The following is a 103,225-nucleotide window of genomic DNA, read 5'->3' as shown; positions in this document are numbered from 1 at the left end:
AGATTAAAACTTTGCAAAAAATGAAACATGATGAACTTTAAGCATGCATCACCTAAGATTGAACCAGTAGAATACGTTTTACTAAGAGGTAACCTAAATATTACTAAAAAGTAAGGAAGTATAACATTATACTGTGTAAAACAATAACTATAAAACATTTCACATAATGGAAATGTTACGGCAGAATGAGTAGCCTACTTTTTTTGAACTTGTGATACCTGATGAGAATCATTCTGACTATATTTCTGTACCCAAGTGAGATTTTAATCGCAGGACTTTTACTCATGTGGGAGTATTCTGACAGTAAGACCAAAACAGGATCTGAATACTTCTTCCACCTTTGCAGCTTGTCCCATAGGGTGACACGCTGCCAACAAGCCACGTAAGAGTATGTTTGTGTGGGACAATGTTGGAAGTGTTACTGCAATAATAAAAGCTTGTTTAGATTTCAATAATGTCCATTTAACTCTAAAAAAAAATTACATTTCAATTGGAAATATTAGCTTATGAATATGAATCACAATGCTTGACTATGGTTTGATTTGATTGAACAAACTATGCTCCTTACTAAGTAAAGGACTTGCATATATTTGGTTTGAATGGATTTGTTTTCCATCCAACATGTGTCCTCCATTCCAACAAAAGATGTCCACATTATATTTCTTTGCAATCTCTGAGCTTGAAATAACAATTCTGGTCACAAAATGTCACAAAGACTATTTGGGAATCACCCTCCACTGCTACACCCATAAGTAAATACATGTAGGCCTATATACTTTGTTGATTGATTGATATCTGACACAGCTAAGGGGGGGACATTGTCTCAATTTGTGGGACAAAGTATACAAATGCTGTGCAGTCTCGGACAAAGTTGGACACGTGGTCCCGGGGCCCCAGAAGCCTCCCACCGGCCCTGCAGCAGCCCAGCCCGGTGTTATGCCGTAGGTTGAAGCCCTGCCGTGGATTGAAGCCCTGTTCACGGGGACGCGCAAAGGTGACGTCATCGCCTGTATTGAGCGTTCGCCGTTTCCTAAGCTTTTTTCACCCTTTTGAATGATATATCAGATTAAACAGCAAACGGCTGAATAAATAATGTGCATACAATTGCGAGGAGGCTCGTTTTAAGGACACGTTTCTCAGATCTGTCACAATCTTCGTATTGGAATACACTTAAGTTTTTGAGTGCAGTCCCACTCTGTTATATTCCTCCTTCCTACAGAACAGACAATGACAGGATAATATGTGATTTGTCAGTAGGCCTATAGTCCTATTTCTTAAAACCTTCTCTGTTGTTTAAGTGTCTGATAACCACGAATAGTAAGCAATGATATAACAGTAATGATATCACATGATCATGTCAGACACTGTGTTATTTTCAATCAAGCCTAAAAGATCATGTGTTCAAACTGGCTTCACTCACTTGAATTGCTCCTTTGAATATCATTTTTATATATCCCTACTCAACACATGTTTGTATTGTAATGCCACTCATATTTTTTTTAAATTGTATTTTAAAGTGACATTGAATGCTTTGAAAGGTGCCCTAAAATAAAGTGTATTATTGATCTTATATCTGTGCCTCTATTACATTACATTTCATTTTCTATCACACTATTAATGTTCCTTATCTTAGACTAGGTTAATCCTGGTGTCAATAGGGAAGATCTGCACTGTTCTACATAACATGTTCAGAGCAGGTATTTCTCCTGCCGGATTTGGAACCCCCCTATATCTTTCTCCAGGATAGTCACAGACTCACCAAAATCACACTGGTGCTGGCTGCTCTAGTTTGTGCTCACAAAAGCATTTCACTCTGGGCCCAGCAGGTACAAAAATAAAGAGGGGCTTCGAAATCCGGCAGAGCAGGTGTTGGTGCTGCCGGATTTGGAACCCCCCCCATATCGTTCTCCAGGATAGTCACAACTTCACCAAAATCATACTGTTGTTTGCTGTTCCCCTCTAGTTTATGCTCACAAAAGCATTTCACTCTGGGCCCAGCAGGTCAAAAACTAAAGAGGGGCTTCAAAATCCGGCAGTGCAGTTGTTAGAGCTGCCGGATTTTGAAGCGCCCCCTGTAATTTTGGCCAGGATAGTCACAGACTCACCAAAATCACACTGGTGCTTGCTGTTCCCCTCTAGGTTGTGCTCACAAAAGCATTTTACTCTGGGCCCTGCAGGTGAAAAACTAAAGAGGGGCTTCAAAATCCGGCAGTGCAGTTGTTAGAGCTGCCGGATTATGAAGCGCCCCCTGTCATTTTGGCCAGGACAGTCACAATGTCACCAAAATCACACTGGTGCTTGCTGTTCCCCTCTAGTTTATGCTCACAAAAGCATTTCACTCTGGGCCCAGCAAGTACAAAAATAAAGAGGGGCTTCAAAATCCGGCAGCACCAACACCTGATCTGCCGGATATGGAAGCCCCTCTTTATTTTTGTACCTGCTGGGCCCAGAGTGAAATGCTTTTGTGAGCATAAACTAGAGGGGAACAGGCAACACCAGTGTGATTTTGGTGACATTGTGACTGTCCTGGCCGAAATGACAGGGGGCGCTTCAAAATCCGGCAGCTCTAGCAACTGCACTGCCGGATATGGAAGCCCCTCTTTAGTTTTTGACCTGCTGGGCCCAGAGTGAAATGCTTTTGTGAGCACAAACTAGAGGGGAACAGCAAACAACAGTATGATTTTGGTGAAGTTGTGACTATCCTGGAGAAAGATATGGGGGGGGGGTTCCAAATCCGGCAGCACCAACACCTGCTCTGCCGGATTTTGAAGCCCCTCTTTATTTTTGTACCTGCTGGGCCCAGAGTGAAATGCTTTTGTGAGCACAAACTAGAGGGGAACAGCCAGCACCAGTGTGATTTTGGTGAGTCTGTGACTATCCTGGAGAAAGATATAGGGGGATTCCAAATCCGGCAGGAGAAATACCTGCTCTGAACATGTTATGTAGAACAGTGCAGATCTTCCCTATTGACACCAGGATTAACCTAGTCTAAAATAAGGAACATTAATAGTGTGATAGAAAATGAAATGTGATGTAATAGAGGCACAGATATAAGATCAATAATACACTTTATTTTAGGGCACCTTTCAAAGCATTCAATGTCACCTTAAAATACAATTAAAAAAATAGGAGTGGCATTACAATACAAGCATGTGTTGAGTAGAGATATATAAAAATGATATTCAAAAGAGCAATTCAAGTGAGTGAAGACAGTTTGAACACATTATCTTGTAGGCTTGATTGAAAATAACACAGTGTCTGTCTGACATGATCATGTGATATCATTACTGTCATATCATTGCTTACTATTCGTGGTTATCAGACACTTAAACAACAGAGAAGTTTTTAAGAAATATGACTATTGACAAATCACATATTATCCCGTCATTGTCTGTTCTGTAGGAAGGAGGAATATAACAGAGTGGGACTATACACTCAAAAACGGAAGTTTATTTCAATACGAAGATTGTGACAGATCTGAAAAACGTGTCCTTAAAACGAGCCTCCTCGCAATTGTATGCACATTATTTATTCAGCCGTTTGCTGTTTAATCTGATATATCATTCAAAAGAGAGAAAAAAGCTTAGAAAAGGGTGAAAAAACGGCAAAAACTCAATACAGGCGATGACGTCACCTTTGCGCGTCCCCGCGAACAGGGCTTCAATCTACGGCAAGGCTTCAATCTACGGCATAACACCGGCACGAGGCTTCAGTTCCGCGCTGTGTCGCACGAGGCGCCCGCTCCTCCGCGGATCGGTTTGTTCTCCGATGCTGCTCTTCTCTTCAAAGCAGAGGAAAGTCGGGAGCTCATGTGTCAACATCCAGGGTTTCCCCGGGGAGGTGTAACGTTAACGTTATTCCAAAAAAACCTGATGTTCCTTTGAAGACCTTTTTATTTTTTGTTAGCATATTAATCGTCGGAAGCAGCGGTTCTTTTACCGACTGTAAAGACAAGAAAACGATCTTTGGCTCCCGCTGCTTTGACGTTAGCTAACGTTATTTTAAACGATGACAGAGTACAAAGTGCGAATAGCGTCTCCAATCATTTAATAATATCTGGGGACCTGTTAGCTTAGCCAGCTAGCCCGGTGATTCGATAAGACCAAAGGGAAAAAGGCGAAACACACTGCTGACATGATGTTTCCTCAATCAAGGCACTCGGTAAGTTGGCCGGTTGAACTTGTCCCGGTCGGACACTAAACAACCTAGCAACACGAGCTAACGGCTAGCTATAGCAACCGACAGCTGATACTAGCTGTGCTGTTAGTAGCTGTCAGCTTCACAAAGCCTCTCTGCATCTCCTCACGACGTTAGCACCGTAATATTAAAAGCAGAGATAGCAAATAGTACTTTTACATTAATATGTAATACTGGTGTAGCACTTTATTTCCTGTTTTTGACTGCATACACATTCTGCCGTTAGCTAGCTGTTAGCAGTGGTGTAAAGTAACCAAGCACATTTACTCAAGTATTGTTCTTCAGTACAATGTTGAGGTACTTGTACTTTACCTTAGTATTTCAATTTAAAGCTACTTTATACTTCTACCTCACTACAATTCAGAGGTAAATAGTGTGCTGTTACTCCACTACATTTATTTTGTACCTTTAGTTACTTTATATGGATTAATGAGGTGAAATATAAACAGCACTTTAATAAGACACCTGGAGTACAATTCACAAGCTGTAGATGCAATGCAGTACACAGTCATTTAAACTAGCAGCAGCTTTGATAAACTCATTAACGTAATAATTATAATCTAAAAATATAATATATATACTGAGATTACTTTTACTTCAGTAACATTTTGATTGCAGGACTTGTATTTGTAACAGAGTATTCCTACTTTGTGGTACTTCTACTTTAACTTAAGTACAATATCTGAGTACTTCTTCCACCTCTGGCTTTTAGTCAAAACAGCTCATTTGAGTTCATGGCTTGGAGAGGAAGTGAGGGGCGATATGTTGCATTGGTTTGCTAACATTAGTGTTTCTACTGTCAACAAACCATGTAGCATAAATATGAGGATGATTCAAATGTCCTTATACAACATTATTAACGGCTTTGACGAAATAACTTGGTGTGCATCGGATGGAACATTTGATCTCCAAAGTATTTTATTAAAACTTCATAAATGTACGAATTTCAAGTAATATTTGTGTCTGTAAGTGAGCTTAAAGGGTCTTGTAAGGGTTGAATTTGAGGCTAAATTAAACAAAAACAATGGCTTATCAATGCTAAAAAAGGCTGCAGGCAAAACATTTAATATGTTGATTAAAACAGTCTAAGAAGTAACGACAAATTCATGCCAACAAACTGAATTTAGCGGTCTCTTGTCAACAACAATGTGACTTTCAAACTATAAACAAGTCAGTTAATATGTGCATACATAAGAAACTCCTAAACGCAACATAGTTGAGCATATAATAGTGATACATTCCTATCATAGTTTTCCAAAGTCCAAGGAGACCTCTTCCAAGGTACCATCAGGCAAACATCTCAATATATCCAGTTTACAATTGACTTAAAACAAAGAAAAGCAGAAAATCCTGTTTTTGGAAAAAGACTCAAATGATTACTACATTAGTTGCTGAGCAATTTTCAGTTGATGAATTCCAGAACTAAAAACAAATAATCGTAATCGCTGATCAACAATGAACAATATTATGCACTATTGCTTTATCTTTTGTGCACATTTTCAAGCCAAGATGCTAAAAACTCCAACTTCTTAGTGTGAATATATGCTACTTTTTTACAATCTAAAATGTAAAATCAATTGTTCATACTTCATGCTATATGTGTGTGCTTCTAAAACGCAGTACACTCGTGCACTGTCTACAGGGTGACTCCGTCCTCTCGGTCCAGTCCCATAATCCCACTGGAAACCTCTTGCTCTTGTGCCACTTATTTAGAGAGTAATGAGGTTTAGGGAACTGGGTAAACCCCAGGATTACAGCTTTGGATTGATGGTTTAATTGTAGTCTATACATAACCCGACTTCTAATGCAGCCCCTTAATACGTCTCACATATGGTCAGCAGTAGCACGTTTTAATCTTCCTTCTTTAAACACATTTCCTCAATCAACGCACTCTGTTGGCTTTAACATGCTTTGTACCGTGGTATTTTAAAGACGGATGCTGGGTTACAATTTGATGTCAAATTTAAGTGCAGTGTTCTAAGTCTCAATTTATACTTTACACTTGCACTCAGACATGAAGCCCAGTGTAGGCTGACCTTCATTTTAACTATCCTCTCAAAGGGTTAATCTCAGAGGTCAAACATACTTAACCAGAAACGGTAAAGGTCTTCTGTAATTCCTTTATTTCTAAATTGTCCGGCAACTATTTAACCATCCAAATGTAATGTTTCAGACTCGGGATGGATCCACCAATTGGTGAAACCGTAAGAAGGAATTGAAACCACAGTATATCGTAGACAGAATTCAAACCAAGCATTTAATTAGATATATCTGCCCCATTGTCATCGATCCCCAATCCAGCTGTTTGAGTCCGCCTGAAATCAGTATCAATGCATCTTCGCTTTAGACTGAGTGCATGTACCTGGATGCAGGGCTCAGTTTGAATGAATGAATGTATGTCTGTGTGAAGGCTGATCATGTTCTGTTCTCCAGGCATCCGGTCAGTCCAGTCAACCTCTCAAGTTCACCACTTCTGACTCCTGCGACCGCATCAAGGATGAGTTCCAGTTCCTCCAAGCACAGTACCACAGGTATGCAGCGAACACTGCCATAGCCTAACTTCATTGAACTTCAGGAGTTTATTATTATGCCAAATGCAAGTCACTTCAGTTTTAGTTCCCTTTAAGCCAGCATTTCTGCCTCTGCAGAGTTCATTGTCTTGTTGCCTTGGTCTACCTTTTGAAGCTATTGTTTGTCTTTTTCTACGAGTGTAAATCTTAAAACTGTTGTTATTCGCACGTCAGCTGCTCTACCTTAGATATGTCTTTGGAATTAGGAACAAGAGCAGATTTGTTGCATCAGCCCAAAAATAATGTTCTAATCCCGTCAATCACAATTGATTTTAGAGGCACATTATTAGTAGTATTGGGAGCCTCACCAAGAAGTAATTACATTTGATAGACATTGTTATCTTGTGGGAAATATGATGACCAAACATGAAGCCGAAGCAAGCCAGAGGTCATCTTAGTTTACTGTTATCTTTACTGTTTACTTATCACAGGACAGATTTGCCTTTACACTAACCTTTGTTTAATACTTGTGTTCGTTATTTGCAGTTTGAAGTTGGAGTGTGATAAACTGGCTTCTGAAAAGTCAGAGATGCAGCGTCACTATATTATGGTACGTTTCCTAATAATCCTTGTCAGTGACATGTGGCTTTGTTTAATCTCATCTCCTCTAATATTCCCGACTAAAGTACAGTTTGCAGTATAAGCATAGACATGGAGGCAGGAATGTCTATGTCGTGGCTGATTATTAGTTCAGTCATACATAATGACAGATCGAGTTACACTGAGGGGCTTCCTCGTCTTCACTCATCACATGATCAGTAACTGATACATGTTTTTGAAGCTTCTGTCATAGCCAATGATCAGTTACAAACCTCATGACAACTACACATATTATTCCATAATCCACATTGAATAATACATGAACTGTGCCTATAAAAAAAAGTATGCATTTGTCTGCCCTTTTGTACTTTATATAGAAGCATTCTGGTTCTGTGTTGATAATGTACATTAAGATTAAAGCTCAAGTTTATTATAATGTGTGTCTTTTTCTCCTTTGTTTTTGTAGTACTATGAAATGTCCTACGGGCTGAATATTGAAATGCACAAACAGGTAACAATTTCCCCCTACGATTTATACTTCTTTATTGTAGCTTAGATCCAATAGTTTGATGGTCTGACCTTTTTCAACTTCCCTTTTTTCTTTTCAGGCTGAAATAGTTAAGAGACTGAATGGAATCTGTGCTCAGGTGCTGCCTTACCTGTCACAAGAGGTAATGACACACATTTTCCTGAATATTTCTCGGTGTGCTTTTATGCCTTTTTTAAGTTACAAAACAAGCTCTTCTGGTCAACACTGACAATGACCCAAATGTTTTTCCCATCGGTCACTTGGACATAAAAACAAAGTTACCCTTTTAGGTTTTCTGCCGTGTTCCTGTAGTTGCATGTTTAGTTGTGCATGACCATGTGATGTCTTTGTTTCAGCATCAACAGCAAGTCATGGGCGCCATCGATAGAGCCAAGCAAGTCACGCCCCCTGAGATGAACTCCATTATACGGGTGAGCTTCTTTCTCCCTGCAAGCGGCTATAGAGGATGGGGGAATCGTGGCTCATGCCAAACATGAAATAAACCATATATAAAGCCAGTCATTGTCAAGACGGCAAAGTTACCTCAAGATTCAAATGACAAAAGTTATTGAAATCATCAAATAATTATACATTTGAATGGGAAAAAATCATGCAAACATGAGGTTTACAAATGCAAGTGTGGCTTGTGTTATAATGATGCATACATAAATACAGTAAGAGGAATACAACATGTAAAATAGGAGCAAATATAAAACTATTATTTGTTTTTTTTAAAGTGTTAAAAGAAACATTAATATACAAAAAAGTACTTTGAATAAGAATATGACAAATTGCTCTGAAAAGTACAAGGTGTAGTATTTACGAGTTAAAGAGCTGAGCTGCTTTAGAGGGGTAGGGTTTTTGCAGAAATGGTTCTCAGTATGCGATATATATATATATATATATATATATATATATATATATATATATATATATATATATATATACGGAATGGAAACCCTATCATTTTTCTGCATTATTAGCAACTCACTTACACGTCTGTACCGTGCCTGTGTCTCCAGCAACAGCTCCAGGTGCAGCACCTGTCCCAGCTGCAGGGCCTGGCCTTACCTGTGGCCCCGATGCCCCTGGGCCTCACCCCCCCCTCACTGCCCGCCGTCTCCTCCAGCTCCGGCCTGCTCTCCCTCTCCTCCATCCTGGCCAACTACTCCCACGGCCAGGCCCAGGCGGTGAAGGAGGACAAGGCCCGGGAAGCTGCGGAGAGAGCGAGCCGAGGGGAGGACGGGGACAAATCAGACTAGTGCCGACGAGGAGGTTTGGAGGGGGCTGTTGTGGGGTGAAGTGTCTACAAACAAAAAAAATAAAAAATTGAAAGGTGTAACTGTAAATGGAGATTGATGTAAGTCTGGCTGCTGAGTGTTGATGTAGAAGAGTCACTGCAGGGATGATGACGAGCAAAGAGGACAGACTTTTGGATGTGCAGAGAACGAAAACTGCTGAATGGCTGAGAGTGAGAGTTAAATGTTCTTATTATTTAGTGGTAATAGACTCAGTTCAGGCTTCTAGACTTTAAATAGATGCTTTTTTAAGTGTGAGCCACGGTTGTGAGGCTTAACCAAGGTAAATGTTTTCCCATTTGGAGTGAGAGCTGAGGATGAAAGCTAACAGCATTGTCCCTTACACAGATCTGCCTCTCACTGGTTTCTATTTCTTAACTCTTTTTGTTATCAGATCCCGTGCTTTTTGATCATGTCCTCCGCTGTCCCTTAGATTTCTTACTGGGCCGTCTGCCAGTCACAGTAAGCAGTTTAATGACCTCTCAGTTTCCTCTGTCGCTGTCCCTTCACTCATAACGTGCAGCTCCATTTCCCTTTTTCCCAAAAGAAAAATGTCGAGCTGTGTGGAGAGTCATACCATTCATTGATGTACTTGGAGCCAAATTGAATCTTAGTCTAATGGGATGTTTTCAAAGGGACATTTGCTTTCAAACCCTTCAAGCATGAACGACCTGACTTATCACCATTTATTGCATTTTCATACGACCAACCACTGGATGCATTACCTTAGCTCTGTACCTCAATCCCCAATAAATGGGCTTTTATTCCATTCAAGTTTTTGTACAAATGGTAGTATACCCATCTTGGGGGCTAATGTGTCAGGCCTAGCTGCTGCTGCTGCCGCTGCTGCGCACGCTACAAGGCACGGACCATGACTCAAATGACAAGAATTAAAGTTCTAAAAAAAAGTTGACTTTATTTTGACATGTGGTTTTCGTGAAGTGAAAGACAGGCTAATTAGACATTACAATGTGTCTGTGTGCTTGGGTGAATGTGATTGGAGAGAAGAAAACATTTGTTTAATTTAACTTAGTTTTTTTCTTAAAGCACCTTTTGTATTGTCCTCACACCGCCCCCTGCTCCTGCTCCCCCCCCCCGTGCTGGTCCACTCTTTAACGGACCAAGACAAACTTGAACAGGATCTAAACTTCAGAACCAGAGAGTCGTAAAATACTTACGAGTACTGTACTTCTGTAAGTTAGGAGAGCACTTCAGTTGATACTGAGACTGTATCAAGCACCTGTCTTTTCCTGTCTTGTTTAACTTGTGTGTGATTGTCAGGGGAACATCCTCCCCCCTTTTTTTAATTTTTGCATTGTTTTAATGAAGAATGTGTCCGGGGTGAGTTTGCTAAAGCTCTGTAAGCAACTCAAACAAGCGTTCCCTCTGAAAACAGCGTATTAAATGAGATTTTCACAGTCAGAATTTGTCCTGGTAACCAACTTATTGTTCCTGTTGCAAAATAACTCAAGCTGGATTTATATTAAGAGCATTTTCCCAAATCCATACTACATGCATATTCTATAAAGTACACTGGGCTGGAGTATACTGAATCTTTACTTAAATACAGCCCCTAATAAGACTTGACTGCCATGTTGGGTCGACTTAAATGACGATGTTTGGGCTACACATAATGGTGCCATGCACATTATATACCAACATTTTATTAAGTTACCATTGCAACCACCCCACATTATAAAGATTAGGCCACACTAAAAAAAAAAAAATATATATATATATATGGTCCAACAATTGCTTCTCTATCAATGTCATTGATTATTTGAAGGAGTATCACCATGGTGCTATCAAAGGTTTTGTTGCTTTGGAGTTTCTATTACGAAGTGAAACAACCCGTAAGTATCTTAACTAGCATCCTTAAAAAGAGCTGCTCTAATTATTTTATTGCTCAGAAAAGTTATTTCCTTTCCTTTCTAAACTTTTTGAAAAGAAAGAAGAAAATGAAGCCCCACAATTCCTGGCATCAACTTTTAAAGCATTGCACGTTGATAACATTTACCATTCCTAATAATAACCCTACCAGTCCTTATTAAGTCTTTATAAGAACTCTTTCAAATACGGTCTTAAGATATATTTACTGATTTCTGTATAGTGCTGTTGATGGACTCTTATCCCCCATAATGCAATGCCAGAAGAAATGCGGAACGTTTGCCCACAGCTGGATACATGTAAGCTATTGGCAATAAGAAAGATCCAATAACATCTTAGAATTTGTTTGGGAAAATACATTTTCATGTTCATTTCCAAATGCAGTGGTTGACCTACAATGGAGCACTATTTGTTTGTTTTTCGTAAGTATAAAACTATGAAATATATTGATTTTCTTTGTGTACTAACTGTTAAACAGTCTAGTATTCACTGTCAGTAGTATGGAATTGGGACAGCTGAGGTTTTGAGGAATGGTAAGGTTCATATTTAGTGCAGCAGAGGGCAGCAGTGCTCTCTCATTGATCATCAGTACAATGGGGTAACATTCACAGGACACATGTTTTTAAAGAGGTCCAGGTTCACTATGTTCGAGCTGTTATTCTCCTGTAATGCTTCCAGAGCTTTGACACTTCACCCCGTAACGTCTGAGGTCGGCTAGAACTTTTCTCCTGTATTTTATTTTGAAAGGCACTCAAGTTGTGGCTCAGTGTTCTTTATTTTTCTCCTTCCTGTCTGTGCTAGTGTTTGGGAGCTGATGATTTTCCCTCCCTGGAGATTCGACCTTAATATATGGAGTGCGAGAACACATCAGTTGCACTCCCTCTGTAGAAAACCTCCTTTGGCAAAACTTAGACATATGAATGGTATGTGTGTTTGTTTTTGCTGTGAAGGGCCAATTTGTATACATATGAATATATCAATATACATATTTTTTAAAGCATTTTTGTATGTTTCAAAGCTGCTTTTTAACGTGTGTGTATCATGGAAGACTTTGGTGTTGTATGTGTGCATTACAAGCCTACAGTTAAAGAGAGGCACAATGTTGTATACCATGTCGTTCTTCCTCCCCCATTCTCTCAGTAGGCAGTAACACTTAACATTGTTTTCTAGGTTTGTAAATGTATCTCTTTTTCTTTTCTGCAAACGAAAAAACAGTTTAATGTGTTTATGAACACGGTCTCATTTTAAGATACCTGGGGCAAAAAAAAAAAATACAAAGATGTAAACAAGCAACTGTGTACTCTAATGAGAATGAATCAACCTTTTAGCAGTAAGGAAGCTTCTCTGGTGCCTTACAAATAAAAGATGTGATTGAGAGTGGTCCTTTGTCTCTGGTCGGTGTCTATGGGGAGAATAGAAGAAGTCTAAAGGACAAAAAGGAAACATTAAAGAACATCCAAATTATTTTAATGACTTATTGAGGCTTACTCATGAAATGTAGCTTCTGATAAACTGTTAGTCTAAACTGATAGTCAACTCCTCTGCAACTAGATGATATACATTGAGTGTATCCATTTTGAGGTGATGTATGTACGATCCCATGACAGAGGGTAAGGAAGAAGAGACACAACCTCTGTTCGCAAGGAAAAAAAAAAAAAAATGTGAAAAACTAAAACGGCAGATACATTTTTTTCTAGAAACAAGTGTAGATTAACAGTGTGTCAAAAATAATTGAAAATATCTAGAAATGATTTACTGGATATTCATATTTATGAACTATAAATGTTACTTTATAGCAATACAAACTCACTATTTTGATATTCGCTTACTATTCTGTGTTTGGTTATTCAAGTCTAAGGAATGCACGCTTACGCACAGTCACACAAAGCATACACACCTATGGTACACACACTAAACCCTACACACATGTCCACTTGCTGTCCTGAAGCACACTAAGAAAACATTATAAAGCGTTTTTAAGGACTAAGCAGGAAGTATCTCAGTTGACAGATAAACATGTCAGTTCCCTCTGGTGGACAAAGGTTTTAACAGTGATATTGTTATTTAAAATAAGTATTTGATTGTTTTTTCTTTTATTGGTGTAGCATCAGCAAGTCGTGTTGATGATCCAGTGTAACCGTGGTTTCTTTCTCATTGATGTGACCATTGTGTTGAGTTGGAGGCGGATAACTCCAAAGGTGATTACAACTCCAACTATCTACACGACTAAATGGAAGTAGAGGTAAAACTGACCCTTTTGGCATGGTTTTGAAATAATAATCTCTCAGAGAAGATACACTTACAATTTAAAATATATATTCACAGCACTCTGATCTAGCAAGTGTGTTAACTTGGAAGCAATTAAAGTGAAAACACCTCTGACGTGGCCCAGCAGCCCCATTCCTTCCTGCGCCTCTGAGGAATCCCACAGCCCTCAGCTGCAGGTCCAGACACGAACCCTGCGTCAGGGTGTTATGTACACTTATTTTCAACAAGAACACAGCAGAGAAGAGCTAAACAAAACCTTCCCTTGCTCACCACAAAGACTCTTTTGAAATGTCTTTTTTCTTGTAGTTGAAGTAAGCACTCGTAGACGTCATGCTGGCTAACATTTATGGCAAAGAATTACATAAAACATCCGACAGGCTGAGGAAAATAAATGATTACATTATGTTTAATAGATTACACATATTATATAAATGTAAGGAAGATGTCCAGTTTGACTTGAAATTGTGGTTGTATTGAGGTTCAAGAGAAAATATGGTTTATCAGATGAGTATTCCCGAGTAACGTCTTCATTTGTTTTGTCTGTCCTTTTCCAATTATTTACGTGAAGTTAGTCTCTATAAAGAAAATAAATCAAGTTGCCAGCTCTAAAAGTTGTGTTATAACGTCACAGCAAAGCAGTGGTAAGCCATTCTTAAAAAGCTACACAGTTTATTAGATACAGTAGTAATACACATAATAAAAATGTTAGTAATACATAATCAGGTATTTAGTTAAAACAGTCCATTACACAGGCTTATCTTCTAAAAGACGGTACAAATATAGAGACAGGCAGATATAATCTAGCTCCAGTGTAGTTAAAATACAATTCTCATCTCAAGGTTTTTTTCTGAAGGACAGAAAAGTCTTCGGCTGGTGCTTTTGAAATTGACAGATCTCTTTCGCAGTCTTTGCTCACTTTTCGGTTTAACTCACAGCATCAACTTCTAATAACTCTCCTCATAAATGCAACACAGAATTAAAAACAACAATATATATCATTGCACACCGTCAAACAGAACAACACAATCAATCACATATTTCCACAGCACACGCCCTAAGTGACAGACACAGACAGTGGCGCTGCTGTTCCAACAGGTTTAGGGAATCTCTTGAGTTTTCAAAGCTGTAAAATAGTCGGGAAGCTGTCGCCGAGTGGAGCAAGTCTGGATTCCTGTCTAGTGGTTACTGCATTGTGGGTAAGTCACAGGTCCGTGGATAATGGAGCTGCTGTGGGAGAGGTTGAAGGCCCAGGTTAGTAAGAGGAGCTGCTGTGAGGGGCTCATACAGGTCCGGTGTAGTTGTAGTGGTTTCCGTGCTGAGGGTCGGGAGGCTGGGGGCTCGGTTTACGCTCAAGATGTTCGATCTCCGCCGTGTCTGTGTGTGTGCAGGGGGGCGCTCGCTGCTTGAAGAAGTCGGACACATATCGGACCTGAAAGGACAGAAGAGGAATCAATGCCAGAGTATAGGATGAGCTGAGGTTTTAGCTGCTAAAACTCATAACAACTTTGCTGCTCCCAGTCCTGTAATACATCCACAGTCACAGAGATGTTGACTCAACTTAAAGGTCCCCTATAATACTGTTTTTCATCAATATATTATAGGTCTCAGATACAGTGGGGCAAAAAAGTATTTAGTCAGCCACCAATTGTGCAAGTTCTCCCACTTAAAAAGATGAGGCCTGTAATTTTCATCGTAGGTATACCTCAACTATGAGAGACAGAATGAGAAAAAAAAAAAATTCAGAAAATCACATTGTCTGATTTTTAAAGAATTTATTTGCAAATTATGGTGGAAAATAAGTATTTGGTCAATAACAAAAGTTCATCTCAATACTTTGTTATATACCCTTTGTTGGCAATGACAGAGGTCAAACGTTTTCTGTAAGTCTTCACAAGGTTTTCACACACTGTTGCTGGTATTTTGGCCCATTCCTCCATGCAGATCTCCTCTAGAGCAGTGATGTTTTGGGGCTGTCGCTGGGCAACACAGACTTTCAACTCCCTCCAAAGATTTTCTATGGGGTTGAGATCTGGAGACTGGCTAGGCCACTCCAGGACCTTGAAATGCTTCTTTCGAAGCCACTCCTTCGTTGCCCGGGCGGTGTGTTTGGGATCATTGTCATGCTGAAAGACCCAGCCACGTTTCATCTTCAATGCCCTTGCTGATGGAAGGAGGTTGTCACTCAAAATCTCATGATACATGGCCCCATTCATTCTTTCCTTTACACGGATCAGTCGTCCTGGTCCCTTTGCAGAAAAACAGCCCCAAAGCATGATGTTTCCACCCCCATGTTTCACAGTAGGTATGGTGTTCTTTGGATGCAACTCAGCATTCTTTCTCCTCCAAACACGTCTAGTTGAGTTTTTACCAAAAAGTTCTATTTTGGTTTCATCTAATCATATGACATGCTCCCAATCCTCTTCTGGATCATCTAAATGCTCTCTAGCAAACTTCAGACGGGCCTGGACATGTACTGGCTTAAGCAGGGGGACACGTCTGGCACTGCAGGATTTGAGTCCCTTGCGGCGTAGTGTGTTACTGATGGTAGCCTTTGTTACTTTGGTCCCAGCTCTCTGCAGGTCATTGACTAGGCCCCCCCGTGTGGTTCTGGGATTTTTGCTCACCGTTCTTGTGATCATTTTGACCCCACGGGGTGAGATCTTGCGTGGAGCCCCAGATCGAGGGAGATTATCAGTGGTCTTGTATGTCTTCCATTTTCTAATAATTGCTCCCACAGTTGATTTCTTCACACCAAGCTGCACCTAATGCAGATTCAGTCTTCCCAGCCTGGTGCAGGTCTACAATTTTGTTTCTGGTGTCCTTTGACCGCTCTTTGGTCTTGGCCATAGTGGAGTTTGGAGTGTGACTGTTTGAGGTTGTGGACAGGTGTCTTTTATACTGATAACGAGTTCAAACAGGTGCCATTAATACAGTTAACAAGTGGAGGACAGAGGAGGCTCTTAAAGAAGAAGTTACAGGTCTGTGAGAGCCAGAAATCTTGTTTGTTTGTAGGTGACCAAATACTTATTTTACCGAGGAATTTAGCAATTCATTCATTAAAAATCCTACAATGTGATCTCCTGGATTCTTTCCCCCCATTCTGTCTCTCATAGTTGAAGTGTACCTAGGATGAAAATTACAGGCCTCTCATCTTTTTAAGTGGGAGAACTTGCACAATTGGTGGATGACTAAATACTTTTTTGCCCCACTGTATATACAAAACATGTCTCTGAAGTGTTTGGCTCGAAATACCAAACAGATCATTGCAGCATCCCATAATCCCCTCTGTTTCAAAAGTGCTGATTCTCTGTCTGTTACTTTAAATGACAATAAGGAGCCACTCCCCACGCCCTCTGAGAGATATTTGGTTAAAAAGAACACAATGGTGCTCTAAGAGGAGATTCAGGTGATAAGATGTGTGTGGGGGGGGGGGGGGGGTTACCTTGGTTGGTGATTGGCTAATGGTTACACAAGCCAAAAAATCGTTATGACATCATAAAGTGGCCAAAATTTGATCAGCTCATTTTCAGACAGGTTTTTATATAAATGGATCAGGACAAAAAGAGAGATAATCTTTTTTCCTGAAACTTTCAGAGTCTCTTTCCACATAGGGGACACATGTTGATGTATAAAATACATGAAAAAGTGGATTTTGCATAATAGGTGACCTTTAAGTCTATCTTTGGTTGCATATTGTTGGGGGGTTGCATAGAATGACATTTGATTTTAATAGAGTCCAATTTAAAACCAACACTCGAGTCTTCACCAACAGTTAAAGTATTTATTGTTTGCAGGTGTTTCTATTTTGTTTATAGATTAATACATGTTTTTTCTAGTTTCAAGGTCTGCGTTTTACTAAAAATGATGCTACATTAAGTTAACAAAACCTGTCCCACTTTACACAAAAGAAGCAAGAAATCAGCATTTGTACCTCTATATACCTCTATAGCAGGAAATGTGTGTATAGAATTTCTTTAATATATTACATACCAGTTATTCTCTTAAATGGAGTGCCTAGGCAATCTTTCGCAAATAATACAATGATGATGGCACTGGTAATTGATGGAAGTTGATGCATATATTTTTCATAAACTTGTACACCATTTCGGTTTTTCCCATTATGTATTTAAAATCGGAAATCGTCGTCGATAATACTTTGTTGTGATTATGGTGCAACTTTCTGTGAGTAAACTAGAAACTTTTGGATGCTTTGAGTTTACCAAAATAAGCCATGACATTTTGAGTTTTCTGACCATACAATGTAATTCACTATAATCAAATAAACATCCTGCACATGGGGGGGCTTTAAAACAACTGCAACCATTTTGTATTTTAAAATCTGTCTTTCAGTCCAGACGTCACAGAGACATGTTGTTGTACTCACAGTGAGCACGGCGATGAGGGCTCCCTGCAGCAGCCCCACCAGAACATCACTCCAGTGATGTTTGAAGTCAGACACGCGCGTGTATCCGACGTAGAAAGAGAACAGCAGCAGGAAGAACTGGATTGTGGGTCGAACGAGGCGTGTCCACTTCCCCTGCATCCGGGCCTGGACGTAGAGCTGCACACACACAAACAAAATATCGTTTAAAAGGTGGCTTAGGTCTATAATTGAAAAAATACACCAACAAATACATTTTACTAAGAAGTACAACTTCAAAAATATTAAATGTACCTATTTGACCTACAACACTATGATTTTTTTATGTTTTTGTGACACTATGGTACAACCATTTTTAAACTTGTGTGTTATTATATACACACTATACAATTGATTTTTTTTTTAACATAATTCAACTTTCTTTACATACTATTTGTTTGAATCGTTATGACCTATTTTACAAGGAATTCTATATGATAGACTATAGTATTACATTTAAATAAAAGTTTCTTTAAACCATTATACATGATTTTTTTCATTTGACATACTATGACATACTATTTTTTGTTTTCATGACATTAGCATGGCTCTTTTGTTTTTGACAAACTATTTATTTGGACTTAAGACATGCTATACTATGACCTTTAATAAACATTAAGAAACGTTTATTTACATTTTTTTATTTTCAATGACATACTTACTATATGACGTTTTTTTTGTGACATGCTATGACTTATATATTTTTATTAATGTATAGATTTTTAGACATACTATACAATGACATTTTATGGCACAAAAACTATACCATAACATTTTTATGATTTGTTTTTGTGAAAAAAGGTATTTCATACACTGAAAATGTGCTCTTCTCCTACTTATGATAATTTTATGTTTTCCCTGAAGCAGAGATTTGATTATCTTTTCCCCCGTTAGCCAGCCTCCATAGAGAGGTCAGAGGTCAGGTACAGAACCGTATATAAAATGACCTCCAGTCACTCCCTCATAAACCCTAACAGGGATTAAACGGTTGAATCCTTCATCTTCCGGCCATTGTAAGTGTTGTCATTAAACAAAGGTGTTTACAAACGTCTGTGTTGACACCCCCCCCTCCTGTTTTGAGTCACTTGTGTGTTTCTGGTAAAACAGACATTTCACAGATAGCGACAGAGAGTCTCACAAACAATGACAAAGACACACCCACCGACAGGAAGAGCATGCAGTACATCCCGAAGGACGAGTGGCCGGAGTAGAACGACAACCTGAGGAACAAAACAGAAACAACTCATGAACACAATTCACCTGTTTTTTTCAGTGATTTTTATAAAATTGCTTTGAGTATTCAAGTACTATGTATTAGTATTTTGAGGTGTACATGTCTTTTTCAAACAACACAAGCTCTTATAAGAAATGTAATGTGCGATTTGCATATATCAATATCCTTTGTCCTTAACACCATAAAAATAAACGTATCATTTTATTGCATGGCTAATGTCTACATCATATTATACCACCCTGCCAAAAGCAAAGTGTTAAGACAATATTTGTGTATGGGTTGAAAGCCTTCATTTGTTTTGGTTACCAGTTCAAATATGAGCCATCAGAAACTTGAATTAAAGGTCCCCTATTACACTGTTTTTCATCAATATATGATGGGTCTCGGATATATACAAAACATGTCTCGAAACACCAAATAGATTATGCATTGTAGCATCCCATAATCCCCTCTGTTTCAAAAGTGCTGATTTTCTGTCCGTTACTTTAGATCAGGGGTGGGGAACCTTCCTCTCAAGGGCCATTTCAATGTTTTCAACATCCTCCGAGGGCCATACAAATGATTGACCTCTGCTTAAAAATACTAAAATCACAGCCCACTCATTTCACCTTTCTTTCATGCTGTGCAAAGAAAAACCAACCTCTTAATCCAGATATCTTGCCATGACTCACGCATGCATGCATGCATGCACGCACGCACGCACATGCACGGTTGTGGCATGACCACCCAAACAGAAAGATATGGACACAAGATGTGTGCAAATGTATTTAGACTCCTATCCATGTGAACATGATTTAAGTGGGGGGACCTAACCTCCTCTAGGGGGGTCCGGGAAGATTTTTTTTTAAATGTTGAAGTTAAAAGCATCAATCTGGTGCACTTTGAGAACAACATTAAGAAATCTATGGATACATCTCTCAACACCCATATGAAACAGAACTGTAAACAGATTTTCTTTTTCTTTATGGATATTTTACAAATCACTCCCCTTTCAAACTGTATTCTTGTTTATTAATAACAACTTTTTTTACTGTCATATAGTATTTTATACCCGTTTGCTTTATTCTCTTATTTTTTTATAACTATAATGATCATATAAAGATGTGCCTTTACCTCACTGGTTGTAGAAAAAGCTTCTTATATTCGTTAGCATAGCTAGCAAACCAGATACTAATAACAACAAAGTTATTGACTGTATGATCAGTATGACAGATGAACAGATCGCCACTGGGCTTACAACTAAAACACAGACACGCAAAAACTGCAGCATGTGTACGGCTCCTTATGGGTACTGCAATTTTTGGAAGTGCCGGAGCGGCGTTCTGGTGCTCCCCGTCAGAAGTACACCCCTGTCAGACATACCACGTGATGACACGTTAGGCTTGTGTTGTGTTCAAGGACCCTGACCGTGGCCAGGAAAAACAGGCACTCACTTGTTTAATTATTTTGCGGTCTAGATTTCTTTAATTTTTTTCTTTTTTGCGTGTGTGTTTATAAATTACCTCGAGGGCCACACCAAATGGTCTCGCGGGCCGTATACAGCCCGGGGGCCGGAGATTCCCCACCCCTGCTTTAGATGAAAATAAGGAGCCCCTCCCCACGCCCCTCTGAGAGATATTTGGTTACAAAGAACACAATGGTGCTCTAGGAGGAGATTCAGGTGATAGGGTGGGGGGTTACCTTGGTTGGTGATTGGCTAATGGTTACACAAGCCAAACAAATCGTTATGACATCATAAAGTGGCCAAAATCTGATCAGCTCATTTTCAGACAGGTTTTTATATAAATGGATCAGGACAAAAAGAGAGTGAATATGTTTTCCTGAAACTTTCAGAATCTCTTTACACAGAGGGGACACATGTTGATGTATAAGAGACATGAAAGTCGATTTTGCATAATAGGTGACCCCTTTAAACTATATCAAACTTCTCTCCATAATAAAAGGTGTGTATGGTCACCTGGACTCAGTCACATTGCGATGGTAGCCGGTGCAGTTGATCTGCAGCATGTAGCCGTTACAGCTGACCGGGGCGCACACAGACAGGAAGTTCGGACGAGGGCGACCTATAATGAACTTGGCCATGTCGGTCAGTGATTGGCTGACTGATGCTCCAAACAGGAAGGTGCCGACCACCTTGTAAAGAGCTGACAGGTACTGGTTGAACTGGGAGTTTGAGTGCAGGCGCTTTGTGTGCACAAGGTAGGCCTCTCCAGTGGTGATCTGTGCAGAGAAAAGAGACAAAATTAAAGTTTTTCACTTAAATTAGGGAACGATGTTAGGTCAAATGTGTTTATATTACTGTTTAACAAAACTTTGGGACTAACTATAACGATGGAGCAGGTGATGGTGACGGCCGCCATGGCTCCATGGGAGATTGTGTCTCTCCTGTAGGGATAGCTGATGCTCTTATCATCGCAGTAGATTCCTCTTTGGTATGGAATGAACCTCAGTGTCAGGATGGCTGAGGGAAGAGCCGCTGCAGGAAGAAAAGACAACTTCAATATAAGGATGAAATCCACTCGACTGCTAAAGAAAAAAGGACATTCAAATTATACAATGACCACATCAAACTGTCTTAATGTTGAAGTACAGGGCATCAGAGAGCATGGACATTCACCAAAGCAGTTTTTTTACAGACAATCATGGTATATATGTGTGATGACTAGTTAAAATGTACAAACAAGTGGATCACAAGCATAACATGACAGATGATTTAAAGAAAAATATTTCAAGTGAAAAGCCCTGTTGCTAACACTGAAACGATTTCAATCATGCAAATAACTTTAACAAAAAATATCCAAATAAGCTATAGTATGCCATAATATTCATCCATCCATCAAATTGGCAAAAAGTCAGTTTATAGTATGCTTAACAAATAATTACAAATGCCATGGTTTAGCATGTCATGTAAAGTGTCATACACACTTCATAAAGAAAGTCATTGTAAATTATGCGAGTACACTTGAGCTTTTAAAATGATGTCCCATGATGATTAAAAAAAACTTTCAGAGACCTTGATGCTTCAATCTTTGAGAGCCACTGTGTATCACTATGTTGACGAGTGAGCTCAGGAAACAGCTAAAAACACACCGATAGATGAATCCTTCAGCTTTGGGCAGAAGGTCCCACTCTGCCAAGTCCATTCATTTGTCATCTCTTGAGCTCAGTGGCAACAACTTCACCTCTACGGGCCGCGGTCACTCTTCGGAGTGTCACCATGGAAACATGGGGAGAGGAAAGCCATGACCTTTGACAGTGACACTGGGGCACCGTTTACACAACACTGGTCCTGGGAGCTGAGGAGTGGACCGAGACACACACACTCATACAAAGAGCACCATATGCTCACTGACAGATACAAATGGGGTCTATAAAAGAAGTGCATGTTTTTAATAGTCTGAACTAACAAATAGTGTGTGTACCCTTGTTAAATGTTCTTGTTTTTCTGAAAGTGTAAACAAAAGACTGAGTTTAATGATGCACAACAGAAGCAGAAACACATAAAACTGTCTCTTAAATCTGAGCAGGAACAATAGTGGAATCTACAGGATTGATGTCAGGAACCTCTTTTCCTGTTTTTAAAGAGCCTGTCACTGAACTGCTGCAGTTAATGAGAGCGAGGATTGTTTGTTTTTGCAAGCAGGAGTTTTACTGTATATTCACCGGGCAATGCCATAAGAGTGGCTCTCCGAAAACACAGAGCTTCCTTCCTCCAGTGTGTGGCAGGCAGGATTAAATGAGACCCCATGAAGACACACAAACATAGAAAAGAAAATATGTTCACGACGGGTGATTTTGGGAAGGTAATTCCAACATGATGTCATGAGTCCAAATGTGAATGGGTACAGGCCAGGAGAATTAAGTCTGGGGTCCGACACACTGTGGCAGCCTGTCAGCTGGGAACATTCACAGTGTTTTCTGTTGTCTACCTGCTGCTTCACACAAGAATATTAAAGTGGCAAATTAAGTTCTTGTATTGCTTTAACTCATCATTTCAAAGTAAATTGCTGAATTAGTTAGTTAACCCTGCTTTCGATAGATTTTCTGTCTGCCATTGGGTAAATCTCCTGGGAAAGCTAATGCTCGATTTATGGCACAAAGGAAGTACGTCAACCAGCGAGGTGGAACAATTGAAGTTTCTGTGGAAAACAAAATGTGTGTCCTGTCCAGTGTTGCCAACTATTTCCCAACATGGAAAGCGATAGCTCCTGTAGTCGCTAAAAGTTGCCAGATAATGTCATATGCTCAATTGCATATTGGGGATGACATTGTGCATTCATGTTCAGTAAAATTTGGCTAAGCATGTCCTAAAAGTGGCTAAATCTAAATGATTAAGTGGCCAATTTGGCCACCATAGTCCTGTGTTGTCGTTGGTTGCTAGGCTTTGATGAAAACAGAAAGTGATTTGGTTATCTTTGCGACATCTGCTCCAAGAATAAAACCACTTGGAAACACTTGAAGGGGGAAAGTTGCAAAGTTGCATATTACCAGTTTGATGTAAAACACTTCAAGTACTTAAAACCAAAAGAAGAAGTAAAACAATTGGAAATCAGGAAAAAATCTAATAGCATACCCGTAAAAGTAAGAGTGAGAGCTTTCTTGCTTGAAGTTAAAATACACCAACACCTATGATATTGCTTTATTGGGTTTCCACTGACTGTCTCAGTATATAGTAGAATGCCCTTAGTTTAGATCACTACACACCGCTAAGGAACTGCCTAATATGTCATATTTGTTTTCTGAGTGACACTAATGGTATTTGATGACAAGCAGTTTCCTCATTGAAGATCATTTATTTTCATGAAAGGCCCTTCCCTTGCTCTTTACATCTCGGAGTTAATTATTCCAGCAGGGCGAGCACGCTCCCAGCTTCTCTTTGAAGTGAGGCCCACCATTGTTTATTCTGCAGGGTGCAAGGATAACATTTAGATAAGAGGCTGCTGCTTGTTTGACAAGTCTCTGGTGGCTAACTGCTGCCAGGGTGGGGATGTGAGAGGACAAAGTTGGGTAATGACCTTACACACACACACAGAGAGCAACCACCGCTGAGCTGATTCAACAACAGAATCAGTGAGGAAGTCGATTTCACTTCGTATCAAACATGCTCCAACAGCCTCTGGGAGCCGAGCCCATGGAGGGTATTATCCGACTGTATCTATTATTACAGAAGACCTGGTATGTTTTTATAGGCCTGTGCTGGGGGGGGCCTCCCCTCCTGGGGGCCAGGTCGAGCTGAGGGGGACTGTCAGGAGGTTAATTCCCCAAAATTACTACGCGATATCTTACCAGAAACTATGTGTACAGTTTATTATTGCTCAGTGGCCGAACTAAGAAGGATTAGGAACAATTAACGTTCTGATAAACAATAGTACAAAACAGACTGATTGTTTGACTGTAGAAGGGCTGCTGGCACCAACGAAGTGCAAAGTTGACTGGATGAATGTTATTCAAGATATCCCAATGACTGTCATACATTAAAGGGGCCCTATCATGCTTTTTTGTGGGGGGGGTTCCCTTACCTGTTGTGCGTTATACAGATTTATGTGCATGTAAATGGTCTCCAAAGGCTAAAATCCCAAAGTGTTTCTCTCCCACACACTCCCCCCCCCCCCCCCCCCCCCCCCCCCCCCGACTCTTTTGTTTATCTCAGTAACATTATGACATCATTATGTAACCCTTACACTTCTATTGGCCAGCGATTCGACACACTATAAGTGATATGCTAAAGGGGGTACATATCTAAGCAGTTGAATAATCACAACAGAGCCGGCCAGCTAACCAATCAAAAAAGAGCTTTTTGAAAATTAAAGTATGGAAACATGTCACAGTAGAGACACACAATACAAATATGACCCTGAAAATGAACATAATAGGGCCCCTTTAAAGACATTTTGATCTTGTAGAAGATATTCTCAATCTGTGTAAGACTTTGTTACTTTCCTTGCATCTGTAATTTCCTTTGTTAACTGAATTGAAATTTCCAAAACCGTATGACGAACCTCAAAGTGAATCTTTGACTGGATGACATTTGCTTGTTGAGAACTACTGAAAAAGAAAAATGTTTTGGGCACATCTAGTGCTTTTCCCAGCTTGTGTCATCCTACTCTGACATTTCACATGTAGCTGTTGAGTGTCTTCTCCTCGATGGACGTTTACAGCTGCAAGCAATGTAGAAATGAGTTCCAGCCTCTCTCTTTCTAAAGAGGCACGCACACACACACAGTTTGTCTTCCCTAACAAAATGTCCATAGGGGAGATACAAAAGGAAGAAGGGAAAGTATTGTTTTACGCTTTCACAATCTCTTCTGGCAAGAGCAAACCCCCGATTCCACTTTGAGAAAATAAACATGATGGAATTTGGGATCAGACACAAGTACAACTTCCCCCTGACCCCAGCGGGAAGTGTTCCTGTTATTCAGCCCTCAAGATGAGTCTTCATCCTCATAACTCAAACATGATAGGAAACAGAAACAGGTCACCATGTGGAAGGTGAGGATTTATTTGAGGTCAAATCTCAACAGACGGCTGTGAGTCTGCAGCTAGCGGGGATTCACAAGCAGTGTTTCACATCACACTGAACTTTATAGACATTTCTTGTTCATATGTCATTGTCTTAGACCAAAAACATGTGATGTCCATTACAATGGAGACTGGGTCTGAATTCGGTTAAAGAGGACCTATTATGCTTTTTAGGGGTTTCCCTTTAATACTTTTGTGTTTGAATTGTTCTTCGGTACGAATGTATGGTCACACAAAGGAGCAGTGTATACATGTATTCATTTGTGCGGTTTACAGTTGGCAGAAATGTCAAATGTGTTTCTAAAGTTGTAATACAATTGTTGGTGTGCATCCAGATCCTGTCATTTTAAAATAAAATGGTGAAGCATTTTCCAAAATGTCCTGGTTCTTAGTTTAAGAAGTCTCTTTTGTCCCATGATTATATTAATCAAGTCACTTTGTGGTTAAAGCAGGTTGGAATGTGGTTGTAAATAATTTTTAGTTGGCATTATGTTATAGATGTCTATAATCTGAACATACTCACTGTTCGAAAGTGTGTGAATAGGAACAATGAACTTTTACCTCGTCTTTCACATGAAACCACTTCATTACTGAAAACATGTTCTGAAACCACCACGGTTAATACGTTCAACTACACAATGATGCGTTTTACAAGAGACACACACACACCGCATCTCTTTTACATTTTCACACAGGAACGTCAGGAAGCAAAAGTCAACACTTCCCACTTGACTTTGACACTTATTTGGCAGAAGCAGATACTTGTGGCAAAATGTTAAACTGTCACATAAATAACAGCGGTTTTCGTAACAGCTCCGTTACGAAAACGTGTGTGGCTTTATTTATAACACTAAATAAAAACGGTTTCATTTCCTGACTGCTGATTCTCACCTGAACAACAACAATTGAAGGTCATTGGTGACCACAGAGTTGCAATGCTTAACAGATCGACAGAAAATGAATGTGCACCATTTCTATTAATAAGTTAGTAATTTTAATCATGTTAAACACTAGCTCTGTGATATTTGCTGTTTCATGGTATTTGTAATGCTGATTTATTAAAACAAAACTATGGCACTATGGGAACTTGTTATGCCATGTTTCCTATTGCCTGGCTAGACAAACAATTATCCTAATAAATAATGTCTTTAATTTATGTGCAAAATAAAAGGTTAAAATCAAGCACCACTTCCATGTTATTTAACTACGATCCAATGGTAGTTTGTAAAAGATCGCACACTAATAACACCACTCGATATGAAACAACTCCATTTTAAACTATTTTTTTGCCACTTTCAATTACATGTCATCATATAAGCAAGCAGTGTTTAACTTTCTAACCTCAAGTTGTCTTGAACCAACATCCTGTTTTAGCCAAAGATACAGTACATCATATTAGAAAGCTTTCAAACACTTTGTCAATGGGTTGATCCAAAAGATATAAGCGGTGAAATTGACATTATGCTGAAAAACGTCTTAATGCTTAAAGAGATTCCCAAATTGGGATCAATAAAGTACTATCTTATATTATGCTCCCTTTTATAAACATGACTGTTAACTCTGATGTGGAAGTGAGTCGTGAAATCATCCAATTGTCTTGTGATTTGCAGAAATACTGCCATTTGCTTTTCAGTTGTAGTCGGTTGCTGACCTCCCATATCCCAGACTGGGTGTAGAGATCAAAACTGGGACAAAATGCGTTTTATGGCATATTATTGGCATCAATATTAGACTCTGGAACAGATCAAAGTACCTGAACCGAAATATAAATGAAAATAATATTGGAAACTATGAATCCAGTGACCTTGAGTTCATCACCAGCTAGTTTTGCTGACAGGCAACAGCTCTTCAGAATCCCATCATGTAAAATCACCATTAAAACTGAGACCATCAGCATTAAACCAGTGTTAAAGTTCAGACTGCTTCTTCAGATAGATTTGTTCAGCTTTGTGGGAACAGGAAGTCTTTCTAAACTGAATAATTGTGTTTAAAAAGAAAGTTAGAGACAGTTAGCTTAGCACAAAGTCTACAAACAGGGTAAACAGTTCGCTTGTTGCTTTCTAAAAAGTTAGCAAAATCTGCTTACTAGCATCTCTATAGATCCCTAAGTAACACTTCATATGTTTTGTGTTAATTTGGACAACGAACAAAGTGTATAAAGTAAAAACAAAACTTAGTTTGGGGGGGGGTTATGTTTTGGATGATCTTTTGCCAGGATAGCTGTCTGCAGCCTTAATGCTAGGCTAAGATAACCGACTGTTGGCTGTAGTCAGACCTGCATTACACAGACATGAGAAAGGGGTATCTGTGTCATGCCAAAGAAAGAAAATATGCTTATTTTGCCAAAATTAAAGTAATCCTAACATAAGAAAACACTAAATGATAAGATAAATGTTACACAAACTTTAGTAGCCTGGCTAGAGTTATTGCCTTTGAAAACGTGAAACAATGGAAGAACAGAGCAGTCTGTTCTGATAAAAGTACATGTATTTACTGCCTCGATAGAAATGTAACAAAATATGTTCTGCTGTGTGTGTGTGAGTGTGTGTGTGTGTGTGCAGTGATAAAGAATAATGGCAGGATGGCCGTTTGACTGCAGAGGGGAAGAGGGAGAAATAACACACTAAACAGAATGACAGAATCAGTTACCATCTCAGCACATTCCTGCCATATCTATCACACCCACCCACCATGTTTTCAAATGAGGGGGAATCACAATCATGATAAAAACATACACAAAGCAACAAGGGAGTAGAATGGCCCTACTAATAGATGCAACAGTTAAAAAAAAGACATTTTAAACATGATGTGTGATAAAGTGTTGTTTTGTACAAGAAGCTTGTAAACCTAAAACACAAGCAGGCAAAGCATTAGCCTTGGTCTTGTGCAATAGCTAATCACTGTATTTGATTAAACACGTCTGTACATCAAAGTTTCCTAGAGCCCCAGGTTATAAAATCAAACTTTTTTCTTAAAACTAGATTCTAAATTGAGACTTTTAAAAGAATAAGATGATCAAATATGTGTCATTTTTGCCTGCAAGTTGATGGTTGCCAGTTCATTTTCTTGCGATCAAACTATTTTTCAAAGCTCTTATTTGGTCACATTACAAATCAAGTGTTTCCCTAAGATCATGTACTCATAATGAGGTATATCTTTCAAAGAAAAAATAATCTTGAGTTCAGTAGTACTGATTTTCATCTGATCGTTTCAACTGAAAGAAAGTCTACTGAATTGAATTTATAGGAAATATGATAAATGAAAATATATATATGTTCACACCACATCTGACACTGACCAAAATGATCCACTTATCATACTTTCACTTTATAAAGGCTGGTGACTAACTACCTCAAAGAGTGACACACTTTCACATTCCTGAAAAATCGCAATTGTGGGATGATTAATAAAGAGTGAGTCGAGGAAATTGTAGGAATGTTAGTTTGACAAAACGTTAATCACCACATCTATGATTTCACAACTATTACTTTAGATTGAACAATCACTTGCATTGGAGATTTGTGTCCTCACCAACTGGGAAAAACACAACTTGTTTTCTTAATTAAAGTAGCACATCATGCCTTATACAGCTCTACCTCGCCTTGTACCAGCCAATCATTTCCTAAACCAAGCTCATCCCTTAAGCTTAAAACCCTCTAAATGGACCCAAGACAGTGGACTTGAAGTTTGGATTTGCACACACATGAAAATACACTTAGCGTGAGGAGGGGGTTTCACAGCAGAGTGGTCATTATCATTCCTCCCTGTCAGTCAACAGATGGATCCACAAAAGTATATCGTTTGTAGCTGTCCTCACATGGTTTTAACTGCAGGCAAGTTCTATTTTAACCCCATATTTCACCTTCAAAAAACATCTAAAGGAAATCTGTAAAATAAATAATCATCTCTGATGCCCTTCCATATTTCATCATCTCAATTATAACCTCTGTCAGCCTCCAAGTGTCGGGATGTGAGCAGATGTGACACAAACAGCTGGAAGGTGTCATTTCTGTTAAAGGTCTTTGTGTCTTCACCGGAGTCCAGAAACAAGTCACAACAAGATAGGAAAGCTATGAAAGATAGGAGAACATGTCCCATATGAACCCAAATGATTTCAGAGAACAAGTGACAGCCAGAAATCAACAGCAACATTCTCACTCACTGTTGGGAAACAATGTGTGGCTTGTTTGAACAAGATAGAGATCAATGCCGAGTTACAACATTTATTTATACTGCAATAACTAAGTACTAATAAGTCACGAGTCTAATATGCATCTTTTTGCAGAAAATAAATTGTGCAAGTCACCTTTTATATAGATGTCAGCAGTTTCTTCATAAAACAATGAAGTGGATTGTTTGTCAAACATCTATAAATTGTGTTTGTGTTGGGCAATCCCATGCGTTATGCAATTGTTTCATAATCGTTTTTTTAAAGTATCGATTCATTGTTTTCTGATTTAACCCAATAAAGATCGCATAGGCCTACTAACGCAGACCAGAGGAGCTGCACAGCCTGAAACTAGTCATATGTTTTCAGCCATATTGTCCGGAGGGTAGTCACTCACCAACAAAGACACACAGAATATCCACCACGATCAGAATCAACTTCTTTCCTTGCTCTGTCATGTTTCCTCCGATGCCGCTGCACTTTCATAAATAAATCGCGTTTTTAAAACATAACAAAGTAGACGGCGGAGTTTTGATTTCAGAAACGCCTTAAGTTACTATGGAAAGCAGTGCTATGGGGACGAGTCGACCTGTTCTTCCGGCTCCTCTACCTGTGTGTGTCCGCTGCTTCAGGTGAGAGCAGAGGACGGGACTTGGAGCTGCGTGCCCTCGGTCCTGCCTTTTTACGCACAGGGGGCGTGTCTTTCCGTACAGACCAAGCTGCATTGAACTGTGCTGCTCACTAAGGATTTGATTTCCCGAAATGTTGCCTGTGCACTGCAGGGAAAATCCCAACTTTCTCTCGACTTTCCCTTTCTCTGGTTTCGCTTCTGGATTTGGGTGAACAGATTCAGAAGGCAAACGAACAAAGTTTTTAAACTTTAGTGGGTAAACGCATTTAAAATACCATATGAAAATAATTTAATTGTAGATGTCCTACTAAAATTGCCAGATTGAAGAGTTTAAATTCCACTATACTATGACAATACACGTTTAAAGGTCACTCATTACTTGATTGATTTGGCTTTCAATGTTTTAATACAATTGGCAAATGTGTAGCTTTTCAGAGAGAAGAGATATATAGCATGTCTTCATGTCCATAATTATGGAGTAAGTAGAATGCTATATTAAGGCATAAGGTACTAAGAGGTCATCAGAAAGTCATAAAAACTAAGAAAAGCAAATTTCAGATGTATTTCCTGAGATGTATTTCTTGCAGAAAAGTGCTTCCATATTGGCTCAGTTGATATAATATGGCCATATAACAGTGGGTGGCTTATCTTAATATTGCATTCGATAAACTCAGAGAAAATATGAATTCAAAAATCAATCCAGTGTGAGTAGCTTTAGAGACGTTTTGGCCCCAGTGGGGATCACTCACAGTATTTAATCACAGTTTTTTGACACGTGTTCCACAGAGTGCTTGTAAGAAATGTATTTTTAAATCTATTGATTTAAAGCCATCTATTTCTTCTAGTTATAGAAAAAAAATTGTACTTTCATTCTTGAGATGCATCGGCCTATCACAGTAGGAGAAGATAATAATGAGAATAGGGGCTGAAATCCATTTATTTTCAGGTTCCTGTCACACTGTCATAGCTCACTGGCACTCGAATGGAGCAGTGCTATGCAGGGTGAATAAGTTATGAATCCAAACTTTTACACAAAGCGTGCATTCTGATCAAATGTAGAAATGATGGATATGATGTTTAGAGGATGAGAGATGCTGTTACACAGACTTTTAAATATTCTTTGTTTGCAGTGTGATGCCCCTGTGGGTTCATCAGTGGAGAGGGTGTGGCTGTCCTGTCTTGGCTGCATTGATTGCAGTGATTGCATTAACTCAGGGCACCTGGGTCTGGTGCTCTGCAGCTAGTTTAAAGCCTCTCTGCTCCTGTCTGCTCTCGCGCTGTTTTCCTGCAGGCACCCGGCTCTGATGAGTATAACCAATGTGTTGAATTGACCCGTGTTGTGCAAATAAACACTTTTACCTACCCGTTGACATGTTGTGTCTCCTTTTTGTTGTGGCCTTTTGAGCCAGGTCGCAACAGCAGTGTTCAATAAGTTACTTCAAATTTAAAGTTATAATTTCTGTAAAATGGTTTTAGTTTGTCTTTGGTTTTTCACCATTACCAAAAGTGAAGCTTCCCGGAGCATCATAAGAACCCAGACCCATTTTTACTTTTGGGGAAATTAAGGGGAACATAATTTAGACTAAATAGACCACATATAACACATTTCTTACAAGTAACCCCCCCTAGTGTGAAATATCTGAAAAGTGACATATATGTAACATTGGGCTTTAATGGTAAAGTAACTCTTCTTTATAACTTAATTAATGAGGATGATTTTTTGGTTTCAAATTGGTTTGAACATTCTTTGAATTGAAGAATAAAGAATATATTAACTAGATATAATTGAATCAGCTAAATTAACTGAGCAGATCATAATCATATTTCTAATTGTGCATATATGTCACTCCGGGTTTACTGTGAAAGTTTAGGGTTAAAGTCCCGATGTGACACCAGTGTCACAGCGATATTTATCTCATTTGTTTCATATCAATTTGATCAAGAAATGTTTCCACAACAGGTTAAATGTAATAAAGGACATGTTATGTAAGCATTTTAATTCTTAAATGGCTTGAATTTTACCTTTAGCAAGAAAAATAAAAAGCTTTTGAAATGTAGCTAGTTCTGTCACATGTGTTAATCTGAAACATGGACATCTTGGACATGTTGTTATGGGAACACAAAATCACATGACCTGGCCCATGACCCACCGGACTGTTCAGTGTGTGTCACTTAGGGAATTCATCAGATATAAACAAGGCTAAAGCTGTATGAGGAACTTTCCAGAACATTTAAATGTCATGTGACACCTGTGTCACGGTGGGTCCTATTGGGTTTAGCTGCATACTAGCACGAAAAGTTAAAACAGGCCTACTCAAACATCAGTGTAAACAGTATTTACAGAAGATGATGTTGCGTGCAAGCAGCATTCTTCTTATTTACATTTCTCAGTATTCAAAGAATGTCTCAAACAAACTGTCCAGTATAGGAATCAGCTGTCTCTGGTAGCACAATGTCCACAACACATTATAAAACCTTCACAGTGGATCAAACAAAAAAATATCACAAGTCATTTACAAATAAAACTTTATACTTTTTTTTCACGTTTTGTTTTGTCTTATTCATACAGCAATGTACTGTAATTATACAGTACATACTGTAATTAAAATAGTATTTTGATGTCAAGTCATGACTGTACAATTTCTGTACAGACAATTAGCTTAGCATCAAGACAGGGAGGAAGCAGGGAAAACAGCCAGCCTCTGTCCAAAGGTAAATAAAAAAATCCCTAATAGTACCACAAATGATTGTTTTTACAAATGTCTTTGTTTCACAGTTCATACTACATTTTTTACCTGTGGAACCTATTATTTGTCAAGAAAGCAGGAGTATGTTTGCAATAAATGTACACCATTACTTTACATTGGGGAGGCTGGATACAAAAAATCACAATACTTGGCTCCCTTATTTGACTTGAAAAACTAATCCAAAATCCAGTCTTCTCAGTTATTTCTACATTCATAATACTGAGCATTTAAAAATGTTGATTCACTCTCAATGCAAAGAAATGTTTTATAAGAAGTCGATGGGGTTGTACATATTATCAATTGACACTGTGATCAAACAATTAAAGTTGTATTTCCCTTTAATTAAATCAAACAGCAGGGGAGATGGGTCACACTGCAGGGAGGTAGGAGAAATCGACAAAAGTAGAGTGGGAGGAAGGTGATCCCGACACACTCAAAATGTCATCGAGATGAGGGCAGGCCTGGAGCGAGGGGACAGACTTATACAGACTTTGAGAAGAAGGGTGTCTGGGTGCTGTGCCCTGAGGAGGATTGAGAGGAGACAGGGCTCTGATGTTTTTTCAGGAAAAGAGGGACGTTTTTCAGCTCATCTGTTTGGTATGGAGGGGACTCAGATCTCCTGGAGCTCACAGACGGTTCACTGTCTCCACCTAGCTGCCGCTTAACGTCAGTAACGCTGACAGAGCTGTGCTGCCAGGTGTTGGATTGGAGATATGTGGGGGACGTGAGGGGTGAAGGGACACTTTGGAGCATCTCAGGGAAGACGACTTTGGCGTAGATGGAGGATATATCAGTGTCAGAGGTCGTCCTGGCTCTAGTTGGGTCATTCTCCGATTTTCTGGTGTTTTCAGGTGTCGAAGCTCCTGAAACTGGCAGCGAAGAGTTGCGGTGACAGAAATACATTTGGAGACTTTTTTGATAGTCGAGGTCCTGATCTGTGTCCGGGCTCTGCAGCTCACATTCATCCAGCAAAATAACTTCAGAGTATAAGATTTCAGCCTTTTCCACCACCGTAGGCCACTTAATACTCTGAGGTGAAGAGACAAAAGGATTTTTTGGGGGTTAACAGTTTTTAATTTTCTGCTCGTTAAACCTGCAATAAGCAGGGAGCAGCACAAACAAGTGACACAACATTACAGTTTTTTTAATTTATTATCGTAACTTTTAAGTTGATATTGCAAACATGTTTGCATATTTCCACATCCAGTACTTACAGAGAAAAGATTATTATTAATTTCGAAATTTGCTTCTGGCCATCTAGTGACTTGCACTCTGTTTTACCTCGTGTTTTGGTCTCTACCAAATTCTGAGTGAAATATGTGGCTCGTCAGCTGCTAAATGATCCACTTAGTTGGACAACTAGTCTCCAACTATGTCAGTGTGCTGGGTAAGCAGTTCTTAATGTGTGGGCCTACAGTATGCAGCAGTGGACAAAGTACTAATATTATACTTATGTAAATGAGTTATTCCACAGTGTGGAAATACTCTGCTACAAGTAAAAATCTTGATGTCAAACTATAACTAACTTGAAATTGCATTACAGAAATCTCTCTCCATTTCAAATCACGTCTCAAAACATATCTTTTCCCACTGGCATATCCACCCTGATCACATGACACTCTGTTCTTATTGGTTATATTGTCCTGTTTTTCTGCTGGTGTATCGTTTTGTGTTTTTGTATTTCGCTCGGCGACCTTGAGAGCCTTGAAAGGCGCTTATATAAATAAACTGCATTATTATTATTATTATTATTAAGTATAGTACAAGTTCCTCGAAAATGTTTCTGGGTAAATGTCTAGAGTAAAAGTCCACCATTGACAGTGTGTTAGGATTTAGCAGACAGTTGATAGGAGAGGGTTTAAACTTTCTAGTTTACCTCCAAATGAATTTTGGGACTCCAGCGGGCCAAGCTGCTTTTGGAAGGGTTGGGGATGTCTCGACACAGCTTCTGTTTCACCCTGCAAGGTTATTTGTTAGGATAAACTTTACAGAATCAACAAAATAATTACCGGAAATTATGAACAAATATTCAAAGTAGGCCAACCAGTAAAAGTGTGACACTGAATTTAGAGTAGGAATGTGCAGAGTACGCACATCCTTTACTCAAGTAGAAGTACAGATACTCGTGTTTAAAAATACTCTGGTAAAAGTAGAAGTACTGACTAAACTTCTTTACTCAAGTAGAAGTATGGGCTTTGACATTTACTTAAGTAAAAAGTATCCATAACTACCAACTGTTTTAAAGAGTACCTCACCTCCCTTTATATTAATAGAACAATCATGTCATTGTTAGCTAATGAATGTTTCGATGCTGAACAACGGCAAAATTACAACGTTTTCATTGGTCCCTCTTCTTTACAGAAGACCAGGAATTGATGGATACACGGATCGTGTTAAAATGAAAAGGAACGCAATGACTAATAATAATAATCACGCCACCAAACACAGATTAAAACTAAAGTAACGAGACTTCGAAAAATAAGTAGTGGAATAAAGTACTGATACCAGAAAAATGTACTTAAGTACAGCAACAAAGTATTTGTACTCCATTACTTCCCACCTCTGGGTTTGTGTTGAGATCTTACTTCTTGCTCTGGGCCAGGCAGGCCATCAGCACCAGCGCCAGTGAAGTCAGGATGAGAGGCAGGACGGCATACAGCACTATGGAGACTTCCTCTGAGCCTTCACACACAAACACACACAGTTAAAGATATACAGTAGCAATGTGTGTTCTCTTATTTTGAGGATAGTGATTGTGTGTGTGTGTGTGTGTGTGTGCGTGTGCGTGTGCGTGCGCGTGTGCGTGCGCGTGCGCGTGCGCGTGCGCGTGCGCGTGCGCGTGTGCGTGTGTGTGTGTGTGTGTGTGGTAATCACCAATGTGTACTCTTGCTTTGGGTCCAGCTGCTCCGGCTCCAGCTTCGGTGTTGACCTGCATGAAGATGTCGTAGTTCCCCGGTGACAGATCCTCCAGAGTGTACCCGAGAGCCTGACCAGGCACAGTCACTCCTGATTTAAAAAGAAAAGAAAGAGCCTGTGACAAAAGATAATGAACAAGTAACATTTGATATGTATAAACAAAGTGTTCAATTACCCTCACAAGGACACAAAAATAAGAATAATATCTATAATCTTAAAACATTTGACTGGTTGCATGAAGTCTATATAATTGTGTTTAGAAACATGTGTTATATAATCTGTAACTGATTTCTGTTTCTATGGTTGTGTTTGTGTTGTTTTTCTTTCTATTCTTAAAGGTGGAAATTGGATATTAGATTGAGATTAGTATTGAGAATAATGGGAGATGTATTATAGGATTAAAATGATCACAAACATAACAATACACATGTGTTAACAGTCAATTTAATGGTGATCTATGATCTAGCTGCAAATGGAAAGGACACAAACTACATACTTAATCCTAAAGAACTACAATTTAAGTGTAAAGAAATAAGATCACAGACAAAAAAAAGTATGAGCCATTGAGTGTGTAATCATCCTACTCACAAACCCTTTCAACAGGCCTGTTAGAGTAAAGCGTTTCTTTTACACTCAACTGTATTCATACACGTGTAAAGTGCAGGCCTACGTTAACTTTAAATGTGTGTGTGTCACTCACTCTCAGTTGAGTGGTCTGGTGTGATGTAGAAGATTGTGACGTTGTGGATGAAACCGTGGAGCAGCTCCACAGGAACAGGGATCCACGTGAGATCCACTTTGCTCCCGGAGATCTTCTGTACCGACACTTTAGGACCAGCTGAGGGCACTACAGAGACGGACAAGAGACAAAGGACATGTCAAAGTCAGTGAAAGTCTTGTCAATCTTTCAGTTTGTGTGTACAGACAGAGAGATCGAAATATCGTTTCCCACAATCCCGAATACAATAACAAAGATATATACAAAATAAGTATATACCTATATATATATATACAATCAACCGATACATTTATACATGCACACATTTAGACATTAATACAAGAACAACATGAACAATCTCAATGTAGTGAGAATAAGACTGGATCCCTGTCTGTAAAGTAACTAAGTACATTTACCATTTTCAGGTACTTGTACTTTACTTGAGTATTTCAATGTTGTGTTACTTTGTATTTCTACTCCACTACAATTCAGAGGTAAATCGTGTACTTTGCAGATTTGGATTACAAATGTGAAATATAATCAACTCAAAAATTAAGAGTTCCACCTGGAGTAAGTTCACAAGCTACCCTGCATTATACAAAGTAATTAAAACTAGCTGCACCTTTACCAGCTTTGATAAACACACCAATACATCAATAATTATAATCAAAATATACAATATGTATTCATCTGAAATGGGACATTCTGCATAATGACTACTTTTACTTTTGCTACTTTAAGTATATTTTGATGATAATACTGTCTTTTAACTGAGTAAGACTTTGAATGCAGGACTTGTACTTGTAACAGAGTATTCCTACGCTCTGGTACTTCTACTTTTACTCAAGTACAAGATCTGAGTACTTCTTCCACCTCTGGCAACAACTGATGTGGTTACAGGCTTGGGGAGTAACAGATTACATGTAGAGGGATAATCAGGTTACAAAAAAAGGTCCCTTACAGTTTGACTGCTTTATTTTTGGGATTGTGTATAGACCACTACCTAATTATGCTTAATGAAAGGCAGGTTTTTAAATTGAGATTCTTCTCTTCTTACATACACTTGATATTTATTTCCCTTTGGCATTCACTTGCATTGCATTTGATATTCAGCTAATCCAAAAGTAACAGAAGTAATCAGGTTACATTACTTTTATATTGTGATCCTCAGATCAGGGTACTGATTACGTTTTTACACAGGTAACTAATCATTGTAAAGGATTACATTTAGTAAGTTACCCTCCCAACTCTGTATGGTATTGCATCAACCGGCTGTGAGGATATTGTCTGATCTGACAATATCGGCTTACAATCAAACAGTTTTATTATTTTCTAACAAACAAGATGTTATGCGCAGGATCTTTGTGATGTTTTCATTGTGATCACAATTGCAGCAGAGGCGGAAACCAATACCATTAAAGTTAAACCCCAGCTGGAATTAATTTGAAACCAATTGTTCCTTGTTTTTGTTTTCTTCCTCTGAAGTTAAATTGTCATGTTTGACATCTCGCAGATGTTCTTATTGAATCAAACAATTCATGACTGGGACCATTAGATAAAGAATCAACAGATGTCAAGCTCTTATTGAATCACCTCATAAAATTGCACAACATTAAGGCAAGGCAAGTTTATTATTATAGCACCTTTCAACACAAGGCAATTCAAAGTGCTTTGCAAAGATGTTGAAACCCATTATAAAAACAGTCATTCAAAAGCAAAGATAAACATAACACGTGAAAAACACAGGTATAAAATACATGAATAAAAGTTACAGTAAGATAGGATTAGTTCAATTAAAAGCAGCGGCAAAAAGAAAAGTCTTCAGCCTGGATTTAAAAATAGTAAAAGTTGCAGCGGACCTGCAGGTTTCTGGTAGTTCCAGATATTTGGAGCATAATAACTGAACGCTGCTTCTCCGTGTTCAGTTCTCCGTCCCAGAAGACCTGACAGTTCTGGGTGGTTCATAATTTAGCAGGAGATCCGAAATGTATTTTGGCCCTTTATTGAAATACTAATGTGTGCTTACTTTTTTAAATAACTTTTTACTTATTCCACAAATATATAACATAAATGGAGATGTACATAAAAATCACACCCGCCTCAGTTTACAGTTCACTCGAAAGTCTTGGCAAATTATACATGAATACATTCATATACATTATCTGACCTTTCCCTTGGTAGTCGGTACAGGTATGCTTACAGTGCTTACTCTTTTATTATTTCATGTCTCTTTTTTTTTTAACCTGCAATTCAACTTTTGCTATAACACTGTAAATGTCCCTGCTGTGGGACCAATAAAGTATTTCTGATTCTGAGGTAATCCAAAAGTAACAGAAAGTAATCCGGTTACATCACTTTTGTATCATGATAATCAGACCCAACCCAGTTCCTAGGTACCTTCACCTTCAAAGGAAATGGTGCTGTCCTGGTCTGAATCTATTTGTACAGCTTGGAATGAGATAAAAATAGTTTCCTGTAGACCACGTACCTCCTTGACGAGTATAAATGTGAGCGGTCCTGTTCTGTCCCGCCCCTCGTTCCCCATACAGCGCTCTGACAGAGACAGCGTAACACTCCAAGGGCTTCACTCCCTCTAAAGCAACACAGAGAGGAAATAAATAATCAGTTGGCAATCATAGATTCTAAGATGTATCCCTCCAAAAAGTCTAAATAAAGGCGCGTCATGTTTTACTCATTTAGCTGTTGGAGGTATTGTTGGATTACCTGTGATGACCCGCTGTGTACAGGAGCGACTCAGCAGTTCCCAGTGTAGGGCGCTGCTGTTTTTCTCTCTGACTGCAAACCACTCCAACACAAAGCCATTCATGGACCGATCCACTGGAGCCGTCCAACGAACATCCAATCCACTGTCATTTAGGGGACTTACAGTGAATTGGCTCGGGGCTGCTGGATCTGAAGAGAAATAAGAAAGAAAATGAAAAAGGCATTATAAACTGTAAAAAAATGAACATTAAGAGGTTTCATATTCTGATTTCAGTATTTTTTCTATTAATCCCAATGGAAGAAATTATGCATCTTTCCAGTAGAGTTCTAGAGACTTGGACATCTATGCAAAGTAGCACTGAAACTGTTCTGGTGACAAAGTGGAAAAAATACTTTTTATGGGATTTTGTAATGGATTTTCTTCCTTTTGACTCCCATCTTGAAGCAAACATACCTATTTAAAAGTATTCTTTTGGCCACTATAATCAGCATGTCGATGTATTCTTGGACTAAATACATAACCCAATGTAAATAGGTGAATCCTGACTTAAAGGTCCCCTATTATACTGTTTTTCATCAATATATTATAGGTCTCAGATATACAGTATACAAACATGTCTCTGAAGTGTTTGGCTCCAAATACCAAACAGATCATTGCAGCATTACCCATAATCCCCTCTTTCAGCCCTGTTTCCAAAGTGCTGATTCTCTGTCTGTTACTTTAGATGAAAATAAGGAGCCCCTCCCCACGCCCCTCTGGGATATATTTGGTTAAAAAGAACACAATGGTGCTCTAGGAGGAGATTCAGGTGATAAGGTGGGGGGGGGGGGGTTACCTTGGTTGGTGATTGGCTAATGGTTACACAAGCCAAAAAATCGTTATGACATCATAAAGTGGCCAAAATCTGATCAGCTCATTTTCAGACAGGTTTTTATATAAATGGATCAGGACAAAAAGTGAGAGAATCTTTTTTCCTGAAACTTTCAGAGTCTCTTTCCACATAGGGGACACATGTTGATGTATACAAGACATGAAAAAGTGGATTTCGCATAATAGGTGACCTTTAATAAAAGCACTTTGAGGGGTTGTAAAGACTGAAATAGCGCTATATAAAAAAGGCAGTTCATTTACTAATACATTTTACCAAAGTGTCAACAAGAGTGTTAAGAGTCTCAGGCCATGAAGTATCCATGTCTACACCTTGATTTCTGACCCATGGTTGATATAGTGCGACCCCACCTGTATCAGAGGCTCCACTGAACCATATCCGGGCTTTAGGCGAGGCCCCTGCCGAGGTGGAGGCCGCCAGGGCGCAGGAGCACCGTCCAGCAGGAAGGAGCAAGCTACAGGAAGTACTCGTAAGGTACAAATCTCTGCAGCTCCCGTGATCATTCAGGACGTGAGAGCCCTCTGTCTGACACGTCACGTTGTAGAAAAGGACTCTGCCATTTGCTAGAGGGTGAGGCAAAGGCTGTAAACCATGAGAGAAAACAACAAGCAAGAAGGACATGTGAGCAGCTGTGAGATGATGGAGGTTTAATCAGAATATCCTTATATATAAAACAGAGATTGTATGAAATTAAATTTCCTCTTTCTCCAGCTATTTCAGTTTGGTTGAATCAGACTATAAACGCAATAAAAAGATAGTTTCAGATAGAAAACAAATTAGGGGCTGGCATTGAGGGGATGTAGTGATGGTGATTAAAAACTAATCAGATCCGAAAGTTATTAAAACGCTAAAGCTCAAGGCAATGAAAGGAGTCAGTCATCACACACACACACACACACACACACACACACACACACACACACACACACACACACACACACACACACACACACACACACACACACACACACACACACACACACACACACACACACACACACACACACACACACACACACACACACACACACACACACACACACACACACACACACACACACACACACACACACACACACACACCTTCCAGAGCAGTGTGATGAGCCTCCTGTCTGTCTGTCTCACTTGTCTCCAGAAGGCTGGTGCTGCAGATGGAGCTGGTAAATGGAAGAAGGGGAATATAAGGTACAGTAGAACGTGTCAAGAGATAACTACATGTTCAGACAAGTTCAGATATTATTTTGGAATTGTTCTGGATCCCACCCTGCAGTTCCACAGAAAATAGACGACAAACTGGTATGACTATGCATATTGCTGATGTGAGGACTTCCTCTAGTATCAACATGCACCGAATGGCTTGGCACAGACTTTTCTAGACAGTCATGGTGTCCAGAGGATAAGTCCTAAACGTAGCATCAACAGGATGTGACATTTGTGGCTTCATGGGGAATCTTTTTGGGACAGATTAAAGAGGACTTAGTATTCACACATCACGTAAAAAGCTATTAAAAAGACAGCATCAATGAGGAAAGATGGAATGCCAAAATATTACATTTGGATAGTAGTTAAAACATTTGTGGCATCCAACCTTACTTGGATTTTAGTAACGTTAAAAATACTTTAAAATGTAGCCAATACAATTTTGGATTAATAAGTAAGTTACATCCATGAATTTACTTTCCTGCCATTATATCTGGGCAGATTTTCTATTTGTCAAATTGGTTTTATGGCCAAATACCTGAGAAACATGACATTACCATCAGCCAATGAGTACATAATTAGCATGCTGACCTTTAACCGCAGAGCTGCAAGTATAGCTGTAGTTTCAACCCTAACTATTTCATCGTAATATCCTCTACTGGCTTTCTTATAGAGTAGGAGCTACAGCGATAAAGAGTTTCAACACACGGTACACCATTTTGTAAAGTCAGGTTCCCCTCACCGTCCTCTGCTGTCCTCCCCAGGCAGGTGTTGCTCCACGGGCTCCAGGGACTCTCTGGGCCCCTGAAGCGATGACGGAGCCGGATGTTGTACAAAGTGTCCGGCCTGAAGAGACAAACTTCAGAACAGAAGCTGTCACCTGTCATCGTCATATTTTGGACCTGAGCATGGATCTGTATAGCCTCCTGAGACCCAGAAAGAAAAAGGTTTCAAATTTCCTTTTTTATTTTATCACACAAGTCTTTAGGGAGGTAGAAACATAATGACTAACAAAAACCAAAACAACTTTTTTATATTTTTGTTTTATTGTGTGTCCTTTGTAGAGGACATCGGGTGTTAGTTATGTGAAGCATAGTATACAAACAACATTAACATACAAGTACATTTAGACAACATTAGAGCACAACAACTCAATGCAACAAATATTGAGCCCTCATTTGTAGTACTCCATCCTTTTTTGAAATGCAGAGATACATCTGACACTTGAGGCACTTGATGTATGTTTTCCCACTGCATCCATCTGCCATGAACCCTACAGAAACCTAAGTGTTAGTTTTGGCCCATAGTGGACTCCATTGTGTTGTGTAAAATGGGGGAAATAAAAAGTTAGCAAATCCCCATGTCCTCCTCAGAGGACATTCATAAAAACATTTAGTTTTAGGTCAAATAAGTATTACACTGCTCTGAAAACTCACTACACTAACTCCTAAGATGTTCCCTTACTATAATTAATTAAAAATATTGAACTCACAACACTGGTAATTACAAAATTATAAACTTACCATTTCTCTTTCTATAAACAGTGCTTGGTGTTGATGGACGCCATTTTGAAATACAATGAAATTATCTTTTTCAAAGCCACACCCCCACATATGTCATATGTTTGAAAAGCCCAGGATGTCCTCTGTGGAGTACAATTGGACTTAATGCTGTGGCATGTATAACCTCAAAGTAATGGACCAAAACCCAATGTGCTCCACAGAGAACAAAAATGAATGGGTGGGTCTCTGGAGGATATGATAAATAATAGGGAAAAGTAAGGTGCGCGTTAGAGGAAGCTTCACATTTAGTCTTTCCTTAAATTAGTCTTTATTTTAAAACAGTACTACTTAACTTTATTAATAAAACAGCTTAACAGGGTTTTAACTAACCAGGCAAGGAAGCCTAACAGGTTTTTACATTTTGTCCCAGTGTCTTAGATTGTTTGGGACATCCTTTGGATCTATCCCAAAATACTTAAAGGGGCCCTATTGTTATTTGTTGGGGGTTTCCCTTTCCTGTAGTGTGTTTGTGGCAGCGGGGTGTGGTTAGGGCACCGGCTGCTGGAGTGAAGGGAGTGGCTCGGCCGGAGGCCAGACAGCTGATCAGAATCAGGTAATCAGTCACTGAATAAAAGCATGTGGTAACCTGGTTCTGGGCTGAAGTCGAATAGTCCATTTAGCTTAGGAACCTTCCTAACGGAGTGAAATGACCCGGAAGTCCCTCAGTGGCAGCCATGATAAGTGCCGTTCAAATTCTCTAAATGAAAGGAAAGGAGGTTTCAAACTTCCTTTATAACCTCCTTTAGCTTAGGAACCACTGGACCTCCCTTTACGAAAGGAGAGGAGAAAATGCTGCCCCACAATGCCTTGCGGCCGCATCATTTGCCGTCACACGACAGTCGGCCGTTCACGGAAACAAACGATTATGACGGAGAAATGGTATCATGAAAGTTACGGTGCTTATTAAGCATTTTAAAACGTATGTGGTAACTTGTTTTGAACGTTCATCAGTATTATAATCAAAGAGAAATATGAACGTTAGTTTTTACTGAAATGATCAAATAAAGTCAACCTTTCACAGTCTTTACTGAGCTGTGTGGGGTTTGTTAAACTTTTAAAAGATGTTTGAATGGTGATATACACAGTGATAGATGTTAAGGACTAACGTTTATAATAAATACATTTGTATTGATTTTAAGATATTTTCATACAATCATACGTATTGGGATCATTTGTATTAATGTGGACCGGAGGGAGAGGGTGACGAGCATACGTTTCACTTTCATTTTTTATTTCAATTCCAACTTTGGTCATGAAGAATATGTTTCTCTGTTGTCCACGTTCATAAAGCATAAAGCATCAGAGCACGGTGCAGAGTCTCTAGATGAGTTTACAGTAGTCCCTCGTTCTTATTGAACATCCATGTTGTAGTCCGCTGTATAGAAAACTGTAGTTTCCATAGTTTCCCCACAGCAGCAGACGCACATTTATGACGTCCGCTGGCGCATCATAAACAGTCGGATAGTGGAAGTGCATTCGGATTCTCTAAAGTACTGTAGTCTCTTCTCCTAAGTCCTTTTGAATTCTCCTATCCACTATCCCTTAACCCCGTGACGTTTCACTCAGAGGTCAAGGAATAGACGATAGGGTTAGACGTTAGGAGCTGATTTTTGGATTATCCGACCGCAACCCTGGTCTGTCTTGCAGTAGGCTGGATCCTAGAAGGACGCCAAAGGACCTGTGAAGGATCCCGCACGGGCAACGTGTTTTGTGTATGTTTAACAATAAACCCCTGTGTTACACCCAACCCCTGCTCTTTCCGTCCCTCATTGAACCCTGTGTGAGCGGAGAGGCTCACCATGTTATATAGGGTTTTGTGCATGTAAATGTTCTGCAAAGGCTGAGTTTCTCTCCCACACTCTGCCATGGGATCTAGATATTGTACATTTAGTCTCGACTTTGAGCAACATGTTTCCATTTCTGAAAAAAAACGACACCCTGCCCCTTAAATTTATGGCTGAATGTGTTCCTTTATGCAAGTGTCATTTTGTTTTATGTGTATTTGGGAGTGTCAGACCTGCCCCTGTGCTGTGAAGTTGAACTCTATCTGGGAGTTCAGTTTTCCCACTTTGATTTCAGAGGCAGCCACAGGAAACACAGACAAGGTGCGTCTCCAGGTTACAGTCAGACACCGAGGACTCCCGCCGACTGACTTTGTGCTTGTCAAATCCGCTGGAGGCAACATCACTGAGAAAGAGAGGGAGAAATCAGTGAGATGGAAAAGAGGAAAAATAACATAGTTAGTAGAAAGAAGTACAAGGGCCTCACCTTCAGTCCTGCCTGACTGACAGCGGGGTCGGGACGTGATGTTATGTTTGGGGCCGTGTGCTGTGATGCTGATGCAGAAGCAGTTCCTCACGTCAGTACTTTCTAACGCCGCCGTGCAGCGAGTGTTAGGCGTGATGCAGGTTAACTTTTTGTCAGAGCTGTTTGGTGGTCTGTGCTTCCCCAAATGCACATAAAAATAGAAATACATACCCATTAACACAAACAGAAGCATTTAAAAACAAGGTTCATCTGAGTCCTCAAGTCAACAAGCAGACACACAAACAGGCACAAAACCACAAGCCCTGTCAGTCACACACACATTACCTTGCACACATCACAATACTGCTCACACACACGTCTCCCACTCAATACCATCTGAAATGTTGCAACATTCACTTTGGCACCAAAAAAAAGAGTTGATGTGGACGCTGTGTGATTCTTATCATCTCAGTGCAGCATACCAACAGTCACACCAATGTGAGATTCAAAGCAGATTATAAACTGAGGCCTTCGCATGTAACTGACAGAATAATAACAAGCTAAAATGCTGACACAAACTAAATCAAATTTGCTTTTCTTATGAACCCTATAGAACCCTCAGGTCTTCTGGTGCTGGCCTTAATCATGCCTCAAGTTAAAAACAAAGACCCTCGTCGTAAGGAATTATTACGGCGCCTGAATGTGGAACAGCCTCCCAAGAGAACTGAGGGCGGCAGAGGGGGTTCATACTATTGAGAGCAAACTAAAGACCTGAATAGTATTTATTAATTCATTAATTATTTTAGAAAGGGAGAAACTCCCACTGGAAAGAACGTTAACACACTAACACACTACAGAAAAGGGGACCCCCCCCAAAGCTTAATATGGCCCCTTTAAATTTTAGTCCATGATGCTAAACAACAAAAAACTAATATTAAGCAGGAATACGGAGGATGAGTTGAGGAGTCTTACAGCCGGAGGAAGGAATCTGTTGTGCAGTCTGATGAGAGGATGCCCCGTGTTGGGTTCGAACTGCAGGCAGAAAAATAAACGTTGGGTTAGAAGGTACAGGTTGGAAGGGAGTATAGTTAAGCTATCTGCATAATAGGTGATAGGTGAGTTGGGCTTTTAGGGTACAATACCATGAAGCAATCAGATTAATTTAGTGGAAAGGATTTCCAAGTACAGCATAGACAGATCCTGTCTGATATCAAAGGCTGAGACACTATCAGATATGTGTTTCCTGTTTACCAGCAACTCAGTTTAAAAAACGATCGTTTCAGACGTTTAATCTTGACAGGCTGTAGAAATGTAAAATGGAAGCGGTTTATCAAGTAAAATGTTAATTTTTTTTATTTGTTTGTCATTTTTTCTGTGGTATCTGCATCCACTGTCGCACATGTTACTGATGATAATTAATTAAACACTCTTTAGAAAAAACATAACTAAATGATAGGTCATAAAAAAAATTAAGAAAGGTTAGAGGGGTAGGATGAAAAGTGTGTTGCTGACACATTTGGGAAAATAATTGAGAGACAGACAAACACATTGTCGGTTTCGGGCTACAGTTGTAATTTGGCCATGTGCAAATTACAGAACACCACCTGAAAGGACAACGCGGACCAAATGCGTGTTGAAACAAAATATGCAAATGCTTCCACACAGGGAACAAAGGTGTGATGGGTTTAATATAAAATAAAATCCTGTGCTATGGCATACAGGGCAAATCCCAGTTCAAGAACAAATTCTTTCTATTCTACCCAGATACATGATATCACAATGGGGTCCTCAAATGGGGTCGTCAAATAATATTTATATCATCTCAATAAATAATCTTTCATCAGAAAACCAGTCTCTCCTGGTTGACATTTGTCTGACTGAATAATCCTATCCCATTAAAGTCACACATTGACTACACAAAAAGAAAACAACCGTATCCCCCAGACAATAAAAACAAACATTTTATAACAAAAAGCTGAGCATGACTTCCAACATATTTAAGGAATGTTTTGCTCACATAAAGACCAGTTGAACTTGCAGAGTGTACTGAGTCGTGTGGTTGTCTCCGGCCTCCCAGTGGCAGGTGACGTTAGCTCGATTCAGGAACACACAGTGGAGCAGCCGCGGTGCGTGGGGGTGCACTTCGGGGGGCGTAATGGAGAAAGCTGGAGGCAAGGCTGTACATGGAGAGAGGCTGGAGTTAACAACATTAAAAGGTCACCTATTATGCAAAATCCACTTTTTCATGTCTTTTATACATAACCATGTGTACCAGATTCTGAAAGTTTCAGGAAAAAAGATTCTCTCTTTTTGTCCTGATCCATTTATATAAAAACCTGTCTGAAAATGAGCTGATCAGATTTTGGCCACTTTATGATGTCAGAACGATTTTTTTGGCTTGGGTAACCATTAGCCAATCACCAACCAAGGTAACCCCTCCCCCCCCCACACATCTTATCACCTGAATATCCTCCTAGAGCAGTGGTTCTCAAATGGGGGAACGCGGACCCCTAGGGGTATGTTGGAGTACTGCAGGGGGTACGTGAGATTTATTTTATGTGAATGAAAAAATAAAACATAATGAATGCATTTACACAAACTACTAATAGTAGATTAACTACTTTATTCAAAAGTTTACAGTAATTCTAGATAATAAAATGGGAAAAGTAAAAGGGGTGCTCCCTTTTCCTCTCCCTCTCCTGACAGCCTGTCAGTCACGTGCAGCTCACTGAACCTGTAATAACTGACCCGACAGTAAATAATAAATATATTTATAACTAGTTTAGCTTGTTCTAGAGTAGATAAACTAGCTAAGTGTGTTAGGTCTAACTCTTAGTGTATTTTGCTCGGCTCAACGATCCGTCACAGCGGCGGAGCTGTGATCATGCAGAGCTGCGTGTTCTCCGTCAGCAGCAGCTGATCTGATATCTGATCTCTCTCTCGCGTCCGGTTAGACTTCACTCGCGTCTATGTCCAAATCTATCAGATCTAGCTAGTTCTAGTTAATGATATGACTGCCTGCTTATCAAAGGACCTAAACGATAAGCGTTGCTTGGCAACGGCGTGTGGCCGCAAAGTATTGCGCAGCATTATGCATATGTTTATAGGAGGGGTCAAAATCCCATGCTCATAAAATGCTCATATCTTTTTCTCTTCATTCCCCACGCCCCAAAATAAATAAATATACCAATTTTAGGAAAAGTAAGGAAGTTTGAGCAGTGTGGGTTTTATATTAACAGAGTTGCACATATTTCCAAACGCAAAGTGTAATAACTGCAGTTGCCTCCCTGTCATAATGACAAAGATCCTCAGTGAAGCACAAGCCCATGTTTCTCACTACATTGTAAGTACAACTTATTAAAAAGATCAGTTCAATGCAACTAATGTCGTCTTAGTGTTATTGCATGATGTTAAAATTGGTTTGCCATGAATTGAGTGATGGATTGTAAACATTTGAAATGTAGCATTTAAGTGTTTCTCAGTTACAATTTTGTTTTAATAAATCAGACACTGATGGTGCAGCGCTGTACTGTACCTCTTTATATAGGCATTTTTTCCTTAACAAATTGTTTTTGCGCTGATCAGGGGGTACTTGGCTGTATTTTTTTTCAAAGGGGGTACATGATTGAAAAAGGTTTGAGAACCACTGTCCTAGAGCACCATTGTGTTCTTTTTAACCAAATATCTTGCAAAGGGGCTTGGGGAATGGCTCCTTATTTTCATCTAAAGTAACAGACAGAGAATCAGTCTTTAAGGGGAACATTCTGCAAGTCATTGATAAGAACGTTGGCATAGGAAACACCTTCGGGCAGAACGTGGGTTTAACTGGTAGCAAATAAAGAAACAAAAGAAGGAGACACGTGAGAGATATAAGGTGTCTGAATCTGTTTTATCAGCCAACTGTTGCTAAACGGCAGCCCTTCAATCCTCCACAAACGTATTGAAACAAACCCCTGGAGAACTATCTCCATCTAACCAGGCGCGTAGGATGAACATGATTCATATGCTGTCAAATACTTAGACAAGACTATACAAGATGATTGCCTTAATTTCACAACATGATCATACTACGCTTTACAAACCAGTTGCTTGAGAGCATATTTTTACCCTAATTTAACTTGAATGTGTTTCCTTTGCTCATGGTGGTCAATATTTGCTACCATTTACTTCTTTGTTTTTCTTTATAATTTGTTTTTATAGATTGTTGCTGTTAAAGGAATAATTAACCAACGCTATGGCTATTTTAATACAATTAATTCCTCCACTGTGTTAGCAGTGTTTTTTTTTCTTCTCTATTATGACTCCTTAGTGAACAGATACAACTCTCAAATGAGTTTGAGAAGTAGTGAGCATGTGACTGGTAAATAAGACTAATACTACACGGGTTGCGTGACGATTTAACGAACGGGTATTTTTAAACAAATGTATTCTATTAATGAAAGATTTCTGCATTTCGACAATGTTTAGATGGTGAGTCATTTCACAATTAGAAATATTCAGTTGTAGCTGTGTCACAATTTAATGTTTTATTTATTCCTGATGGTCAATATTTAATAGTATCACGCTTTTTGTCTTTTTCATAATTTTCTGAAATAGAATCAAAATAAAAAACGTAATTATTTCTAAAATGTTGAGAAGTAAACTGCTCTTTAAACTATACTACTTAATTTATATGAAGGTACACAAATTAACCATCAACTAGTTGTTAATTAACATGCATATTAGCAGTATATTAGCTCTTTATTAGTCATTATAAAACACTTATTAATGCCTTATTCTACATGACCATATTCTACAAGTAATAAGCCATTAGTTGAGAGTTTTTCCTCAATAACCCTCTAATTAGTGCTTATTTGTTGCAAGTAAGGAAGTTGTTGTACATGAGTTTTGGTCTTAATATGCTCTGCTCAATATGGGCCTAATAAGGCAGTAGTACCACAAGAATAGTAATTCTCCCATAATAACACTTAACAAATATGATCTATTCTTATGTAACACAAGACATTAAACTATAAGTGTTAATTGTGTCTAAATAACTCAAAATGAAGTATATCTAAGAATATGTTTTGGGATATTGACAGTTCAGCTAGCAAGGTGATATTGACCTGTATGTTTCATATTTGCACATTTATATTTTTGTGAAATTTGTACTGAAGGTTAGACAGGAAACCGGGTACAGGAAGTAGGAGAAAGTTACTTGAATAGCATGGCAGTAGACATCCATGAGTAGGGCCTACACTGCTACTAATTTTCCCTGAACCTGAAGAGTAAACGGGTCAAGTCCGTCAGAAAGCAATGACTATAAGTGTAAGCTTTACACTTACACTGTAAGAATTATTAACATGTATTGTGTTTATGTGATGTCATTTGGAGATGTTTAAAACACAACCAGAAAATGCGTTAGCATTCACGCTAGCATTAGCATACACGGTAGCGTTAGCACACATGCTAGCGTTAGCCATACTAGCCTGTATAAATGCTTATTGCAAATCTAGAATTAGCTTTAATTACCTTGTTTACACTTAGCGGTGGCATGTGTTAATCTGTGTATGTTACACTTGCATGTATGAGATCATTAAGTGCCTTGTAACTTCTTTTTGTATAGTTTCACTCCGTTTGAATGTCAGTGGACTGCAAATAAGTCAATAAAGGAGCATGACTGCTCATTCCCTGGCTCTCAAAAGAGTTTGGCTGGCTGTTTAATCCAACCCAGTCTCATGGCATTTCGTGTTCACCAACACGATTTTTAATCTATTGATTCGTGTTCACCAACACGATTTCCCCCTTTTTTTTCGTGTTGCACAGCACGATTTTAAAAGCAATGTATTTCTACTGGTAATGTGTTTCGTGCCTGCAGCACGTCTTTTTTTTTCTCCGGTCGTGTCGTGGAAGACCGGAAGCTGTGTGGTTCATAAAAACATGTTCTTACTCAATATCAAGCCACAATTATTGCTTTTATTTTAAATCGTATAATTTCGGACTTTTGTTTCCGTCTGTGAGGAAAATAAATGGGGCTCAGAGCCTCAGAATACTGAAATCTGTATTTTTTAAAATCTTTTTTTCCTTCTAATTTGTTATTCTTTTCAAAATAACACACTGTTATTTACTCACCAATAACACACACTTATCCTTGCGTTTATTTATTGGTTTAATTCCATAATCTCGGGCTTTTTTGGCGTCCGTCAGGAACTGAATTTCAAAAATAAAAATAACCGGAAACAGACATAGGCTGCTTCTCAGGTCGATTAAATGAAATCCTTGCTTCCCTCACTTGCGTCGTTTCCCTGCGTTTAGTCCCTCCCACCAGGGAAGCATGGAGGGACGCAAGGAAACCACGAGAAGCAGGGAAATGAGTTTTAAGAGCAATGGGACGTCCTTTCCTCCGGAGCGTCACGTGAAGCGACGTCCGTTTGTGATGACGCTGCACAGCTGATCGTCTGACAGCAGCTCTGTCCCCGTTATTTCCACACACACCCCCGCCTCTGTTAGTACACATTTACTGACACAAACATTTGTATCATCTGTTGTAGACCCAAATAAATAAAATAAAATAAGAACTCATTGTCAAAAAAGATAAACGCCATTCTTAAAATGTATAAACGAACAATAGTTTGATTAATATTGATTAGAGTGCACAATAGAAATAAAATAATTGAGAGAAGAAAAAGAGATATGTTATCTATCAAAACCCAGTGAGATTAACATTCATTGGATTGCACACTTTGTTTGTTTGTTTGGATATGTAGCACATTAACATTTTAATAGCACTTAATGACTGACTGAATGGAAATGACAATAAATGAAAATGTAAAACGAAAAAAGCGATCATGAAAATGTTTCCAAAAAATGAATTAAATGATTTTTGACCACTTTGTTGTTCAGATATATCACATATTTGTAACTAAATGATACATGAATTGAAACAAAACACGGTATAAACTGAGGAGTGACTCCCGTGAGGTTCATGTATTTTCTTCACTCTGCTCTCATGTCAAGAAGCATCAGATCAGTGCATGCACTGCCTCGTCCAATCAGTGAGCGATACACAGTAAGGGGGCGGGGTGAGTATCTGAGGATTTCATCGGAGACCATCGGCTGGTGGTTCCTCGGTTATCGCTCCTCCATGATCGCTCCTCGATCCTCGGTCCTCCGGCAGAAATAAGAGCCATGGGACGGTACTCAAGATGGCGCAGGCAAATCAACTTCCGGTGAGACCGAGGACCGAGGAGCGAGGAAATGAAAATAGTCGACCTGAGAAGCAGCCATAGGCATTTCGAGTGATTACCCAAGATCCTCAGCTATGGTTTAAGCTCGCTGATTGGATGTTTTAGCCGCAATGCATGCTGGAATTTGGTGTTTATATGATATAAAATCCTGAAAACATTTTTAAAAGAATACTTAATCCAGAGTGTTCGTGCTTTTCTCTTTGAAAGTCATCACATAACGGCATTGTAATACACGGTTCGGCTGCATTACATATTACAGATCTGCCGTAGTTCTTTATTTATAGAGCCCTGATGAGAAGACCTTTGGAAAAACTGGAAGAAATGCCGCCGAAACTGAATACGTGACGTGGATCATAAATATATCAACAATTAAACAACATCTTCAATTTCTCTTCACACAATACGTCTCCTTGCAGTATCAACACTAATTTGGCTGACTTTTACATTTGATCTAATTCATAGATAGGTTATATTTACACCATAACGGTGCACAGCAGATAGGACTTGTAGTTTTTAAAGATATTACTGATTTTCTTTGAATATAAGAATGTAAATACTGAGTCTGAAATAGTATAGCAATATGCTGTAACATTATGTGAAAGCATGAATAAAACTACACATCTTCAGATGTTGTACATACATAAGTGTCCTACACTAATAATACAAAGTTATTATGGCTGTGTGTACCTTGTGTGCACCGCCTAGTGGTTAAAGCACGTTATTGAATTATTGTTTTTATGTGTTATATTTGATTAAAACAATATTAAGAGTACATACTTTCATAGGGGGAAAGTAGAAGGTCTGTGATAGAAATATAGAATATAAAAAATCAAGAAGATACTATAAGTGATCTCTACAATAAAACAGTTTAGTGCAGGATGTACAAAGATATTAATAGGAGGAGGTGCAAAACAGAAAAACGAATTAACCTTTATTTAAACATTAAATAATACTTTAGATTAAGGTCTTCTTTTAAATAAGAAAAAAACTTTGGGGGTATCTATCTACAGATAAATATTAAGCCTGACAAAGTACTTAATGTCTAATATATTGCTTTCCTGCAATGTTAACTATGTTGAAGCACTTATTTTAACTGATATTATACATATGAATTGTACTCTTATGTATGTAGATAGAATAAGAAATGTGCAGAATATGACAGTTTAATGGTGGAGGTACACACATATTGATAGATGTCTTGTAATGCGCTGTTGAGGAACCTGTGACCCAAGATTTGTATTCATTGCATACACCATAGTTGTGTATATGATATGTCAATAAACCTTTGGAAATCTTGAAAGGGATGTGCAAAATAGCCATAATATACAGTCTTTAATGAACTATTAGTAGAGAATAACGAGTAATGAATATACTTTATTACTCGTTTCCATTCATGTCAATTGCAGATAAATGTTTAGTCTTCTCAAGCACCAACTATCAAATATCTCTCCTGATTGTTGGCACTTGACAATCACCTTACCTGAATTTTACTCAGGTGTAACTAAAGTCTGATTTAAGGGTTGTTTATATTTCACATCATTAATCAGAATCTGCAAAGTAACTCAAATAAGTGTAGTGGAGTAAAAATACCAGGTTAACCTCTGAATTGTAGTGGAGTAGAATTACAAAGTAACAATGAGCTGTCATGTGGGTATATATATTAATGCTGCGCATTATGGACACAAGCGATTTTCACCCATTTATTAATTATATGTTTTACATTTGATAACACCAATGTGTTTAATACTGGCAACTTCTAATTGTGGGAAAAACGAAAACGTTCAGTAGAGACGTCCCATAGAACATTTTGCGAAACACAATAGCCAGCATGTGTAGTTCTGGGTGGGGGGGGGGGGGGGGGGGGGGGGGCGTTTGATTCCAGTTTTGGAAAAGTCTGGCGTGGTTTCGTTCCATTTCAAACAGCTGTTTGACGCTCGGTGTAACCTTGGCGCACTGCCACTCCAACATCCAATCCCAGAGTTTGAAGATTAATCACGGGGACTGTAGTCCTAAACGATAGCTGGGGATTATGGGTAGTGTAGTGTCTTCGGCCATCCTAAACTCCTAGAGGCCTATGTCTGTTTCCGGTTATTTTTATTTTGAAATTCAGTTCCTAACGGACGCCAAAAAAGCCCAATATTATGGAATTAAACCAATAAATAAAAGCAAGGATAATTGAGTGTTATTGGTGAGTAAATAACAGTGTGTTATTTTGAAAAGAATAACAAATTGGAAGGAAAAAAAGATTTAAAAATACAGATTTCAGTATTCTGAGGCTCTGAGCCCCATTTATTTTCCTCACAGACCGCAACAAAAGTCCAAAATTATACGATTTAAAATAAAAGCAATAATTGTGGCTTGATATTGAGTAAGAACATGTTTTTATGAACCACACAGCTTCCGGTCTTCCACGACCCGACCGGAGAAAAAGACGTGCTGCAGGCACGAAACACATTACCAGTAGAAATACATTGCTTTTAAAATCGTGCTGTGTGACACGAAAAAAAGGGGAAAATCGTGTTGGTGAACACGAATCAATAGATTAAAAATCGTGTTGGTGAACACGAAATGCCGTGAGACTGGGTTGTTTAATCTATGTTCACACTGAGACAGTACAACACCTAGAGAGAACAGTACACCTATTGTGTAAGTACATACAAGCAGGTCACACAGTATGATCACAAATACATACAATCTGTTAAAAATCAGTTTGTATTAAAACGTACCTGTTGGCTCAGGCTGCATTTGTGTTCTCAGCCTTGGAGAAACTTGACATGTTTTGGTATGTGTGTGAACCTCTCTTTAGTGGTTCATTAATAAAACAGATATTTCAACGTGTGCCTACTTTGTTCATGTACTGTTGAGGTTAATTTCAGTAGTTGTGTGCTATAATGTATTTACAAAGTGTGAAGAGGAGGCAACTTTAGAATAGGGAACCTGTTCAGGTCAATTAGAGTCAAACTACTAACGTATTGGTTATGAACAAGACTTTAAAATAGGGAACATATTCTTAGATATAAATACCTAATTTTGAGTTATTTAGACACAATTAACACCTATAGTTTCATGTCTTGTTACATAAGAATAGATCATATTTGTTAAGTGTTATTATGGGAGAATTACTATTCTTATGGTACTACTGCCTTATTAGGCCCATATTGAGCAGAGCACCAAAACTCATGTACAACAACTTCCTTACTTGCAATAAATAAGCACTAATTAGAGGGTTATTGAGGAAAAACTCTCAACTAATGGCTTATTACTTGTATAATACGGTCAATGACTAATAAAGAGCCAATATACTGCTAATATGCATGTTAATTAACAACTAGTTGATGGTTAATTTGTGTACCTAAATATAAAGTGTTACCAAACTATTTCATATTTTTGGGGCAATTTGGCGTCACAACGTTCCTATTAGGCTTACTGCTAAGCTTCTTTTCACCAGACACACTGATCAACTGCATCTTTAAAACCAGATGAAAAAGTAGGCGGTGTTTATCCAACCCATTGATGCATTGTACGTGTCAAAACAAGAAAAACAGACAGCACCATGATTAGTTGTGGTAGTAACTAACCTCCAGCCTGCTGACATGATCTAATTTACATAATGAATCAACACCCGTCTCAAATAATAAGGATTTGCATCCTCCAGTTCTTATGGCAGTGTCCCAAATATCTCCATAGTTGCATGTTTTTCTCTGGATTTAAAAAAAGGGAATATGTTACCCAGGGTGAGTCCGGCCCCCAGTAGGCAGGTCCACAGCACGGCCCGGGGCCGCTCCATATATCCTGGGGGTTCAGTCCTGCTCACTCACTGTCCGCCATCCCACCAAATAGCTCTCAGCGCAAACACCCTGCATGCTGAACATCTTAAAACAGGAAATACATACAGTGGTGTGAGAAGTAATCACATATTTTACTTATAGTACCAATAACAAATTGTAAAAATACTGTTACAGGTCAAAGTCCCACAAGAATTTTAATGCGTAAATGTGTCTAAAGGTGGAGCTATTTTAAGTGACTTTGTTGCTGATCTTAACCTATTATTACTCAAAACTTGAGTAAATGTATGTGATGCCCCTGTGGGTTCATCAGTAGAGAGGAGGTGGCTGTCCTGTCTGTGCTGTGGTGATTGGTGTTTGCATTGATTGCAGTAACTCAGGGCACCTGGGTCTGGTGTCCTGCAGCTATTTAGAGCCTCTCTGCGCTCTCTCCCTACAGGCCCCCGGTTTTGTTGAGTATATGTTGTTGTTACTTTAGTTGCTTTACTTTGTGCACCTCAACACTCTCACACACACACATTCATGCAACCCTCACCCTGCATTTACACTACTGATACCACTGACGTCCACACCTCATGCCTTACTTATTTTTGCACTTCATTTAATTTGGCTAATTTGGATTGTTTCCTTTAAATAAACATATTTTGATAACCGTTGACATGGTGTGTCTCCTTTGACATGGTGTGTCTCCTTTTTGTTGTGGCCAGGTGATAACAAATGGGGGCTCGTCCTATGGGTTATTTGGTTAAAAGTTTGTGTAGTGCTCAGAGCACATGGCGTAATTTGAGCAGCTAATTAGTTGATGTGGTCCAGCTCTGTGCTGGCTCTGCGCTGCTATTTGGGGGACACATCATGTTTTTTGGGTTTCAGGACGCTTTAGTGTTTGACATGGCATCAGGTTTTGTGTGCCAATCAGAAGGTAAGATGTTGCTGCTTGTTAAGCTTTTGTAAAGAGTTTCACCCGCTAGGCTTAAGTGGCGTTTCCCCTTGGGTTCCGTCTGTTTTTTTTTTTCATAGTGTTGTGGCAACATGGTTGGTGTCAGCTGTTTTCGGACGGCTGTCTCGGGGGCACATCCGCGTGATTTCTTGGTGTTACCTGCGTGCAGGTCGCTCCATAAATCCGCCGGGTTCCAGTGCGTAATTACCCGCCGCAAGCCACATGAAGACTAGGTGAGATTAGTAAGATTTTGGTAAGGCAGTTAGGGGGGAACATTCTCTGTTGGGTTTTGTCTTTTGCCCAGGCGTGTTGACAGTTTATTACTTTGCTTTCTGATTGGGTATAAATATATGTTATGGCTTCTTTGTCGGCGTTTGTGGATGCGCCCTCAGTATCTTTCTTGGATGATTGCCAGAAGGCGCAGTTGGTCGAAATAGCAGAGCATTATGAAATTGCTGTTGTAGGGAGCAAGCGGAAACATGAGATTAAAGCTGTCATCTTTGTTTGAGCGGGGAGTGTTACAGAAGAGCGAGTCTGGTGTGGCAGGGGTCGGGCCAGTAGTGGTTCAGACAGCTGGTTTGACATTCGAACAGCAAAAGGAGCTTTTGGCCATGCAGTTTAGATTGCAGTTGGAGATGAGGGTTCAGCAGCAGGAGGTAGAGAAGCGTTTAGAGGTGGAGAAGGTGCTGGAGGTGGAAAAGATTAAATGTGAGGTGGAACATGCTAGATTACGGCTGATGGGAGAGGGCAAGTTTTCTCCAGGGGAGGATGGTGGTGATAGGTCGGCATCAGGCAGTGGCGATATCATTTCTTACTTGCGATTAGTGCCAAAGTTCAATGAGCGTGACCCGGACATTTTTTTCACTCTAATTGAACGCATAGCAGAGGCAAGAAACTGGTCAGATTCGGACAGAGTGCTGTTACTTCAGTGTGTTATACTCACTGGGCGAGCACAGGAAGCCTATTCAGCTGTTTGTGGCGAAAATACTTTGGACTATGATAGAGTAAAATCAGCGGTGTTGAAGTCTTACGAACTGGTTCCTGAAGCGTATCGTCAAAGGTTCAGAAGTTGGGTCAAGGGAGGATAAGCAGACACATGTGGAGTTTATCCGTGATTTAACTTCTCATTTTCAGCGGTGGTGCGCGGCAGCAAAGGTTGCAAGTTTTGACGGTCTTTGTGAGCTCATTGTCTTGGAACAATTTAAAGACATTCTCCCTCAGCGTGTGGCCACTTATGTGAATGAACAGAAACCTTCCATCGCGTTTAGAGCTGCTGAATTAGCGGACGATTTTGTGTTGACACATAAGGGCAGTTTTACTGAGAAATATTCTAGGGGTGATTGGAAACGTGGAGAAGACAATGGATATGCCCGCGGTGGGGCAAAGTTTTCACCAGGCTCCTCCCGTAGATTTGTAGGTACAGGGCGACCCGAGGGGGCCTAAGTGGACCTATGTCATTATTGCAAAGGAGGGGGTCATTGGAAGGAGCAGTGTCCGTTGCTGGAAACTAAGGGGAAGCCTCGTTTGTCACCACATGCTCCAGCCATGTGTTGTTCTGCCGTGTTGGATAAAAAACCGTTGGGTGTAGGCTCGGGCATGGTGCCTGATAAGAAGACGGTTTGTGCCGACCCGGATGCGGGTTCTGGTTTTGAGCCGTTCATCACTGAAGCTGTTGTATCAGTAGTCGGTAGTGACAAATATGTGCCGATTAAGGTGTTGCGTGATACAGCGGCTAGATACTCATTCATTGTTGAGTCAGTGTTGCCTTTTTCGTCAGAGACAGAAACGGGGGATTTTGTGCTGATGAGGGGCATGGAGATAGGCTTGATCCCTGTGCCACGGCATACAATAGTACTGGATTGCAAGCTGGTGCGGGGAGTTGTGTCTATCGGAGTGCGTCCCGCGTTGCCACTTGATGGGATACATGATTTTGGGCAACGATCTCGCTGGTAGTGCTGTGTGGGCTGGTGTGCCACCGCCTGTGGTGGTTTCCAGGCCGGTGGCATCTGGGGAGCCAGATGAGAGTGGTTTGCAGTTTCCAAGTGTGTTTCCAGTTTGTGCTGTGACACGTGCACAGAGCCGTAAAATGTCTGCTGACCCACATGTTTCGGAGTGTAGCAAAAGTAATGTGGTACATGTGGTCTCACTGCCTGATCTCCCTTTGTCGGTGTCAAAGGAGGACTGGTTCAGGAGTCAGAAGGACGATTCATCTCTTTCTGCTCTGTGGACTGAGTTGTTGCCGGCAGAGAAGGTCAGAGACATAGCCCAGGGTTACTTTGTTCAGGGGGACTTGCTGGTGCGTAAGTGGGTGCCCTGTGTTGGTGATGCTGTGGGGGAGGCAATGTTTCAGGTGGTGGTGCCGAGTAGCTTTCGTGATGTGATATTGCAAACTGCGCATGATAGTGGTGGACATTTGGGGATAAAAAAAAACATATGACCGTGTCCTACGCTATTTTTTTCTGGCCTCGGTTAAAGCGCGATGTTGCAAGTTATATTAAAGCATGCGTCAGTTCACTGGTAAACCAAGTCAGGTGGTGAAGCCTGCACCCCTCAGTCCCATTCCAGCCCTTGGTCAACCTTTTGAGCATTTGATCATAGATTGTGTGGGGCCGTTGCCTCCATCTAAGTCCGGTTGTGCGTACATGCTTACTATAATGTGCCAGACTACAAGGTATCCTGCAGCATTTCCCTTGCGCTCCATTTCAGTGAAGCCAGTAGTTAGGGCTTTAACCCAGTTCATCTCCATTTGGGATCCCACGTGTGCAGTGGCGTTTTTATATGTACAAAAGTGGTGGGGCACAAAAAACGTAGATGTCTATATATAAGCTTCTGCAGTGAGGTTCATGGCTGGTGAGGCACTGGCACTGACTCTTCAGGTTTACAAATATTATATTTTGACCTAAATCTAATATTATTTTCAAAAGCTTTTTTTTATCTGATGCTTCAATTAATTTTAAACAGACAGTTCAACAAAAGGATACCCAAAAGATGAAATGTTATCATTTAAATATTGAATTGTTCTCTCTTAGTAAGATCCCATTTTCAATAAAATTGCAGTCTTACCTTGACATGAAGATGAAGTCCATTTGCCTATCCCTCTGGACAAAAATCTCTATTACTTTTTTGTAAAAGTCCTCCTTATCTTCTTGTAGTTTCAAAAGTCTATCATAAATCTAATCTAATCAATAGATTTATGATTCGAAAATTATAAAAGTAGGGTAGACATGTGGATATTATCCGGCTGAACAAAACGTGCATTTATCTAACAGGTTTGTTTCCCACAGATCTTATTTTGAGCTATTTTCTAAAATCCTATGAAGAAATATCATTGCTTTTTTGTCGAGGGAAGCCATGCGCAGTTTACTTCCGGGTTTTAGGACGCGTCACTGGCTGCAGCTCTCGTCTCCTCTTCACACACCACACTTTTCGCGGCACACGTACTTACAGCCAATCAGCTCTGAATTATGTGAGATGACGTATGGTGGGGATGGCAGCTCTATGCAAAACTGGCCCCGGTAATGGTACAAATCTCAACCTGTCGTTCAATGGACAGCTTCCCCCCCCCCCCCCAATCTATGTATATACTCGCATTTTAGACTCTGTTACTAACTGTATATCTGTAGACTTGGTATGTCTTAAATGTCCGGTTAGGATGTATTAGAACGAAATCTAAAATGAAAATTGTAAATAAGCAATCTGTATGTAAAAAACCACCTGTATGTAAATTGTAAATAATCAATCAATGTTTATTTATATAGCCCAATATCACAAATGTTACATTTGTCTCAGTGGACTTTACAGTTTGTACAAAATATCAGTATGACAATACGACACCCTCTGTCCTTAGACCCTCACATCGTACAAGGAAAAACTTCCGAAGAAAACCCACAGTTTAAAGGGAAAAATGGGAGAAACCTCAGGGAGAGCAACAGAGGAGGGATCCCTCTCCCAGGACGGACAGACGTGCAATAGATGCCGTGTGTAAATTGAAAAGATAATACATTTGCAACATAGGTAGTCCAAATGTTTGGAAATGCATGTGTGTATAATAGGAAGATGAATCCACGAGGATATCCATCCAGGACCTATGATCCAGGACCACAGCCACGACTCAAGATCCAGGACAGAGGAGCGCAGGATCATCCATGACTCCGGATCCCGGCGTATACAGACACCAAAAAGAAAGACATTTGGGGAAGCTGGGTTAATCGGAACATGAGAGTACACAGGTATAGACAGAGAGAAGGAAGAAGTAAGATGTCCCCCGACAAACTAAGCCTATATCAGCAAAATAAGCAAAATAAGCCAGCTGTATGTCAAATATGTCTTATGTCTTAAATGACATGATGAATTGGAAATGGGGGACCCTGATGTAAACAAGACGAAAGTCTTTCTCTGGTCTGCATCCCCTTAACAATTGTATGTTTTGAGCTGTACTGTACTGTACCCAATATACAAGCTGTTAATAAACTTTTCAATCAATCAATCAATGCCCCTGGCTATGGTCATTATTTTTTTGCCACACACATTAAATAGGACAATACTCTGAGCATGCGCAGTGTAGTTTTTACAGTCACCATTGACTTAAACAGGGAGAGGGAGGGGCAGGATCGGGTTTTGTCCCACATGGCTCTAAACAGCTCAATAGGCACACACTGTAGACACTCATTAGAAGAACACTGACTAAAACAGCAATGTACAGACGAATCAGATGATTAAACATGATCTTAAAATATATTTTATATATATTTTAATTTTTTTTTGCTTTTTTTTAATCTTTTTAATACTTTCTGCTGACACTAGGTGAGGCTGTGCACCTGCCCCTAATGACCAGTCGCCACTGCACGTGTGATTCAAAGCGACCAGGGTACTAACTTTACTTCCCATATGTTCAAACAGATCCTACAGCAGCTGGGGGTCAGGCATAACCGTGTGTCGGCTTACCATGCCCAAATCCAGGGGGTGCTAGAGCGGTTTCATCAAACATTGAAGTCCATGCTGCATGCTTATTGTATGGAAATGGGGAAGGGCTGGGAGGAGGGACTTCCATGGCTCATGTTGGCGTCCAGGGAAGTCGTTCAGGAAAGTACAGGGTTCAGCCCTAATGATTTGGTGTTTGGGCATAAGGTGCGTGGGGTGTTATCTGTTCTCCAGGATGGTTTGGTTGAGGGTGAGCCACCTAAAAATGTAGTGGACTATGTACAGGGCTTTCGTCATCGCCTGTATGTAGCGGTGGAAATGGCAAGGAAACATTTAGCTGGTGCTCAGGCTAATATGAAGAGACTCTATGACCGTAAAGCAGAGTATCGTGAATTCAGCCCAGGGGATCAGGTGTTGGCTTTAATGCCACTGCAGGTCTCACCATTCAAAGTCAAGTTTGTCGGCCCGTACACTGTTGAGAGTAAAGTGTCAGATCAAAATGACTTGATTGCTACTCCAAATCGGAGAAAGTTATCTCAACTGTGTCACGTCAACCTCCTGAAACCGTACTATGTTTGTGATACCGTTGGGGATAGCTTCATGGCTAAAAAGTTGGGTGTGGGCCCCATAATGATGGTTGATTCTGTGCTTTCAGATCGAGGGTTGGCTGAGGAGTGTGATGTTAAGGCACCAGATGAACCTGTTATGTCTGGTAGGCTGAGGAATTCGGAGTCGTTATGCCAATTGGATCGCTTGTTGAGTCACTTACCGGCAGCACAGAGAGATGAATTGGCAGCTTTAATCGGGAAGTTTGTGGTACTGTTCGGCGATACGCCATCGCGCACAACTCTCGTGGAGCATGATATCGACGTGGGGGACAGTCCTCCAATTAAGCAGCGATTTTATCGTTGTCCTATAGTTTGGACATTCGGCACATTAAGGGCAAGGACAACGTTGTGGCGGATGCTCTCTCTCGTGCCCCGGTGGGGTGGGAAGTCTCTCTGGCTCTGGATATTTGGTGTTGTTTCGGGGATCCATTTGGGGCCTCCGTCTTAAGGGGGGGGCTGTGATGCCCCTGTGGGTTCATCAGTAGAGAGGAGGTGGCTGTCCTGTCTGTGCTGTGCTGTGGTGATTGGTGTTTGCATTGATTGCAGTAACTCAGGGCACCTGGGTCTGGTGTCCTGCAGCTATTTAGAGCCTCTCTGCTCCTCTCTGCTCCTCTCTGCGCTCTCTCTGCTTTTCCCTACAGGCCCCCGGTTTTGTTGAGTATATGTTGTTGTTACTTTAGTTGCTTTACTTTGTGCACCTCAACACTCTCACACATTCATGCAACCCTCACCCTGCATTTACACTACTGATACCACTGACGTCCACACCTCATGCCTTACTTATTGTTGCACTTCATTTAATTTGGCTAATTTGGATTGTTTCCTTTAAATAAACATATTTTGATAACCGTTGACATGGTGTGTCTCCTTTTTGTTGTGGCCTTTTGAGCCAGGTCATAACAATGTACTTTACTACAACTCTCACCTCTTTTAAATTACGATTTTAAATGTCAATTTATATTTTGTGATTCCGCTGCACTATATCTTAAGGCTCTCTTTATTTTTGGAAAGCACTTTGAATTGCCTTGTGTTGAAAGATGCTATTTACATACATTTGCCTAACGTCCAACAGTGAGAACATGTCAAATTTGACAAAGATTCACCCGGTGAAAGGGCCAGATGTCCAATAATGACTCAGTGTAGAGGATACATTTCATCATTTTGCTTGTAAAGCTTCCTGTGTAGTAGTGTCAGTACAACATTTGAATTGTTTTGAGCCCTATAGCTGTTATTCAACTTGGCGTTGCCACGTAGGAAATGTGTCAGTCTATACGAAATGCAGCAGTTTGTACAAGAAGAGACAATCTGACTTCCTATGGTGGGTCTAAAGGTGTTTGTGTTTACATTTCTCTGGTTCATCCATCATAATAAAGACTAAACATCAGGTCTAACCTTTTATGATTATTAGCATTTTAACTTCAAGAGAGTTTAGGCTTATTATGGAGCATCCCCAAGGACAGGTGTAATATAAATCTAATGTAAAAGCTCTTCAATTAATCCAATCTTTGTGAAGCTTGTAACGCTTCTGTTGTGGTAACCCCATACTGAAAGATCTTGATTCAACTCATTTTTGGAGATGTTGGTTAAAGTAGAATTGTACTGGACTGCTTGGTGACACTTTCCTTTATTTCCCTATACGTCTATTTGATACAGTGTCAACAAAACAAGAGCACTGCAAGCTCCGCAAGTATAAACCTTTTCTCTCTTTCTATAAAACACTCAAATCTATTTCTTATTTAAAAGCAGAAATACAACGACTAACCTGTATTTATAATTTTTCACCATAAAAGTTCAGAGCACTTGTTGGACAAACGAATGACCCCGGTTTCATATTATTGTATTATTATTACTGATACATTAATTTCAGCAGCAGTTTATTTTGCAGCTGGTCGAGGTGATATTTATTATACAGAAATATATGTATATTGACTTTTCTATTTTTAATCATTAAAGCTGCAATATATCGTTAATACATTCATCTACTTTTTTCTTTGTTAAACGAGGTAGTCTTCTGAGCAAATTCCCATCACAATTGCTACTTGATCATAAAATGAAACCGTTATCTTAGTAGCCTAATGTACACATTGTGTTTTTGAGGTCATTTACTAACCTTACACTATATTTTGGACACATATTTATATACGAGTAGGAAAAATCCACATTATTTTCTTTGAATTACAAATAAAGTTGTATTATTACTTACAATAACTATTGCATTATCTTTTATACATATATATGTGTAGCATTTGAGTTCCTACTTCATGTCGTCTTAAGGAGTAATTCTACTTCCTATATGTCATTTTTTTTGAGCGGACAGGTGTGTGTAACGCAAGCTACTTGTGCAACAGGTGAGGGGGTGAGTGAATGCGGGAGAAGTGAAACCAGAAAGAGTGTTACATATTTAAATGTTTAAATAGTTTTCCAACAAACCAGCCTCCAAAACACTAGCAGTAGGCTACATTACATTTGAAATGATATATTATATAACAAGTCTCACATCTTAACATCTTAGAAGCTTGAACCAACATTTATTTTAGTAAATGCGTGACAATGTAAATATTTGTGTCGCAAAAATAAATGTATATTTCAATCAACCAGTCGATTAATCAACGTATCCTCTCAGGTCTAATTACAGTCAAAGCAATCTCATGAAATCCAAAACCCCACAACTTCCCATCACATCAAGCAAGCTATTTGCACATCTGAATGTCTGAGTGAGTCCTTCTGTGACGACTTGTTGAATAGTTGACACTTCACTTACACACAAAACCCACTCAGGCTTCGCGAGACATTCATGGAAAAGTTGAAGACACGAGCGCTAAATAAAACACGTGAATATGTTTGAGTCCAAATCACTTACCGGTGCGAGCTCGACCAACACGCGCCTCTCCGAGTCCAATGACCAACTTGATGTATCAGAGGGATTACTAACACCCGCCTTCCAGCGTCAACACATGTTAATTGTGAGGTTTCAAAACTGCGGGTCGCGGACCGCTGGAGCCTGGAGGACCGTGGAGTTGTTTCCTCGGAGGTCCGATATTAGGCTTTTATAGATCAAGCTTTATCGTAGCCTACAATCATTTCCATCCATCCACGTGATATAAGATGAACAAAACAATCTATTTTTAAGGGATATTTATAAAAACAAAGTAAACTCTCACTTTCAGTGGATTGCACACAGTTAAAACGAAATGTTATTACTCACTAAATAACTTAGTGTGATCGTGTTATAACATTAAAATGACTTAGCTGTCTTTGTTATGGCTCATTAAGCCTTTTGGAAATGTATTATTTATAATTCAGCATTTCTCATCAGAGCTGTAACTAACAAAACAAATAAGATGTGAAGGATATGAGCAGCAGGATGTGCGCTGCAGGATGTCTCAAAACTATTTCAGCTGCTGTGAACAATATCTCCCTCTATGTCTATTTTATCTCATGGTCTAACAATGAAGTGACTGCAATGAGGGGTAGGGTCTTCTTGTTCATAATGTAGCCAACTAGTGGCACCCATGAGACCACTATTAAAAATGCATTACAACAACCACTGGTGTGTAACTGGTTTTGATTGATGCCCATAAAACCATCAACTTTTAGTTTTTAGTATAGCCAAGAAAACCTGGTATATGATTAAATAATAGGCATTTGATTTTGACTGAAAACTACTTTTATCACAATGAGGAAAATGAGAACAATACACATTTTTGGAATGAAACCCCATCCCTCCTAGTTTGAGGCGCATTTGCGAGGCAGAGGTAGACACAGCTGTTGAATCCGAGGCGAGGGGCTGGCAGAGCGGGCCGCCCGACTAACGATGTTCGGGTCGTACCCCTCGAACAGAGCCATCCTCTTTTTGGGCCCGCACAGCTCCAGAAGTCTATGGCTGGCCGAGCAGTTTCTCGCTGCTCTGGAGACGGGCCAGCAGACGGAGCGCTGTCCTTCAAACTTAGGGTGGTCGGGCTTAGGGGCTGAAAACATAAAAGCAATTATATCATACAGCAAGTAGAACAATGCCACGATAGATGAACAATTGAAATACTTACTAGCCAGTAGTTCTATGTGTGCTGATGCTTTGTAGGGTATGTGGGTCAAAGGTAAAGGTTTAGATTTGGGGCTACAACCCTCCAGAACTGGCCTTCGTTTCGGTTGGGCAAGCTGGCAAATTCGTGAAGTGGCGACTGCCGTCTGCGTCCCTCTGTTCAACTACAACCAGGTCATAAAGGAGGTTATACACACACAAGCACCATATCAGACAGGAGCTGCTCTGAAGCTATCAAACAAATGTACATTCATAGTTTGCTGTTTATTCTCAATGCAGTGAAGAAGGTTTAACAACAGATACATTTTGTTTAGAGAACATCTTATCAAAGTAATTCACATCCAGTCTGCTGCCACTTATTAGACTCTTAGTTCACTCATTCTGTTGCTGTCAACCTAAAAAGGGATCAACTTTAAAGTTAAGGTCATATTTTGTATGTATGAACTCAAGTTGTATGTTTTTTGTGTCTCGATTGTGACATGTTCACATGTTTTAATGTTCAAAAGCTCTTTATTTTCTCATACTGGCCATGCTGCAGCACCTCTTTTCACCCTCTGTCTGTTCTGATTGGTTAGCTGGCCGACTCTGTTGTGATTGGTCAACTGCTTAGAGATATCCCGGCCCTTAGCATATCACGTATAATGTGTTGGAGCGCTTGCCAATAGACGTACAAGTGTTACATACTGATGTCACTATGTTACGGATATAAAACAAGGAGGCTAATGGAGGCATTTCAGGCAAGAAAACACCAAACCACTGGAACAACAGTGGGCGAGGAGACAACACGCCAATAAGCAATACACTCAGAGGACTCAAAGAAAACATGTAAGTTCAATCGCCTTCCTAAATACTTGATGCTCCTGCCTTACTAACACCGTTGGCTGTGGAGTTCTAAAGACATATCGACAGGTCAGTTGGAAAGCGGCCAGCTACCTTGTGATAAGCATTTTCTCAGGAAATAGTGTGTGTGTTACTCACAGGCTTAAGCAGAGGGCGTTCAGGCTGCCAGCCGACCGCAGGAGCCGGAGGCAGAGCCAGAGCACAGAGGCGATCTGAGGGGACGGCCCGGAGAGCTGCGCCGCTCACCGCCCACTCGGGAGAAATTCTGAGGAAAGGAAGAGAGTAATGAGAGCGTGGATGAATGAGGATACAGAAAGTTAAAAAGGAAGTTGATAAGACATAAAAGAGGAAGGGAAAGGAAGGTAGGGGGCAGACACGAGCAGAAACCCAAGAAGAGAAAGTAGATGAGTCCAGATCTAAAAAGTTCACAGCGAGGTTTCTTTTTTAAACAATTTTTTCCTCATTAAATCTTTATAAAATTATTTAAATATTATTGTCATTTAACATTGTTACCAGCTGCATTGCTGTGTTTACTGTCAAGTGGGGAAAACACTTCTTGGTTGTATTTTTTGTCAGGATCTTTTCCAATTAATTGCTGTTGTAAATGGTAAATGTAAATTGTAAAAATGTATTTACTGTATGTCTAAATTCTCCTGGCAAAACCTTTATTCACACGTGTTCTTTAGTCATAAACACAGGAGAGAAAACCATTTAAACCAGACTTACAAAGTGCATCACAGGACTTACTTTTTTCTCATTGCCTCTAAATCACACATGCATAAGCATCACTAGTATAATGCATAAATTCATATTTACGTGACTTGACTGTAGAATGTTTTATTTCTACATAGCTCCGACCAGCGAGGGGTTAACTCTAAAAAGAAAAACATGTATGCACACATCACAAAAAAGCAGTTCAGGGCATGTTGTAAATAGAAGAAAATGTTGGAGAGAGATGAGAATGATGTACCGATTTTGGTGATGGATCCAGTACTCTCTGGTGGCATCTGATCCAGCCAGTAAACAGAACGACTGGAAAATAAAAGAGAGGACTTAACATCAGAATACAAACGGAGACAGAGAGAGAAAGACAGGATTCAGTTGGGCCTACCGGTCTGGATATCTGACTCTGTTGGGTTTGGGTTGAGCAAGTTTCTTCGTGAAAGTTGCCATGAAAATGGTTGAAGCTGGCTGGCGAGGGAAGCAGAGGATATTCATCACAATGCCATTGTCCTTCACAAACATGACAGTAAACAACATTGTTTGTCACATACTACACAGTGTGCCAACAACAACTCAAGTGAAGGCATGCTGGCTTACTTTCACTTTTGAAAGTTGTGTTACTTATTATAAAAGAGTAGAAATGTCATTCTGTGATTTCAGTTTCAAAATGACGAATAAAATAGCCCTGAAACAATTATTGATACTAAGACATAAAAACTGTAAAGCCTAACTATTCAGGATTGACTTTTATATTATTTTTGTTACATTGAATACTTTTAATGATGTATAATAATGTCATTTTGATGTTTTAACTAAGTGTTTGAATCCCTTCGCTGGAGAAAACCCCCCACATCAAACACATATTAATTCACAGCTCAATATTTGTGTGTAGGTTTTAAGCCATATCTTTGATAGTTTAAGTAATGTATCTAGCAGACATTTAAAACATTAAATGTAGGGATTAATTGCTTTTTTCAGATATATAAGTCTGCGAGTTATACACAACAATGAGGATGTTACCCATGTGCATTTTTACTTGTTCACAAACAATTTAAACACAAAACACCAATAGAAAGGGAAGGAAGTTGTAATAATAATAATAACTGGCATCCTTAATTTAGCTAAACATTTTGCCATGTAATACACTCTATTGGTAATGGCTAATCCATTTGAAGAGTGCTGTAGCCTGTGAAAATAAATATTGAGTATGTACTGTTGAGGCTTAACCCTTCAATGCACCAACCACACACATTTAATCTGTAGCTGACCCCATTAATAACACATAGACAAATGTATTTATCTTTAACTAATCACGCTACTGTTTATCTACTGTAAAAGTAACTATAACACAATTAGAAGCAATAATAGTTTTTACCTGTACTATTGGTTCTCGTGGTGACACCGACACCTGCTGGTTGCTAGGGGATCAGGTGCATAGGCTGTATATCAGGTGACACTGGTGGGGTACAGAAAATAAAAGATCCTCTATGGGCAGGGAGAGGCGATGTCCCACTCCGCCTTACTGTGTGCCGCATTAAGGCATCACTATGGATATTTTAGTTTTAAAAAAATATTTCCCAATAATCTTGTCTGTGTTGATGCAAGAACCATACATGTTATCAATGGTTGTTTTTTAGAAGTTCAACCTCAGCTCCTATGATAAGTCTAAAATAATTGGTCTAGCCAAAATAAAGACGCTCAGATTCTTAAGGATTAAAATGTCACCATTAAAATCACACTTCTTGGCATTATCAACATGAAATAATTGTTACCAGATGTATCTCTATGGGCCACGTACATGCCAGTTTCCATTTCTCCTGGTTTCCTGAAGAAAACAAATAAAATCCATCAAAGCACTAGACCATCTTTATTACACCAACCAATGGCAAAATGTACCACACCTGGCCCACCTCAACCTTCATTTTGATCTCAACAACACATCTAAAAAGAAACTGCATCTTGCATGGTTGCAGCCATCTCTGAGAATTAATTAATCCAAAGGTGGTTTCAATCAACTAGACATTAAAAAAGCAATACATAAACATGTGTTGTCTAGAATAGAAAACATCTTTCTCTGGTTGTAAATATTTAAATAGGAACTTACCTGTCATCGCCTTAACTTACCTCACCTTTAGATGAGAAATAACTTAAATATATATGTTGCCAGAACCATCTGTTTATATGACACAATCCAAATATACTCATATAAAATTCACAGTCCGACACAGGATGCAAAATAAAAACCAGCAGACTATTTAAAAACAAACACTTTTATTTTCAACACACATTTAAAATCTTATAAAACAGCACAGTACATAGTCTACCAAAGCTCCTTTAATAGTCATAATCACAAAGCAATAAGCTTTCGGTATAATACTGCTATTGATCTCTAAACTAGTATTGCAAAGAGAGTGACGTGTCATGTCTTTGGGACATTATGCTGTCACTTGGTGTTGTTCACTGGAAACATGAACTCAGGGAAACACTGCAAGGAAGCAGCTATATAACGAATCACAGGCCAGGGAAAAAGGGTTGATACTGTAACTAACACTTAAGATGATAATAGTTGTTTTGCAGTCAGAGCACTTTTTAAACTGCTTTGTACACTGTCGAAATCTAGTTTAAAAGCCCACACCCCATATCCATCATCTTGCTTGATATTCTTTACCTATACCAAGAAAAACACCGGTTCCATTATCCTTTAAGTGACCTAGTGGTACAGTCACTCTTTGCTCTACAGTAAAAGAGACCAGTCTTCATGCAATTTAGTGTAGATCCTACTCTCTCAGGACACATTTTTTAAAAAGTACTTAGTTATCAATCTTTCTATGAATGATTGCTGCTTTGAGGAGTCCATAGTATTAAAATAAGGGGATTTCAGTGGCAATACCAGTTCACAGGTACCAGTACATGAGGCACTGAGACGTTTTATTGAGCTGCCAGTGTAGTTACTGGGGTTATAGTAAAAGGAGAAGATGGCACCAAACAGTCCAATCTCTTGCGGGCAGTGCAGGTAGAATGGCGATGAAAAGGCATGTAGGAAAACAGGAAGGTAGTAGGTAAATATTGAGTATATATCGTATTCAGTAGCACCAGGAGAAAGAGTGTGTGTGTCAGTGTCAGAGGGTCTGCACTATGACGGGATACAGTAGAGACATGTGTTCAGCTCCTCTGATTGGCAGCTTGTGTGTAGTGTAGAAGTGGATGACCTCGGGGATGGTGGAGAAGGGAGGGCTGTTCTCTCCGAGCACATAGCGCCCGTCTGCAGAGCGAGTGAACTTCATGTGCATGAAGCCCTTAAAGCTCCTGTGAAGAAGGAGGGAAACAGATTAATATGTGTTTGTTGTTTGTGACATTTACAAAAGGGCATTTATGGGAACACACATTCCTAAAACCAAATGTGGTTTCTTGGAGTGAAGTGTTGCGGCGAGCGAGTAAAACCATCTGGAGACATGTCAAGGTATGCCTCTGAAACCCGACGGGTGACCCGCAAAAAAGGTGATTCGCGGGTGGTATTTTTTCAAACGCTTTTTTCCGGGTTCGGTTCTGGGTAAAACAAAGATGATGCGGGTCGGGTCGCGGGTGTTGCATAATAAATATATTAAAATAATAATAAATTAGTTTAATGTTTAAAATCCTCAGACCTCTCCCCCGCGGGACCGCGCATAATCATAACCTCTGCAGTGCATCAATCTGCTTCTGTGCGCGCCACATTCGAAATGGCTGAGGTGAAGCTCTCTAGCGGAGAATACAGCATTTTCAATAACACTTCCTCGAGAGCGAAATCCAACGTCTGGGAGGCTTTTTGTTCCTAGATGGAGGAAATAACCAACATCCCACGCTTTTTGAGACAAATATGCAACTGCGTGTGTTAATAATTGCACGTTTTCAGTGCTCATATATATGCGGGTTCGGGTCGGGTTGCGGATCTTGTGCCGACGGGTCGGGTCGGGTTGCGGAACTAATTGGCAATATGTGCGGGTAGCGGGGCGGGTTCGGTATTGCACGTCGCGGGTGCGGGTCTTGAAAATCAGACCCGTGCAGGACTCTGCTCTCCACTACTGCTCTCTTATTAAAAGGCATAAATGACCCGAAATAAAAAATGACCTCAGTGGGGTCCCAAATGGCTGTGGAATGAATTTGTTAGTAATTTGCAACAAATGTACTTTAGCTTGGAGAGTTTTACCATGTTGTTATTATATTCATCTCCTATGACGTTTGCGATTTTGTAAAATGTCATCAATATTTATAACACTGATGTAAACTCAGATTGATGAATATGTCTTATCAACTTCATCTAATATTCTTACTGCTTTGTTGGCTCTTTGGAGGACTGTTGAACATAATTATTAGAACACTGGACTAGAAAATAATCCACAGAGATCCTAGAAATATCTTGTATTTGTAATCTGATCTATTCACTGACACCTCCGATCACTATTCATGCATTTTTGTTTTGGTTGGCTACATACATGAGCGTTCAGCTTGGTTTAATCCACTCGTATTAATGAGTACAGACGAGAGATAAGTCCCAGCACGCAGAGGATCACTGGAAAAACAGCTGCTTTCATGCTAATTATTCATAAGTGTTCATAAGTAAAACACACTTGCAGAGAGGAGTGGGGGATGGGGGAAGGAAAAGGCAACACAGATAAAGCGCCTATATGGGAAGAGAGATACAAGGGCGAACAATGAAAAGCTGCCTTAGGGCTCAAGTCTGAGACGATTAGCACCACCCACAGACCAGAAGAGAACCAAATCCGATCAATTTGGAGACATTACAGTGGAATAGGATTCCCCTTTAAGAGAATGCAATTTTGAATTGAGACAATATGAGAAGCAGTTTTTTGGGGGCAGCTTACAATAAAACAAAAAAGAGGCTACAACTGTAAATGAGACCCAGAATGTGCATTACACTTGTTGAAAGGACGAATGTGGGACAGCAACGATCTGCAGCTGGACTCAGAGTGTGAGAAGGAGAGTATACCTGAGAGAGAGCGAGTACTCGTTCCTGCCGGTCTGGCTGTTCCTCACCAGGTACGAGCTCTCCTTGCACAGAGTCAGCAGACTCTCTGCCTCCGAGCGGCTCAGGGCTCCATGGTACCACCTGCAGAGACCAGGAGGAAACAACAGAACACTGAGATCCATGCAGTGTAACTCAGGGACTATTGCTAGCTAAGTTGCTTCAATAATGAAACCGCTACATGGTCCAAACATTGTGTGTCTGCAATACACTACGACGATGACAACAGGCATGAAAGAAGAAGTAGTTGTAAGTCGACATACTTTAAAAACAACTCTTAAATTCAACAGATCTTATTGTATCAATGCAAATAAAAAAGGTACGGTAAGCGGTTCCTAGCAATGGAAAATGTAATTGAAAAGCCCCCTCCCAAAAGGATGCTGAACTCATTAGACCAAATCAAATATTGTGAAGAAAATTGAATGAAACATAACAGCAAGCAGGTCTTGATCCCATTTAAATGTGTGCCAAGTATTTTGGATTTCCATAGGAGTTACTGCAGCTTCCACTGTGCATGTGAAGTGTTCAGTGCGTTACATCTACCTGTGTTTACAGGTAAGCTTTCAGCGGTGTCAAAACAACTTTCACTGATTTTCTGTCTAAATGTGTCGTTTCTTTTACTTGTGAATGCTTAAATAGCAGACTGACAGTTGGACATTGCGATATGTGGCAGTGATTTTGGTGATTAATGTATCCCGTGAATGTGCATTCCCACTATGTTGCAACAGTTTTATCCGAGACTGCAAAAAGTAAGCTTCCTTTATTTACCATAAAGCTCACACAGTTAATTTCCATAAAGAACAAAATGGAGGAATAACAGTGTACGACAAAAGTGAAAAAAGATGATAATTGCTCTTGAACAATCATTGTAATCAAAAATGTATCTGAGGAAAATATGTAATAAGAATACAATAAATAAATTAAACCTTTTATTTTGATCAATATCACACTGTAAAGTCATTTCCTCTCTATGCTCATATGTCGAGTTATGAAGCCATTAAAAGCTTATATTTCCCCACTAAGGATGAATAAAACATTACCACATTTTCCCACTGACACAGAAAGCCCACTAAGGAACCATAGAAAGAAAATCAATAGCATCCATAATCCTTCAAACATCACCATCATACTGTGGTGTTATTGGAGCCAGGAAGGTTTTCTCAGCGGCATGTTTGCGTAAATTGCCACACAATTCTTGCTGAAAAATGAATGTAATACGGCCTAAAGTCCTTACATTGACATCGGTATGTGCAATTACAAACCAACATATGTTAAAAACTGTTCTTTTGATTGGTTGATATCTCAGCTGAACTTTGATATACCTTGTTTAATTTATACTATCTTTTTCATTTTTAATCTGATTACATTTTCCTTTTCATGCAGTTTTTTTCCCCAATGTTCTACACTTTTCCTCTTTGTTTGAAAAGTGTTAAAAATCAACTTATATAGGAGTAAGTCTTTTAGAAGCTCTAAAAAAAAATTATATTTTCAAAAATGTTTACCCAGTGGGAGAAAAAACCAAACAATAATCCAGGTTTTTTAAATCTATGGGATGTGGGTGAGGATATCAAATAAAATGGCACTGCGAAATAAAAACAGCAGAAAGGATCTTTGAACATTGCAGATGTACACTTACACTTGTCTCTCCAGCGGCATAAACGGGTCCACTCTCTCTCCCAGGAGAGGAGGAGTGTCTCCCACCAGGCGCAGTGTAGTGGACTCAGACGCTGTAGAACAAGTGCCCGTCTTGGTGAGCCTGGTCTGATCTGTCTGAGCCCGCGAGCGCTCCCTTTCTGCCCCTTCAAACTGAACTATGGCCAAAAAGAACCATACAGTATGTTAAAAAAGAATAAAAAGAGTATTCAAGACAACAGATACAGATTGAGACATCGAGTTTACCTGCTAGAGCTTTCGAGATGTTGTCCTTCTTCCACTCCCAGGGCTGGTCGTACTCGTCCGCCGGCCTCTCATCATCCTGAGGCAGCCTGCTCTCCCTGCCGTCTATCGGGGGACGACCGCCCTCAACGCGCTGAGTCAGCTGCTGTGCGGCTGGATTGGCTCGGTGCTGGTGGCGAGTCCTCTCCTCGTACGGGTTATCGTAGATTTGGCCCCCATCTCCACTCCCAGACCTGTTAGTCATCATGCTGTGCTGCAGCTCTGCACAGTAAACAAAGAGTAAATTAATTCCAGCACAATTTTAAAGGGTCCCATATTGTAAAAAGTTAGGTTTCATGTATTTTTTTTTAAGGTAGGACTAGGTGATAAATTAATACTTTGAATCAAAATGACAAAGTGCACGCAGCGCTAATTTAGAAACAGTGCCTTTAACCCATACAGTCTATGCTTTAAACAGGCCAGACTTCTGTAACTTTGTGATATCCAACTATGCTACAAATAAGTAGAAGTGCCACTTAGGGTTGGGAACCGAAACTCGGTTCCAGGTGAGAACCGATAAGAAAATGCCGGGTACCGGGTACGGGTAACCATACAAAATACACAATTTTGGTTCTGCTTAACGGTTCCTAAACGCGGTAGACCCTGTATTCCACCGGGTCCGTCTGCGCCGCGGTGACCCGGTGGAATAGAGGGTAAGGGCGGACTGGCCATCTGTGTGTTCTGGAGAATCACAGAACGGCCGGTCGTCAGCGCCCTTCATTTTTTTTAAACGGCATCATGTAAGTTGCGCTGACAGGCGACAGAGGTCCACAGTTGCCCCGCAGCGAGGCTCCCCCCGCCCTCCCGTAGACATTTCACAAGCTCAGTCACTTCATAACACCAAAGATGGATCGTGGTGAACGCTCTAAAGTGAGGCTCCACTACACTAAAAAAGAAAAAGACAAGGCACAGTGCCTGTGGCAAGTTAATAGCTTGCCACAGGCATAGCTCAGTTAAAATAAAGCACAGCTATTGTGCAATACATTTGTATTGCATTTATATTTTTTATTTGTAAAAATGTCAGTTAAAGCTTAAAAGAATAAAGATATTTTTGTTGTCTAAACTTTTGACCTCTTTCTTTATTTTGGAATCGATAAGAACCGGAATCGATAAGCAGAACCGGAATCGGTACATTTCAAATGATCCCCATCCCTAATTCCACTATAATCACTCCCTGGCTGCATGGATGTAGCAGAGGACACAGGGCATATTTGGAAAAACACTGACCAATCAGAGCAGACTGAGCTATTTTGAGAGGGGGATTAAAGAGACAGGAAATAAAACTGAGCTTTTCAGACAGATGGCGAATACAGATATATTCAGACAGACAGTATAAGATTTTTGTTGTAGTAGAAACTGAGAATAAAAATGTCACTTTCAGAAGAAAAAAAACATGCTTGCACTGTGAATATGTAGATAGTCTAAAATTGTAAATATTCCAAGGAACCTAAAATGTGAGGGGGGAAAAGATCGCAAAACAAACCTGAGATAATCCTCTGGGCCTCAAATGGCTCCATATAACTGCAGCAGTCAGTTGGTGCAGATTTTGGCTCCCAGTTTGGTCTGCCTCTTGGGTCTGGACGGACATCAAATGGATCAGAGTAGTCGGTGTCAGCGTCCGACGCTGCTGGGGCAGAGGGAACCACCTTGAAATGGAGAGAGGAACAAAGCATCTCACTTTGTGTGTTGTGTGTGTGTGTGTGTGTGTGTGTGTGTGTGTGTGTGTGTGTGTGTGTATATTTGTGAATTATAAAAGGGAAAAAGCAGGGAGGGAATAGAGATACAGCCAGAAAAAAATGAAAGCTGATCACAAATAAAAAATGTTTCTTACAGGTTCCTCCTGTATAGTCACAGGACTGAGGGGGACTTTACTGCAGCCAAACTCCTGAGAGTCCACTTTAATAAGTCTGTGCTTAGGAGATACCACTTTCACCTGAAACACAACACACACACAACTTTAAATTAATCTTCAACACTCATTGTCCAAGTGAGATGAAAGTCTACTCTACATTGTCAACATCTAAACAGTATCTGGTAAAACATTTTCAAAACAATGAAACATTGCAGTAAATGCAAACTTTTTTTGTATTCACGTAAATGACTGTAAACACATGCATGCCATACCTCCAGACCGCTAGGCAGCACTGAGTCGAATGCAGGGAAAGAGGGAAGGCTCATTGTGGCCTTACAGGGGCTGAAGCCACCATTCTGACGCTCCTTATCAGAGTGTTGATACGGGTCCTCGAAATCTAGCTCCTTCTGAGCTCTGTAGGCCCTCAAAATGTCACTCTCACTGTAATCTGGCCTCGGGACCTGCGGAGGGTCACGCCTGGAGCCAAAGTTTAGGTAGTCCTTCAGCCACTTTGCCATGGATCTGGGAATTAAGTGGATATATTAGAATAATCTACATTATCTTTTTCAAGAATCAATTGGGACATGAACTGGGACAATATATGTTGCTTCTGTTAGGTAATGATGGATATATGGTATCGAGAACAATTAACTAAATACCAGACAAATGGTAAAATTGTAACCTTGAGTTAAAGTCTTATAAGTAAAGCCAGCGGTGGAATGTACCTAAGTACATTTACTCAAGTACCGTTGAGTGCGCTACTTGTACTTTACTATTTTCACATTATGCTACTTTATACTTTTACCAGACTACATTTTATAGGCACATGTTGTACTGTTTTACTCAACTACATTCATTTTACAGATATAGATACTTTGCAGATTTAGATTATAAAATATAAATTGACTAATACATTATCGTGTATTTCCATTGGTTAATATACCCAGTAGTGTATAAAGTAATGCAGATCAAGTGCAACATGAACAAGTGATGAACATATTAATGCACCACTAATTATAATACAATAATTAAAAAATATGAAGTGCCTAAATGGGCCATTCTGCATAACAAATACTTTTGGTACATAAAGTATATATTTGATGCCAATACTTGTGTACTTTTACTTAAGTGCAATTTTTATTACAGTACTTTTACTTGTAACTTGGTATTTTTACATTGTAGTATCGCTATTTTAACTTCAGTAAATAATCTGAGTATTTCTTCCACCTCTGAGTAAAGCAGGCTAATGATCTCAACGAGATTTGTATTCAGTTAGCATACATATCATTGGCTAGAGTTGTTAAATCCCTCTAAAATCTGGCAATGCCCTGAGAAATAAAAGGTATTGGCATTAATCAACAGGTCCAGGAGAAATAAAATGTCCAGCACCTCAGACTTAACATTATTAAATGCAAGATGACAGTGAGCTTTGATAACAAAAGGTCAGCGCTAGCAATCTTGCTAAATCAGAAAATCACAACCATTGACAATAGCTAGTTAGCATCAAGGGGTAAATTAGGGGATTCAATCAATCAAATATTAATAACAGCAGATTCAAGATTTCCTTTCAAAGTATCAGCACCAAGCGTAATATTTGACAAACGCTTATGATATGTTATATATTTAAAAAAAAAAAAAGTGAAAGAATTATGAGTCGTACAACTGATGGTCAACACTGTTGTTAATATGCCAAAACTAGCTTAGCCAAGTTAGCCGGATAGCATCTAACGTCGAAGCGTTTACTAACTGCTAACGGCTTTACTTCTTCACGCTCACCCTCTTTCGTTGCATTGACGGTTCCCGGTCCAGTTACGTCTTTCTGCTAACCATCCGGCGTTTCGTTTTTTTTCTCACGTTTTTAGGACTAAGAATAAAACATTGTTATCCGTGAAATCCGTCCTGCTGCCTCTGAGCCAAGCAGGTCAGTCAGCTAATGTTAGCCGGACCAGACCGAGACACAACACTCACTGACGACGGGCTTAAAGGGGAACACTGCGATGTTTTAACTGTGACGACATGAATGCAGATATCACTGTGGCTTGATCCACAATTACAACCATTTGTTTTACAGATGCAGAGACTGTAATGTGGACTGTTTTTGGTGGAAAGAAGTAAGTAAAAGTAGCAATACTACAGTGTACAAATACTCAGTTACAAGACAAAGTATTAGCATTAACATAAGTTCCAAAAGTAATAGTACTCGTTATGGAAAATAGCCATTTTAAGCACCAGATAGCACTAGTATGTTTTAAAACACGATTGTTGCATGAATGTATTTATCTCTTCAATGTTGCACTTGGTAAAGATGGGGTTTACTTGAATGACTTTATACACTACTATGGGGTAGCTAAACCTATACTATTATAATATAGTGTGCGTTGATTTAATTAATTAATAACCTAAATCTGCAAAGAAACCAGTAACTATATATGTAAAAAAATATGTTGTGGAGAAAAAGGTACATTAGCCTACACAATGTAGTGAAGTAAAAGTATAAAGTAGCATAATGTGAAAATACTCTATTACATAGTGTGTTCATGCATTAACATACTTAAAAGGTGGAATACAGTATAAACATAATACAAATAAAAACAATAAACAGCAAATATAAACATATCTACAGTAAAAAAATACACATATCACAAGTAATACATAATAAAAGTAATAATATTCTGGATAAATTACAATGTTCTATAAAAGACCAAAATACTACAGCAACATACAGATTTATACTACAGGAAAAGAAAAGATTTTAAAGAAAGGAGCAAAAAATAGTACAATTATGAAAGCTATTTGACAAAACTATTTTTAAAGACTATTGTGACACGTTTTAAAAGGCAATATTTTACACAAAATATATATATGTAAGAAACTGACTAAAGTAAAATATGACATTGGAGATTCCCCTCTGTATTCAGACTAAACCAGGAGGGTTTTATAAGAGGAAAATTATGACGGTGATAAGAGGATGATGATAATACATTATCTCTTTGAATTGAACTCAGCCGTATAAAATCACAATCAACGGTGCAAAAAAAATGATGAATTACATAATGCTTTTATTAATTTTTTGGAATCATTGCAAGTTTATAGTTGATTCTTCTTATATTCCTGTCTCTGACGTACATAAATCAATGTATGTGTGTGCCAACAGACATTTTGTGGCACAACAATATAAAAACGACATATTCAGATTCCACATTTAAGTTTTATGAGAGACATTAAAGGACGTCAAAGCATGTGAAGGACACCGGGTTGAATACAACACATTTGAATAAACATTACAATTTAAATCTGATATTCTCACAGGGCGAATACCACTTGCATGGATTCAACGTGTCCATGAAACAGTGGATTGGCTAAGGAATAATTGTTTTGTTCACTGGGTTTTGTCCACAGACAATATAATTCCCGCTAATGAATGCCTGCCAACACATTCACTGCATCATTAATTTATTTATAGAAAGGTTTTCATAGGATATACCCACGGACTGGGTTAACATATGACGCTGCTTTCTGTGCAGATTACAAAAAGGTCCACATCATAATATCCTTGATGCATCATTTATACAATTGTACGCCAATCAATCAAATCAAAAACCACCGAGCAACTTTTCATTCGCTGTCATTGCTGTCACTGTCTGAATACGCCCCCAGCAGGCTGAGAGACGATGACCCATTTTGTGTGGTAACAGGCTTGGAGGCATTCTTAGAGTCAGTCGTAGATGCCTTTGAATCTGAAAGACAAAACACACAAAGATGTGCTCATAGGTTTAATGAAGAAATAAAGTAGATAATGGCTTATATATCAGAAGATTTTAATTTACGCTGTGTGAGATACTGATGTTTACCTGTTTGTGAAGTGGGGGCTGAAGCTGCTGCCACTGGACGGGGTTTGAGGAAAGTCGCTGCTGGTTTCTTTCGCACAACCAGCAACCCAAGAGCCCCTTTACCTCCCAGTGTCCCCACACTCCTCTCCCAAGTCTCCACCTTGGCCTTCTTCACTCCTCCAGCCGAGGATCCCTGTGAAAACATGGCATTTAGTATTTGCATCGTTGTTATTGTCAACACTTTACCGTTAAAATCCATTTCAGTTTATTTTTAGCCAAACATTAAACTATTATGTCTTTGCTGGTAATGCGATGTTTGTGTCAGTGTTCAGCACTCAGGGCAATAGTTCATCAATGATGTGTATACAAAACAAGACATGGTTCTTTTTTGGCAAAGAAGGAGATGAAAGAGAGCATAATGAGTTTTTAGATGAAGACTTTCATGCAACAGGATGGATATCTTGAGGAGTATAACAAAAGATAGGCTTAAACAAGCTATGACAAATATATATATGTATAGAAGATTCATTTGTTGAATGTGGGCGGTCATCGTACCAATGCCTCTGTGGGTTTGAGTGTGGTGAGGATGTCTGTGGGTTTGTCTGTGCTGGGTTTCTTTGCCTGCGAGCCGCTGCTGTCCTCCTCCTCCTTCTCTGAATCAGAGTCAGAGTCTCTGAGTCTCTTTACGAGGGCACGATCCAACATCTCTCTGTGAAACAATTCACACACTCAGTTTCAAGTGATTCCCACTGATTATAAGAAGAATACACATGACTAGGGGTGTAACGGTATCCGTATTCGTCCCGTACCGTCACGGTTCGGCACATGCAGTCACATGGCGAATACGCCTTTTTTTACGAGTGGGAAAAAAGTCTGTCACTCAGGGCAGTATTACACTATATATAATCCAGGGGGCGGCATTGCGCCTAAAAGCCAGCCGCCCGTAAATAACAAATGAAGAACAAGAACAAAACACAACAAAACGAACACAATACATGAATAAGAACAGTTAGTAGCTAAGGCGAGTTCACACAACACACAGAAGCTAGAAGACCCACCTGCTTCTTTTAAATCAGCTGTGTGGGAACATTTCGGGTTCCCTGTGGACTACAACAATGATGGGGTGCGAGTTGTGGATCGGACGAGGACGGTGTGTCTGCGTTTTTCGACAGCAGTGCGGTATGCTAGTGGTAACACACGTCAAACATGCTCAATCACATCCGAGTCAGTCTCAGTCCCCAGCGAGAGGGTTTTCTCGAAGGCAGGTGACATAGTTACCGCCAACAGATCTGCCCTCACTACTGACAACTAGACAAACTCATCTTTTTGAAGAACAACTTGAAAATAGAGTAAAGCTTGAGTACCTTTATTTAGGCATAATGGCCTCACACACAAGTTAATTACACATGTTAGACATTGCTCCTAAAGGTACAGATTTTATTTTGTTTTATATTTATTTTATATTTTTGACATCAGGAGATGTTATACAGTTCTGTATTGCCTTTTATTGATTGTGATTCAAACACTTTATTATTTATTTTAATATTTTCAAGACATTCTTTTTAGTTGTACAGCTTATTTAACCTTTTTGTTTGACAGCCATTATAAATAATATGGCCATCTGAGTGTGTGTGTTACTGTTGGTGGTTTGTTTTTAACTGTAATACAGTTAATGATTCCAAATGTTAGAGTTCCTTATTTTCATAGCAAAACTTGCACTACTGTTACAAATAAAAGATTATGCATTTGGGACTTTTTTTTGCTTTTCCTTGTTGTACTGAACCCGTACCGAACCGTGACCCCCAAACCGAGGTATGAACCGAACCGTGACTTCTGTGAACCGTTACACCCCTACACATGACTAAAGGATGAACGTTTTTATGTATCTAAAGCATTTGGCATTGTGTGTTTTAACCTTTCCTCACTCACTTTGTCTCTCGCTCATCCTCTTCTTTCTCTCGTTCTTTCTCCCTCTTTTCGAAGTCACTGTAGCGGTCGATCATGCCCTCAAAGTCCACCTGAGCCTGCCTCTGGTTCAGCTCCTTCAGCTCCTGCAGGTTCTCCAGGACCTCCATCTCCATCTTTGAATCCTTTGTGCGGTTCTCCAACACCTGGAAGAGGATTGGGAAATCATTAACTTTTCATTCCAATTGCCATATAAAAAACACACAAACCGTCAATTCCATTTGAACACTGACCTTCATGGGGTTGTTCAGTTCCTCCTCTTCCCTGTCCTGTACGATTCTTTTCTCCTCCTCCTCAAGCAGTTTCTCTGCCTGGAAGTTCCGCGTTGCACCGTGCTCCATTGCATAGTCTGTGTTCTCAGGGTCAGTCTGTGGTCACGTGATAAGCAAGTGTGAGAGATCATGTTATGCATAATGCTTGTGAGTTGATACAAATAGCACTGACACATTAACCTTTAATGTAGAAGTATTTGTCTAATTTTAATAAATATTACAGTGATAATCATTCTTTTAAATAATCTCACCTTAAATGTGATCTCAGCAAGACATCGAGTGCATTTGATGTAGAAACGGAAAATGGGCAGTCCCATGTACAGCTCGTTCATAACGGTCTCTTTACGGGCATTGAACTTCTTCCCCTTGTAGATGTACTCGCCACATGTTTTACACCTGCAAACAACCAGAGAAGCATTACTGAAGACACCATAGTCAATGTGTTCATTACCAATTTGTAACACCCTTTCAGTGTACTACGTTCTTTAAACTATATTCAGAATTAGAGCTGAAGATGACATTATTTAACAAGTTTAGCTTATCAGAATGTCTTTAGGTTGGATGGTGAATAAAAATACATGGTAGTTCAAAAATGTTATTCTTCAATATTGACATTGGCCTCAATAATCAAATTTTGGTAGAGGGTTACCCTGAATTATACCATTAATGCACATGGATAGGCAGAACCTGTGATTTGATGTCACAGGCTAAGGTTTAACTGTGAAAGTAGATAAGTAGAGCACAATTAAAGGTGGGATAGGTAATTTTTGGAGCTTGAGTGCGCTAGAATTTGAAAATACATAGCCGGAACAAATCTGCCACTTCCTTACAGAGCCCCTCCTCCAACACACACGAACGCGCACATGACCAATGAGGGCACGAGATAAGTTTGTGCACAGATGGAAGGCTGACAGGCAGGTAGGCCATCCAGTTATTTTAGCCGTGCCGGCTCAAATGATTGGTCGTGCTTTTTACAGTACTACGGCTTCCACAGATGACATTTTTTTATGGATTTTTTGTCAAAGCACTTAAGATATTCATTGCTATCGGGATGTTAAGAGCATTCCATGGAATATAACAAAAAGTGTATCTCGAGCCTGTTTCTCAAACTTACCTACCCCACCTTTAAGGCAGCAAATTAAATGATCAAACAATTGCTCACTTTCTTTCTTACACTGGCAGGATAAGAGAATGAAAGACCCTTAGGTGTAAGGACCTTATTTCCCCAAGCTATCAAGATCAAATCATGGAATTTCACCAGGATTTAAATATTTAAATCAATTGTACCGTGTTGTTTTTTGTGTGTGTATTGAAAACAGCACACTTGACTGTGTAATGTTATATTTTTGACATTAGTGTGGAGCATGGATGAAACACACATACCTCATATTGAATGGAGCCATCAATCTGACCACATACTGACGATCTTTGGGGAGTTTAAGCTTTGGGATTTTGCATGGATCAAAATCCGGGGGGTAGTATTTCTGCGGAACACAAAACAGAGATGAAAGTGAATAACAAGCCAATGTGGTGCTATTTTATTTATTTAGGCATTTTATTATTTCAAAAACGTCAGTGGTAACAATAGTTACTTAAGATGTCACAAATACAAAGTTGAAACAATCATAACAACGCAAAGTTAACACATTAATCGCTAATGCTAATAGCTTGTGTAATTATCTTAACACCGCACTTAGCTTCAAAGCTAACACTAGCCTGGTTTCTTACACTGCTCAAACTGTTTAAAAAGAGAGGCAGGCTGTTTATATACTTACATTTAATACTTTTCGTTCAGACATTGTTCCCTGTGCTCGAAACCCAACCTGAACAATGAAACGTTAAAAAAGATTGAGAATTATTTCCACAACACTGCTAGCTGCACTGGGCACTTCCGGTTTTGTCATTATTCACTTCCGGAACTTCAGAGTGTGCTGCTGCCCCTCTGCGGCAGGAGTGAGGAACTGCAACCACAGCCATTAAATGATTTTGGAATTCTTGCAAAATGCAGGGGGATAGGGAAATGATCAGATACATGGAGACAATCACAGGGAAGTCAAATTTGTTTTAAACAAGTATATTAAGTAGAAATATTGACTTGTTAATTAGTTTAATGTCTTGTAATTGCATTGTTGAGGAATCTGTGACCCACATTTTTCATATATTACACAACTGATATGATACATTAAACCGTTGAATTTTGAATCTTGTCTGTTTGAATGACTCCTTCAGCAGGTTTCAGTTAATATGTAATCAGGATAAGATGTGTGTTTATTTATTTAGGTTCACGATTACATTCATCCATATAATACATGTTACATTGATTAAAAGTATAATTGAGTCACCTTTTTTAATTCAAAAACATCCACCTTACTGTCTTTGCTGTATTTCTACTGATAAAATCAATACTGGCGTTTGTAAAACCATTAACCACTCAAAACCATCACATTACCATGATAGACATCTTAAAATGGGGATGAATGTTTTCAAAATGCAGTTACAAAAGTAGATAGCCTGCTGCTTGTTCTGGCACATACATATGTAGCATATATAATATACAATAATAATATATTGTTTCAAAAACTCCAGATCCAGATCTATAAAACATGTTTTTTTCATTGCATACCCTGAATGAGTCACAGGCATTATGTATTGACCACTGACTGCCCTCCATTCTTCCTTGGCCTTAGCTTTTTCAGGAGACAGGGGAGAAAATTGGGATCAACATGGTGAAGTAATGGCCCCTCAGGTGTAACGGTGATTGTCATGAGACATGGGGTCTCTGACAGGAGTGGTGTGTAAACATATCCCTTAAGGTTATTCCTACAGAAGGAAATTGGATCCTGATTACAGATTGGTGTCAATGTGGGTTAACCTGAGCTCGGGTTTATTGGACAGAGGTGACAAAAGAAGTTAGAATCGTTTAGCAGCAAGACAGGGAAGGAAAGTGTCAGGACTTGGGTATAGTTAAGAGAACCCAGTTACGTTTTAGAAAACGTTATAGTGTTGTGTTGTTCCTCAGTTGATTTGACAGTTCACATTCAGATACACAGTTTTGTTCAGTGATGGTTTTATGTTCTGTATTATCTATTGTCTGATTCTGTCACATCAAACTGACTCATGAATGAGTCATGTTTAACTGAACAGGACTACTTTGCAAACAAAGACACATATTCATAAAGTAAGTACAAAGTGAAATTAGATTGTAAGCATGTGTTCAAAGTATGATTCCTACACAGCCACTAGATTACGTTATCAAATATGTTTTATTAAATGTAAATCCACCTTTAACCCTCCTTGATTTCCTCCTACCAGGTCACTTCCGCCAAAGATACAAAGGTTGTGAGCAGTGTCAGCGCCGGTCAAAATGGTCATTAATATTTCAGAGGGTGGCTGATGTCAACAGCAGCCTGTTTATATAAAGAGGGGTCTCTCGGTAGACCTCCACAGATCCACCGCAGACTTCTCACTTGTGTCCCCCGGTAAAGAGAAGGCTGCTAGTGTTTTTGTGTCAGCACCATGGTCAGCGCCCGGGCTCTCTTCCTCGCGGCCACCTGCTGCTGCGCCTACCTGTGGCTCGCTCGTGCAGAAGACTCCTCCCTGGAGACGCGCTCATTGGATTTCCCCCTGAAAACCCAACAGGAGAAAGACCTGGTGAGAGACTTGATCAGGGACAGGTGTGAAATGTGTCAGCAGAATGAACGAAGCCTTTGGTTGTGTCGATAGAGCATTTCATTTGTTGGATACAATTATTAATGGAGGATACAAAAAAGTAATAACAGCACAGTTGTTTTAATGAAAATTTAACGGTTTGCCTTTTTTCTCTGCAGATTGACGCCTTGCAAGAAGTTTTGGAGAAACTGAGAAGCAAAGAGATGCCTTTAGAGAAAAAACATGGCTGGCTGCCTTCGGTATGTACAATTAAACGTATTACTTGGGAATGGGTTACTTTCAATATATTTTTTTCATTACATTCTAAAACACGTATGCTCAGGTATAATACTTTTCTGAAATATTATTTCTCCGGTGCATAAGACGAAGCTGTGTATAAAAGGTATAATAATTGTATAATTGGCGTTTGAACTTGGAATCAAAGCATACGATTACTTTCTGACTTGTTCTTGCTATAAGACTACTTTAGACATTTCTGTTCGTCGATTAAGAAATTAAGTGTACAACCTGCATTTTCATACATGTATGTTGTTTTTATTGTTTCAGTGTGACGCTAGAGAGCCGTGTGCCGTGCGTAAAGGCGCGCGCATCGGCACGCTATGCAGCTGCCCCCGGGGGACTTCCTGTAACTTTTATGTTCTCAAATGTTTGTAATGAAAACATTCTAAGAAAAAACAGGAGGGATGTATTAAGTATGGAGTGAAAACATGTAATGCCACTGTCATTGTGAGAAAAATAAATGTAACATGTGGTTATGCCTAAAGGGCGATTTTCTTTTATAAACGTGGATTATAATATAGGTTTTTAATAATCGTTGTTATTTTTCTATGTAATGTATTTGTTGTTATATGGAGAGTCAAGTAAAGCCGTCCTAGCATCAGTCACCATTTAAACATAATTTGTAAGATACGGAGGTCAATAAATCAACTCAAGTGTCTGTGTCTGTTGGACTGTTATATTAAGTAGTATTTGTAGTATTATTTTAAAAATAAAAATGTAACAGCTGGATATTTGTATTTTCTCCACAACCGTCACATGTTGCAAACTTGCTTTTTATTACAGCACTAATACAATAAAGAAAGATATATTGATTCCTTTTGCCACTTGTAATGAATAATGCAGCGTGTTTCTACACATTCACTTCAGGGGGTATTAGATCTTATACTTAAATAAAAAAATAGAAGTACCAGAGTGTAGGCATGCTCTGTTGCAAGTAAAGTCCTGCATTCAAAATGTTTCTCAACTGAGGTACAAAAGTATTAGCATCAAAATATTCTTAAAGTAAAAGTATTCATTGTGCAGATTGGTCAATTTCAGATTAATATATTGTATGTTTTGATTGGAATGATTGATGTGAAGCTGATAAAGCTGGAACTAATTTGAATTATTTAATTTGTAGCTAGTGAATTCAATCTAGACTAAAGTCTTATTTTAGTGTTGATCATATTGTTTATCTAAAGGTACTACAAAAGAGTCAAGTATAAAGTACAATGGAAGTAAGTAAAGTAGGCTACAAGTAGCCAACCTCAACATTTAAATTAAGTAGCCTACATTCCTTGATTACACGTATAGGCTTACTTAGTTACTTAATACCACTGCTGTTTCTACACATTCACTAATGCACGATGCATTCGTGTACACCAGCTGTCATCCCTCGGTAATAAAAGGCGCTGTCAGGCTTTTTCAATGACATCATATCCAACTGCAAGTTTCCAACATGGCGTCCAGCCGGGTGCCGGAGAGGGAGGTACAGGAGGAGCCGAGGCGCGTCGCGACCGCAAACCCCGACTTGTGCCTGCACAAATACTCCCTGCTCATCATCATAGGACGCACTGCTCACCCCAGACACGCGGGACACACTAGCAGGGACATTGAACGAGGTACGTATGTCAACGCCCCTCACAGCGGCACCACGTAGTTTTCCTTCTATCTCTTTATTTGGATTCACAATTCAGACGCCTGCGAGTTCTCATCGCCTGAAAAATCACTGAAGATGCTACACAGACCCCACTGCAGTGTTTATGCAATTTGTTCCACCCTTACTGGCCGAGGATGCGTCATCTGGCGATTCTCCACCATCAGCATCACCTCGTCCCGCTGGGCACATTATAATTAAATGCAGTGTGATTTGTCCATCGCCTCAGTCTATCGTTATGTAAGGTAAAGGTTTGGGGGAAATGTTGCATGCAGGATATTCAGTCAACACATAGCCACTTGTAAACGATGTGCTTGTACGTTTGTGTGCAGCGGTAGGCTTACTGGAGACTGCAGTAGACAGTACATGGCATAGCCCACAGTCTGCACATTTGAGTGCAGCATATTTATGCAAAACACTAGGCCGAGATAGATAAGGGAATATAAACGGGAACAGAAGGATAGATAGATAGAGTGACAGAAACTCAGACAGACATGTTATTAATCTTCACAAGGCCTTTACAAATGTCATGACTGTCTAGTGAAGATAATCAAAATGTCAGTATTTTAAGAGCTAAGAAAAGGATCCCTCTTTTCAGCTTCATGCATTTTTCAAGTGTTCCCATGATGTCTCATCTACTCTGTGTCACACACTACATTAAACCTGCAAACCACAGATCTGTTTTTTTTCTTGTTTACTTACTTAGCTAGTGCTGCCTATATTTACAAAATAATATTCAATCAAATATATGTTATCCCTTTTCTTTGAATAAGAACATGTTTGTATGTTTGCATCTCTTTTTTTTATAACTGTTCATCATCTAGCCTGTTCCATGGTAAATTAAAGGATAGCAGAAAGAGCAATATTTATACCAGGATACTTCCATTAAGGCATTATTATTATTATCACACATGATTTGCCGCTTAAAATACAACCCACATTTACAATGTTTAATCATTATAATTAGAATAGCCTATTCATAAATGTATTGTTTTAATATCATAACACATTTAACTTGACATTTTATTTGGTACAAATTGACTGTTCATTTAAAATGTAATAGGCTTATACTTGTACTTTTACTTGCATAAATACAGAGTACTGTAACTTTTTACAATAACGATACATATACGATCATTGCATTTGCACATTAACAACCTCTACACCTTTAGTTTATACATGGACACTTTTGTGTTATTTATGAAAGATTGCGTTGTTGGGAGGTGTGTGGTGCAGTGGCCTAGTGCGTTCAAGGTTCAAACCCCACTGCAGTTAGCATGTCGTTGTGTCCCTGGGCAAGACACTTCACCTCAAATTGCTCCTGTGGGGATTGCCCACAGTATTGAGTATGTAAGTCTCTTTGGATAAAAGCGTCTAACAAGTAACATGTAATGTCATGTTGTTTATGACAAAATAAACCAATTGTTGCCTCATGTATGTCTCCAGGTATTCGGTCATGGGACATCGACTTCAAATCTTGTGACCTGAATCTCTATCTCCAAGAATTTCTGTCCCAGCACACGGCATCTTTTAAGGGTGCGAGTAAGTAACTGGACGTCTTTTTGAGCATTTAACACTCAGAAAGGACCGTCCCCAGGAAGGAAGGAAGGAAGGAAGGGAGGGAGGGAGGGAGCAGTCGGGTTATTGTTAATCATGGGTGGGCCTTTTGGATTTTAAACAATAGAGACCTGTTACCAAGCTGTGCCACATGTGTTTTGTGATACAGCCTTTTTATATCCAGAGCCAAGGACAACTGGGGAAAATGGTGAAAATGCTGAAAAAACATCTGGGGTGATATTAAGTGACAAACACAGACAGAAACAGACATATTTTTCTATAGGGAGGACAAAATGGCAGCCAGAGAGGTCTCCTGTTTCTGGTAAATAGGCCCTCTGTTCATTTGGAGTATGCTGTGCTCATGCTATTGATGAGAAAAAGAGAGGTGATTTGAAGAAATACTTCAACATTTTGGGAAATACACTTATTTGAGTTTTGCTACGAGTTAAATAATAGGATCAATACCTTTATTGTAAAAAGTAGCTACAGCTATAGCACACTGCAACGTGGAGAAACACATATCATGGCTCTCTCTAGAGGTCACAAAGAACATCTACATTTCACTAAATAACACATCCTATTTTAAATTGTGTGCAAGAAATGTATTGTTAAAGGACGAACTGGATCTTTCTCTGTCTTTAGGCTGTGACTTTTAGTAGCCTTTACTGATTGCTTAGCAACTTCACAGTGACAATACTCCACACAACTGTATACAAATGTAAACAATGGGATTCAGCGCTATAGACCGTCACAGCAGACACAATGGCCTGGGAAAGCAAAAAAAAACACAGGTAAAAAAGATTTGAACAATAGCACCATGTCTCAGTAAGCCATTTCACTGAGTGAGTCATGGCACGTAGCCATCATTAATGTTATTAATTTCAACAGTGCTTTTCCTGCTTTGACAAGCCAAACTCACTTCTGAAAAGAGAGTCCTAACAAGTAACGATTTTCTTTTTTATTTCTAACTTGACTCAAAGAAAAATAAACTTTTGGAGCCTACTTATTTGAGTCATTATTTTCCAGTTGGCCGTGTCCGCCTCTGTGTCCTCACACGTTGATCCAGTTCCCCTCAGACTGGATATTTACTTAATTTGACATTTCATCCGCAGACAGTACCCTTTGACTCAGCTGTTTCCCCTCTTCTTCCTTCCTCCTTTTCTGCTGAGCGAGTCAATCTCAATTTACTTTCTCATTGACTTCTTTGACCCTCCCACCTATTTGCTTCTGGCCTCTCATATTCGCTCAGATCCCTTAGCTTGTTTTCAGACTCCCTCCGCTCAGACTTTTCTGCTTGTTTGTCCCCCTCTCTTTACTCTTTCTTTTTCTCTCTGCCTCCTCAGGGCAGAAGTGCCTGCGCCACAGCACCAGAGTGTTGGACACTCAGGTGCTCATCGGTCCATCTCAGGAACAGGTTCATTCAGAGGTGATACATCCTGGCTCCTTTAAATGCTTTTAAAATATATTTTAAGTCAGGTGTTATCATGTGGCAGGGATTAAAGTATTCTGATATATATTCATCAGTTTATGATAAACATGAATAATAAATAAGATCTGAGAACGAAGCAGGGAATACAATTTGAATATGCTAGTTTATAGATTCATATATATCATCATTTTCATATTTTTGCAGACTTTGTCTTACAAATAAACTGAAGTAATGAAATTGGAATGTACTGATAGCAACAGTGTTTTTGTTTGTTGATATTTGTAATGAAGAATCTGACAAATATTTGCCTGATTAACAAGCAATTAGTTTGATCTACTAACCTCAAAGAGACATTAAAACAAAGCGCATGTGGTTGAATGGCTTGTCCAAACGTGCAATATATTTAATTTACAATAATATAAAGCAGAGAAAATATAAAAAATGTTGCCTTAAAAATGTGATACACATTATCTTAATAGTACCTGAATATGAATATACGAATATACCTATATGAATATATGAATATGAATATACCTGAATTATGCTGATTGTAAAGTAAAGTTATTCATTCCTATCTCTTCCTACTTTTTTCTCTAATTCTTTTTCGTTTTATGTTTAAACATGGGGAATTAAAGCTATATTGCAAAATAAAAATCTTACCCCCCGTCTCTCTCCAGGCGTTTGCTCTGCTGTCCCGGGAATCGGCTCATAAGTTGTTGATCTTGGCTGGCCAGAGCGAGGAGGAAAGTGGAGACCTTCTGCTTCACAGAGGACGGTTCTCTCCACAGCAGCTGAAACAAATCCTAACAGAGCAGGTACGACAAAGTCTCTCTCACTTTTATTTCTGTGCTGATTATTGTAGAGATGATTGTAATCAGAAATTAGTTCGTTGATTATTTTCTTGAATATAAGGTCAATCAAATTGCACAAAATTGTGTCAATCTTTTTTCTGATCAATCCCAAAAAAGCCAAAGATATTTATATATACCTATAATAACATAAAAGCAGTATATTACCACAATCTGTTTTGAAAATAAGATAATATTGGTTGATTTTTTGGGACTGTGAGCAAAAAGTAAAAATACGATTTTGAGTTCTGACTTTAATCTCAGAATTCTGAAGAAAAAAAATATAAATACAAAAAACTTTTGGTCACATTCCAAAAGAAAATTCTCTTGTGGCCCTATTCCTTTTCCGTAAGTATGTCAGTATTTAATACTACAGTAATGTTCTTTTTTTAGTTCGTAGAAAAAGAGAGCTCTGCCTCCTCCAACAAACTCAGCCTGACTCTCAGTTGTCCCGACATCAGCCAGTGGAGGAAGAGTCTCTTGGGGAACCAGCAGGGTCCTCTCAGGCTGCTCATCAATCCCCCGGAGGTGCTGCCTGCCATGGAGGCCCTGGGGGAATTCACCTCCCTCATCTCTGGAACCCTTTCCCCTCCATCTCCCTTCGACCTTCTGCCCCCTCCCACCACCGTGGGTTTCCTCAAGCTGTCCCGCCCCTGCTGCTACGTGTTCCCCGCCGGCCGCGGTGACTGTGCCTTTTTTGCTGTTAATGGGTTCACATTGCTGTTAGACGGCGGCTCGGACCCTCAGGCCTGTTTCTGGAAGCTCGTCCGCCACCTTGACCGAATTGATGCCGTGTTGTTGACGCACATTGGGACGGAGAACCTCCCCGGAGTCAACGTGTTCCTGGAGAGGAAGGTGGCCGAGTTGGAGCTGAGCTCTGAGATAAAAGGTAAGAAATAGAGTCAATCTAATCATATTGCCCAACATTCTCTATAATTAGACACTTGGGGCTGAATTTTGAAATAACATACTCTCTTTTTACTTATGTACTACAGCTACACTTACAAAGTTGCAGGCAGTATGCGTACAAATAGGATTTCATAACATTGCACCTGTTAGCATGCTGGCTTGCATACTACAAAATGTGAACGGATGCAAAAAGACATTGTGGTACTGCAAAATATTTTTTCTGGCATACCAAATATGTGGTAGTATGGGAGCATACAGCTAGTTTGGATGAGAGAAAACCATGTCAGGTGAAAAAAGGGAAACTTCTAAACAGCAACAGATCGGAGGGATGAAACCCTTTTTACATTACAAAGCGACTTAAGTGCATTCGACCAAGAAGATACAAACTTGAAGAAAACAGAATCATATAAGTACATCAGGTTTCATAGAGCCAAAACATTTCAAAATGTGGCCTCTGCATTTAACCCACAGCAGTGGGCAGCTATTGTACAGCGCCCGGGGAGCAGTTGGGGGTGTCCAGTGCCTTGCTCAAGGGCAACAATGCAGGGCCCAGGAGGTGAACTGGGACCTCTCCAAGTAGCAGTCCACACTCCATATTTGGGTCTGTTCGGGACTTGAACCGGCGACCCTATGGCTCACAGTCCAAGCCCCTACTGACTGATCCACTGACGCTGCCTGTCGCTGATCTCACTGCAGAAAAACATTTAAAGATTTCTCTGAAGTCATCTTTATCCTTTTTTTTTTATCTCAAAATGTACACTTTTGTGTCTTAATCTTCTTTTATCTGAACAGATGACTCTTCCAAGAGGCTCATCTCCCCAGAGCTTGGAGTCGTGTTCTTTAACGCCCCCAGCAGGCTGCAGACGGAGGAACAGCCTTGTAAGTGATGATTAAAACATACCAGAGTAACTTCTAATGTGAGTGATAGTCATCGAGTTAAGTTATCATTCTTCTCATGACAGGTGAGGACAATGTACTGAAGAGCACCCACCAGGCGGCCTTAACCTTTCAGCTGCTAAAGAAGTTAGACATCAGGCCACAGCCATTGTTTCGCCCCCAGGGGAACCCCATTGAGCCGTTAACCTTATTCCAGAAGATGGGAGTGGGGCAGTTGGATTTATACATCCTCAACCCTGGCAAAAACAGTCAGGATTACCAGACATTTATGCAAAGCTGGCCTGATGGGGAGTCATCAGCATCCAAATCCCCAATCCTCCCCCTCACCGCCCTTGCCTCAGTTTCCGCCCTGCTTGTGTGGCACCCGGCGTGTCCCCAGGAGAAGGTTGTCAGGGTGTTGTTCCCAGGTGTGACCCCACAGGCACAACTACTGCAGGGGCTGGATAAACTCAAGGGCCTGACCTTCCTCCAGAAACCCACAGTTACCACAGGGGACATGGAGAGGCTTGGAGAGGACAGCAAGACGAAGAGCACAGAGAGTCAGGACAGTGGCAGGTCACAAGGGAAGGATTCAACACTCAAACAGGGAAAAGAAAGGGGAGTTAAAGAGGAGGCCAAGGAGGTACTTGTTAGGGATAAAGGAAAGGTTTTAAATGGATTTGCCACAAGAGATGCCGATAAAACCAGAATCAAAGAGACAGGTGTAAAGCAAAAAGCAGCAACGTCAGAGAAGAACACCTCGAAGAAAGGAGGGAAGGATGGAAAAAAGGAGAAGCCTTCGAGCAAGGAGGAGAAGTTTGGGAAAAAAGAGGACAACGGTGTAATGAGGAATGATAAGGTAAAGAAAGATGTTCTCTATTCCAAACCAAGGACTGAAAATAAAACTAAGCTCAAAAAGGAAGCAAAAAATGACTCTAAGACAGGGGTGAAGAAAACAAGAAAACCATCAGGAAAGGAGGCAAATGCAGACGAGAAGAAGGTGAACCCTGAACTGTCAAAGCCTGACACTGAGAACATGTTAGAAATCTCAGATCCAGGAGGTTGTGATACAGAGCAGAAGATTCAAAAAGTAGAGAGGGAGTCTGAAGGGAACCTGTGTGGCTCTAAAATGTCTACCCCTGAGGATATGACAGCAGATTTTCTCAAGCTTGGGGGGGAAACTGAAAGAAGAGAGGCACAGATGGAACCAGCAGATAACAGAGAGCAGAAAAGCAGTGAGTCAGGAAATGAAAAGAGCCTTAAAGTGAAGAGCAAGGATATAGGTAATGAGAACAAGGATACCCTAGGGGAAGAGGCTGCAGGGATAATGGGAGGAAAAAGTGGTGGTAATGGAGCAGAAGATAAAGCTTGGACTGGAGAAAAGGCTGACGTAGAGCAGCCTGAAAATGCAGCCAAACCAGCAAAGGTTGTAGGATTTCCTTCTCCCCTGAACAAGGTGCCAAAGAAGGACCCCACTGACGAACTGGACTTAACTCCGACCGAATACACGCTCCTGGACGGGGCTTTGAGAAACAGCCCTCCCTCGAGATCGTCTCCAGACAACCAGGCCTCCCCGGGCTCACGGGCCAACAGTGCAGGCCACACTCCTTACTGTCTGTCCCCAGATGATGTGTGGTGCAATAGCGGCACTCTCAGCAGGTTACAGGCCCAGATGGGGAACTTAGAGTCTGCTGATGTCAACCAGACAAATGGGTCATCGAAGCAAAGTGAGCCCAAAAGCAATCCAGAGAATAACACAAACCCCAGAGAGAGGCCATTAAGTTTTCTTTCCCTGGGTACATTTAAAGAGGGATCCTCAGACCCCTCTCCCTCCATGGCTACCACCACCACGACCACTACTACACACTCCATGCCAGCAGAGGTGGGCTCACCTCAGTCCACAGAAGTAGATGAATCACTGTCCATGTCCTATGAGCAGGGGTCAACCACTGTGAGCCAGCGAGAGGGGGATGACAGTGTTCATATCTCCAACTCCAATGGAGGCCATTGTACTGGAATGTCTTTACCGATGAAGAAGACTCCCCGATCGTCAGGGCAGGGTTCAGAGACGGGGCGACCTGCCGCTCCTCACACACTTGACTTTGAGGCCTCCGCTCACGATGTGGATCTGTGTCTGGTTTCCCCCTGCGAGTTCAAGCATGTCAAACAGCCCGACTCCAGCTCAGGTGCGAGCGAGCCGTCCAGAGGAGCCTTTGCTCTTCATAATCACGGCAACAGAAACCAGGACACATCACCCAGCGAGTCAAACGCCCCCGTCTGCACAGAGGACTGCCCCTCCACCACAGCAGACGGAGGGCTAGACTCAGATGAGGACGAGTCGTGTAGTGAGCCATCTAACTCTCCCCACGATCTACGCTCCAACCAGGCTCTGCCCCATGACCCTCCCCCGGCTCCGTGCAGAGACGGCCCCCCCCGGCCCCCTCATCCTGACGCCTCCATGCCCGTTCCTCAGTCCGACGCTGACACTTACGGGAAGAAAGCAAAAGCCAATGGCATGCGAGGGAAAAAAGCTGCAGCGGTGAGTTTGTCTTATTCGCATAAAAGAAAGGGATGTCTGTTATTCAACTAATTTGGTTATGATGTATAACTTTAAGTGATTAGTCATGGTTTAAAAGTTGAATATTTAGAACTACTGCAATGTTAATCACTGTATGCAATAAACTCTTCACAGTTTTACCTAACTTTTTTATAGAAAAAACTTAACAGATTAGAAAAATGGTGCAAAGTTTTTTCTTTTTTTTTAATAAACAGGAAAATAAATGCAAGTATTTTATAGAACTTTAATGTGAGATTGTAAAGTCACCATTCACTTATTAAACTGGCAACAAACAGGTAGTTTATACGTCAAAATGATGCACTGGTAGCTCATCTGGTGGATAGGAGCGGTTGCTAAATGTTATCAAATAAAGGTTAACAAATAATCTTGAAAAAAAACAGGTACTTTTCATGGTCTAAATATTAACTTCAACTATAAGAAGATTCAGAAAATTCACAAAGGTTTTGAGCACAGAGAAGACCCTTTAATATAATTGATTCTTGATAATAATTTGTCCAGGTTGTTGAAGCCCCTCAAAAATCAAGTTCAGGAAAAAGGAAGACAGGGAGCCAAAGTGGAGTCCCAAAGGGAAATGTCTCATCTATTCGCACCCCTTCCTCCAGCACCCGCTCAGCACCAGCTAAACCATCGCCCAATTCAGGTATGAGAAGTACATTTTAAATAAATACAGTAGATCTCCCTCATACTTTTTAATTTCCCCTCTTTTGTACTTGAAACAAATAATGTATGTGCACTTATTTCTGTTGAAATGTCTCTCTCTCTCCTGCCACAGGGTCTAAGTCTACCTCTGTTGGTGAAGTCAGTGTGTACGTGGACCTGGCCTACATTCCCTCTGGAGCCTCCTCTCCAACAATCAGTGTGGACTTCTTCAGATGCGTTCGCTCCGCCTGTTACATCATCAGCGGCGACAGTCCAGAGAAAGAAGAGATAATGAGGCAGACCCTGGACGCACTACTGGATGCCAAGATATCCTGGCCTGACACCATGCAGGTAGAAAAAACACACACTTAGAGCCATGCACATCGCAACATAGTTCATTACTTGATGTTGTTGGCTGTGGTGGTATGATTATTTTGTCATCTTCTAATAACTACAGCTCCCATGAGCCTTTGAAAAGCATACAAATGTTGAGTGTTGTGCAACTTCACACTTCACTAGAGCTCAGACTATTTTTTTCAAAATGTCAGGCACACTTTGCATAAAGATGTACAAAAATTCACCAAGAATCTTTAATCTTGTTAATAAAAGTAAATATAACAACTAAACAGGTGTTAACTGAACAAAACAACCTGCCACAATCTCTTTCTTCTTGTCTGGATTATTGGTGGGTTGCAAACAATTTAGAGGTGCATACCGCCACCTACTGTACAAAAGTGTGCATTGTCACGTCACCAAATCACCACTTATGGAAGTAAACAACCATGTTTAAACTATTTGAAATTGTTCTAATCAACCATGTTTCACCCAAATATTTGGAAAGTGCATTTCTGGTAGCTCTTACCCCCTCCTTCTGATCCATGTATCTCCATGTAGGCTCTGCCCCCGTCCTGCCTCTAACACCCAATCACTGAACTTTTCTCTCTCTGTTTCATAAATAGTGCAATGTTATACAATATGTTCCACATTTTCTTCAACTCCACAGTACTTACACTCTTCACTGTCACATTCCCCAGTACACCTTCCACTATAGAGTGGAGCAGTGATGAGTCCTAAAACCCGGAAGTGAGTTAGCATTTTATCACTACCGGTTCCCTCGTCTCAGAGTCAATGGGATTTCTCCATAGGATTTTGGAAAAGAGCTCGAAATAAGGTCTGTGGAAAACAAACCTGTTTGATGAATGCACGTTTTATCCATAATATCCACATGTCTACCCTACTTTTATAATTTTCTAACCTTAAATCTAATCGCCAGAAGCAAAAGGCTAATGTTAGCTATAACCGAACTACAGCCGAGTGCAGCAGGGTCGCACGATTTCAACGTCACGCCAATTTAAGATCGATATTCAAACATAAAGATTCAAAATTGTACAAGTTGAAGCGTTTGTTTTAACAGTTTGCAGGAGGCAGGTAGGCCTACTTGCTTTCAAGCAGAACAGGGGCAAACACATTTAGCGGGAGTATTTACGTGTTCGGTGCATGCCCGGCGCCGTGGGAGGGCCAGGCCCTCCCATTTGACATTCCTGCCCTCCCCCAATAAACACGTTTTTTTATTATTTATAAAAATTAAAAAATATATATATTTCATTTTTTAAATTATAAATAAACTGTGAACTTGCCTTGCTGTTTGATATATATTGTGCCGCAGGCCCGCAGCACGTGACGGTTTTGTGTGCCCTCCCATGAAAATCATATGCCCTCCCTTTAGATTTGTTCTGGCGCCGGGTCTGGTTCGGTGTAATGACGTACAACGTCCTCGACAACTTCTGTAGTCCTATTCAGCCACTTGTTAACAACCATCGTTTTTCAGACACGTCAACTCTTCAAAAATTACCAGTGGGGTCACTGCTGATGTATTTAATGTCGTAGAACAAAACGTGATCCGTCTCTTCAACGTGTATCAACCACAGACCTTATTTCGAGCTATTTTCCAAAATCCTATGGAGAAGTCCCATTGACTCTGAGACAAGGGAACCGGTAGTGGTAAAAAATGCTAACTCACTTCCGGGTTTTAGGACTCCTCACTGCACCACTCTGTTCATGAGTCCTCAGCGACGCCTTTTGCTGAACCAGGAAGGAGACACAGAAAGTTATGAATATAAACAAATACATGTGTAAACAATGCTTAAATGTCTGCAAATGAACTAAATATTGTCAGGTTTGAATTAAGAGTGTACTATTTTAAAAAGGGAGGTGTTAATTGTTGATGTGGTTGACTGAAACTGAAATGAAGTAAAACTAGTGGAGGTGCAGTGTAATTGCTTTTTTAATCTATATACTGATTGGTTCCTAAAACATTTTCAAATGTTGAAACAGGTTTAAACCGTACCGCTGGCTGTGTTAATTGTCAATTACAGTCTGAGCATTGTTAAGTCTACATACACATTCAGTTGACCATTCACCAAAAACATGGGCACGTTAATCTGAGTTGTATCTTGGCTTCAAAACAAGATACAATAGTAGGCTACAATATGTAATTTCCTCTCCAGGTGACATTGATCCCTACGTTCGAGTCGGTGCCGATGCAGGAGTGGTACCAGCAGACTCTGGATAAACAGAAGGAGCTGGGCATAACTGTGCTGGGATCCAACAGCACGGTCGCCATGCAGGACGAGACCTTTCCTGCCTGCAAGATAGAGTTCTGAGGCACACTTGGGATTGCATCAATTGAATATTACAGGTGAATAGGAGCTGAAGGATAGATATGTGTGTGTGAGAGGAAAGAAAGAGTTAAAAGAGAAATAGAAGGTTAGAAACAGATAGTGGGGAGATAAGGCATATGACACCTTTCTGCACGCAACTTCATAACACAACTGTCATTGTACTTTTACCCATTCCCCTCCCGGTTAATCACTTTCTTTCTGAGCTACTTTCACCAAAAAGCACACATTCCTGCGTGTGTGTTTTGCATGTTTTTTTACACCAATGACCCTGAGCAAAACAAGGAGAGGAGATAACACTAGCTGCAAGAGAAGCATGTCCACTTGCAAACATGTGGAACCACACGAGAGCTGATGGTGTAGATTAGTCCATATAGTAAGTAAACACGGAGTAAAAAGCACTTTGTGTAGGCTTCTTTTCTTAATGCTTTCAGCACTGATGTGTTAGTTAGGGCTTAGTTTGCTGCTTTTAATTCAACATTTACTGACAAATGAAAAGATTGTGCTGCCAATATTCCCAGATGGCAAGCCCGTGCCAATTATGATAATTTTGTTTCTTTATTTCACTAATAATGTATGGGTCTGAGCACAGAAGATTTCTGTATCGTATAAAGAGAGTCTTATCGCGAACCTTAAATTAAATAGCATTTACAGTGTGTGGTCAGGTGTTTCCTGTGAGCATTGTAAGCAGACATGTTGAACTGTGCTGTGTGTTGTACCCGCTTTCAAAAAGTATTGCGCCGCTGTGGCTTCACTGTTGACCTCAGGTTCACTGCAGAGCAAACAGCCAAGCTGCGATGTATCTGATGTTGAGGGGTAATCGGAGATTATTCATTATTGAGTGGGAAAAAAACTAGTTCACCAGACTTGAGCTACATAATAAATATATTCTAATTGCAAACTATTACGAGTGCTTAAAATCTGACTATTCAGGAATCACACAGCAAATGCTTTTGTGGAAATATGTATGTTATTATGTAACTTGTTGTTTTACAAAATAAACACAAAAGTGATGACATTTTGATCGTGGATATGATGGGTAAGGGTTTAAATATTGTAGAAAAATAATTTGCACAGCACAACATCATGGTTTCTTCACAGTGGGAGGCTGTACTTTTTAAATATGAATACATTATTTTGGAACTAAGTAATCCAGTAACTGATATTTATTCATAATCTACAGTTCTTACTTAAATTAAGTTTATTATTTAGTAACATTTGATATTTTCCCAATTAATTCACACCACACAATTTGAAACATTTCCAGAGAACATTTTTTGTCAAAATGACTAATGATTGAATATTTACTTATTATTTAAAGAGCAGTTATTTTAAGGAGAACTCTTCTGTAAATATACCACAGCATACCACTAACTCACTTTTACCTGAAATTAGAGCCAAATTACAGCAGTTGTGCCTGGAAAAGGATGTGGAAATTACAGAAAATAAAGCACACACATAATTTAATTAATTACATTGTTATCTCTCCAGACATGTCCGTCCAATCCTTTGTTATTATTTAAGTCTGTCCCAGTCTGCATGTCCAATATCGGATGTTGTTTTCAAGTGGGATGTAAATTAATCAAGACTGATAATTATCTCGGTTCACACAAATGCAGGTACATTAATATCAAAGTGTTTCCTTAATATCAAAGCATGAAATCACAAAGACACCACCAACCACTCTGTCTGAATGCAGCCTCAAAATGAAGAGAAATAATTGTAATTTAATTAATTGTAACTAAATGATCTGAGAGACATTTTGTATTTATATAAATGCACAGTTGATTTTCTTATCATGGAATTGTACTATCATTGAGATTTGTTTTACTTTGTGCATTTTAATTTTAATAACACTTTCCTGCCAGATTAAATAATGTATGGGTTTCAGAGGGTTGAACTAGATCTGTATTATATAGGTGACAATTGCTTGAGCCCCACAGTAGCAAAGTCAATAGTAACTATGTGTCCCGCATGTATAAAATACTGTATGTACTGTATGTTGTTTCATTCATGATATTCATGAAGATAGAGGGCAAAGCACTGTGGGAGAGATGGATGGTAAGACTGAGAACCTTTCACTTTGCAATTGCCTGTAAGTAAATACAGTAACAATGTCAAAATGTGAGGGTTGTGGGGCCGGGACTAATATATGAATAAAGAATGTACATCACCACTCAACAGTGTCTCAATGTGTCTGTTGAGAGAGAAGTGGAAGTGCAAATTATTCGGATAAGCTGTCATGCAAACATTGAATGCTTTGTGGATGATTTGCAGCTCAAAACAAGTTAAAGGGGCCCGATTATGATTTTTGGGGGTTCCTCTTTCCTGTAGTGTGTTATATAGGTTTTTGTGCATGTAAATGGTCGGCAAAGGCAATAATGTCAAAGTTAAATCCAGAGGGAGTTTCTCTCCCACAAATCCCCTGCCAGAAATTCCTCCATTGGACTCCTTTGTTTAGTTCAGTAACATAATGACATCACTATGTAACACTCACGCTTCTGTTGGCTAGCGCTCAAACATTGTACGTGACAGGCTAAGGGGCGGGACATCTCTAAGTGGTTGACCAATACAGAGCCGGCCAGCTAACTAATCAGAGCAGACTGGGCTCTGGTTTTAGACAGAGGGTGAAAAGAGGTGCTGCAGCACAGGCAGTAAGAGAACAATAAAGAGCTTTTTGAACATTAAAGCATGGAAATAAGTCAAAGTGGAGGCACTTAATACAAATATGAACCTGGAAAATTAGCATAAGATGGCTCCTAGATTTTCATTTCATTTCAAACCTTTATTTAACCAGATTGGTCCCATTGAGATCATAGATCTCTTTTTCAAGGGAGACCTGCAAAGAGACATTTTTCTTTATAATTTGCTGGTCATGCTAATTCGCTGTTTAATTTAACAAAAGAT

The 103,225-nt window shown here is 39.7% G+C and overlaps 8 protein-coding genes across 9 annotated transcripts; 3 read left to right on the top strand and 5 right to left on the bottom strand.

Moving 5' to 3' along the window:
• Window positions 1–3,723: 3,723 nt before the first annotated feature.
• On the top strand, window positions 3,724–12,401 carry LOC117540522 (TLE family member 5-like). The gene is made up of 7 exons (XM_034207256.1): window positions 3,724–4,161; window positions 6,631–6,728; window positions 7,254–7,317; window positions 7,774–7,818; window positions 7,916–7,978; window positions 8,193–8,267; window positions 8,859–12,401. Exons 1-7 carry the CDS (start codon window positions 4,135–4,137, stop codon window positions 9,096–9,098), a joined length of 612 nt encoding a protein of 203 aa, XP_034063147.1. The 5' UTR covers window positions 3,724–4,134; the 3' UTR covers window positions 9,099–12,401.
• Window positions 12,402–13,620: 1,219 nt separating this feature from the next.
• Window positions 13,621–30,322, bottom strand: plpp2a (phospholipid phosphatase 2a). The gene is made up of 6 exons (XM_034207255.1): window positions 30,028–30,322; window positions 21,268–21,419; window positions 20,901–21,163; window positions 18,872–18,929; window positions 17,674–17,850; window positions 13,621–14,718 (listed from the first exon to the last, which is right to left on the bottom strand). Exons 1-6 carry the CDS (start codon window positions 30,086–30,088, stop codon window positions 14,569–14,571), a joined length of 861 nt encoding a protein of 286 aa, XP_034063146.1. The 5' UTR covers window positions 30,089–30,322; the 3' UTR covers window positions 13,621–14,568.
• Window positions 30,323–32,222: 1,900 nt separating this feature from the next.
• LOC117540516 (interleukin-6 receptor subunit beta) lies at window positions 32,223–66,025 on the bottom strand. The gene is made up of 16 exons (XM_034207248.1): window positions 65,602–66,025; window positions 56,221–56,363; window positions 47,283–47,442; window positions 46,238–46,297; window positions 45,287–45,456; window positions 45,036–45,205; window positions 42,199–42,382; window positions 41,340–41,413; window positions 40,607–40,838; window positions 39,367–39,555; window positions 39,131–39,235; window positions 36,625–36,771; window positions 35,883–36,014; window positions 35,594–35,690; window positions 34,885–34,966; window positions 32,223–34,037 (listed from the first exon to the last, which is right to left on the bottom strand). Exons 2-16 carry the CDS (start codon window positions 56,276–56,278, stop codon window positions 33,489–33,491), a joined length of 2,409 nt encoding a protein of 802 aa, XP_034063139.1. The 5' UTR covers window positions 56,279–56,363; window positions 65,602–66,025; the 3' UTR covers window positions 32,223–33,488.
• A 365-nt stretch (window positions 66,026–66,390) lies between these two features.
• theg (theg spermatid protein) lies at window positions 66,391–69,788 on the bottom strand. The gene is made up of 7 exons (XM_034207249.1): window positions 69,719–69,788; window positions 68,732–68,811; window positions 68,591–68,652; window positions 68,437–68,494; window positions 67,759–67,885; window positions 66,785–66,944; window positions 66,391–66,709 (listed from the first exon to the last, which is right to left on the bottom strand). Exons 2-7 carry the CDS (start codon window positions 68,791–68,793, stop codon window positions 66,468–66,470), a joined length of 711 nt encoding a protein of 236 aa, XP_034063140.1. The 5' UTR covers window positions 68,794–68,811; window positions 69,719–69,788; the 3' UTR covers window positions 66,391–66,467.
• An 809-nt stretch (window positions 69,789–70,597) lies between these two features.
• Window positions 70,598–79,115, bottom strand: shda (Src homology 2 domain containing transforming protein D, a). Of its 2 annotated transcripts, XM_034207251.1 has the most exons (8): window positions 78,930–79,115; window positions 77,426–77,675; window positions 77,133–77,234; window positions 76,785–76,947; window positions 75,266–75,523; window positions 75,003–75,177; window positions 73,331–73,450; window positions 71,463–71,649 (listed from the first exon to the last, which is right to left on the bottom strand). In XM_034207251.1, the coding sequence occupies exons 2-8, from the start codon at window positions 77,669–77,671 to the stop codon at window positions 71,463–71,465; spliced, it is 1,251 nt and encodes a 416-aa protein (XP_034063142.1). In that variant the 5' UTR covers window positions 77,672–77,675; window positions 78,930–79,115. The 2 variants fall into 2 exon arrangements, with proteins under 2 accessions (XP_034063143.1, XP_034063142.1); XM_034207252.1 differs by lacking the exon at window positions 78,930–79,115 and having other exon boundaries at window positions 70,598–71,649; window positions 77,426–77,671.
• A 1,077-nt stretch (window positions 79,116–80,192) lies between these two features.
• yju2 (YJU2 splicing factor homolog) lies at window positions 80,193–85,137 on the bottom strand. Its single transcript, XM_034207253.1, has 8 exons — window positions 84,996–85,137; window positions 84,604–84,704; window positions 83,472–83,616; window positions 83,182–83,316; window positions 82,913–83,094; window positions 81,539–81,692; window positions 81,005–81,176; window positions 80,193–80,890 (listed from the first exon to the last, which is right to left on the bottom strand). The coding sequence occupies exons 1-8, from the start codon at window positions 85,017–85,019 to the stop codon at window positions 80,769–80,771; spliced, it is 1,035 nt and encodes a 344-aa protein (XP_034063144.1). The 5' UTR covers window positions 85,020–85,137; the 3' UTR covers window positions 80,193–80,768.
• A 1,503-nt stretch (window positions 85,138–86,640) lies between these two features.
• On the top strand, window positions 86,641–87,896 carry LOC117540530 (cocaine- and amphetamine-regulated transcript protein-like). The gene is made up of 3 exons (XM_034207264.1): window positions 86,641–86,871; window positions 87,048–87,128; window positions 87,436–87,896. The coding sequence occupies exons 1-3, from the start codon at window positions 86,737–86,739 to the stop codon at window positions 87,541–87,543; spliced, it is 324 nt and encodes a 107-aa protein (XP_034063155.1). The 5' UTR covers window positions 86,641–86,736; the 3' UTR covers window positions 87,544–87,896.
• Window positions 87,897–88,578: 682 nt separating this feature from the next.
• LOC117540528 (microtubule-associated protein 1S-like) lies at window positions 88,579–102,499 on the top strand. The gene is made up of 10 exons (XM_034207263.1): window positions 88,579–88,769; window positions 90,251–90,346; window positions 91,705–91,787; window positions 92,468–92,605; window positions 93,032–93,527; window positions 94,340–94,426; window positions 94,510–96,962; window positions 97,500–97,641; window positions 97,774–97,991; window positions 100,148–102,499. Exons 1-10 carry the CDS (start codon window positions 88,607–88,609, stop codon window positions 100,301–100,303), a joined length of 4,032 nt encoding a protein of 1,343 aa, XP_034063154.1. The 5' UTR covers window positions 88,579–88,606; the 3' UTR covers window positions 100,304–102,499.
• The last annotated feature ends 726 nt before the right edge of the window (window positions 102,500–103,225 follow it).

This window comes from Gymnodraco acuticeps, unplaced genomic scaffold, assembly GCF_902827175.1.
Source record: "Gymnodraco acuticeps unplaced genomic scaffold, fGymAcu1.1, whole genome shotgun sequence".
NCBI classification, from domain to species: Eukaryota; Metazoa; Chordata; class Actinopteri; order Perciformes; family Bathydraconidae; genus Gymnodraco; species Gymnodraco acuticeps.
The sequence above is the reverse complement of the archived record's forward strand: the minus strand, read 5'-3'. Positions and strand labels throughout refer to the sequence as shown.

Excerpts from the sequence above, each read along its gene's own strand:
- LOC117540528 (XM_034207263.1), top strand. The coding sequence starts at position 88,607 with ATGGCGTCCAGCCGGGTGCCGGAGAGGGAGGTACAGGAGGAGCCGAGG. Across the intron at positions 91,788-92,467 it reads AGGAACAGGTTCATTCAGAG|GCGTTTGCTCTGCTGTCCCG; the intron begins GTGATACATCCT and ends GTCTCTCTCCAG. Across the intron at positions 93,528-94,339 it reads GCTGAGCTCTGAGATAAAAG|ATGACTCTTCCAAGAGGCTC; the intron begins GTAAGAAATAGA and ends TTATCTGAACAG.
- plpp2a (XM_034207255.1), bottom strand. The coding sequence starts at position 30,088 with ATGACAGAGCAAGGAAAGAAGTTGATTCTGATCGTGGTGGATATTCTG. Across the intron at positions 21,420-30,027 it reads TATTCTGTGTGTCTTTGTTG|CGGCTCTTCCCTCAGCCATC; the intron begins GTGAGTGACTAC and ends TTCTTCCTGCAG. Across the intron at positions 18,930-20,900 it reads CGCAATGTGACTGAGTCCAG|GTTGTCGTTCTACTCCGGCC; the intron begins GTGACCATACAC and ends TTTGTTCCTCAG.
- yju2 (XM_034207253.1), bottom strand. The coding sequence starts at position 85,019 with ATGTCTGAACGAAAAGTATTAAAT. Across the intron at positions 83,095-83,181 it reads AACTGAACAACCCCATGAAG|GTGTTGGAGAACCGCACAAA; the intron begins GTCAGTGTTCAA and ends ATCCTCTTCCAG. Across the intron at positions 80,891-81,004 it reads AGCCCCCACTTCACAAACAG|ATTCAAAGGCATCTACGACT; the intron begins GTAAACATCAGT and ends TTTGTCTTTCAG.
- LOC117540516 (XM_034207248.1), bottom strand. The coding sequence starts at position 56,278 with ATGGAGCGGCCCCGGGCCGTGCTGTGGACCTGCCTACTGGGGGCCGGA. Across the intron at positions 40,839-41,339 it reads TCATCACACTGCTCTGGAAG|CCTTTGCCTCACCCTCTAGC; the intron begins GTGTGTGTGTGT and ends CATGGTTTACAG. Across the intron at positions 36,015-36,624 it reads ACCAGACCACTCAACTGAGA|GAGTGACTGTGCCTGGTCAG; the intron begins GTGAGTGACACA and ends TTTTTAAATCAG.
- shda (XM_034207251.1), bottom strand. The coding sequence starts at position 77,671 with ATGGCAAAGTGGCTGAAGGACTACCTAAACTTTGGCTCCAGGCGTGAC. Across the intron at positions 77,235-77,425 it reads TGCTGCCTAGCGGTCTGGAG|GTGAAAGTGGTATCTCCTAA; the intron begins GTATGGCATGCA and ends GTTGTGTTTCAG. Across the intron at positions 71,650-73,330 it reads GAGTACTCGCTCTCTCTCAG|GAGCTTTAAGGGCTTCATGC; the intron begins GTATACTCTCCT and ends CCTTCTTCACAG.
- LOC117540530 (XM_034207264.1), top strand. The coding sequence starts at position 86,737 with ATGGTCAGCGCCCGGGCTCTCTTCCTCGCGGCCACCTGCTGCTGCGCC. Across the intron at positions 86,872-87,047 it reads CCCAACAGGAGAAAGACCTG|ATTGACGCCTTGCAAGAAGT; the intron begins GTGAGAGACTTG and ends TTTTCTCTGCAG. Across the intron at positions 87,129-87,435 it reads AACATGGCTGGCTGCCTTCG|TGTGACGCTAGAGAGCCGTG; the intron begins GTATGTACAATT and ends TTATTGTTTCAG.
- theg (XM_034207249.1), bottom strand. The coding sequence starts at position 68,793 with ATGGCAACTTTCACGAAGAAACTTGCTCAACCCAAACCCAACAGAGTC. Across the intron at positions 68,653-68,731 it reads AGAGTCAGATATCCAGACCG|TCGTTCTGTTTACTGGCTGG; the intron begins GTAGGCCCAACT and ends TTTATTTTCCAG. Across the intron at positions 68,495-68,590 it reads TGGATCCATCACCAAAATCG|AGTTAACCCCTCGCTGGTCG; the intron begins GTACATCATTCT and ends TTTTCTTTTTAG.
- LOC117540522 (XM_034207256.1), top strand. The coding sequence starts at position 4,135 with ATGATGTTTCCTCAATCAAGGCACTCG. Across the intron at positions 6,729-7,253 it reads CTCCAAGCACAGTACCACAG|TTTGAAGTTGGAGTGTGATA; the intron begins GTATGCAGCGAA and ends CGTTATTTGCAG. Across the intron at positions 8,268-8,858 it reads AGATGAACTCCATTATACGG|CAACAGCTCCAGGTGCAGCA; the intron begins GTGAGCTTCTTT and ends CTGTGTCTCCAG.